Source organism: Tetranychus urticae, chromosome 1 (assembly GCF_039701765.1).
Source record: "Tetranychus urticae isolate SD_2017Ah chromosome 1, NJAU_TeUrti_SD_1.0, whole genome shotgun sequence".
Lineage (NCBI taxonomy): Eukaryota > Metazoa > Arthropoda > Arachnida > Trombidiformes > Tetranychidae > Tetranychus > Tetranychus urticae.
The window spans coordinates 28,803,150-28,943,460 of record NC_142958.1 but is presented as its reverse complement, the minus strand read 5'-3'; the positions used below and the strand labels follow the sequence as shown (position 1 = coordinate 28,943,460).

General features: G+C 32.3%; 18 protein-coding genes across 23 annotated transcripts; 11 read left to right on the top strand and 7 right to left on the bottom strand.

Annotated features, from left to right (window-relative positions):
• Window positions 1-7,898: 7,898 nt before the first annotated feature.
• On the top strand, window positions 7,899-16,356 carry LOC107369791 (uncharacterized). The gene is made up of 2 exons (XM_015937768.3): window positions 7,899-8,799; window positions 14,058-16,356. The coding sequence occupies exons 1-2, from the start codon at window positions 8,577-8,579 to the stop codon at window positions 15,515-15,517; spliced, it is 1,683 nt and encodes a 560-aa protein (XP_015793254.2). The 5' UTR covers window positions 7,899-8,576; the 3' UTR covers window positions 15,518-16,356.
• Window positions 16,357-46,569: 30,213 nt separating this feature from the next.
• LOC107369775 (uncharacterized) lies at window positions 46,570-63,645 on the top strand. The gene is made up of 5 exons (XM_015937752.3): window positions 46,570-47,357; window positions 47,984-48,107; window positions 53,732-53,868; window positions 57,437-57,578; window positions 62,099-63,645. Exons 1-5 carry the CDS (start codon window positions 47,261-47,263, stop codon window positions 62,649-62,651), a joined length of 1,053 nt encoding a protein of 350 aa, XP_015793238.1. The 5' UTR covers window positions 46,570-47,260; the 3' UTR covers window positions 62,652-63,645.
• A 220-nt stretch (window positions 63,646-63,865) lies between these two features.
• Window positions 63,866-67,546, bottom strand: LOC107369772 (uncharacterized). 2 transcript variants are annotated; one of them, XM_015937748.3, is made up of 4 exons: window positions 67,228-67,546; window positions 65,822-66,753; window positions 65,561-65,686; window positions 63,866-65,347 (listed from the first exon to the last, which is right to left on the bottom strand). In XM_015937748.3, exons 1-4 carry the CDS (start codon window positions 67,373-67,375, stop codon window positions 64,601-64,603), a joined length of 1,953 nt encoding a protein of 650 aa, XP_015793234.1. In that variant the 5' UTR covers window positions 67,376-67,546; the 3' UTR covers window positions 63,866-64,600. The 2 variants fall into 2 exon arrangements, with proteins under 2 accessions (XP_015793234.1, XP_015793235.1); XM_015937749.3 differs by lacking the exon at window positions 65,561-65,686.
• A 659-nt stretch (window positions 67,547-68,205) lies between these two features.
• LOC107369774 (uncharacterized) lies at window positions 68,206-72,900 on the bottom strand. Of its 4 annotated transcripts, XM_015937751.3 has the most exons (9): window positions 72,424-72,900; window positions 72,222-72,316; window positions 71,961-72,073; window positions 71,090-71,212; window positions 70,239-70,309; window positions 70,017-70,096; window positions 69,770-69,874; window positions 69,070-69,685; window positions 68,206-68,664 (listed from the first exon to the last, which is right to left on the bottom strand). In XM_015937751.3, exons 1-9 carry the CDS (start codon window positions 72,572-72,574, stop codon window positions 68,480-68,482), a joined length of 1,539 nt encoding a protein of 512 aa, XP_015793237.1. In that variant the 5' UTR covers window positions 72,575-72,900; the 3' UTR covers window positions 68,206-68,479. The 4 variants fall into 4 exon arrangements, with proteins under 4 accessions (XP_015793237.1, XP_015793236.1, XP_089122490.1 ...); XM_015937750.3 differs by having other exon boundaries at window positions 69,770-69,879; window positions 70,017-70,309; XM_089266364.1 differs by lacking the exon at window positions 71,090-71,212.
• Window positions 72,901-73,907: 1,007 nt separating this feature from the next.
• Mid1 (calcium-permeable channel component Mid1) lies at window positions 73,908-77,050 on the top strand. Its single transcript, XM_015937756.3, has 3 exons — window positions 73,908-75,201; window positions 75,387-75,546; window positions 75,966-77,050. Exons 1-3 carry the CDS (start codon window positions 74,272-74,274, stop codon window positions 76,763-76,765), a joined length of 1,890 nt encoding a protein of 629 aa, XP_015793242.1. The 5' UTR covers window positions 73,908-74,271; the 3' UTR covers window positions 76,766-77,050.
• Window positions 77,051-77,572: 522 nt separating this feature from the next.
• Window positions 77,573-78,404, top strand: dj-1beta (class I glutamine amidotransferase-like superfamily protein dj-1beta). Its single transcript, XM_015937758.3, has 2 exons — window positions 77,573-77,756; window positions 77,836-78,404. Exons 1-2 carry the CDS (start codon window positions 77,580-77,582, stop codon window positions 78,304-78,306), a joined length of 648 nt encoding a protein of 215 aa, XP_015793244.1. The 5' UTR covers window positions 77,573-77,579; the 3' UTR covers window positions 78,307-78,404.
• A 5-nt stretch (window positions 78,405-78,409) lies between these two features.
• Window positions 78,410-83,880, bottom strand: LOC107369779 (coronin-2B). Its single transcript, XM_015937757.3, has 6 exons — window positions 82,256-83,880; window positions 81,991-82,147; window positions 81,817-81,854; window positions 80,535-81,518; window positions 80,067-80,462; window positions 78,410-79,918 (listed from the first exon to the last, which is right to left on the bottom strand). Exons 1-6 carry the CDS (start codon window positions 82,280-82,282, stop codon window positions 79,796-79,798), a joined length of 1,725 nt encoding a protein of 574 aa, XP_015793243.1. The 5' UTR covers window positions 82,283-83,880; the 3' UTR covers window positions 78,410-79,795.
• Window positions 83,881-84,714: 834 nt separating this feature from the next.
• Window positions 84,715-87,663, bottom strand: LOC107369794 (cytochrome P450 4c21-like). The gene is made up of 4 exons (XM_015937770.3): window positions 87,039-87,663; window positions 86,860-86,975; window positions 86,082-86,718; window positions 84,715-85,706 (listed from the first exon to the last, which is right to left on the bottom strand). The coding sequence occupies exons 1-4, from the start codon at window positions 87,259-87,261 to the stop codon at window positions 85,159-85,161; spliced, it is 1,524 nt and encodes a 507-aa protein (XP_015793256.1). The 5' UTR covers window positions 87,262-87,663; the 3' UTR covers window positions 84,715-85,158.
• Window positions 87,664-89,164: 1,501 nt separating this feature from the next.
• Smr (nuclear receptor corepressor smrter) lies at window positions 89,165-96,570 on the bottom strand. The gene is made up of 3 exons (XM_015937718.3): window positions 96,105-96,570; window positions 91,336-95,850; window positions 89,165-91,263 (listed from the first exon to the last, which is right to left on the bottom strand). The coding sequence occupies exons 1-3, from the start codon at window positions 96,123-96,125 to the stop codon at window positions 89,611-89,613; spliced, it is 6,189 nt and encodes a 2,062-aa protein (XP_015793204.1). The 5' UTR covers window positions 96,126-96,570; the 3' UTR covers window positions 89,165-89,610.
• Window positions 96,571-96,774: 204 nt separating this feature from the next.
• On the top strand, window positions 96,775-100,189 carry Cka (Connector of kinase to AP-1). Of its 2 annotated transcripts, none has more exons than XM_015937719.3 (3): window positions 96,775-96,939; window positions 97,712-99,293; window positions 99,372-100,189. In XM_015937719.3, exons 1-3 carry the CDS (start codon window positions 96,919-96,921, stop codon window positions 99,890-99,892), a joined length of 2,124 nt encoding a protein of 707 aa, XP_015793205.1. In that variant the 5' UTR covers window positions 96,775-96,918; the 3' UTR covers window positions 99,893-100,189. The 2 variants fall into 2 exon arrangements, with proteins under 2 accessions (XP_015793205.1, XP_015793206.1); XM_015937720.3 differs by lacking the exon at window positions 96,775-96,939 and adding an exon at window positions 96,973-97,113.
• A 578-nt stretch (window positions 100,190-100,767) lies between these two features.
• LOC107369745 (uncharacterized) lies at window positions 100,768-102,967 on the top strand. The gene is made up of 2 exons (XM_015937721.3): window positions 100,768-101,005; window positions 101,152-102,967. Exon 2 carries the CDS (start codon window positions 101,290-101,292, stop codon window positions 102,451-102,453), a length of 1,164 nt encoding a protein of 387 aa, XP_015793207.1. The 5' UTR covers window positions 100,768-101,005; window positions 101,152-101,289; the 3' UTR covers window positions 102,454-102,967.
• A 983-nt stretch (window positions 102,968-103,950) lies between these two features.
• On the bottom strand, window positions 103,951-107,162 carry LOC107369747 (uncharacterized). The gene is made up of 3 exons (XM_015937722.3): window positions 106,879-107,162; window positions 105,560-105,703; window positions 103,951-105,073 (listed from the first exon to the last, which is right to left on the bottom strand). Exons 1-3 carry the CDS (start codon window positions 107,064-107,066, stop codon window positions 104,257-104,259), a joined length of 1,149 nt encoding a protein of 382 aa, XP_015793208.1. The 5' UTR covers window positions 107,067-107,162; the 3' UTR covers window positions 103,951-104,256.
• Window positions 107,163-111,455: 4,293 nt separating this feature from the next.
• LOC107369748 (peroxisomal membrane protein PMP34-like) lies at window positions 111,456-113,460 on the top strand. Its single transcript, XM_025162382.2, has 4 exons — window positions 111,456-111,783; window positions 111,874-112,093; window positions 112,521-112,823; window positions 112,900-113,460. The coding sequence occupies exons 1-4, from the start codon at window positions 111,581-111,583 to the stop codon at window positions 113,104-113,106; spliced, it is 933 nt and encodes a 310-aa protein (XP_025018150.1). The 5' UTR covers window positions 111,456-111,580; the 3' UTR covers window positions 113,107-113,460.
• A 920-nt stretch (window positions 113,461-114,380) lies between these two features.
• LOC107369767 (uncharacterized) lies at window positions 114,381-127,250 on the top strand. The gene is made up of 7 exons (XM_015937743.3): window positions 114,381-115,004; window positions 115,271-115,685; window positions 115,992-117,018; window positions 119,061-119,618; window positions 124,049-124,301; window positions 125,036-126,137; window positions 126,203-127,250. The coding sequence occupies exons 2-7, from the start codon at window positions 115,407-115,409 to the stop codon at window positions 126,695-126,697; spliced, it is 3,714 nt and encodes a 1,237-aa protein (XP_015793229.1). The 5' UTR covers window positions 114,381-115,004; window positions 115,271-115,406; the 3' UTR covers window positions 126,698-127,250.
• Window positions 127,251-127,490: 240 nt separating this feature from the next.
• LOC107369769 (glutathione synthetase) lies at window positions 127,491-129,446 on the top strand. The gene is made up of 2 exons (XM_015937745.3): window positions 127,491-127,887; window positions 127,971-129,446. Exons 1-2 carry the CDS (start codon window positions 127,806-127,808, stop codon window positions 129,308-129,310), a joined length of 1,422 nt encoding a protein of 473 aa, XP_015793231.1. The 5' UTR covers window positions 127,491-127,805; the 3' UTR covers window positions 129,311-129,446.
• Window positions 129,447-129,630: 184 nt separating this feature from the next.
• On the top strand, window positions 129,631-130,376 carry LOC107369771 (transcription factor 15). The gene is made up of 2 exons (XM_015937747.3): window positions 129,631-130,004; window positions 130,102-130,376. The coding sequence occupies exons 1-2, from the start codon at window positions 129,724-129,726 to the stop codon at window positions 130,247-130,249; spliced, it is 429 nt and encodes a 142-aa protein (XP_015793233.1). The 5' UTR covers window positions 129,631-129,723; the 3' UTR covers window positions 130,250-130,376.
• Window positions 130,342-131,642, bottom strand: LOC107369770 (insulin-like growth factor-binding protein-related protein 1). The gene is made up of 3 exons (XM_015937746.3): window positions 131,424-131,642; window positions 130,955-131,255; window positions 130,342-130,862 (listed from the first exon to the last, which is right to left on the bottom strand). The coding sequence occupies exons 1-3, from the start codon at window positions 131,553-131,555 to the stop codon at window positions 130,516-130,518; spliced, it is 780 nt and encodes a 259-aa protein (XP_015793232.1). The 5' UTR covers window positions 131,556-131,642; the 3' UTR covers window positions 130,342-130,515.
• A 2,363-nt stretch (window positions 131,643-134,005) lies between these two features.
• LOC149094911 (CUB and sushi domain-containing protein 1-like) lies at window positions 134,006-139,937 on the top strand. Its single transcript, XM_089266362.1, has 3 exons — window positions 134,006-134,276; window positions 134,349-134,537; window positions 135,532-139,937. Exons 1-3 carry the CDS (start codon window positions 134,219-134,221, stop codon window positions 135,732-135,734), a joined length of 450 nt encoding a protein of 149 aa, XP_089122488.1. The 5' UTR covers window positions 134,006-134,218; the 3' UTR covers window positions 135,735-139,937.
• The last annotated feature ends 374 nt before the right edge of the window (window positions 139,938-140,311 follow it).

Genomic DNA, 140,311 nt, shown 5'->3' with positions numbered 1-140,311 from the left:
CTCACGCAATCTCCTTGAATATTAAATTATCAAGTTTAAACGTTGCGCAAGTTTGTTTTCAAAGAAAATGAAATTTCTCTTTTTTCTTCAAATTCATTTCATTTTCCAGCAAAAAAATGAACCAATTTCAATGGTCAGAGTTTTATTGGTTGAAAGAGGCAAAACTTTTGCTGAAAGGCCAACTTGTTTCAACTGGCAAACTTGTCCTGAAAATGATATTCATTGTGAGCTGTCAGTTGAAATTGGTTAAATACATTCCTAAAAGTTCTGTCAAAAAGTTTAAGATTGAGAATGAAAATTGAGCGAAACTTTGTAAACAAAAACAAATGGTTGACATGCATGAAACATGAACAATTTTCAACATGGAATATCATTTTGAGGCTCATTATCAATTCATCTATCAAAATGAGATAATCAATTATAATAGTTAATAGATAGGCGATAAATTGATAATGACAAATAAGCTTTCATATCATCAATGATTGTGTTCAGTTGAAACAAAAAATGTGTTAATATTTTACCTTCTCTTGAATATCAAAGGAAGGAAAAAAAGTTGATTGAGAACAATCGAGTTAAATAGACATTTATTGATCAATGAAAAAAAGGATAAGATGATGATGATGATTATGGCCTGATGGTGATGAGGATGAGATGAGAATCCATCAAAATTGATGACAACAAACGCTTCTTAACTTTGCTCTTTAACTCAATTTAATCAAGAGAAGTGTTAAAGTTATCAGTTAAAGGTTTTTTAATCATCATCATCATGTTCATCTTTAAGGTGATTTACCTTTAAGTTGTCAGTATCATTATTGACACTACAATGGGAAGTTATTCAATTAACTTTAGTTTAATGTTGAGATTTCAAGTTGTGTTCAACTTTGATCAGAAGAAGATTTGTAATCAAATAAATGATGAGACTCATGATGACTATACACGCGTCTTGAACCACGAGCTTCAGGTAAAGTTAATATTGCACTGATTGACAGGAACCATTTCATTCAACATTAAGCCCAAAATTGAAGTGAAAAAAAGATGGAGAAAAGTTATCTAATGATAATGAGAAAATGGTGAAAAATAGAAAAATGTTGAACCTGTCATCCAGAGGAGTTAGATTGCTCAATGAGCTGAATGATTGTTCCTGATGAGGTTAATGCGATCCCTTGAATTGTCCGGTAATCATCATGGTTACAGATAACTGGAAACTTCCATTAGGCAACTTGTCAGCGAAAAATGCAATTTTCTTATTCTTCTTCTTGTTTGTTCCAAGAAATGAACATTTGAAACAATTTGTTTTAATTTACTTGTGATCGATGAGTACTTGAACCAAGGAAGAAACACGATTGTTTTCCAGGGTTGTTCAAGTAGTCTGAAATGAGAATGCAAAATGAACATTTTCCAATAATTCAAGGTTCGATTATTGACAGAAGAACGAAAAGGTTAACTTTTCTCTCTGTTCATTATTTACCCTGATAATGGAAACTTCATTTTTGCGGTGCATCTTGACGTCATGAGAACAGATTGACTTCGCTCTTCAAATGGACTAGTTAATGCTATTTTCATCTTGATAACTGTCCTTGGATAACACATTTGCATGATTAACTGAAATTTATGCCAAAATTGTGCAAAATAAAATCAATGCTTCGAGTGCTTCCTTGGACGATGGTCAACAATCAGTAAATTGTATTTTCTGAATCAAACAAGTTTCTTCGTGCAAACAGTTTTGCCCAAAAATGTTACAATGGATATTCAATTTGAACAATGCAACACATGCCAATTCAATTAACGAACTTCTTTTTCCGACGCTAATTTATGCAATTTGCTTCCAGCTACTGTTGAATATTGGATTCAAGAGTTTGGTCAACAAAAAGAAATGAAAAAAGGCTGGAAAATGGTATAAAAAGCTCAATGGTTTAACTGTAATCATCTATTCGAGTTTTCCTTCCCTTAAATTTATTCATCATGATAAACAGATGTTCGGATGATTTTATTGATTTAATAAAAGCTTCTGCTTATGGGTTTGAATAAATTGCAGAAAATTCAAGGTTCAACTTCAGTTTGGGAAAAGTTTTTAGATGTTTAGTTTTCGCTCAGTTTTCATCGAAACAGCTTAATCCAATAAAGCTTCAAAACAAAAGGTTAGTCTTGATAGACTTGAACATGTTCAGCAGAATTTCATTGTAAAAGTTTCATTCCAATTGAAAGAAAAAATCAGAAAATCTCAAAATCTCAAAATGGATCATTCTTTTTTCGCCAATTCTGCATCAATCTTTACCATGAAATTTGTTCAATTTATCTGAGAAAAATTCGATTTCGGATAAAACGAATGTCACTTTAGTTTACATTTTCTGTTACTTAACTTGTTCGTTGGTAAGTGAGTTGACTGGCTTGATTAAAGACTCAACTTGTTGGTAAAGTCGACGAATTGTGATGTCTATACTTTAACATGGAAATTCTGTGTAAATATTTTTCTGTTGCGCATGAATTGACTCAACATTTTCATGGGATGTTGATGGCAACCAATCACAATCAGTATTACACTGAATGCTCTCATTTTTCATGCGCAACCAAAGACAATCTAGACTCATCTAGGTCATCGAAACTCATTCACTGAACATTCATCACTCTTTTCATCAACGAAACGCAAAAAAAACGCAAAAAACAATTAAAGCAAAATTTGCACAAACAAAAAACTCGCCATCAAAGCAAACATTGTTGTTCAAAGTTGAACCATTAAAAATTAAAAGCAATTAAAATGCTCAAATTTTGTTGTATTAAATGGAAATTCATCAAAAAAGATTAATCGTGATTACCAGGCCAATCAAGTATTCGAGGTGTTGAGAGGGAAATAAAGGTAACTTGGAAAAAAGGTAAAGAAAAGGTAAAGAAGAAGAAAAAAAAATAGAATAACAAGAATAAATAAAGTTGCATGTTTATCCATTAAGAGTTTGAATATTTAATTAACAAGTTTGAGTTGAACAAGCAAAAAAAAGATGATAAAGTGAATCATTGAGTGAAGAAAAGATTCAATTTTGAATGAATCAATTGCAATGTTTTTTGCTAGTCAGACACGCTCAATGTAAATGGATTGGAGATTTACTTTTTTTTTACCTTTTTTTGGTTACAAATTAAACTGGAAAAAGCATCAACATCAAGGCTAAATAAAACACTCAATGTTTGCTTTAATTTTTTTTATGGAACCGGTTTGGTCTTCTTCCTTTCTCTCTGCAATGGTCAATCAAGGTAAGAGTCTTGCACTCTTCTGTAACATCATATTCATCTTCATCTTATTCATCCCTGTCTTGAACATTATTCTCAACCTTTCATGTAGTCAATTCAAGTACTTCTTCCTCTTTGTTTAACCTGAAAAAAAAGTTTTTCTCTCATTTTCGCTCTTCTAAACTTCATTGAGAAGGCCCTCATCAGCCTCGATTTGTGGCGATCAATCGTTTATTCTTGAACATCATGTTGTCATCAACACATGATGATATAAATTGGAAAAAATTTCAATGAAATTAAAGCATGAATAATTTGTAACTAAACTTTTATTTGTAAACAAACTTTTTCTTTTTCATCAATGAAATGGCAATAATCGAATCATTTTTTCTGCTCAGAAATTATCATGAATCAATTTTTCAAGATTCTATTTCAGACTTTTTTTGCACTCTTTTCATGATAAATTTACATGTTAAAATTATGACTAACTTTGGCATTTGCAAATCATTAAATCATCTCTTTATGACGTGGTTTGGTTAAGAGTTATTTCAAGTTTATGCTAACGGAATTATGTCAATAAAAAGATCTCGTAAAAATTTCAAGTTAAATGTGAAAGATTGACTTCTTTGGTTCGTCATTGGGCAAATTGTATTAACAATTTGAAATGCTAATGTTGAATAAAAGGTTTCAATTGTCAATTTTACTGTTACAGTCGGGATTCCCAAATGTCTCATTGTTATGTACCAACGAAACGTGCTTCAAGCAAATTAGCCAACAAAAGTCAAGTTAATAATGGAAAACAAAGTTCACTAATTGATTTCAAAATAACCAAGACTTTAAAGTTACCTTTAAAAATGAATCAAAATCCAAAACCAGGAAATCTAAAGGTAAAGCAACTAGCAATTGTAAGTAAAGGCTACGACAATCTGAATGGGAATTTGGGTCTAGAGCATCTTGACGCTTCCAAATTTGATTAAATCAATTTTTCGCTCAAAATTTGAATCATTCATTTTTTCTTGAACATACCTAACATGACGAAATTTTCCAACGCAAAGAAAACCTTTTCCGATTGCGATTATATGCTTTACAAGAGTTCAATATTACCTAGAAATCAGGCGATAAAGTCGTTCGTTTGTTTTCCTGTAAATTTTAAAATTTTGATCATTAATTAGGACGAAAATTGAATCTAATAATTGCAAGCGAAGATTATTTTCCGGTAAAAATATCTGTAAATAGCAAGAGAACTAATCTCACGAAGTGACATTATGGGAACATAAAGCTTTAATGGTTAGGTCAACAGAAATATTGAAAATTGAAAAGGTTGTTGTTCAACTTGAATTGGTCAATTTAATGGACAGAATTGCTTTACCTTGTTGATATAAAAAAAGAAGGCAAAACAGGAATGACAATTTGAACTTGAATGTGAATGATGGCAAAGAATGAATAAAGCGATGACAATAAAAGAGTCTAAATATAATAATAATAATGAGAAATTATTAGTTTCGTGACAATAAATTTGAAGTTTACCAAGTAAGAAAATATAATGATAAGTTGAACATGAAAATGATGCAAAAATGAAATAACAGTCGGACCTTTTCCTCGATCCTTTTCAAGGTAGCATCAGGTATATTAATCTGAGCAACTTTTACTTTCATTTTTTTTCTTCTTGATTCATATTTTTCTTCTCCTTCTCTCCCTTTCTCTTTTACCTGGTTTCTTTTCTTGAATCGTCATGTTCTCATGTTTTATCGGTGTTTCCCCGAAAGAGTGAGAGAGAGAGCGAGTGAAAAAAAACTCTAAAGTCCGTTGGAATCATGCAAAAACCATCGAACAGAGAAAAAAAGAGAGAAGAAAAAAGTAAGAAAAGAAAGAAAAGGATCCTTCGCTAGTTACCATGGTCAATAGTAATATGATGAAAATCAGGTTGGCATGAATTTATTTCTCTTTTTCATTTATTCGTAACTATGATTCCATATCAAGGTCTTTCCAGTTTTCAGCTTTATTCAACTTCTTTAGCCAAGAATAAGCTGAAATGAAGAGCAAAGTTGGTGAGTAACAGCTATGTAAAAGTGCCAGTCAATTAGTCTTTCAGTTTTTCCTCAACAAGAAATTCCGAGACAATTTGCTTTTCCATTCAAGAAACATTGTCATACATGGTTAATCACCCTGAAAGAATTTAAAAAATAACTGAAAATATTAACTTTTCAAATTCGCCTAAAAGTCAACTCGAATTTTGTCAACTCATTTTTTCTCACTTTTCCATTTTCTACTTTTCCAAATGTTTATCTCGCTCTCTGTTTCCGGTTACCTGGAGCTTCATTATTAAGAAAATGAGGAAATTGAATTTTAGCGAATCTCGAAAATGAAGATTCAAGATTCTCATCTTTTAAGCCTAACCAGGTCAAGGTTTCATTTTACTTTCTGCTTCAATTAACTTTTACTTTTTCTTTTCGCCACTCATTTTATATCAGCAATTAATTAAATTTAAACTCTTCTTTCATTATCCATTCAATTCTCAGGCCAATTTTCATGATCTTGTTATCCATAAAACCTGGACTCGGCATTAGTTGAAGGCCTGTTGAAACAATAAAAAATGAAAAGGTTGAAGCTGGGAAAGTTAATGATTGGCAAAACTAAATTAAAAATTGGAAACATTCAACTGTCAATTGTATTGAATTGTAATCAACAATTGGAGACTGATTTTTACTTTAATTAGTTTAATTGATCAAAGATGAATTAAGAAAAGAGTTGAATTTTTTACATCCAAGGACTTTCTTTCATTGCGATTAACATTTAAAATAATTATTAAAGTACAATGTAATATTAAGGCTACGGGAACGACATTGTCTAATTAAGGAAGTTTTTACGATGAATATGAAGGGAAAATGATTGTCATTTCATAGTTGACATGTTAAATAACTTTTCTTGCTTTAATAACAAGAGAAGAAAACTGGAAATTATGAATAACATGAGAGGGAAACCAGAACAACGTTAATTCAAGATCACCAGATTCATGGTGAACTGATTAACAGGTAAAGGCACGCAATCAAAACTCGACAACAACTCTTCTGCTTCAACATCAACTTCAACATTCAACATGCTTTTTCGTCGAATCACTTTTTTCCACCAAAAAGTTTCAGTTCATCTTTACATTTCAAGATTAATTGCTCTTTGAGTAAAGAAGGCAAAACTTTGTTGAAAAACTAAATCAAGATCAAGTTGAAATTCATAATTAGACTTTGACTTTCGATTTTCCAAATTTCAATTGTTTCCATTTTTTTCATGACCAACTTTGATGATATTTTGTCAAGAATGGAAACATTTCATGGAAAACCTTGGACAAAGAACAATTTTCTTCTTCAAGATCAACTTTCTCATCCAATTGATCAATGGTCAACCGAGTTACAATTGAACAAGTTTCAAAGTGTTCACTTTCACATTAACTTTACCTAAACAATATGATAACTTTTATCCAATTTTCTTGTTATTACTGAATGACCTCGTTTACTGATTTTGCAGTTGTATTCACTTCTACTTTTGATTACCGTGTTCATGATTCTACTTCTGAATTTGCTTCGTTTTCACCTCATTTCACCTTCATCTTCATTCTGTTAAGCCACCTTTTTCCCACTTTTCCCTTCGCCGTTAAATCAGATATTCAATTCAAACTGTATACTGATGCTAATCCAATTGATTTTGTACTTTGACTTTCATTAAGAAAATGGTGAAGAAGAAAAAAATGAAACTTTCATTCGATGCTTTTTTATATCATTTCATCTTTTCCACCTTTAATGCAAAATTAGCCAATTAGTCTTATAAAAAAATGAAGTTTTCAATATCTTCCTGAATCCAATTTGTTTATCAAGTTTACCTTTGCTTTTCATGCGATTCGTTTCATTTTCCCTCTAATAGAGTTTCATTGAGCAACAAGAAAACGTTGACGTTTCTCATGTTAACTGGTTCTTACCTACTGAAAGTAACTTTGTTTTAACATTTTTTTTTCTTCTTCTTCTTCTTCTCTCACTTTCACCCGATTCAGCTTACCAAATGGCTAAATTCATTGCATGATATTTAATTCATTCTTAATCATTTCTTCCCGTTCACGGCATGAGATTCATTGATTAACCTTGAATTGGCCAACATTATTTAAAAATTACCTTCGATTTTATCGCTCGACAACATTTTCAACTTTTATCCTTTCATTTAGTTTTCTTCATCTTCTCATCAAACTCTTAAGAAATTCAAGAAGAAAAAAAACCAAGAATTGAAACTTTGAATAAAATGAAACAAAAAGAATGACAAAAGAAGGTAAAAAATGTTAAGTTTCATCCATTTTCATTGACAGAAAATTCATTAGCATAGACGATGTGTAAAGGTGAAAAACAAAGCTCAGCTCTCCTTGATTATCATGAAATCATTTCAACCAATTTATAAAGATGATTTATCCCTGAAATTAATATACATAATTCAATTATTGTTCACCTTGTTTCTCCCTTTAGCTTCTTAACCGTCAACAAAAAACATTTTCATCTTTTACCTAATTGAACCAAGGATGATGAAGACGAAAGACGAGAGAAAAGAGATCAACAGCAGAAGAAGAAAGAGAAACCAGTTTTTCGCTCTTCATCTTGATTCCCCGGTTGATTATGATGTTGCTGTTTGTTGTTCATCTTGTACTTGTTTTCATCACTTTACATGTTCTCATTGTTGGTCATGATTGTCTTGTAAACTTGATTAACTGTATTATATATCAATCTTGTACTTTACCTTTTCTCACAACTCACCTCAATTGTAGCCCGATAACAATTGAGTAAAAATGAAGCATTGAAGATTCCTCTTCGATATCAAAAGTCAAGTTTCACTTTGAACATTGTATTTGTTTAGGTTTCGAAAGTGAATGGCGAGATTTATTGACAAATGAAAGAAAGGCAAGAAAAAGGTAAAAGAAAGAGAAGATTATTTTACCTGAGCAAAATTGAATGTTACCTTGAAATTAAAGGTAAGTGAGAATCGAGTGAGTTCGCTGAGTGGCAAGTGGCTACGCATGTGCCTCTTTGACTCACTCATTACTTGTTCATCTCTCTTCCTTGAATCGTTTTTTGTTCACTTTTTCAACTTTTTTTGTAAAACAACATTAACCAATTGATAAACAGTGTCAACGTTATTTTTTCACTTTGGTTTTGTACTTTTTTTTGTTTACCTTTTTTTAATCCATTTTTCAATCATTGACATTTGAAAAACGCTTCACCATTTATCCTCATCAGTTTTGTTTTTTTCGTTGTTTTCGTCTGTTCGACTGGTTACAACTGTTTTCGTCTCATCATTCATTTACTCAATCAACTGCGGATTTTACTACTTAAATGAATCAATTGTGCAAAGTTTGCGGTGAACCAGCCGCTGGTTATCACTTTGGTGCCTTTACCTGTGAAGGATGTAAATCTTTTTTCGGTAGGACTTATAATAATCCATCAACCATTGGAGAGTGTAAAAACAGTAATCAATGTGTGATCAACAAAAAAAATCGCACTTCATGTAAAAGTTGTCGATTAAAAAAATGCCTTGCAGTTGGAATGTCCAAAACAGGTAAGATTTCTTTTCAAATTTCATTCCTTTTTCAATTGACTAGTCAATCAGGGATAAATTGAATTAATTGGTTGAAACAGTTTAGAGTAAATTTTATGTGAAAACAGCTCCAAATGGTGAAAATCAAAGCATGTTTCAAGTGAACATTTCTTTGATTCGCGCTTCGAATCTTGAAGTTCACTTGGATAACTCAACTTTTAGGCAAAATTAGATTAAAATATTTTCATTTATTAGGAACAGTTTGACAATTTCGGCAACTAATTCTTGATCATTTAACCTTTAACCACTTGAAATGCTTTTAGTCAGTAAAAGGTCAATATTAATGGCTTTACACTGGCCATTGGTTGTGATATGCTTCAAAAAGCCAATTTTCAAATTTCTCTCCATTCTCTTGAAAGTTTGTTTCAAATTTTTGTACAAATTGCTATAGACCTGGAAACACTTATTGGTTAATTAACTTACTACCAACTTGCATTAATCAGATCGTTAAATGACTTGTTTAACTAAACATGAACACAACGTAAAAGCTTTTTCTTTATGTTTTTTGGTCAGACATTTAACTCTTTGGTAAATGTTTAATGATGAACATTTTTCTCCAATCCTTTTCAATCACAGTGTTTCCATATTTTCTCAAATCACTTTATCAAATCGTTTCATCAAAATTATATAAATGAATCGATAGACGAACTGAAAAGTCTTGTTCAATAAAAAATTTCATGAAAACATTTGGAAACATTTTTTGTTTCATGAAATCGAAAATGTTGAATTTGAATCTTGATTTTAATGTGAAGAGCAAATGGTGAAAAACTTTTGGCAAAGTTAACGAGAAAATGATGAATGAAACAAATGAATGAGATTAAGATGGAATTGAAATTTGAATGAAGATGAATCAGTTAACAATTATGAACATTTACCTTTTGGAAACCAATTTAAAGCTAATCATCAAGCAGGTGATACAAACACAAAACTCGACTAATCATCTGTTTGACAGTTTTCATTCCCTAAGTTACTCAATTTAACTTTACAATATTTTCTCGGTTAAACGATGATAATGATTTTCAAAACTTTTCCGATGATTCCGTGAATTATTTAGCGAGAGATATTCACATTCATTTCATTTCAACATCTATTAACTAGTAAAAACCCTTTTTCGTTGATAATAGTAATAACATTTTCCATTATCAGAAAGGAATCTCAATTCCACCTATCATCTTCACTGCCTGTATCCATTTCCAAGTGTATTATTTTACTCAATCAAGTAAAGGAAAGTAAATGATTACCTTTTCAATTTTCACTCAACAATAAGAAGAAAAGTATTAGTCGAATCTTTGACCAGAATTCAATCGATTGTTGACTGAAAACTGAGGAAATGAGAATAAGAAAGAAAAATATGAATTCTTATGTAACCTGACTTCGACAATATCGTTGTCGATAAAGATGAGTCTAAACTTGGATCAACTTTTCGCTGATCATTTCAATGATTTTGTTTTCATGAATGTTTCCAATGTTTAGCCGATCAAATATGCGAAGAAAACAAATCAACATTTTTAATCGTTTAAAATTATCTGATGATCTGTTGAAATGGCAACCGGCAGATGAATCAATTAAAAGTCTATTAAAAATTGTTAAGTATAATTGTTGAATTAACCAGAGATGAGTTTTAATGAAACAAAGAAAAACAAGGAAATTGATTCAATTTCTTATTTCCAATCGCAGAGTTGAAGACAGTTGCAAGAAAGGGAAATGTAATGATCATTAAAAATGATGATTAAATGATTAGCTAATGTTATTTTTCCCATTGAATTTCAATAAATTTGAAATATGATAAAATTCAATTAAATGTTGACCAGAAAAGATAACAGTAAAAGTTGATTTCTTGAAAAAATAAACTTCTTTAATTGGAAACAACTTACCTCTATCTGATTCATACCTGATTCCAGCCTATCAGGTTGAACCTGAAAAAAACAAAAACGTTTATCAAATTAACTATAAAAGCCTTTACCAGTCAGACCACCCCCTGCACCCTCCCACTTCCTATTTCATCAGCAAATGAGCATGTCTTGAAATGTGTCAAAAGCAACAAGAGAAACCTATAGATGCAATTAAAATGTTTACCTGGAAACAAAATTCAAGAGAAACCGTTTTCTCTTCACCTTTGATCAACCAAATTGGTCGACATTTTTGCTCGAAACAAAATCACTCGAAATGTCGTTCAATCTTTCCTCCTCAACAGATGCTCTTGGTTCAACCTCTAACCGTTTTAATTGAATCAACTTCTAGTTAACTGTAACTTTGATACTTTGCACATTTCTGGTTAAATTGTAATCTTATATTCATTTGTTGCAACTGATTAACTTGAAGGCAACTTGAAACAAAAACAAACAAAATGCTCGGGATTCATATTTCGCCTCATTTTATTACTTTGTTGCAAAGTTGATTTAAATTCCTAAACAATTTGAGAAGGTTGAACATTATTGATTAACTTATCCTTTAACTTGTTCAACCCATTTCCCAACTAATCTACTAAATGTGAATGTATCATGTAATCATGAGCATTTACCTTTCATTAAGTTTACTTTGATTATTGTGTTTCAAGATTTGTTATCCAGATTCTGGAGAGGGAAAAGCCATTATGAGAGATGTTCATTCAATTACATGTATTGATGCAAGATATTCAATGATATCAAATGTTTTCACTTAAACTTTACACAAATCTCATTGTTATCAGTTATTGGTTTATATCATTTTTTAGGCCAAATCACGTTCTATTGTAATGATGATAATTATCATCTGGAAACTCATGAATTCAGTTTAATTTTCAACTTTCAACAGCATTTCATCCCTTCTTTTGGCATGAAAATTATTTACATTTTTTGACAAAAAAAAACATTGAATCACGATTTTACTTCTCTCGATAATTAACAGGAAAAGTTTCTTCTTCTTCTTTTCCTGAATTATCATTTCATATCGTTTGATTATCGTAACAAAAATGATAACGTTCAATATTTACAAATTGAAAGATTAGTTAGGAAAATGAAGAAACAAACAAAAGCAAAGCGCGAAAAAAGGTCAACTTTATTCAATCAATTTGCTCAGCTAATTGTAGCCAAATTAAACTCTTACCAATTGATTAAATTGTACTTGAAAGTTAAATTGTTAAGTGAATGGAAACAGGTGTAAAATCAATAAATATTAACCTTGATTGATGTTGAATGGTTAAATGTAAATTGCTAAATAATTGGCAAATCAAGCAACAACAAGATGATATACTTAATGTAAACCTTGATCAGTTTCACTTTAATCAACAGCATGAATCGAAAGGATGACAAATTATTCAAATGGTCAACCTTAAAACATTGAAAGACAATGAAATTAAAAAGCAAAGACGAACAGAAAAGTTGATTTAAAAGTGAAATCAAAACTCAATCGTAAAAATCATTTAAACCAAAAAATCAATGATTTTTATCCCTTTTTAATAGATAGTTTCATCCATCATTTGAATACTTTTCCAACTCCATTCAGTGGCACAGAAAAATCGAAAAATAAAAGTTTATGTTTGTTTCGTCGAGTTTTCAATCGATAATAGATTTCAAATTTCGATAGATAATCGAAAAATCCCAGGAAGCGAATATGAACATTGGAAAATTGGTTGTTTTCTGACATTCTTTTAAAATGATTAAGTTATTTTTTTCGTTTTCTGATCGAGTCTTAGATGTTGTTCAAGCTCGTATTTTCAGTGTAAGTTTGAAAGCTTAGAAAAGCAGATTTGAGAGAAGTTACGAATCGCGAAATGGGTCATTCATTTGCAGACATTTTGTTACCTGTAAACCCATTGTGAGAATTGAATGAAAGATGGAGATTCACTATCTCATCCTATAATTGAGTTTAAGATTTAATTGATTGGTAAATTGCAATAAAGAAGAAGAAGCAACAATTCTCGTGATGGAAAATTTTAATTGCATTTATTTCGTTAATCTGTTGATCAACTTGTTCCGATCAATTATCAAGGGTTGTACTTAGCTGCGTGTTTATTAACGAAAGGAAGTAAACTACGTCTTATTGGAAACGGAAGTCGACTCACTAAGCGAATGAAACAAAAAAAACGAGAAAACAGATTAAATTAACAATTTTATTCACATTGTTTCAAGAGGTAAAAGCTAATTGTGTGAACTTTGTTGACATTTTTGTCCACAATTAAAAGATGATGACAAACCTAAAGACAAAAAGAAGGGAAAACAAGGTTCCGAAAAAGTGGTCAATCAATTGTTTCCGTTCATCTTTAGCAATATTTACTTGGTTCGCTTAGCTCGAGCAACGGCAACCCACCCACAAGAGTCGAGGGCAAGGTGGACAACCTTGCGTTTAATTGCAATTCATTGTTGGCTTCCAGTGATAATCTTTGCCTCTGTTCAACTTAATGATTGGTGTAACTTGAATCACGTTTAAACGCAACTTCAATTATTATTAGGGCGTCAGGTTTAGGTGCAGGTTTGCCATTGGTAAAGGTCCTTGTAAATAGTAATTTTGATGCAAAAAAAGAAGATCTTAAAACGGAAAAAGATTCACTTTTTTTTCTCTCTTCTCTCCTAATTAAGAAAACAAAATAGTTGATCATCTCTTAATCAACAAACTGTCAGGGAGGGAAAACAGCATTACGGTTTTTGGGATAATTTTTTCTTCTAATTCATTAATTTTCGTTACCTGTAAACCTGCACAAAATTAGTTACACAAAAGACATAAATTAAAGTGTTGTTAGATTGTTCAATTATTACTCTCAAATGTTGCCAGTAATTGACTTGTTTCCTTGGATAGAAATTGAATCCAACTCTAATGATTCTCTTGGAAAAAACGGTTCAATTGATGTGAGCATGATGTTTGTAATCATGAGCATGATGATTATGATGATCATGATCGAGATCATGATTGACACAAAACAAAATGAAAAGAAGAAGAGAAGAAAAACAATTAAATTTAAATGACCTGATGGGCTTCATGATTAATGCAACAGAAAAGGAAACAGAAACATTGATGGAAATGAATTGAAATTAAAATTAGAAAATGAAGAAAAAAAATTGAAAGATTTGTTGCCGGAAGGGTTTAACCTGTGCAAAGCCATTTCAATTTATTAAATTATCTTTGCAATGTCATAAATTGATAATCAGCACCAATTAATTCAATTAATTAACTTGAAAAGCATTTCTAATTTTTTCTCCTTTTCTTTTGTTCTTTTACCTGTTTTGGTGGTGATTAATGAACAGGATCTCGTTATGGACGTCGATCAAATTGGTTCAAGTTACATTGTGCTCTTGATAGTCAAAATAATCAAAGCAGTTTAACAGGCAACTCCAATGGGCCCATTCAGATCAGTGAATCGTTCAATGAAAATAAAGATCTCGTCAATCAAATTAAAGCTGAAGCCAACTCGAGAGATTTACTTAACCTCAAGAGTCCCACCATGAATGGTTCCAACAATCACGCCAAGAGCAACAATAAAAATAGTTCAACAAACAATTTAAATGGTAACTGCATCAACCATACACTTCACAATATAACTAATCATAGTAATGTGTTTACAAGCAATGGAAATGCTCGTGTCAACAACACTAGTAATAATAATAATAATAACCATTCTTCACCTGGACTTGCACCTTCCAATGGACAATCGCCACTTGAGACGAGTGAAGGTTTAGCCAACCTTAATCTTCCCGAATCTTTCTCAATGATTCAAACTGTTGCCAAAGCTCTGGGATTCTCTCCTTTTGATCCAATCAATTCCTTCATGTTGCAACGAAACGGTGAACCCAAAGTAGACCTTAAACTGTTCAATGCTGCAGCCGCTGTTCAAGCCTCATCCTCCAAGTCTAATCATTATTCACAGTTTATCCATCCATTGAACATTTCCTCATCTTCATCTTCCTCACCGCCACTTGCCACCTCGGGTCAGGCTTCACGGGTTAACCTATCCACATCAGCCATTGGGTCAACAATGACAACCTCACTGTCCAACTCTTCCAGTCCAAATGTAACCCCAAATGGGAATCGAGTAGACACTCCCAATGGTAACCTCAACTTTCCCTATCATCACCCTTCCACCGGTGGCAGTCCTCTACACCATCCTGGTCACCCTGGTCTACCCATGTCTCCCCTTGGATCGACTCTTGATCCTTCCTCGAGACTACTCTTTGCTGCTCAATTGTTTGGTAAAGGACTCAATGTTTTACCCAAAGAATTCAATAACATTAACAACTATTTCCTCAATCCAAGTTATAATCGTTTCCTTCCAATTGGATCCATTAATCATCTTGCAAAGTTGACATCAGCCTCACCCAACCTCAACATCAAGTCAACACCACCTTTAACCTCTGAACTTCTCTATGAGCAAGAAAGGCCAATTGATTTGTCCCGTAAAGCGTCCAACATGAAGAGCTCTTCCAAGTTAACCAAGTGCATCAAACAATCTGTTGGCTCAGAAGATGAAGAAGACGAAGAAGATGAAGATGCAGAAGAAGATGAAGACACTGAACTGTGCCTTCACGATGACAACAACAATGCAACAAGAGACGAGGGGAGCAAGAGCATGATAGGTGATCATGATTCAGGATTTTCACCCTCTTCCAACGAGGACAATATTGTAGCCACAACACCACTTGACCTTACAGCCAAAAAGTCACCAACTCCACCACCTTCAGTTGCAGCCCCAATACCACTGCCCAATTGAGTCACCCAGCAGGACAACAACAAAAAGGTCACTTCAAACTGTGTCTCTAGCAACAAAACCGAGTCCAAGTTTTATTCAAACAAAAATGAAAACAATTGACATCATTTGATCCTTTCCATCAAAAAAAAGAGTCACTAACAAAGACATTTCTTCCAATTTCGTTGCCATTTGACGATCTCATCCAAAACGGTATTCCGTTAGTTTCCAAATTAGAGTAACTCTTCTTCCTAATCTTGTATCATTAATTCATAAGAATCATCATGATCATCATTCTATTCAATCTTAATCATTTAAAAATATGCAAAAGAACCTTTTTTCCCCTCATTTTCAAGCATTTTAATGCAAACCTTTTTTGTATCTTATTGTCTCACCAACTTTTAATGTCAATGCTTTTTTTCAATTTAAATGTATAATCATGATGATAACCATGATGATGATTAAACTAATGATTCTGAATTGAAAAGAAGGTAAAAAATATTGTTGAACAAAATGGACTCCAGCAACTTTGGAACTGCAAAGGAAAAGGAAAAAAAAACCAAAAAAGTTATTTTGTCTAATGATATGCAAAGAATGGAGAAAATATTTAATTAATTGTTTCGCCAATCGTCCAAACTGTACAAAGAAAATACGAACAAAAAGTTGAATCGAAAACAAAATCGAAATATTTTTCTTTTTCACAGATTTTTTCATCTTCCATCATTGTAACAATCAAGAGTTTTGCTTATAAAAAAAACACCCAAAATTGAGTCAATTAAAAATTTATCACAATTCCTTTCCCAAACATATTTAAGTGCAATTAAATTTGTTAATAACAATTGTCACCAATTTATCCTCTTCAATCACAATGTTTCCATTTTCTGTCCAAATCACTTTATACCTTTTTTCATCACAAATTATATATAAAATGAATCGATAGATGAGCTGAAAAGTCTTGTCCAATAAAAAATTTCATGAAAACATTTGGCAACATTTTTTGCGTTCCATGAAATTGAAAATGAATCTGAATCTTGATTTTGTTGTGCAAATGGTGAAAAAGCTGTTGGCAAAGTTAACAAGAAAATGATGAATGAAACAAGATGAGATTAAGATGGAATTGAAATGAAGATGAATCGGATAAACATTTACCTTTAACCAATTTAAAGGCTGATCGAGACGATTATGCATCAGGTAGGTGATACTTTTACCAGTTAACTCTTGGCCAATTTAATTAGGGAAACATTATCATTTCAAATTAAACAAACAATCATTTATCATGAGCAAATATCATTTAACATTCCAACATCATTTATCATGAAAACATTAACATCATTAACATTTTCTTATCTTTTTCTTTTTTACCTTTTCTCTTCAACAGAATACATTCAGATTGAAATCTTGAAGCCAATGAAAAGATCGCCTATTTACATTGAAACACTGAAGGCAACATTTAGTAACACTTTCATTGTTATTACAATAGTTTGACAATTTTCATCTTTTCATTGTCTTATTAGCTTTACCTGGTTTCAATTGATTGCTTTGCTTTTCATCAACAATTTACTATTTTAACGATTCCTTGATAAGTGTTTATGATGAGCAATTGATTTGTCTTTACATGATTTTTGTCTGAACAAGTGAATATAAAAAAAGATTATCCTTTTTCTTGCTTCTTTTTCAACCTTTTTCACATTTCTTCAGGCTATTTATCTTGTGATTTTTATCGGACTTAATTAAATAATGTAATGATGAAAAGTGCAAGCGTTTTAAGGTGTTAATAGTTTATCATTTACGTTTTAAGTTTCTTCTTCTTTTTCTTGTTTTCTTTCTTCATTCAACTTTTTTTCTTTTTTGGGTAAAATGTTGCCTCGTTTTTCCTCAAACTGTTGGCACGAGCCTTTTCAGTCTTGCTTGATGAATAGTTGATGAAAGATAGAGATGAAAATGACCCCGCCTTGCTATTAGTAAACGCACCTTGGTGAGTCAATTGAAATTTTGCTTTGGGCTAAAGTTGCCTTTGAGTAGTTCAACAATAATCAATATAAAGGAAAGCTTCTTCATTTCATCATTCAATCATTACAATTTGTCCAATTTGATGAAATACTTTAGTTGGACATGAGATTCAGCGAAGAGATTTCATTTCAGTTACAAAATGCTCAGTTCTTCTATAGAGACAGAAAAATTTGATTGATTAGAACTGAAATCTATGAACAATTTCATATTTCGTTCAACGAAACTTGCACAACGAATCCATCCAAAACTCGACTAATCACTGTTTGACGATTTCCATTCCTTGAGTTGCTCAATTTCGCTTTTCGATATTCTTTTGATTTAACGATTGAAATGCTAATAAAAAGAAATATTGAAAATGAATTTTGTAATATTATTCTGTAACATTTTGGTGCAATGTTCAGATAAGTTTGAACTTCATGAAAATAGTTGATTTTAACTCAAACAGGTTAAGGTAAAGATGAAAATTTGATTTTGAAACTTTTCCATTTTTTCTCTTAAACTTTCATTCCTTGGTTAAATATTGAACTTACTTTCATTTGTTTTGATATTAAGTATTTCAATTGATTAACATGGAAAGTGCAAGTGACATTAGGAAAGTTGCAAGCGTTTAAAGGTAAAAGTTGATTGAGTTATTTTGCATTTTCTGTGCTCTTTCCGTTTCATGATTACAATGATTTAGCGATTTAAATTGAAACCATCCACTAAACTGTCTTCAATAATTGTAAACATGAACAAAACAATCAATGATATAATACAATAATGATTCAAGTATCTTTATCAGATTCAATTTTCCTCTCTTTTATTCAACGATTAAAGCGTAAAAAAGCAATCATTGCAAGATAATGAAGCTTAACATGAAAACAAAAAGTAAAGATGAAAAGAGGTAAATAAAGGTAAAATAAAGGACAAATGGACAAAATCAATTTTCACTTCAATTTTCATTGCTTTCATTTGAAATTCAAACTCAAAAGTTGAACCATTAAAATTGGACAAAAATTTGCAATTTCCGATCTCAAGTCAAGTATTATTTGAGAAGAAGAAGAAAAAGCGAAAAAAGCCAATTCTCATAACTGATCAACAAGAAGGCGATTTATGACCATTCATCTGTTTATTGTTGAAATGAGCAATTGATATTTGTTAGGTTATTTATGTACATAAATAGGACAACAATTACAATAACGAAAAGCTCTCAAAGGGAAGTTGAATCTTTTTAAGCGCAACTAAGTACTTTGTGTTTATTAAATAGTACAATACAATAAAAAGAGACAAAAAAATGTACTTTCGATGTTACCTGTTAATAAGGTCACTTATCATCATAATCATCAGTATCACCATTCACCATGTTCATCATCATAATCATCATTTTCTCTCATTCTTCTTCAACTGACCTATTCAATACTGTTGATGATCGTCATGATTAGAGAAGAAAATATTTTTTTCTCAAGATTCAGCTGAAAAAAGGCAAAAAAGAATTGAATTGCTAACGAAGATAAACACAGCGTGAGTTAACATGCTTATTGAGGCGTTACAAGGTAAAACAATTTGTCACCTCATTTCATTTCAACATCTATTAACAAGTAAAACCCCTTTTTTTCGTTGATAATAGTAATAACATTTTCCATTATCAGAAAAGAATCTCGATTTTTTCAATTTTACCTATCACTGACTGTATCCATTTCCAAGTGTATTATTTTACTCAATCATGGAAAGTAAATGATTACCTTTTCATTTTGATTCCAAGAAGAAAAAGATTTATCAAAAAAATGGTCAAAAGTGACCAATGATGAGAATAAAGTTTTCAATGAAATGTTGCAAAAGCTGATTACAACAATTTGCCAGTAAAAATATCAATTTCCAGTAAAGAATTGAAAAAGTGTTCATTATTGGCGATTCAGTAAATTCCTGGTTTACTCATGATAACCATTGATTTAACCATTTAATGTCATTACGAGTTGATTAGAAAGGAAAGCAATCAAAGGTTTGAAAGTTTTTTTTTCTGAGCAAAAACATTTTTCTCTTTTTGCTTGATTAACTTTTCAACTTTTAAACAATGTAACTAAATCTTAATCGTTTAACCTTTGAACACTTGAAATGCCTTTACCTAAAGGTCAAAGATTAATGGCTTTACACTGGCCATTGGTGATATGCTTCAAAAAATGGAAAACCAATTTTCCAAATTTCTCTCCATTCTCTTGAAAGTTTGTTTCAAATTGTTGCACAAATTGCTATAGACCTGGCAACACTTATTGGTTAATTAACTTTACTACCAACTTGCCTTAATCAGATCGTTAAATGACTTGTTTAACTAAACATGAACACAACACACACAAAAAAGTAAATTAAACTTTTTTCTTGTTTATGTTTTTTTGGCTCAACATTTAATTCCTTTGGTTAATGGTTAATGATGATGAAAAGCAATGATATCAATATTATCATTGAGTGTATAACAAGAAAAGCCATTTATAACTCAATCGTAAAGGGAAGAAGAAAAGATAATTTCATTTTATATTCTTTTGTTCTGCTATTCAATGATGAAATTCAATTTTTTTGCTTCTTTTTTCTTCTTCATCTTTTAAATTGTTCAATTTTCAGGGGCAAATTAAAGGTTAATTTACACTGGAAATGCAATTGAAACTGATTTACAGACAAACACTGAAAACTCCTTTTTTTCTTTACTCTTTTGTAGTTTGCCAATTATTGTGGAAAATGCCAATGATTTGTGGTGTATCGTGCTACCTGAACGTGCAATGAATTTATAATTCAACATCAGGTTTACATAACAGCAATATTTGCCTTTATTTAAATCATTCAATTACTTATCCTGATTTGCGATCCATTGAGCCTACACACTCACCCATACTTGATAATGAATACCTTGATATTAACCTCAAGGAGATGAAGCTAATTTAGGAAAAGCTTGCACCTACTTGATGGTGAAATGATGAAAAATGAACTTCTTTTGTGATTCCATTTTTTGGTCAACTTGGTGAATTATTGAGTTTTTTGATTAATTGCTTTTCATACTTGTTTAACTAATCAACTAATTGTTATTGAACATGTTTAACATAATTGGATTTTCACATTTTTTCATTTTCCTTTTTCTTGATGAAATGTTATTTTGTATTATCAAGATTATTATCGTTAATGTTTCAAGTGAAGGTTAATTTAATTGTTTCAAGTTATCCTCATGTTGATGTAAATCTGATTGCAATTTAATTGTTGAAAGTTGAACAGATTGTCGAGATTCACTAATTGACCAACAATCGAAGTTTCACTTTTTTCTCCATTTTTTTTACTTCTCATAACGAAATGAAATGCTTTCTTATTGATTATCATTTGGTTAATCATTTTGGTTGAACGAAACACAAAAAAGTGAAACATATGATTGGGCGGCTGATGAAAGGCAACAAGTTTCAAGGTAAAGACTTGATGATATCATGGTGATGATATCATGGAGAGTCAACAAAGTGGATCTGTTTATCAACCATTTTCCTGGTCCAATGAAAAGTAAAAGAAAAGATGAAATTATCATTTTCATTGTACGGAGGTGGAAGTAAAGTTGCATGTTTACAAAATGAACAAGAAGCGACTAATATTGTTATCATAAAAAAATCGAGTTATCTTTTTGTTCCAAAATTAATATTCTTGTGATCTTCAACTAATTCAAGGTCAACTCGGAACAGTAGGTTGATAAATGGCGCAATCAGGTGGGTGATCATCATCATCAGCATCAACATCATTCCTCATCTTTACTAGATCCAGAAGTGACAAGAACCTTGACATTCGAAGTTTACTTTTCTCTCTTGTCAACATTTCAATCAAGTGGTTGATTAAGGTTATCTAATTATAAAGACTTTGCAAGTTGATTAAAGATGAACCCAAAAACGTTGATTACCTGAGTAGCCCTACACAAAATTGTCACTCAATTGTTAATTGTCAATTCACTCATCACTCAATACGAAAGAAAAGCCATTTTTATTCTCGAATTGTTGACTTTTGTTTCAATTGATTAACAGTGTTTCAATTATCATCATCATTATGTTAATGATAAACACACTCAGCTGAAGAAAGCAATTGTTGTTGTTGCCTTGCAAATTGATTAAGTATAATCAAATTATGTCAATAAAAATGAAAATAAATATATAATAAAGGTAAGTAAAGGTAATAACAGGTACACATCATTGTTATGCTAATTATTATTGTTATCAAAATCAAGTTATAATGGAAGCAGCAGAAGAAGAAGAAGAAGAAAACTTGAAACTTTATGAGAATAAAGTTGAACAAGAAGAAAAAATAATCTGTATTATCAATATGAATATTGATAAAGTTACAAATTAGCGTGAATATTCCCTCCTCCTTCAGGGTAAACCTCACATCAACATGATTTGTTCAACACACACAAAAAACACACATAACACCAAATACCACACACGCACAACACATACAAAAATAAGCACTTGATATTAACACAAACACGCATTTACAAAAGTTGGAAGAAGAAGAAGAAAAAGATGAATGAAAAGAAGATGAAAAAATGTTCAACTGCTTCTCATTTTCGAGTTAATTTGCTAATAAGAGAATCAAGGTAAAAGAAGATGAGAATCGGTATTGAACAGGTTCCTATCAAGGATGTAAACATGAGGAAAGTTTTCTTAAGGCATGAAAAGGTCACCAACAGCATAAACAGTGCAACAAATCGTGCAACCAGAGTAAATCTATTATATTATAATACGACATTCAGGTAACAGCCAACTGAATCTTTACTTGTTTCTTACCTTTAATATGATTTATCTGCACTAAATAAATACATGTATATCATTCAGTGCCTCTTATAGCAAATATTATCACAAGCAAAAAAAAAAGCTGAGCAAGAAAAGAATGGCCAGAAAATGGTTAAAATTAAATAATCGTTTAGTTTACAAACATTTTCATTTACTGTAAACTTACCTTTATTTACATTGATTGTTGTTTGACAGGTTTTTGCTTTATTATATTTTACCATTTTATTGGCGTTTTTTTTTATATTCTGTTTACATTGCCACTGACTTTTTTTCGGTGTTTCTGCCTGCTTGCTGCTCTTCAAATCATTTGTTTCTACTCTTGCTGAGTCTTGTTCCAGGTTTCATCGACAAGATGATGCTCAAGACAATGAAGTGCAGGTTAAAAGAAGAAGAAGAAGAATGATTTAAGGATAATTTACTGACAGAGCAAACCTGATTCTTGATATATTGCAAGTTTAGTGTGATTTACCTTGTAAGTTTTTACCTTTACCTTTTTTTTATCCAAATAACTGACACTTTAACTCACTCTTCATCTCACTTGTCAAATATTTCTTTACTCTTCTTTAACCGTATTGAACTTTGGTGACTTCAACAATTGCCTTTTAATTTCATTTTATTACTTTTACCTGCAACTCGCCATTTCTTTAGCCTTTTGTTTTTAGCCTTCTTCTTCTCCATGTTCAATGATTATCATGTTTATCATAACAACAATGCATATTTACATTGAATTAGCCAAGGAACAAAAGAAAACAATTTTTACCTGTTCAAGATTGTTATTGATTCTTGTCTGTGTGTTAACCTTTTTTTTCATTTCCCTTTCATCAATTGAACTTTTAAAGCAATTTACAGAAGCAATACAAAAGATTTTATTGTTTTAAATTTAAATTTTGCATTTTCTTGCTTTCTTTAAATGTTTTTCTTGTAATTGAAAAAAAAGTCCAATCTTTTACCCACAAAAATGTCCAAATCTGTAAAATTAAACCACGAAACTCAGGGAAACCTTAACAGTTAACCTCAAATCAGGCGGACTTAACGAAGCAAAGGAAACAGACGAAGGCAAACAGGAAACGGACTGGCGAAATGATTGAACAAAAAAGGGAAACAAGAAGAGAGAGTAAAAATTAGAAATGATGAGATGATGAGAGGGAAGGAGACCCTACAGGTAAGAGTGAGATTACCTTTTCTCTTCTTGAGACAATTGGTATTAAAGGCAGTGGGTGAGAGGGTCTAGTGAAGGTGTCTTAAGAAGCAAACAAAAAAGGATATCCCGTTGATAGTGATTCTTACAACAAAGATGAGGAAACAATGGTAATAACAACAATTGACGAGATTCAAAAATATGACAATTCAGTCCAAATAATATTATGGATTGATATCATTGAAAGAGATTATTTTCACATTTTTTTTTCTTCTTCTTCTTCTCTTTTCTTTTACCAACACCAGTCAAGTGTAGTCGGGAAAAGGGCGATAGATGAGAGTCTATATCACACATGAATGGTTGAAACCATACTGAGTTTTGCCACTCAGTTTGTTCACTTGTTTTCTTGCATTCTGTCTTTGGCCTCATTCCTTAAACCATTTGATCATTAAGGAAAGTTTTGATATGAGAATGGCAAGTAAAGTAACAAAATGAACACCCAACGGTGAAGAAAAGAAGATCCATGAAGATGATGGTGGTGATGATGAATGTTCCCATGGAGAGTGAGAATAGATTAGAGGATGGATAAAAGAATTGATAGATTTTTCTTCTGAGCCAAGAATATTGTTGTTCATCAAAATGTGAATATAGAATTGATGTTTGCATCAAATTTCATTTTCATTTTTTTTGTTTGTTTCTTTACCTTTCTTCAAGTCAGTTGGGATTGATGACCAGTAAAATGATTTAATTGACAAATTGGATGATTGCGTGAAATACGGTTGATATGCTATTAAAGGTTGTTTAATCAACATCAATTGGTTTGGATAAAAGTAAAGCGCTGTGGTGATCAATGTTGATCCATGATATAGAGAAGCGTTAAGAATTTTCATTTCACTTTTTGTTTCACTTCCATTGGAATCAATTTTAAGTGAAAGTAAATCTGATGAGACTTCAATTCATGTGCACTCACAATTGACAGGTAATTGGTTGGAATCAAGGTGCTTCAATGTGATTTATACTCTTTACTTGTCTCAGTAAATTCAGGTAATCCAGAAAAGTTGGAAAACTCTTTTGATAACTCTATAGTTAGCTGCTGATCAATTTACAGGTTAAGCTTTTGAAACAGTTTTCAAGAAAAATTGCTTGTTGAAATGCATGATAATTGGAATGTTGAAATGTTTAAATTGACAAATTTGTTGAAACTAAGCCGATCTGAGTATTTGAAAAGGTATTGAATAATGCATTAGATTGAGTGAATAAATGTCCGTTTTTTCATTGAATCTCGAAATGAAAGGCTTTCGATATTCGGAGTCATAAATCTGACCATCGGTTGAATAAAGGTTTTAATATTAATCATTGGAGGTCACAGATAAGGAAGAGCATCTAATTCCAGGTGCTTTTTCAATAAAAACAGAGTAACGAGAAGACAGCTGATTATTGACGACTAACGGTTATGATTTGATCTTTAGTGAACAAAAATTAAACAGATTAATTATTGAAGCGAATCGTTAAAGAATGGATAATGATGGAAGAAATAATGAGTCAATTATTTTTCACGCATACTTGAGATAGGTATCAACGTTGCCGTGCAGCTAATAAATGGTCAAGAATACGCTTTGGTTATGCCATTAGCATTAGAAATGTTATCATTAGGAAGCGTTATAAAAGTCTAGTGTAACGGTTAGTTAATTGTCACAATTTTGCTTTGCTTCTAAACTCAAATTGAATTTCCCACGAAACTCACACAAAGTTAACAATGAGATGAAGCAGAATCTTTAACGGTTTTCCTATTTCTCAAGTAAATTAGATCTTTTTGGATTAACTTTCTATACCTTTCGCTTTCTCGATTAATTTTTTTAACGATACGATAAATTATAAATTGTGTAAGAAGTCGTTCAGTTCTCGTACCTAATATCTGACGATAAAACCTTATAACAGCAAATAAATCAAATCATGTTGTAGCATCGTTGAATCTCAAATGTCAAAAGATCAAATTAGCCAATTCTGATAAACATTAAAAACTCTTGAATTCATGTTCAGTAAGCCATGATGAGATGGTAAAGATGATCCTTAACTTGAAATGCAATTTTGCAACATCGTTAATACGCTCGTAACAATTATTCAGTCTGAGTATATCAAAGCGAAATTAAAAAGTAACAAAAGCACAGACTTAAAACTCAAATCACTCGTAAATCTCTGTGATAGAAGTGAATTTTAAATTCTAACGAAACAAAACTTTGTTCCTTAATCCTTTCGACACCAATGAGCAAGTACCGTTTGGTCATTTCGATTAGCTTTAAACTGCAATAAAAAGGATTTTCCCAATTCAAACGACCAGTGCTATCTGTGCAATCCATTTTCACAAAAAAAACTTTTGGCAAAATTGCAGCCTTTTGTAACTCAATTATTATTGTAAGTCTTTGACCTTTTCATGTCAGTTGCCCATAAAACCTTGCAACTAAATTGATTGAAATAAGTCCATTCAAGAACGCAATCATTTGAAGCAGTTATGCAAAACTCATCGATAAATGAACTTTATAAAGTCATTCCATTGAACATTGAATCCTAAAAAATCTCATTTCTAAAGACAGTCGGAATCTATACAACTATTAATAAATGTTGAACTACAAAACAGAAACTAATCCAAGAGAAAAGGGCCAATCTCGCGACGGTTCTCTCTCGCGCGAATCATTTCAACGGTCAATCAACATGATAGACTCATCATTTCATCGACTCGACAATAACTTTCGACCTACTGATATAAATCTTAATGGCTTCAAATTGAATCACCTTGTTAAGCTGTTGGTCTCATGTCTTAACAAGAGTTTTAGCACCTTTATTGTTGTTAACTCAAATGAATCTGCTCATTGAATTAATCATTAATCATTCACAGCAAGATCTTTTCCTTTACCGTGAAATGTTTACCCAGCAATTCAATTCATGCTTTACTCCCATGACAATGATCATGATTACTGATCTCAATTAGTTCCAAGTGCAAGAGACTGACCCAATAACAATGGACTGCATTTCACCGGCTGGTCAACATGGCAAAAGGGTGTAACTCGACAAGAGAAACGAAAAGAAGCAAATGAGTAAAAGTGATTAAAGGTAAATCATTGAAATTAACTTTGCAATGGAATCACAAACTTTCGATTGAAACCTCTGACCAAAGAAAAATTGAAAATTTCAATTTTTTACTTTTCCACTTTACCAAACAATTGCAATTCGAGTTTTCAGGTCAATCAAAATTTGCCGCTCTCAACCAATTAACATGACTCAATGTTGCTTCAAATTTTTTACCCAATTCTCATTGTTTAGTCAAAAATATCATCTTTTATCATCACCTTTTATCAAACATTGAATCAGTCCATCATCATCAAGTTACCATCAACATTTCAAGTAAACTTTAATTGATTCAAATTTGAACGTAAAAACATTATCCTCAACATAATCCTCTTCATCATTTTTCAGCCATTTCATCCTTGTTTACTTACCTGATCTCACAAACCATTATTGACAAGCGAATCATTTACCTTTTAACTTTCATTGTTTGATTATACCAATAAGGTTATGATAATTTTGACATTCATTGAAAGCCACAGTCCAAGTTGATCAATTGATTTTTGCACAAAAAAAATATTCATTTTCGTTCTCATTTCTTTACTTTCCTTTTGTTTCAACGAAAAGACAAAAAGTTAACAAAAGAAGGTGAAGAAAAAATTGCAAGAAAAAAATGAATAGAGAAAAGTGGTCAAAATTGAATAATTTCATGTTTTTTCAATTAGATTAAGGTTTAGTCGTTAATAACAAATTAATATAATTTGATTAGCATCATTTTTATAGACTAAACATCGTTAGTAGTTATCAAGTTGAAAGGTAAACCGTGGATAAAGTGAGCCTCTCATCATCATCTCTTTTCCCTGAATTTAATTCACTGAATGCGTGATCATGTTAGTTTTAATAAAAGGTGAACAACGGCGAGAACTGAGCTAATTTAACTCTAAATATTAAACTTTTTTTGCTTGATTCAGTTTTGTTCATCTTTTGCTTTTATTGTTATTTTCGCTTGAAAACCTTTTCTTTACCTTTTTTCAATGATATTGTGTCTGCTCCATTATTATTATCAAGTTGGGTTATTAATAAACATAATGTGTTATGGTTACTCTCATGATCTACACTACAATATTATCATTACGATTATTATTAATTTAATATACTATTTAATATGAGAACAGAGAAGCAAGCAGAGTAATTTCAATTTATACTTCATCTATATGTTAAATCAAATCAAATTTAAGTCAAGTCATGAATTTTGGTGGTGATGTTTCTCACGATTTACGTCAAAAGAAGAGAAAAGATGAAAAGTTTTTTTTCTTCTTGTTCGCTCTTCTTCTTCTTTGCTTGCTTTCATTGAAATGAATCAAGTGGAAGAATGTATAATCTAGTTTGTCACATTTAATTAAACATCATGTAAAGGGTCAATAGTTGTTGCTTCGTTGCCCGCCCTTGTTCAACCTTTAACTGGACACACATTAACGATCAATCATTTTGCGTTTGTATAACCATTCATTCTTGCAATTTACAACTGATCAAGATGCATCTTGGATCAACATTGGCTAATGTTTATTCCATTACTTTCAGGTTCATTACAGGGTTAATTTGTCTTTAATTGACTCGTTGATTGTTCGCATTTAGAGATTGGATAACAGTTAATTACTTGCATTAACAATGGAAGAATAATTTTCAATTGGAATTTCATTTCAACTTGATTGATTATCAATTGTTAGGTTAAATTGTCAAACAATTGTTATTTGCACTTTTAGACAATTCAATGTTTTGTTGCCATCTTTTGGTTAAAATTATAATCAAGATGATGTCTAACAGTAACAATTCACTTGAAGTTTTAGTTGAGTTACAGTGTTGCAGAATCATGAGAATTTAGATCGATAGAAACGCTAGTCTCATTCAAAGAGCTAATACTCAATGAGTACGGATTCTGGGGAAAATTCTGATTCTTTACGGAAAATATTGTTTGTGAATTAAGTCACGTAAATAGATGTTGTTTTGTTTTCTGTTATCATTTCAGTTGTTACCTTTTTTCTGCTTCTTTTTCATTGTGACACAAATTGTTTTCATGGCGTTGAATAAATAGCATGTTTCATTAGGAAAAGTCAACTTTATTAAAGTAATTGTATTTAGATTATCTTTTCTGGTCAACTAGTCCATTTTTTATTTTAAATGTTGATTGCAATTTGGTAACATCTCGCGTTAGGTACTGACCTCTAACGAGAAAAAAGTAAATTTTAGCTTAATTTATTGTGTAAATACAGTCAAGGGTAAAAGTTAAGCAGGCTTGTTTATTTCAATATTTAGGTGCTCAAGGATTGGAATAATTGAATCATTTTTCAATATTATTAGCGATCATGATGAACCATTCAATTATTTGTATAAAATTATCATTCCCTGGCACTTTCTCTTTCAAGATATAAAGAAAAGTTTAACCAGCAAGCCAGGAGCGACTTTAGATCATTCAAGTTGACACATGCATTTTGATTCATGAAAAAAGTAGATAAGTTTTTAAGTTTCTACGAACTTTAGAGCCCTAGTGTAGATAAACAAATAATGACTAACAACAGGTAAAATTTTCCTTTTCAATATCTTGGAAGTCTAGCTATGTAACGAAAAGCGGGTTTACCTTGAATGATGACAAAGGTTTAGATATAAGGGATAACTTTATTATAACATTAGGTTTAGTTTGACAGAAGGATTAACAGTACAGTAAAACAAATCATAAGAATCAAACTAAGAGATGACTTGACATTAAACAGATTTAAACAGTACTAATTATTAATCTTACTCTTAACTTCAGCTCTAACTCTCGTTTTCACTCTTATTTGATTTTACATCAAACCACTTGAAAAGATATGTAACTTTATATCAGATGAAAGGGGTATCATCAATATAAACCAGAGTGCATTACCATATAAATTTATGATACGAATAAGGTAAACAATAAAAAACTCATTAAAATCTCCAATCGGTGGACAAATATCTCTTTTACCGTATATGGCTGAAATCTAAGTCACAGTTAGATGATATTCTTGTACCTGTGACGTAGACTGAAAAAGTTGACGATTAATGTCTCCGAACATAGAACAGAACCGGTTGAAGGTTAAGTCCATTGGACTGATTTTCACAGAAGCTTTAATAATTATGTCATCTCTTCCTTTGAATTGCAACGTTGCTTCGCCATCGGTACCAATGATAGGGCAAAAATGTGACTTTCCTCCAAATGAATTACGTAATTAGATTGTTCAAAAGATTTGGAGGGAATGAGTCAAGAATCGTTTTGAAACGTTTCTAATATACTGAATATTAGTGGTTGCCCTTTGGTAAAAAGATAAATAGAACATCATAGAGATAACTTGTCGAATCGTTAAACCAAATCCTCAATTTTAGCTCCAGAATGGTGGTCGATTTTTGTCTAAAATCCGATGCTTGTCGAATCTTTAAACCAAATCCTCAATTTTAGCTCCAGAATGGTGGTCGATTTTTGTCTAAAATCCGAACTTGTCGAATCGTTAAACCAAATCCTCAATTTTAGCTCCAGAATGGTGGTCGATTTTTGTCTAAAATCCGAACTTGTCGAATCGTTAAACCAAATCCTCAATTTTAGCTCCAGAATGGTGGTCGATTTTTGTCTAAAATCCGATGCATCCTGTTTAGACGAAATCGGAATGTTAAGTTAATTAACTTATAAGCACAGAGCCTACGTGTGCGGTAACACGGTAATTTTCTCGAAAATAACTTAATTGCTGTGAAAATAAAAGTAAATTTGTCTATCAATAGATGTTGTTGATTATGGTTATTTTTGTTCTATTTTGTTATTAATGACTAATGAATGACCTTTACATTGCTTTCAATGTGCAACTGAGGCCATGTAACATTTAAACGCAGATTTGCTGAGGCTTTGAAAGGTTCTTATCTGACCATTCGAATATTTCCAGACCAAAAACGAGAAAATTTCCATAGTGACTTCTATACCTCCTTTGTCTGATTAAGTCTGATTTTCACAATCGATTCAAATAAAATTTACTTTTTTGACGTTAGAGGTCAGTACCTAACGCGAGATGTTACCAAATTGCAATCAACATTTAAAATAAAAAATGGACTAGTTGACCAGAAACGATAATCTAAATACAATTACTTTAATAAAGTTGACTTTTCCTAATGAAACATGCTATTTATTAAACGCCATGAAAACAATTTGTGTCACAATGAAAAAGAAGCAGAAAAAAGGTAACAACTGAAATGATAACAGAAAACAAAACAACATCTATTTACGTGACTTAATTCACAAACAATATTTTCGTCTTTACTTTCTTCTAGTAAAATTGATATAAACTTTTCTTTATTGTTTTTTCTACTTTATTTTATCGCATCATTTCACTTCATCTAAAATTGAGTTATGATAACCTTAATCTTATGTATTACTGTAGTTCATTGATAAAAGGAGATGAAATCTGAATGTTGCCTGAAAAAAAAGAAACCAAAAGCTACTTTTAGCCCTTCACTGACAGTTATCGTTAGATTATGATAAGTATTAACTGGTTATCATTCCTCTACTTCAATAGCTCAACTTGGATCTCATTTTATTTCAATACATTTAACATCATGTAGTAACTTATCATCGATCGAGAAGAAAAAAGAAAAGAATTGATTTTATAAATTTTCCATTCCTCAACAACGTTATTGCCCTCCATTAAACATATTACCGAATGTAAACTATCATTAAGCCATAATTTGTTGCTCAATTTTCCCTGTAAATATTTTTCTGCTGATAACTCGATAACTGAAAGATAAAGCTAACGACATTCTCTAATCAAAAGTAAATGCTTTTCAAATAAATATCTTTTTACCTCCAAAATTTTCGTTCAACTTTGTTTGGATAAAAAATAAAATTTATCAAACTTTAAAACTTTGGGTTAAGTCAAGGTTCGCTCCAATTTCATCTTGGGAATCAGCATGAGCTTTCAAGATTATTGATTTTACTGGAAGAAGAAAAGGTAAGAATAAGACGTCAGAAGAAGAGAGAATCATGAAACTTCTGTTCAACTAATGCAACTCAATTTTATCTTCCATCTATTTTAGAACTGATCTTTCAGATTGTAAATTAAAGGCATCTCAACATAATAAAAAGTAAACAGTAAAACCTCATAAATACACTGATCAAGTCAGATGCTTACACTCGTCTCAAAAGATGTCATCGAAAGACAAACCCAATGAAATGAGGAAACCTTCATGGGTTCATTCCTCATCAATGACATAATTTTGATTGATAATGAAAATTTGCATTTCTTTTCTAATGCAAGAAATTCACCAAAATTCAGATCGTTACCAACAGAACACTGCCAGACGCAAGCAAGCAGCGTAAAAGTTTTAGTCTCCAAAAGCGACAAGCAAGTTTTCTTGACTCAATTTGCGAATAAATTATGCTGCTTTCATTGACTTATTAAATTGCATTTTTTTATCCTCTTGACATTATCTTTCAGTGTTCATACAGAAACATCTTTCTCCTAGAACTTGCTTCCGATAATAAAGCAAATTGTTGGTATTTTAAACCAATTGAAACTTGAGTTGACAAGACCTTTAAATGTTCGTGAATGAAAAATGTTGCTAAAGTCTCAAAGCTTTAAAAGAAAAATTTTCCAACCAAATCGTGACATTGTTCGAGCAGAATGCTAAATTGTAAATGAATCCACTGAGACCATGCAATGGAAGATATTGAAGGTTTGATTTCGTTGGAAACAGTCTACTCCAACTGCTTATTATCACCTGACAACTTTCAATTTGGCAGCAGTTCTGAAAGACGTCAATTTTATAGCTTTACTTAGTTGCAAGTTTAATGGTTGACATTTGGTTGAACGAGAAAAAAGGACAAAGGACTCGTAGAGACCAATGAAGCATTTTGATGCATGAAAATTTAGGATTGAAATTGTTCAGAGGAAATGAAAATGGAAACAAGAATGGCCGAAAAAGTGGGTTTAAAATGTTATCTTTGTTTACATTACCATTTAGTATTTACATTTGATTTACAAATGTTTTGTCATTATTTTGCTGTTACCTGTAATTTTACCATTAAAACTGGCAAATGTCAAGAGCAGGCGACTTTCAATCACAATTGAACATTTGTTCGATGGATTTGCAACAATTTCCTATTTTTGCCACTTTTTCCGATTAACCTTACTTCCGTTGCAATAAATCAACATTTTGAAATGACTTGGCCAATGATCATGGCGAGTAAAGAAGAACAACAGGAATAATCAGTGAAATAGAAATGAATTTTAAAACTTTTCTAAATGCAATATTCAAAAGTCTCTTGTTCAGTAACAAAAAATATACATTTACCTCTCCCAAATGCACAATATCAAGAATAAAAATAGAACAAGTTTTTTTTCTTCTTTGATCAAGGTAAACATTGAAATTGAGAAGAAAAACAAAAGACTCTTTTCCTGATGTATAAATAAATATAACATTTTCTGTTTTCTACCTTTTCTCTTCAATTCTCTGAGAAAAAAACCATTTTCTTCAATAACTTGCATTCTGATAAACAAATGCTGCCAACATTCATCAATTGCATCAATTGACTTGTTTGGATGAAGAAAAGAATGAAACAAATGAAAAATGTTGGAGCAAAATATTTTTGTAAAGAAAAGCATTGCCAGTCAAATGCAAGTTGCATTTGACTAAATTGTGATAAAAAACCATTATCAAATTGTTCCTAAGATGATGCACATTCAATTCATATTATTTCATGATGGTACCATCAGTTTAGTCAAGGTAAAATAAATGTGAATAACAAAACATCTTTTCCCCCTTTAAGCAAACATTACTTTTCATTTTCAGGTCAAAACAAATTTGCTTTCTTCTTCTCGTTGCGATAATTCATTTTGTTTACTTCCGATTTATTGAGCTGATACAGTTTGTCTTTTGGTTTCTTTCTTCGTGCAAATGGTGAACATCTTTGAATAAATGAAGCATCAACTTTGTAATCATGTTTGATAACCTTTCATTTGCATTCATTTTTCATTCCTTTCGCTACGTTTCTCATCATTAACCAAGATATTAATCTTTCGAGTCTACAATATTTTGCATGAAAAACGATCTTGATAATGATTCTATTGCGTGCCGGTAATGTTAACTCGAGGTCCAGTATGCATAACTTGTTGATCAATGTATTTCTCTTAATTACTCTCTTAAATTAGAAACACAATATTCTTCTCTTATTTCCAATTCCAATGTAAATTAAGTTTTCGACTTGAAAAGTCAATCATGTCACCAAATGTTGCAAAGCATTGAAAGTAACACTGGTTAACCATAGCCTTATGCGGAGACAATGCACCAAGCTAGTTCTATTGAGAGGCTCTGAGTGTTGTGGCAAGCTGAAAAGGTCCAGGCAAAAAGTCTAGAATATCTGATTCAAGAAAAAAACTTGGGTGTAATTGTCGTGAAAAGTAGTTGTTCTGGACTTGATATAAAAAAGTATTCGATCAACTTTTTTGAAACTTCTAAATACCTGTTAATGGACAAAGTTTTTTGAAAAGCAAGAACTGTGTCTAGGTTCATTTGGCAAGAGACCATCACATCATGTGCATTAGAAATACTTGGTTTTTCCTTCTGAATTTTGTTGAGTTTACTCACAAATGTCACAATTATTTATCTCTGATTTTGTTGTAACATATGTCAATCAATAGAGTTTAGTTAAATTATAAAAAGTGAAGTTTAACTTTTTCTGTCATTACATGGAGCCAGGTGAAAATTTTTAAAAATATTAGGCTTGTTGTTTACAATGGGCAAAATTCATGAGCAATCACTGTTTTCATGAAACAAACAATAAACTAACAAAACAATTGGATTGACTAAAACCACTTGCCTTAGAACAAATGGTTCACTTGATAAACTGATATTCACTTTGTTTTGACAGAAAGCTTCATCAAACCAACTATCCAATTGACTAATTACTCCATCATGATCCATCTTGAATGAGTCGATTTGTCATTTTTCTTCTCATGTAATTGGACATTCAATAGCAATCATCAATGAATTTCATTAGGATAATTCGTTTACAGTCAAACATAATATAATGTACGTTAAATGGCCAGGAAAATCAAATGAAATATTAAAACAAGTTATTGTTATACATCCAAATAACCCGAGTATTGTGCTTGATTTAGCAACAGTTTTACGATCATTGCTTTCAATTCTTTCAAGTGTTAAATTGAAAGACATGGGAATGCATCTTCTTTGTGACTCCAGTAGAAAAACTATTTCCATCATGCACATGGAGTCTACAATCTATTGCAAAACAAGATTCAATTTTGGCTAAAAAAACAATTTAGCTAAAAGCGCAATTTCAACAAAAACAAATATCGAAATGCAAACGAATTTAAATGCTTCATGAGATCACATCAGTCAAAGTGGAAATGGACTGCATCCAAATGCAGCCCTGCTGCTGCCGGTCTGCCGGGTTGCCGGGTTGCAAGTCGAATCAAGTTGTGCTATCAATATCGAACATTTCGCACTGGTTCTGCTAATTGAGTGTTTGAATTGGAATCAAAAAATATAGCAATTCTCCAAGCTTTTCTTGAAAAGTCAAGTAAAATTTTTTCAATTTTCATTTCCTTTGGCCCCTTTAGTCCAACTCAAACGGTTCGGGTGAAAATTTAAAAAAAATAAATCGCTTATTCCGGGTCATCCAGTTGTCATAGCATCGCAGCCATCTTCGGGCAAAAGGAAATCTTTTCTTCTAAGTTTCCTGTTGATGTCAACACTGATGTGAATTTTGATGTGAAAAGCTTTCATGAAAAGTGACTTTGAAAGAGTTCTTATAAAAGTGAATGTTGGTGAGTTGTCAACAGATATTTCAACTTTATAATGCTATTAAATGGTTTATACGACAAACAAAAATTCAACTCGAAAGGCACGTAAAGTAAACCTGACAATCGTGTAAACTTTACTGATAACATCTCGACTAACAAAGTAAATTTTTTGTTGTAAAACAACTAATTATTGAATGGGAAACATAAAAGAAACTTTTCCAATCAAATTGGAAGCAAACGTTGAACCAATCAACAGTTAAATTGATCGCAAGACACAGAAAGACAATTAAAAATGCAAAACTAATCTCTTTACAAGTTTTTCATTAGCAAAGTCAAGTGACGTCTTCTTTAACAGCAAACAATTAAACTTGATCTAAATTGTTGTGAGTGGCAAAAAAGCTAATGGAAAAACTCTCATTTGCTGTTACACTCGAATCAGAATAAAAAGTCCATCAACAGTAGGAAAGAGGAAAAGCAAGAGTGCAAAAAAAAGGTGAAAACGAATAAAAAATGGATCAATATTTTTTCTTCTTCTTCTTCTCATTGATCAATAATGAAATAGCAACAAAAGGAAGCTCATTTCAACTGAAAAAATAATCTTGAACCATGTTGATGGATGAATTGGAAAACATTCAACAGAAACTCATTGAAACTCATCTTTACATTAATTAATTCAATGCTCGACTCTACAATAATTATGCAAATTTAAATATTAACGAAACCAGAAAAATTTACATTTACAGGTGAAACGAGAGAGAAAAAAAATGTAATGCAACTTCAAACTTCTCGCATGGAGAAATGCAGACTTGACGATATTCATATTTTCATGTTTATTTAGATGATTATTTATCAACAGGAGCACACAATTTTCATGGGCTAATCACTTTTGTAGATTCAGTGTTGCCATTGAGGTAAATTGTTTCACCCAGAGATTTGTACGTGATGCGTTTCTCACCCTTAATATGAATGCTCAAGTGAGAAAACACAAATGAGATTAAACATTTTAACGGCTTTTACAACAGAGACAGCAACAAGCAAAAAAATGGATAAAGTACATGCAATATTAACAATGAATTATGCCACAGCTAGAAGAGAGCAATTTTCATTCCCTGTAGCATTCCCAGTTTCCCTGTTTATCCTTTGTCTTTTTTTTCTCTGCTCAACACTATTATTATATCCATCTCTTTGCAATGAACATTGTTATGATGGCCATCATTATTACTATCACCTTCATAGTCATCATTATTTCTTCAACTTTTTTTTGTGTTGCTCCACGAAAAAGCCAGGGAAAGCTACTTGGTACACTTATTTGATATTCTTGTTGATGGGTCTCACGTTCAACCACTAGTTCTGATAGGATGAATACATGAATGGATTGGTCAACATGTCAAAAGATACTTACAAGGAATGTAAATTGTAACATGAATTGATGTCATTTCCCTTTATTACAATATACTTTTTCAATGTTACTTTTCATTCAGCTTTCTCAACTTCATTTGAAGAAATAATTTGAACATCAAAAAACATTAGCTTTTAAACTTTGCTATCGATTCTTGTTTTACACTCAACTAATTGAACAAAGTGTTGCTCAGCTTACATAAACTCGAGTCAATTTATCGAGTAAAGAGCGTAATCACTCATTGATTATCAAGAATATCGTTTAATGAATATTTACTAAGTGTCTAATTATTAATGTATTAATTATCTGGATATTTAATTTGAAAGAAAAGGTCATCTGCTTAATTAAACTCCAGTCCATAAATCACGATGCATTATCATAATTACACTCCATTTACGCTTTTTATATTAAACTGTTTGTAGCTTTCAAATTTTGTGCTTTTGTTTTGGTCAACTTTATGTGGTCAATGATTACTTAGCACAGTTACGCTCAATAAAATTTATTTTTTCTGTTAACTTTTCCATGAAAACAATGGAATCGAAGCAAATCAATTGAAGATAAACATTTTTCTTGTTATTCAAAGGACAAGCTTTTGATAATTTCAATGAAACTTTATGAAAATGTTGGATCAACTAAAATTTTTCTCGTTTCTGATGTTCCTATTGAATGATAAATTTCAATCTGTGAGCAGTTTTTTTACATCAGCATTTTGGATATTTTTTACTTGGAAAAAACAGATAAAGTTCTTACAGTTTATTACTTTGGCTTAACCATTGTTTCTCAATGAGCAAATTGTGCCATTCAGACAGTTTAAGTTAAGCTTTTCATCCGTATTTTTTGAATGGGAAAAAAGTCTTTTATTGTTGAGTGCTTTGTTCATCTAAAAATTTTGGTGCAATTTTAATCGCAAACAAGTTCAAGTTTATCAATTGAGCCGTTATCCATTTGAAAATCTATAGCTGATTAATCAAGATTTTGCATTTCTCGCAACACTGGGCAAGTCCAATAGATTGTAATAACCATAAAAAATAGAAACCAAGGAAAATGCAAACTTCTAAATCGGATGTATTGAGATTTATCCAAAACTATCTTGTATAATAAACACAATAAAGATAAGCACACGAAACCAAATGGACGCATAAGTTGAATCGAGTAATTGTATTTTCTGTTGAATCATCAGAAAAGTAGACAATTCATCATCAACCCAAATTATCATGTAACATTCAAAAATTAAGAGTTTAAAAAGAGAAAGAGAAACAAATGAAGCATTGAACCAAAATTTTTGTCCAGTGAGGGTCAGAGTCAACCCAACTCTTTTTTTGACTTCAACCCACTTTTTCGCCTTAGTCAAGCCTAGGGACAAGAGTCGAATATTTGTGATTTTTTTAGGATTAGCAACGTTGGGTTGATGAATCCTCCTAATATATCCTGGAGCGTTTATAAGCTTACCATCAATAAATTAACAATTAGTTGATTAGATATTTATGGGTGGAGTTGATTACCTTGCATGATGTGATATGCTTTACTCAGTGTGTGTTCCTTCTGTCTATCCATGAACATGGAAAAGGTGAACCGAGAAAAGAGTAAAAAAAAGTCTTTTTCTGGTTCTTCCGTTAAGATAAAATGAATGGGAGTAACTTGAATGGTATGAAGAGTCTTGCTGATTATCCGGCAAAAAAAGTCATAAAAATATAAGGTTTCATTATATTAGGTATATTTTTTCATCATCAAGATAATTTCTTACATGGTGCTACCAAGGATACCGAATAACAATTCAAAAGAATAATGACTTCGAAAAAGGCTTTTCGAGTGTTGATAGAGTCTGCTTTTGACAAATGAAAATTGATGTAAAAATGGTGATGTAACCAGTGAAAAGGGCACCCAATTAATGACAAAATTAATCACGAGAAACAGACAAGGTCAGACAAATGTTTGAATTTGAATCAATCTGAATTGTTACAACCTTTACATCAATGTTTCACTTTAACATTTCAAGAGGAAGACTAAAGTAAAGTTATGAATAAACAAAATTTTCAAAGTCGATGTAACTCTTGAATAATGTATTGACTAACAACCTAAGTCTTGAGCCTTTTCCCATCAACTTTTTGCAACAATCAGTTGATAAAAATGAAAACTATTTTCAATGAAAAGATGAAAACGAAAATGAGTTCAACATGGAATTAGGGAAACGCACAATTAATATGGAAATGATAACTTACGTTGGCTGATATTTCTCGACATTCTGACTCGTCGAACATGCTTTTGCAATTTGCTGCAATTTCAATGCAATCCCAACCAATTTTACCATTCCATGCTAGTTTCTGCCTTTTTTTCGCTTCTTTACTTCTTATGTTAATATGATACGAGATTGAATTTATTATAAGAAAAGGCATTATTTATCTCACTCTGTTATACCTTATGTTGACATTAATCAGATTAGCGGAGATGTCATTATATTCATTTCTGTTTTCTGAAATAATCTCCTTTCTTCCCACATATTATCATGTTTATGCAAATCAAAACTTGTTCCTGTTTATCATATTTGTTTAACCTCATTTCCATTCTTAAGGTCAAAACTAGTTTTATCACTTCAATCTTCATCTTTTCAGAATCATTCCATCTCATCTTTTTTTATCACTCATTCTTACTCCCCCTCCCTGTTAACTTGGAGTGAAAAAGAGGAAAGATAAAGCAGAAAATGATACATGAGTTAATGAGGAAAAGAAGAAGAAGAAAAATTGAGAAGGAAACTGATATCAACAGTTGATTTATGTTTACCCATCACCTTAAGCCATCATTATTCTGTAGAGTGTTTATGCTTCTATTGGATCAGTTTCAGTGTGACTGCAAGCTCTTCGATAAAAATGAACTTGAACAATTGTTACCTTTGAGCAAGAAAAGGTAAAGATAACCTTGAAACATATTTCTGTAAATATTTCACATCCCAGTCAACCACAGGCAGTTTATCAAAAGACGCAAAAGTTTAACTCTTTCATTGGCCCATAGCCATGGAATTATATCAATGGAAGGAATAAAAAGTTGTTTTTTTAAAAAAAAATTTCACAGTTTTGCTCTTCTTTTCAAAGAAAATAAGAAAGGAGGAAACTTTGGATTAAGTTTGCTCCACTATTAATAGAAGAAATTAAATGAGCACAATAGCTTGAAAAAGTTCAGTGATAAAGAATTTTTTCTCAAGAAAAGAAAAGGTTTCTGTATAAATTTTAGTTTCACCTTCCAACTTGCTCAATGTATTCATTTACAGTTTAGTCTTTTATCACTTGCAACGGTTCATGTGTATAAATACAATAGACTTTGGATAAACTGATTCACTTATTCAAATTTTACTGCAAACTAGTATTGCATTGAGTAAACCATTTATCAACGATTTTTTTAATTCTTTGCTTTTTCCATCTTTGATTTAGTTTTGTGTTGGCTTGACCCGGATGAGAGAATGAATCAGATTTTTCAGATAAATGTAATTTATTGACTTGAATGGAGACGTTAAAGGTAATTAACTATCAATCTTTGACAATGGAAAGCTGATTAATCATTTGAAACGATATTTCATTTTTGCTTTCATTAAATCTTTGCTGAAAAGTTGATGCATGCACTTGCATGCCTTTCGTTATTAGATCGAGTTTATCAAAATTTGCAAAAAATAGAAATGCATGTCTAATTAATTTTTATAGTTAAATACTTTATTAAATTAATTTTGCATTCAATATCACGCAAGTTAACCCGATTAACATGCTTGTATGAGACCTACTATGAAGATCAATATTGATACTTTAAAAGGCTCGAGTTGAGGATTTCCCATTAAATATTAACTACAGTAGAGGTTCCACTTAAGTTGTATAAATTTTGATGGGCGACATCTAACGGAATAAATTTAAGGGCTAAATTTTGAGACTTTTTCATGCTTTTTGACACATTTATAATTGATTAAAGATGAAAAACAATCTTTTTTAATGCAAATTTGGAAGTATTTTGTTGAATAATTCCACATTTGAGGTTCAATTCACTTCGATTAAAAATTGCGAAATTTTTGATTCTCATAAATTTGTGAAAAACATTAACCCGCTAGGTGGCAACCTAACAAAAATACAACCTAAGTGGGTACAACTTAACTGGAACCTCTACTGTATTTAAAAATTGAGTCGAACCATTAATCGTGATTGCTTGGTCATTTGGACTTATTCACATTGGTCAGTTGAGAGTTCATTGTTTCATGTTATTCAGTATTATTGGGTTGAAGTTTTCCTTTTCTTGTTTTGTATAATCAGTTATTTTAATTTTTTTCAGTCAAAAGTCATTTGAAGGTCAATTAAATACATGGCAATAATTGATCTTGAAACATGGAAAAGATTTTCATTCAATTCTCAAAAAGGATACAGTGATTGCTACAGAACTCAGACTTGAACCATCAGCTCCCGCAGACCAAGCTCGCACGCGCAAGGTCATTCAAGGTCTCTCCATTATCCCCTTTAACCTCTAAGAGCACAAAATTTTGCAGATTGACCAGTTTTTGTCAGATGTTCATAACTCATTCTGGCCAAAGGATATAAGGGTTTCCAAACAGCTCAATTAAGCAATTTTTTCTGAGGAAAATTTGGTTATTTTTTCAATGGTAAGAGTTATGAACATGTGATCAACATTCTGAAAATTTTTTTACTCTCAGAAGATGAATCAAAAATGTCAATTGGAGGTAAAATTACGGAGTGACCTTGAGCGTTCAAACTTATGGTTCCTCAATATACGAATGCTCATGGTTCGAGTCTGAGGTCTGTAGTATTAACCGTTGAAACAATGGCATTCAAGAAGGCGTAAAATGAATAGTGTAAGCTAGTAGCTGTTAACATGTTTGGTTCTTGAGATATTGGGTAAAACGTGGAGTGAATGAGGTTGAATAGCCTTTTGTAGTGCTGATACTAGGCCAGCCGGGAGCGGTGTAGTCTGAGCGAGCGTTAAGCTTTTGCGTCACCATTGAACTAAGAATGAAATAAGTATCTTTGACTCATCTTCATATATTTTTTGTGAATAAACCAATTTTTGCCATTTTTTACCAACTTTGCAATTGCAAATTCAACGTGTTTTTTCCGATTCATTCACTTTAGCTAAGCATTTCAATTTCAAAATAAGTATCGATAACTCATCTTCATATATTTTTTGTGAATAAACCAATTTTTGCAATTTTTTACCAACTTTGCAATTGCAAATTCAACGTGTTTTTTCCGATTCGGTCACTTCAGCCAAGCAGTTCAATTTCAAAATAAGTATCGATAACTCCTCTTCATACTGCGCTTATTTTATCCTTGACGGTCGTTTGTGCTCATAGCTTTTGAACCATAAGTCAGATCTCGATGATATCAAGTCAGTATAATTCCTGCCATTGAAGAACTATAAATCCAGATTCTCAAGGAAATTCAAGGTCATTCGGTTATTTGACTTCTAGTTGACTTTTAAAATTTCTGAAATTGCAAACTTTTTTACATCGGATGATGTTTGTTTCATGTTTCATGTGAGTAAAAAGATATGAATGTTTATGTACTGTACGGGAATGCATGTTTTTGGTGCAAAATCTTTTTACTCACATGAGTCATCAACATGAAATAAACATCATCCGATGCAAAAAATTTTGCACTTTCAGAAATTTTAAAAGTCAACTAGAAGTCAAATAACCGAATGACCTTGAATTTCCTTGAGAATCTGGATTTATAGTTCTTCAATTGCAGGAATTATACTGACTTAATATCATCGATGATCGGTAACACTGGATTTCAACATGTCTATTAGATTTATCGTTTTGCAAAGTTGACATGAACTTTTCTTTTGAATGGAGGTACAAATGAATGAAACTGCAGGCAGTTGAGTTCATGAATAGATAATTTATATTATTATCATATTAGTGGCATCATTGATACAGACAATTATTGTAGCAAAAGAATAGCCGTTTATGTAAATTACACTCTTTGGTCAGAATGAATAGGAAGTAATTTAATAAATTGATTCTCATTCAGTGAGTCAAAAGAATGAAACAAAAGGTCCTGCAGGATATCAAAGCAAATACTCAGATATTTATGGAATGGAAAGCAAAATGTTAAACAAGTTGATTAAATGGAATTGAAAAATTCACCTTTTTACTCTTTTACTCGTTGCTCTTCATCACTATTAATAAGTCAATGTTGGTGAATTATTTGATGATTTGAAAAAGTTCAGTAAGCGATGGTAACATTAGTAGTCAGTATCTAGACTGTCTAACGTGTGTAATGTTAGGGTGTAGGTTGCTCTTATTATCAAACCATGAATGATGATGATAACCATCATTATAACCAGCAACTTTAGATGAACATTGACTTGAAATGTCAATTTTATCATTTCACTTTTTTTTTCAATTTTCATTTTACTCAAGCTTAACCAATGTGATAATCATAATGATGATCTAGTGTATAGCAAGGATGAAACAAGGTAAAGGGCGAAACAACAAATGAATACACTTAGAGTTGATTACAAGTACAAGACTATCTGATTATCAAGTAATGAGTAAAGAGATCGTAAAATAATTTTCCAAATTCCCTGTCAACAGCGTGACAATCAAAATTACGCAGAAACTGTTTCCATGGATATGGAACAGTGTTTTGACGAAATTTTCGTTTTTTTAACAAAATGTTATTTTCATCAGTCAATTAATGTCATCGATTCATTTCTCGACTTTTCATTATTCTTTAAACGTTTCATTTTGTTGAAAAGTTTATGTTTTCAAATTTATCCAAGCTAATGATTGGTCAAACTCTTGGGCAATGCTTGAAATGATTTGATGGTTGAAATGGTCAATGTTAATTGATTGCTTGCAAAAAGATTTTTCCAAGTTTTTCTCGATTCATTGAATGTGTGACAAAAAGTAAACATGAAATTGCAACAAACGTTTCCTTCAATAGCTTTGTCTTTCCTTTATCCAGAGAATGCCATGAAATGAACCTTGAAAACTTTCAAAATTACCACTAAAATTGATTAAATTATGTAGGAATATTTTACCAACTCAAACATGGCTCAACATGAATAAAGTTGAATAAAAATGAAAAGAACACTAAACTTTAAAACACTTTATCTTGCCTCGACAAATTCATTTTTCCCTTTGCTTATTCAATTCCATTTTACATTATTTGTACAGAAACAGAGTACATTATTAGCATAACTGTCGTTTTTACTATTTGATAACAGCTCCAGGCTGAAATAAACTTATAATGATACAAGTGAACTTGTCATTAATAAGTGATGTGACATTAAAATTGATCATCTCTTGAGGCCATCTTCTATTAACAACACATCGTTTTCCCAATCTTTATTTATCCATTTTCAATGCATTTCAACTGAATGTTCAACACAAATTAAAACAATGTGTTGCCCGAATTGCTAATTTACTGGATAAAATTATCGCTCAACAAACGACCACAATTTGTCTGGTAAATAAAGCCTTTAGCTAAAAGGGGATTCGATTGATTGAATGATGGACTCTTCTTGGTTGGCGCTTGCAGCAGTTTGATGATTCAATTGTCAAGACAAAAAATTGAAAACAAAAAAAAAATTCATCAATTGAAAACGAGCTGAACCGGCAATTACATTAATCAAGTTCAATCCCATGACGATAAATCCCTCATTTTTGTTGAACCTGTGAAATAGGACAATGTTGGGTTTGATTATGTTGTACATCAATGTTGAATGGAGATTTATTTTCAATAACCTTTTCTGTTATAAATCAATTCAAGAACATTCAATGAAAGTCAATTACTCTGGATAATCTTGATTAATAGAGACAATTTGCATTTTCATATTCTTTTCCAACAAATTAATCGATAAATTTTGCTTCTCTTGTAATTAAAAGTATTGATCTAATTTTATATTAAAATTGATATTCAGACAATTAGCATTTGTAAAGATTATGGAATTGTGTTTCCGATAACTTTGATTCCACTGCATTTTGCTAGAGAAAAGTTTATTGTCCTTTCATATTTCTGTGGCATTAATTTTGCTGGTGCACATTATTATTGGCATTTTGATTTATCAAATTTTATTATTAAAATACGTGTCTAGAATTACATAAAAGCCTTCAGGGTGTCACGATGATCCATTCAATTCCTTTTGCAATAACTCATTTACTAACTTTTCGTAACATATCATCAGTTTAATCATTGACGCTCAACTCTACCTTCAATGACTAAAGTTTTCAGCAATAATTTGAAATACAATTCTTGTAATCGATTAAGAATTGCAATGATAGGGAGATCCTCAAATTTCATCTGACATGTTATCTTAAGACTGCTTTTGTGTAGAGTTTCTGTTTGAAGAAAAGTAAATTTTGTTGATAAAAAAACGAAACTTTGTCTACAATCGAAATGATTGCAGAGTCTACATTGAGATGGTTATAAAACAAACACATAATCAATCAACTAGTGAGTTTGACCTTTTATAAACTCATAGAGTTCATTTGTCTTGGATCCTCGTAGAGTGTGAGTTATTTGGACTAGTTGTGACTGGTAAAGAATGTAAATAAAAGCTTTGAATTCGCATGGCGATTCACAACCTCGACATGTCACCAAACTTTTTTTAACACCAGTTTATGGGCTTCAATACAATATAATTTTCATGTTGGTTTTACTTTGTTATTCAATTATCAATAAAATGGTGTTAAGTTTAAGTTATCGTTGAAGTATCATAGTTGATTTTGTTAGTGATCATCCCGAACTAAGTTTGTATGAATGCAGTAAGTAACTGAGTGCTGCCATACTTTTAGTTCTGGGTTCTAGTGCCTAGATTTAGTATTGATTTCTAGTTTTTAAGTTTAGTGTTTGGTTTTAAGTGATGGGATCTGAAAGAAAAAAGGTTTTGAAAAATTTGCCATTAATTCTGGAATTTGTATCAACATCATTTTTTACATTCTTTCTTACTGCTAATGTAATGGCCTGAAATTGTGTAACCAAATTACGCAGTGAATTTTAAAGAAAAATGTTGAAAATTTCAGCGATTCAATGGGTATGAAATGGTTCTTCTCACAATTTAACTTGATTTACATGAGCTTAAACTTGCATTAGCAACACTGTACTTCACGCGGCTAGAATTGTCCAATGAATAACGTTCTGGCTTGAGAGTTGAAACCGAGAGTTCTGGTGTATGAACACAAGATAACTCAATTTGATTGATAATGTATCAATATTTCATTTAATTGCATTGTATATATTATTGGCTCATGGAAAACTTATAAATACAGAATTGAATTTTTCCCATTATGTTTAATCATCAATTTCAATTTTCGCTATTGTTGCGTAGTTGTCATGGAACCACAAAAAATAAAACGTCTAATATTTCATATCCTTGATTCGCAACTCAATCTCTCATGTACATGAAACAGTAAAAAAGTTATCATTAAAAGAATCAGTGTATTTATAATTCTTGGTCCAAGTTTAGTTTCCCTTCTCATGGTCTAAAGAGAAATTTCAAAGTAAAATGAGATACATTTATATTGAAATTAAATGTCTAACAATCTTAAATACACTGTTCAAACTCCAACAGTTCGTTCTTAAGACTCAGTATTTCTTGAAGCTTTACATGATTTTCATTCTCACAGTAACTAATATCGATGTTGAAGGTGAGCCATGAGTTGGGAAGCCTGAGTCTTGAGTCGACTCCTTGTTTGGGTGAAATGGAAGAAGAACATCAAGAAAAGAAAGGGAAAGAAAAAGCAAGAAAAAGCAAGGAAGATAAGAAGATGAAAAATGACGACAGAGAGAGAGAGAGAGAGAGAGAGAGAGAGAGAGTAAAGGAGTAGGTATGAATGTGGAAAAGTGAATATTGCGCTTAAATCCAATAAAATAATGTTAACTTGCCTGAGTTTGGAGTTTTGTATATTTTCACTCCCAGGACAAGTTTAACATTATTAGTTATTGTCTAACTTAATATATTGTCATAAGTTATAATCGTTATGAATATAAATTTGATTGTGAAAAGGATGTCGGTGATGATTGGAATGAGGTGAAGAGAGCAAGGTTAAGGTAAAAAAAGGACAGTGAATGGTGTTTGGATTAAATGGAAATTGATAATGTAATGGAAACGAAATTTGGTTTCACAGGTTTAACAGGTTAAATGTTATCAACATTTGAAACATTTTCTTCTCTTTTCCTCTCCTGTTCAACTTACAGCCTTAACCAACAACAATCAATACAATTTCATCGTGTCTCAATTCATCTAATTGTGCTTCAACACTTGGTTTAACAATTGTTCATAAGGATTTCAGATTTTGGATGCATTTTGGATACAAAGTTGCCTGTTAAAATTAGTGAAAACGAGAAAAATTCATCAATCAATTGAGAGTTTAATCCAAATGTTAAAGTGTTTGTGTTCAATTTCAGTGTGTTCAAGTCCAGTTATGGATAGATATGTAATCCAGTGAGCCTTGAAGTTGTTACTATTCAACAATATCATCAGTAATCATCACAAATCATCAAATCAACCATTAGCCTCATCACTCCAACATCAACAACACTATCAAAATCTGAAAAGGATAGGAAGATGGTTAAATCAATTACGGTGAAAAGTTCAATTGTTCAAAAATTTGCTCTTGTAGTTGTTATATTCATCTTTTCAGTGATCAATATTTTCATCAAAGGTAAGCCCTTTAATCTTAATTGATAATCAAAATGAAAATGAACCTTTCAAGATTGCTATAAGAAAAGTCGTAAATAATGCTTCAACACCATCAAACCCAATATCGACAAAGTTTCATTTTTTGGGCTTTCATTATTTACACTCTTTTTTGTTGCTCCTTTATGTACTTAAGACTAATTTCAAAAGTCATCAACATTTAGTCGCCATTTTCAGCTCTTGCTCCAACTGTTGCCATGAAATGCATCATCATTGTTATTGAGTTTCAACCAACACTTAACCTCAATGGGTTACCTCAACTTTTTTTTCCCTAAACTTTTGCATGAAAATATTTCCTCAAATCATTCGGTGAAATTCAAGTCATTTTCTCGTCGATTAATAATGCAAAGTGAAAAAAAAGATGTTGAATATTTCATTTGAAAAGCTTTTGGATTCGCCTTGTTTGTGCAATTGTTTCTTGTTCAACTGTTTTCGTAATTATTTTTGCTTTTGCCGTAAAAAAACAATGATTTTAATGATGATGTGATTCTCTTGAGAAATTTCATGGAAAATGGAAAGCAACAGAATCATTTGAGTTATTTCATTCTGTCATTTATTGACTGTTTTTCTTTCTCTCTTCCTTTTATATAGCTTCTGTGAAAACAAACGATTGTCCAAGAAGCGTTGACCATTGTGCTAAAAACATGAAGAGCGTTCTCAACGATACAAGATTTACCTTTCCTCGGAATGACCATCAATTGGATATTTTATGTCAGTAAGTAATGAAATAAATGGAATGGACAATTGATCAAGTGATCAAAGAAGAAACAAAAGAAACAAATTCCTTGTTTGACAGTTTTCCATCAAAATCACTGTTCGCCCGATTACTCGAGACTCATTTATCATCATTGTCAGATTACTTTATGATTTCCATTACATTAATCGATATTATTGAATACATGAAATGATAATTAAATTACTTTCATGATAAATTATTTTTAAGAGTTTCTTTTTCTCTTTCATTTCCATTGTGAGTATGATTGATATCAACATTTAAAAATATTGCAGGTTAAAACTCGATTCTATCAAATGATTTTTTTTTCTTCTTCTTCTTTTACTTTTCCATTTACTCCAAAACATCTATTCCAAATGAAAAGTATAATGATGTTTAAAGTAAATTTGCTTATCTAGTTGTATTGATTATTGTTAACTGTTTTTCCTCTTTTTCTCTCTATTTCATTTATCTTATTATTCTGCAGAGAATCAGCTTTTCTATCTAATTATTATTCAAATTGATGCTCATTAAAATATTATCATCATTAGGTAAATTGATGACTACCTCTATCCTTAGCATTACAACTATTTAACAATTGCAATAAAGTATGCTTTTGTTGTAACAATACGCTTCATCATTGCTTATTAAATAGACACAAAAGGCAAAAACAAAAGTTTATTACTGTGAAGCGTCCAGATTCACAGTGATTATCAGAACCAGATTACCAGAAACAGATTTAACACTTTGAGAGTTTGAGTTGTTTGAGAACGATTGATAAACTTTGGCAGTCAATCAGAACTGAGCCTGTTTTCAGGTTACATGAGGTTGACTCTTGGTTCAAATCCTTAAGAGATTATTAAGTTATGACTGGTAAAGAATGTAGATTTCGAACCACATAATTCATCATGTTTTTCTTATTCTGACAATCAGCCTGAGCAATATAATTAGATGCATTTTTAGTGGTAGCAAAACTTCATCGACATTTTAGGGATGCTCTTTTGATGCAAAATTTGAGCTGATTAAGCATAATTTCAATTGGATTGAGGAATGAGGAATATACAGGTAGATACATATCATGAACTTTCTCTCTCACAAAGTTCTCATCATCAGGATCATGATGCAAATGGACGTTGTCCATGATAATAGTAAATTTCTTATCAGATGATAGAAAATTCAATCAATTGGCGGCGATTACCAATAGAATGATCAGTGTTATATGCTGATTCTTGTGTAAGTGTTACACCAGGGATAAGAGATCAGCGAATCACTACACAGAAATAGTTCGCACTCCGTTGGCAAAAAAAGATAGACTTTCAGAACAGAGGTAAAAGATGTTTACCCGGTTAATTAGGTTGAATTTCAGTTTATTGATTAACTTGAAATAATTTGAATTTGTCTTACAATACAAAGATGGTTACAAGAGGGAATAAGAACTCAAGACTAGTATGATTGGAATTAATTAACAATGAACATCACTCAACTTTTTAAGCTAGGAAAAGAGCTCAAAACATCAAGAAGCCAAAGACACTTTCTCTTCATTTTACATTACCTTTTTATAAAGGGTGTTGCGTTTAATAAGGTGCAATTATCAGTTAGCCAAATGTAGATAAAAAGATGGACAAAGGTAAAGATCAAGACATCTTACATTGTTTATCTTTTTATCTTCATTTGGGTAACTGATAATTGCACCTTATTAAACGCAACACCCTTTAGCTAGTCATAAGGAAAAAGACAAACAAAGGAAGATAAGGAAATACATTTATCTTTTAAAGACTTAAACTTAACTGTTTATAAGACTTTGATTGGGGACAGTGAAAGTTGAGATGTCTGCCCCTTACAGTTGCACCTCATAAAATTCCGACTCGTTTTTAGAAATAGCAGCTTTGAATCGGCATGGCTATTCACAGTCTCGACACATTGGAACCAAATTAGACTTTTTTGAATGGCAATTTATTGGGCTTCAAAATAATATAAATTTTTAGGCTAGTTGAACTTTGTTATTCGATTGAAATGGTGTTAAGATTCGGTATATAATAAAAGCCTGGAAACGGGTTGATAAGCCCAAATCAACCCTGGGCTAAATTGATTTATTTCCATTCTTTACCAGTCATACCTTAGAAGCTTTAAAGATTGATGAAGTTGGTTAATACAAGGCCAATAAAACCGCTATTAGCAAGTGGTTTAGGAAACAAAAGAGTTGCAAGAAAACTGCCAGCTTTAAAGACGCAATCAAATTAAGTCTATTAACATTTTGGGCAATTGAAACGAAATCTAATTACAAATTAATCTCTCAGTTGAGTAAAATGAAATGTATTACTGTTTCTTAATTTCATCTGTTACCTTTATTGGATGACTTTTAATCCAATATCTTTCAAGCACATATCAATATCCTGAGATTCAAGTGTCAGTCGAGTTAAATTTTCTGGGTCAAGATGAACATCTTCAGTTTTGACTGAGCATCAAGAAACTAGAATTTCAACATTTTTCAACATTTAATATTCTTCATCTTTTCATTTTAATCGCCCAAACCATTGAGCCTCAATCATACTGGCCGGACAATCTAATGATAAATTGAACATAAAACGCAACAAGAGAAAAAAGATTCTCATTTAAAGCTCTTGAAACTAATGAAGGTTCAAGGATTGACTTGATGGTAGTGATGCATTCAAGTTTCTTGATCGCACCTTAATCAAGAGATTGAAATCATTTGTTAAGAAAATTAGCTCTAAAACCATTAGCTTGATTGCAAAGTCAATTTAATTTCATGTAATCGAATCCATGCAATTTATGGTTCATTAAAATTTCTTCTGCTCTTGATCCATTATTAAATCAGGTGTTGCGATGAGCAAATGTTGAAACCGTAACGGCTTGCAATTTCATGTTTCGTCTTGCATTTACTTTTCATTGTTATCCATTTCACCGACTGTAGATGCCATGATGGGTGATAATGATTTGTAAAATGAGTTAGAGGCCGGAAAAAGTTACAATAAAAGTGAATTAATGATCAACTCGAAAATGTTTCATTTGACAAATTTGGTGTTGAACAAAAGCAGAGACTGCTTTTCAAACCAATGAACCAACTCTTACAAGTAAAACTGTGGCTTTATCAATATCCACCAACACATGTTTAGATGACTTTAAAATCAAACAACTACTTCAAAACTATTGAAAGGTTATCAAAAGAAGAAGAAGAAAATGTTATTTCTTGTTTATTGATGTTATTTAACTTGTTTTTTTTCCTCTTTTCCCCGTTTTCTTTCATTTGTTGATTTATTGAATTCAAGTAGAGTTGTTGACTTTTCAAGATTTTTCACAACATATACGAATCTTCATATTGACATTGCAAAAGTTTGTTCCGTTGCAATCGATTCCATCATTGAAATCGAATAACTTGAAAGCAAACAAACCAAAGTCAAAAAGTGAATAAACATGGAGAAATGTGAATTTTTCAAATGAACATTACAAAGAAAATGCTCTTTTCGATCTTTCTTTTTTTTGTAAACCTTTTCAAGTAATTAGAGTTGATGGTTTTCATGATTCCAATTGTAATGCTCAAAATGCACACACATGATTTTCATGTAGAAATAATGAGAGTGAATAAAAGGTTATTGGAAATATTTTCTCAATCGTGTCAAACATCATCTAAATTTTGTAAAGAAAATAAAGTTTGGCTGAAGAAAAAAAAGTTCAACATTCATTTGAATAAAATGTTGATGGGCACAAAATGTGATCAAAAGAAGAGAAAGTGGAGAGAAAAAAAATGAATCAAAAGACAAGAAAATTGTACAATATTCATGTTCTATCGTGAACCTTTCCACATCACAACATTTCCCTTGTGACACTCTCGTTACCCAGTCAAGCATCAAATAGATTATCAAAAAGTTTGAAAAAAAACGAACCCAACTTTTGAAACATTTGATTCAAGTTTAAACAGAAAACCAAAGCTTATTAGCATTGAATAATGTTTCATGAGAAAAGTGTATGCACATAAGAATTTTATATTTATATTTGCAATATAAGAATAATATTTCATGTTGCTTGAAACAAATCAATCCAGATGCAATCATTTCTCTCCCAAAATTAAATCTCATTTCATGGTGCAAAGTTGAAAGAGAGTTGAACAAAAAATGAACTTCTAATTGTATAATTACATTGTCAAGGAACAATCAAAAGCGATTTAGAAGCAACCTTTTTTTATTCTCATTGAGAATGCAAAATTTAATCTAATGAACTTCATGATTAAAGGTGATACTTGAAGTTGAAGTTGACTTGAAATGTAAATTTTCCATTGAATACGTAAGTTCAGTTAAGTGAATGAAGATGCAATTCTGGTAATTTATTATTCGCCTGATAATAATTTGCTTTGCCTTTCCATGTAAAATTGTGAACAAGTCAACAAGAATTGTTTCCTCGTTTATGTTCATCATTCAAATTGATGAATAAGTTGAGGTTGATGATGAACAAAATTCCAATCCAATGAACCTTAATTGTCTTTTAATTGAGTTAATAATGTTATCCAAAAGAAGTTGGGAGAAAAGGTTCTTCAATAGAATCCTACAGAAAAAAGTTGTTTTCCTTCATTAATTTGATGAATTAAATAAAGGACCATTTATTATCTGCCAACACTTTCATTAAAAGATGATTAGAAAGTCAATAATTAAATGTATCCATATGAATCGACTATGAAACAGTAGCGTAAAGTCAACTTTCGTTGCAACGAAAATTTGAGTCAATTTTCGATTTTCTCTTCTCTTGAAATTTTCAACCAGTTTCGCCAATTTAAATTGTTGCAATTAAATGTTTAGCAGGAAACATTGTTAACCAATTAACTTGGTTGACTTGATTTTGACAAAACCATTGACTCTCCATAATACAATGTTTCAATTTAAATGAACATCATTCAGGGAAAATCTTTTTTCTTCTCAATCTCTGTTTCTCTTGCCTTTTCCTCCAATTAAATTACTCATAAACAGTTGGAGTTGATGTTAACACTTGTTTAGCATTCAGCTTGGATTCCACCTGAATATGAGATTTTATTCAAGTTAATCTTCGAAACCGAAAAAAGATTAATTTATCTTTTCGCTTTTCACCTTGATTATCATATCATGCTGATTGAACCAATTGAACAAGTCTAATTATCTATATTAATGTTTCCATTTTTATTCACTTTGCCGACTGCCAATCAAATGTATGAATAAATATCACACACAAGTCTCAATGGTTTTCATAAACTCATTATAACATGTCCAAGTCAAGATATCTTCAAGTGCAACTGCTGATTAACTTTTATAAAAGACTTTTTTTCTTATTCTCTTATCATGATGAGAGAATGATGAAAATGAATTTCATTTTGAATAAAGGTAAACAATCTTGAGCAATTATCTTAATGAGTTTAACCAATCATGAAAAGGTAAAACTTCATCTACTGAATTTAGTTTATTAATAAATTCAAGATTTTTCTGTTTCTTGTGTTTCTTTTTTGTTACGAATAATCGATAAATCCAAAAAGTTTGTAATGTTCATTTCTGACTTTCTTTCCATTTAATCTAATGATACTTTTTTTTCATTATTTCTTCTCTTCTCTTTCGCCTGGCCATCTTCTTCAAATCCTTGGTGTTGATCAGTCATTTAAATCGAACCATTACCTGCATCAATAAATTCATCGAATGTGATCTTACATCAAACGTTAAGAAGGACACTTTCAATGGATTACTTCAGTTAATGGAGAAACTGTGTTCAAAATCATCCAAGTTCAGAATAGGTAAGAATACGGTTTGCTCAGAGACACAAAAGTCCAAATACTCGAGAAACAAAAGAAGGTGAAAAAAAAGATGAACATGAAGATGTGAAGAAAAGAAAAGGAAATTTTGGATTGCCAAGTAAACTAATACAATCCCTTTTAATTCTGATCAATGAATCTCCCAAATCCATTGAAACAAGTTCACCATGCTATTGAGTCCAGATGAGTGATTCCAATAAATTAACTTTAATGAATTATCGCGTAATTTAAAAACAAAACCTTCTATTGGATTAGATTTTCACTGAAACAATGAATAATTCAGATGAAATGAAATCATTTCTAACATTAAACATTCAAAATGATGAAAATGAATTTCAATGAAACCATTAAACTCCAACAAGCAAAATCAATATTTTACTGGACTCAACAAAAGTTGAAACTTGAAATTTTATCAACTAAAAGTTCAGTTTAATGAAACTTTAATTATCTCAGTAAGAAACGATTAAAAGGATGAGAGATGAAAAAGGTGAGCAAAGCTTGAAAATTTGAGCTAAATTCATGGATAATACAATAGGTGAAAACAATGAGTTCACGATTTAAGATAAAGATTGTATTTCGTTTATTATTTATAGCACAAAGTTTCATAAGGCACAAACTCGAGTATCTTTTTTGATATGTCGCTTATTTAGTTAACATTTTGGTAAATGTTAACTTATTATATGTGATTTAGTACAGTTTGGTATCTTGAGTGAAAATTCATTGGAGATTATAAATCACATAATCCTCTTTGCAAACTCTGAATAGAGTAAATCTTTAACTCGAAGGATATTATATGAGTGACTGCAATGAACCAGATCATTTCTAAGGGTCTTGGAGTTTGTTCGAGGATCAAATCTGAATTAGCACAATTGGTTCAAGATATACTCATGTTTTTTATCCTTGACGCTCGTTTGTGTCAATTATTTGAAAACCAGAAGTCAGATTAATGATATTTAACCTGTGGGGAGAAAGTTCTGGACAAATTGCTACTCTTAGTAATCTGAGATTATCTCTGAACTGGGTTTAACTAAAGGTAAGCATTTAGTCCGTCCATGTCACTTCACGATACAGTTTTTATATCAGGTTGCCTCAAATGGTTCGAAGTGCGAGTTTGGTACCAAGAAATATCAATATGAAAAATATCTAGTTCATACAATTGTTTCTGTTTCAGAAAGCTTTTCTATAGTAATGTTAGTCAGGTCACTTGAGTGTATTCAATCTATTTTCCTTTTGTGTTTACAAATACTCAAATCAATTGAGATCGGCTTGGTTCTATTAAAGCTCCTCATTGTAACAGTGGAAGATCGATATTTTTTATATTCTATCCTTTGGAACTTGCCTTATCAGTAGCCATATTGTGCTCGAATTTTGATTATTTTAATGTAAAGTAAAAGATACGCGAGTTGCGAAAGTTTGACATTCTTCTATCGAAATTTAATTTCGTCCCTAAAGGGATGGTTTGATATTAAAACTTCGCCTGATTTCAAGAAAAGGACCCACATCAGTAATAAGGAGGATCTGCAAAATCGCCTGTTCTCGATTTTTCCTGAAATGATCGTTTTCAGACTCAAAATTTCATGCTGATTTTAATAATGAAATTTATTTTTCAAAGCAGCCATTATTTTTAAGAAATGAGCCAAGATACCTAAATACCACATAGTATTATTTTCCTTTGTGAAATAATGAAGATGCCGTCTAAGCCAGCTAAATATTAACATAATCAATGTAATGAAGCATGGTGAATAATATGGTCTTGGTTTGGTTCCTATGAAATAGCCAAACATGATGGAAATTGTATAAAAACTAGATTAAGCTATGTATTTATTGATGTACTTTTAAACAAGATGAAAATGCCATCTAAACCAGCCAAATATTAGCATGATCAACGTATTCAAGTATGATGAAAAATATAGTGATGGTTTCATTTTTGCAAAAAATGCCAAACAATTTGAAAATTGCAGAAAATTGATCAAAGGCCAGGATCACTTTGAATCTTACAGAGAAACATTTTTTAATTATTTTGATTATTTCGCATTAATAAAATGGTTAAACTAGATGATTCAATGGCTTTACAAAAATATATTATCAGACTCATTTTAATTGTAAACAAAATAGTTGCCATGATTTTCATTGGGTTAAACTTTTCTGGTTAAAGATAAATTGAAAGTTATTGACCAAATTTTTATTGGAAACAGATCTTAACATAGACATGGAAACTCTCTCGACCAATGGAAATTTTTATAAAAAATTAGCTTAATTGAATTGAGTGATTCATTTTACTGTCTATTTCAGCCAAAATAAACGTTAAAAGAAATAAATTGCCTCCAATTGGTGGTTTTAATTATTACAAAATGTTAACTTAAATAACATTGGTTGCATTGTTATCAGTTTATTCACATTAGTGACTAAAAAAATTACGCAACCGCCTGAGAACTTTCAATGTTAAATAATAAATCCATTGTTGTGTCCATCCGATCCATCCGCTGTTAAAAAATTCAATTTATGAATCATAATATGAACTTTACTTCCGAACGCTTTGTTTTATCAAAAAACAAAAACGTATATTCGGAATCAGAAATTGCATTCGAAAAAGTTCAATTCGCAATCATATTTCAAGAGGCGATTTTCCCTATTCATTTGCAGATCCTCCTTAATGATTTATAATCTACATTATTCAAATATAAATAATACCCTGAAATTTTCATAGATTTTCATAAAAAATTTCTGTCTAATTGTTAATTGAAAGTTGAAACCGCACATATCAACAGCCCTTTATTTTAGAGAGATGTTACACCATGTGATTTTGGAACTTGTTCAATTCTAAACATTTAACAATTGTTGCAACAATGAGTAACAAGGATCTTGAGGATATTAGGTTACGTAAAAGATAGTCTGTAAGAGTGATTTTGAATTGTCAATTAAAATTGAATGAACGCAAACAATCGGAAGTTTATACTCCACCAAATCAATCAATCTTTTCCACCGATTGACGAGGTTATAAATCCTTTCTTTATAAAGGTTCGAGTCTTTTGATTCGAAAAATGTTTTGAAACCTAATAGATTATATTCATATTATCGAGATCTTTGTTTCGAAAATAAAGTTCTTTCGATCTGAAAGAGTTATTGTCCGATGGAGCAATATTGGGACTTTATAGTGGGCGAGAAAGTAATTCCCATTTGAGTTCCTTGATTTTTGAGGTCAAAGTTGCAATATGAGGTGGAGCATTATCTTGATGAAAATAACACTTTTTCATATGATCAATGATGATCTGTCAATTTGATCGGTCAAGTTCGAATGCAGAATTGAATGAATTTTTCAAAGAACACGATGTTGTGGTTAAATTCCTAATCAATGGCAACCTTATGTAGAGTCAGACTTGCGAAACAGTAATAGTTGAAGTAAATTGAATGTGTGATATTTGATGAACATGAAAGGTTCAAGAGAACCACTGAATCAATAAAAAAACCAAAAGTTAAAAGCTACCAATGAAATTTGTTTCATTTCTTAAACGATTAAAATTTCTTTTCTTCTCTCCATCTCATTGAACAGAATATTTAAAACATGCTGAATGTTATCATAAATTAGCTCCTGTTTACACCAAATGTTATCAACTTTATTACGAAAGTGAAAGGAAAAGGATTGAACTAAATCGTAATATAACAACCTCTCAACACCTAATCTTATGGTGCTGGTAAGTGTTCACCTTATTCTTGAACATTAATCTTATTATTCTTAATCCATCTCAATTATTATCATTGTTATATGATTTCATCTTTCATCATTCCCTGTTGATATTTTTCTTTCCACCTTCCATTTCAATTACCTTTCTATTTCATTAACTTGCTTACCTGTCTTTTTGCTGAATCCATCTTGTTGTCTCGCTAGTTTCACCGCCATTTTCATGTTAACCTTTTCCTTCATCATCATCATCATCATCTTTTCTGATTCCAAAACAATCTTCAAATTAGGTTCAATTTAGGTTATTACCTGTTAACCAGCAACTCTTACGAGTAACAATGTTATCGATCGACAAAACTTTATGATGTATAATGTTTATCAAATGATGAGTAATGAGGATAATGTTGATGATGTTGTACACATTTCATGAGTGACAATTCATTTCATGTAAAGTTGACCTTTCAAAGGCAATTTCACTTTTTTGTTTCATCCTTTGTTTGCTTCTCTTGACCAAGGTTTACCTTTATCAAAATTGTGATAAAAATGAAGCTCATCTCATTGGTGATAAGTCGTTCATTAATTTTCATCATTTTGTTGAAGTAAAATTGGAAACAAATAAAATGTTGATTGTCAGGATAACAAAAATGAATGACGCACATTCAAACTCGATAACTTTGGTTAAACATGGTTTTGTTTGTTTTCAGTGAAAAATTTATTTCCATTTTGACAATCAACTTTTCAATTACGTGAGCCTTTTCATGAACAAGGAAAGAGCAATCATTTAAATTTCCGCATCTCATGTAAAGATAGACGCCTTAGGATAGAGTTGATATTTTAATCTAAAAATTGGTTAATTATTTCCAGACTCAGTAACTAGAACAAGGAGTAATTTTGTATCCACAAATGGACACATTTAGGGATTGAAATCAGTCTTTTAGATTTTCATTTCTTAAATGATTTTCTTTCCGTTCAGTGTTTCATTGTTTTTTTATAATCAATTGTTAATTGGCTATTCAGCTCATTCTGCTTCTTCCAAAGATGGACACTTTATTTTGTTTAAAATGCATTCAATTTGAGCTTTTTTCAACCATTAAAAGATTCAATTGTTATTTCAGCATTTCTCAATTTCAGTGTAAGGAGTGGTCCCTAAAAAATTGGACTAACTTTGAACCAAATTTTAACAATGTTAAATATTTTCAATCAAAGGATTCTATGGCTCAAATTAACGGAAATTTAATGCACTTTTCAAATATATAATTTTTATCTATCAAAACATTAAATTAATCAGTAAAATGTGTCTTAAAGCGAGTGATAAGCGTAATTTAATAGTTCAGTTCGTCAAATCTAACCCAAACCTTCGACCAAGTGATGTTTATAATTACTTTCAGAAACTTGAATTTTCTAGATCAACTGTATATAACATTGTTAAACAGACCAATGACGGTATTTCAAGTGAAAGGAAATCAGGTTCAGGTCGGAAACCAACTAAAATGACCCAAGGAAAACTAAAAAAGTTCGTGAAATTTAGTGAAAACTGTACAGAATCTCAGAGATATATTGCCAAAAAATTTGATATTTCAAAAACTCATGTTCAAAGATTGATGAAAAAGGCAAACATCAGTTATCATCGGACTATTCAAGCTCCAAAATCAACCCCAGCTCAAGAAAAGAGACAAAAAATTCGAATAAATGTAAATTAATCTATTTAATCTGAGTAATTCCTTGGAACAAGAGTGAAATGAAAATTTGGATGAATACAATTTGTAAATCACAGGCAGCACAGAGAAGCAATTGACAAAAAAATCTGAGCGACTAGAGCATACGCTCTTTAATTTAATTAACAAGGCTAATTACACTGAGAACAAGAAAACATGATAATCTGAATCCAATGACAGTTTTTTATCAGAGAAAATGTAAAAAAACGAAACTCAGATGGTTTCTTATTGAATTACAAACTGGTGAAAGACTGATTCGATTCTTGATTCCTGCATTTTTCATTTCTCTCAACCTTTACCGATAGATTCATCAGGTTAGTGCATGAGAAATGACATTTTCAACAGTTTCCTTTAATGAGTACAAAACTCTAGACGGCATTTAGCTTCTACTTCAAGTGTAAATTAAATTGCAAGCATTTTTCAATGAACTTCATTGTAAATCATGAAAGCTAGAAAAGTTTTCTTTTCCTTCAATGAATATTTTCATTTTAAAAATAAACATTTCCATAGAAATGGATGGAAATTGAATTTGAATTTCTAAGTTTCGTTTGGTGGATCAATGATGCTTAATTCAATCCTGGTTGACAAGAAGTTGGCAGAAAATTTTCAGAATTATTAAATTGAAGGAAAAAACGAAAGAAAAGCGAATAGATTTTTCTTCTTCTTTTGTCGAATTGTTTGGTCGGCAATTTGATTGAACATTTTTTTCTAATAACATTTATTACATTTTGACTCAATTCCATTGAAGCTTGTTGTGAATTCAACTATGATTACTTGTAATCATTATTAGCCATGAGAGCGCGTCTGATTAATCAGAAACTTCGTTATTGGCCAACTACAGAAATAACTGTTTACTCTGTAAAATGATAATACGGTTCCCTTTGGATTCTTTCTGATTAGATTGATGATGATGGTGAACAGGATAATAAACGACTGGAAAAGGTTTTTCATCTTCATCAAAATCATTTTTTCCCTGACCTTTCACTGGTCACTGGTCGATGCCTTTCATCTTCTCAATCAACCCAATCAACAGGAAAAGCAGCCAAAAAGTGTAAATCTCAATTTGATGGTCAATCGTTTGCGCATCAACTTTCTCATTATCAACCCAAATAAGCTAGAAGACCATTGAATCAATGATGAACCACATTGAACTTGCACTTATTATAATCAATTAATCAATTGTTTGTCAGGGTTAATCAATTGAATACGGTTAATCATTTAATAATAGTCACTCTTGAGATTGATTTTAAACACTTTTATAACTGAAAATCATGATCCATGACTGGTTTCAATAACGATTAGCTTTTACCTTTTCATTTTCCTTTGATTACCTTTTTTCATTTCAAATATTTATCAACCATTGATTAATAATTTTAATAAATAACTGGGTGAAAAAATCAGTTTCCATTACATTAACCAAGATGATTGAATTGGAAAATGTGACTTTTTGAGAAAATTTTCATTTCACAATTTGATCAATGTGACGATTCCATCTGATTATTTACAAAGATTTCTCATTTTAATCGTTTTTCTTTCTCTTTTTTTCACTCTTCTCAATTCATTTTCAACTCGATAATGTCATCCAAACGATCAGCAACTCCAATAGCTTCATTTAAATGTAATTGCTTTCAAACAGGTGAAAATCTATTCATTATTATTAATCTTACTCTAAACCAAGTCGACTATTTTGTTCACCTTTACCCAATTCCTTGGAGTAATTTCAGGTAAAACCTTGAGTTTACTTCGACTTTTCATCTTTGATTGGTTCACACCTAACCAGTTGATTGATTAGGTATTATTGTAAAGAAAAGGAAAGGAGACACAAAAAAAAGGAATCAAATTGATGGACAAAAAGAGATAAATTTGGGTTCGAAAGCAGTAAAAGAAGTTGAATAAATACAGAAAAAATTGGATAATAAATGAATAAATGATTAAAAGAGTTAATCAGATGAAAGGATAGTTTAACAGGATAAAGGTTTTAGTTTAAAATTATGAGCCATTATTATACTATTTTGATTGTCACTTTTCCCATTAAGGGTTTAATGGGAAACAAATATCGATTGAATGTGATAAATGTTTTAAACCATTCAATTTGATCGTTAAACACTAGGCAAAACCTTGTAAATTGTACACAAAATTGACTCGCCAATGGTTGAAATGACAAAGTAATCAGTCAATTTTTTTGGTAACAATTTTAGACAAAAAAGTGAATCATTAATCATGAAAAATCGCTGGAAACGTTGGTAAATGTTGAAAGGTTGCTTCGATGAAATAAGTTTACATCTACAGGTTCAATGAGACTGTTTAATGGCTGTTTAACATAGAACAATTTAATTATAAGAAAAGGAAAATTAATTCAGTAAATTGGCTTTAGGCCAATATTGCAGCTTTTTTCAAGTAATGGTAAACAGACCAAATCCAATGATCAACCTTTGACATAAAGCTAGGTTGAAGTGTGTCTTGTCTTTTAACCTCTCATTTTGACTATTGTTTTTATTGATTAAACATTAGGTTAACCATCGTTGATTAAGGTAAAAAGCTTGGTAAATGTGAACACTCAAGCTTGGGGCAATCAGCAAATTTATTTTTCTCATTATCCTTAAACAAGAATCAAGAATTGATTTTATCGTTTCTCTTTTCACCTCTTCCTTCCAATTCAATTTAATCACTTTTTATTTAACTTGATTTGCCACCAACACTTTGAATATTGTCATTTGTATGAAATAAATTTTAATCTTTTTTCACCTTTTCTCTCCTTTTTCTTCTGTCCATGTTATCCTGACTTGGTTTCATGCTGGAATTTGCTTTGCCTTGTTAGCAACTATAAAAACCACCGAAAGTGCACCACTGATCCTGTTAGTAGGTATTGTGGTTCTGATGCTGCCAACTTAGCTGAACAAATTGTGATTATTAGTGAAGGTCAAGAAACACTTGACCACTGTCCTAAGCATATAATTACATCGTCAACATGTCTTAAACAGTGGGAAAGCCTTGGTTTACTTGTAAATACAACCTACACTTCAAATGGAAACATTGAATTTCTGTCAGATGAAGATAATTCCCTTTATCCGGATCGTATATCATCTTCAGCATTTTCACCATCCACTAGAAAGTGCAACAATCATTTAAACAAATTAACATTGGTCAATCCGTTTCTCCCATCGATCCTTCAATCACTTGCTCTACTCGTCATTATACTTGTTTACAATCATTTCAACGTTTTCTGCACTTTTCCAGTCAACTCTTGTCAACACTCGCCAACACTGGAAACACCAAAATTCAAACAATTTTCACATTTACAAGCAACTCCATCCAATGGAGCTTTGAAACATTGGTTTGAAAGGTCATCTTTGGTGAAGGAAAAGACATGATAACAGTTTTAGTTATAATCAAGAAGCAAAACTGAATTGTGTGATTAAACTTTTTACTCTAATTGTGAGGTGAAAATTGTGCAAACACTTGAAAAGAAATGCGCTTTTTTGCCGCAACACTTTTTTTAACGAACCCAACATTTGGATGGAAATGAAGTTATGGCCAATCTTTTTTTCGTCTCTGGTTAATCAATTATTCCCTGGTTATTAGATGAAATTATTTTCAATTTTCCTTCTCCTTCTTCCTAACTGTATTAAAGACGTTAATCAATTCAAAAAACAAGGATATCAATCAATCTCTCAATCGGAATGTCAATCATATCAACAAAAATTAAGGAATTAACACTTTTCGGTTGTAAATTGCAACTAAATTGACCACACTTTACACTTACACTTGTAAACAATCCCAACAATCACTTTGAATCGTTAAATTGTTGAAGAAATTATTTTGAAGCTAAAAGCATTAAAGTAATTGAACATATCTTTTTGTTTGTTGTGACCATTATGTTGAATCTTTACACTAAAGTCAATTCATATTGAAAAAGGTTGGCAAAAGTAAAACTTGTGACTTTGTCCCAATTGAAAATTGATGATAATTTTAAACATTGAAAGTCAGATTTAACTAGCAATCAAGCATTTTTGGATATACATTTGTTATTAACATTGTTTGTTCAAGAAAATTTTACTTCTTTCCAAAGGTGATTTTCTTGAATCTTGACCACGGTAAGCAAGAATCTTCTTGTTTCATGTTGATCAATTTTTTTACTGAAATTAGATATGCTCATGAAGTAATTGGTTTTGTGTCCAAAATTGATAATTAAATCTGATATTCAATCTTTAAAACTGGGAGACTTTTTTTCATTCTGACAAACGAAAGCTTTGTTAGCTTTTTTCAATGTGAATTGACTGTAATAAATAAATGTATTATTAAGAAAAAAAGACATTATCTTCTTTATACTGATTATTTAAATAAAGCTTACAAATTCAAATGCCATTTTCTGAATTTACGTCATTTGGATGATTGATTTATTCAATTTTAATGTACATTTCGATTTAGAGTATAACTGAAAAGGTGCTTAATGGTTTTTTTTTAAAATAACTGAATCTCATTTCTTACAATATTGTTAGACAATAACGTGAACAGATATTTTGATTGCTTGTATAAAAAAACGGTGACATAACCCATGATGGGATCAAATAACAATAGACAGGTATAAATTTCAGTATTAATTTATTTGTACACGCTCATAAGTTTGTATTGCATGGGAGTACTACAAAGATGGATGAAGATTCAAGAGGTTTGAGGTATTAATTTGGAGAGAGGGAAAGTGGAGGAGAGAAAGTGAATGCAATAGCTGTTAAAATGAAAATAACAGTTTCATTTTTTTTTGTGAAAAGTAATTTGTACAACAATTTAAACTTGGTCCAAGCCCATCTTGCTTAAATCGATCAATCGAGTTACATAGATTTTCAGCTTCCTCAACTTGCTAAGAAAACCGAACAATAAATGAAGTTAGTGAAAATGATGATGGTGATGATGATGATGATTATGATTCAGTGTATAATAATATCAATGACAATGACGACGTTTTACTCAGTTAGGAGCTTTTAGTTAACAACATGAGCAAAGGTACATGAGAAAAGGGAAGGAGTAAGGAAATTATAAAGATGAAACGATGAACCAGGTCTAGAAAAAAGTGAAAACAACTCAACAAGTAATTCCGATTGATGATTTTGTTATGGCTATTTATAGATGAAAATTGATTGGCTTGGGTAACAGAACCTTCATTGAGTTGTTTTAAATGGAAATTTTTTCATGCTCTTTTGTATTATTAATATCATGAACGATGGATGACGAGAATGGTTTATTTTCCTCTTTTTTTATCATAGCTTTAAGAAAATTTTGACAAGATATTTGGTTTGCCAGCTCACTTTTATCAAATATTTATCTAAAAGCGACGATTGAAAGAGCCACGAGAGCCGTGTGATGGTGTTTTCCAATGTCTATTTGGAGCTGTGTGATAAGAGTTGGGTGGATGTCCAGAGTATTGCGAGTTTGGTCTTCCTGGGCTCATCCATCGAGGTTCCATATTACGATTATCTCTGGACGAATGATGATGATGCCTTGATGGTGTCAAGCGAGAACGGTTATTACTTTGATTTCTAGGGTCAAATTGTTTATGAGGTGAGTTATTAGAAACTTGGTTGAGACTCTCAGAGCCAACTAATTGGCTCATTGATGAACCTGAATTAAGTTGCTCCTCTTCAAATCCTCCTGAGTTTTGAGTTTCGATAATTTTTAAAAATCGTTGACTTTGAACACGAGAAACAGGTTCTTCGTCATCTGAATTGCCAAGTTCCATATCTGAAGGTTCAAAATTTTCATGAGACTGTTGACTAGCTAGGTAGCCATCATATTGAATAGGTGCGATTGGTAAAGTCGGTTTGTACGACTCAGTTGGTATCTCGGAATCTGTTCTCGAAGAGATCACCGCTTGAATAGGTTGTACTGTTTCATTTTCAGCTTTATAGAGATCACCTGAGACCATACTTGCCAGGGCAACTTGATTTATTTGATTATAATAATCATATTCATAGGTTTGATAAATTTCCTGAGGTAATATTGCAGCTCCAACGGTTGGAATTGGTGGAGGCGGCGGTGGTGGTGGTGGAGGAGGTTGTTGAATACCAACCATCTAAAAAATAAAGTAAAATTAGTATTAAATTGATTACCAATGAATGACAAACTGTTTAGAACAGTAATAAATAAAATTTTCAAGCAAAATCTAGGCTATAAACTATCGATTGTTCAAGAAGTTTATTGAAAGGAAAATGGGCTTTGAAAGAAGCTATAACTATATATATAAGTTTCACACATAATCTGAGTCCTAATGAATTATGAAACTTACACTAAGAGGGTCTCCAATATTTGGTAATGGAGGTAGAGGCGGAGGTGGTGGTGGCGGCGGTGGCCGTAATGTTGATGCTAGTTGAAGAGTTGATTGCAATGGTGGCTGAGAAGCTCCCAGTGCCGTCTAAAATGAATAAGAAATTATAAATTAAACTTTGCTTGTGAATAGTTGTAGACCAATAAATAATAACTAATGAATAAAAGGAATAGAAAAGAACTCGAAATTTGGAAATAAAATTGATTTCAAAACCACTCTCACCCAATCAAGCGTTGATGCAAGAGCTGGATTAATTCCGATCGCAGCCTGTAAAGCAGGTGGTAGCGCAGCAGGAGCTGGATGAGCATACACTGGCTCAACTGGTGGGGCAACAGAGCTGTTTGGTACTAACGGCATTCCTTGCATAAGGTTTGATAATCTTTTATCTAGACTACTAGGTTGACCGTTTGTTCCTTCTGCTCCAGGTAATTGTGGACCATCATCAGAGTTTGTCGGTGACGGTGCATCAGTAGATGGAGATGGTATAGGTGATGGTAAGGATGTTTTTGATTCAGTCAATTTTTTCGCAACACTTTTAACTCTTTGAGCAAAGTTTTTATACGCATTTGCGACAATTTTAGCTTCACCTTTCTGAGTTTCATAAAAAACTTCACTTTTTTCAAGGTATTCAATGAGATCATTTCGAATTGCAATTTCCTTCTCCAATGTGGTCACCAAAGTTTCCATTAATTTAGTTGCATCGTCAAAGTCTTTACTATATTGTTCGCCATGACTTTTATCTTTTAAATTATTTAATACTTCTTTGCTGAGAGCATCTATCCGTGATGAGTTAACGGCTTCGATTTTTTGTTTAGTTACAGCTTCAATTTTTTTAGATCGCTTTATTTTATCAATAAGTTGAGATAGTTTGAACTCCGCGACAATTTTGGAGGCAGAAGCTGCCTTTGCTATTGAAGAACCCACTAACAGCGCACGAAGCTCGTCCACAAATTCGAGAGGATAAATATTTCTCTCTTGCCATATATTGAGAACACGGTTGATATTCGGTCTTATTTTTTCATCTTTGACCAAAAGGATAGCCTCTCTAAGGACATCTTCGAAATCTTGTAAATAACCGGGTATATTTTTCTTTTTTGCATGTTGGACAACATCATTGGCCAGATAAAATAGCGTCAATCGATGAGAAATTTTACCTGAGCGAAAAAGGAATAGAAATAATTAGAATTAATGACAGACGAGTACATAAGAATAAATTTGTTTACAACAATTTAGAAAAGTTACAGCTATCAATTTTTGACTTCTATTGACCTAATCAAATCCATATTAATTAATGTTACCAGTAAATAACTCAACTAAATAGAAGAGTTTTGGTAAGGGCAAGTATCAGAACGCCGATCTGCTTTATATGACTGGATAACTCGAACTGATAAAGCAAAATATGTTTATGAAAATTAAGCGTTTTCGAATTTCTACAGCGGGTGATTTTTGTAGCTTTTTTAAATGTCAAAATTATCAAAAATATTCTTAAACATAATAAATAAGAAAAAGAAATCAATATTAGAATGAAACCTAAAACTTGATATTGCACCATTGACAACTACAGTTGAATTCAAATAACTTGCAATCTCAATATTACTCTGACAAAATGTAAAGAAATATCAAAGTACCTTTTTCTAAAGCTTTCACCCATAGTTGGACAATCCGTTTGTGGTAACTTTTATGATGAAGTATCCATAACGATAATGATTGAATACTGTCCTGAGTGTTTACACAAGAGTTGAGCTTCTTTTCCAATGACGCTTCATTGAGGTTCATCTCCCAGTTGGAAACCAAAAAAACAGATTTAGAGTCAGGGTGGTTAAGAAAACCAAACCTCGATTCGGTTCTGGTGATACTGAGAAAAAACACAAATCTTTTAAAAAGATCAAATTAGCAAACTGGAAAACTTAATCATTAACTTTATTAGTGAAAACACCAAAACACACCGAATGATTACAATGAATAACACAAAACCATATGATTGGTTACAAGAATAGGGACTGTTAGTATAGTGCATAAGAGCAGTTTTAGGTTATGAAATCAAATTCATGTAAGATTTACAGTTGTAAATCGTAAATCATTTAATAAATGTGACAGCAATTATCGCTTGTAATATAAATTTAAGTCATAAAATTTAATTAAAGCTAAATAATTTAAATAATTACGTCAAAACTGTCCTATTGAATGAGTTTATAGCATGGAAGCTTTGTGTCCATGAGTCTCGTAGGCTCCGTAAATGGTAATTGCCAATAAAGAATTACAATTAATTTATAATCATGGATGAACATGTTTGTCCTATTCATAGAATCTTGTAAGAACTTAAAAATTTCAGCTATTCATGGGTTACTAACCAATTTGCTCAATAGCATTTGCAAGTCATTTTAAAGATTCGTCTGTGGTTTGGAGTTTAATAAAAGCTAGGAACTATTGATTGATTGCTTTTAAGGATTATTGATGTTTCTAGATTCTTCATCATTATCATCATTGAATGATTCCTTAACATTATAAAAATATCGTTTTGGACTTATATTTTGGGAATATTTCTTTCATTTAAATACTTTTGTGTAAAGGCTTAAAAAAACTTAAAATCTGCTTACAGCTGAAAATTTGAAAAAAAGTTGAAAGATTTTATTCTTGTTCATTTATAAACATTCACTTTTTGATCGATTTGATTCCTGGTTTCCAATGCAGTTAAGAAATGCTGATTAAAAAGGGATAGATAGTGAGTAAAATTTCGTTATTGGCAAAGAAGGAAATAAAAATTGAATTCATCTTGATATTGCGTTTAGTACTAGGGCAAAAATTGTCCAAAATCAATGTTTTAACTCGAATGGTTTATAATTTCTCTTCAATTGAACGGGAAGTTGATAAGACATAGGATTAGTCGTCAGATGCTTTAGCGTTTATTGCAGCTAGTTTCACGTTTATTTGCTCAACAAGTTCATCAATTCGCTTTGAGGTACCACGGAACTTGTTGATATCGGGTCCAAGCATTTGAGTTAATGCGGGTACTTCATTGAGGCTAATTGCCATGAATCTTACTAAGGCTGTGAGACAAAGGAACACTGTAAATAAACAAAATACCAGGGATTAATCGGGATAAATTTGTATTTTTAAATGAACTTTTTGAATTTGCAAAAAAAATCTCATGTTATGTAAGAAAAAGAGAAAAAGCTTTCAGTAAAATGAAAACTATACACTAAACATATTTGGCACTTGTCAGTGAATGTTGATGATAAAAATAGATTTGTTCAATTAACTTCAGCTTTTCTACTAACCATTTACCTGACTTGCTAGTTCATCTTTCTTGTCAGTCTTTCATGAACTTTCTCTTTTTTCACTGTATTGTCTTAGTACGTTCTCATTGGTTAAATTAGTAAAGAAACATTACATCCAAGAAATAGAAATGTGATTGAACTTTGCAAATTCAGATTAAAAGTGATAAAAAACGTCAAAGCTAAGCTACCAACCTCTATCTTCGTCCAAATTACTCAAGTGGAGATATTGAAGAACAGCGGTGGCCAGTTCTGTAGCTGATTCTTCAAAAAGCTCTCTCAATGAGAGGTTAAAGATTAAATCAACTCCAACCTTTTGTAAGGTGGTTAATTTATCATTGAGAAGAGTATGAACAGCTACCCTGATAGTTACTCTGCTATTACTTGCTGGTGATCCATCAGGTTCAGTCCATTCTGATATGTACATTAGCCAGTCAAATGAACAAGGTTGAAAACAAAAATTGCATAAAAGCTTAGCGATCTCTTCTTGTTCGGCTAAAGTTAAACTTTCTATTTTGTAAATGTAGCTCATGAGTCGATGGTTTTTACGATCACCATGAAGAGCCAAGACAAAGTCATCCTTCAATGCTGCTGATTGAAGAATCTCAAGAGTCAAGAGAGGAACATTCGGTGGAAATTTGCCATCTTCACCGCTAAGTAGCCGAGAGATTAAGCTTAGATGATCATCATCGATTTTCCATGCTTCTCCAGAAGTTTTAAGATAATCAGTCCAATCATCCATGAGATGTCGTTCTTCCTCACTCAATGCATCTCCAACAAGTTCCAATATCTTCTTGACTGCTGAGACGCCCTGATAGAAATAAGAACGAAAAAATTGCCAAAGTAATGTTAGAATATTATAAATGTAATTTAACAAATAATTGAAAATACTTACGTCGACATCAGCATAGACGATAGGAGGGTCACTGTACTTTGGAGCTTTCCGTTTGGGTTTAATTTCCACTCTATCATCGGATAAATCTGGATCTGTTGATTCCTCCTTTTCTTAAAATTTTTTGTGATTGATATGAAAAATAAAATTTCAAGGGTAAGGTCAGTTGATTGGAAAAGTAAAATTTTTGCAATGAGGTTAATTTAGATATTAATTCTATGGATACAATTATTTTTAATTAATAACATACCTTTTGTCGTTTCCTGGTTTTCCGTAGAGTCTCCCTGAGGGTCTGACATGTTCTTGTTCTCCAATCGGCTGGGTTGTTGACTTAACAGTAATTCAAAAGGATTAGAAATTGAAGATAACAAAGGTCCGTTTGGTTGATTAACAGAGCTACTATTTGAATTGTTGCTATAAGGAGTATCGGGTAAGGTTTGGAAGTAGCTTGGATCACTTAAAAATGAATTACCAGAAGTAACACTTTGATTAATCTGGTTCTCTAATGGACGCTGATAACGGGAAAGAATTTGCCCAAAATTTCTGTTTAAACCAAAAGAGAGATACAAACAGATTAATTCAATGAAAGATGAAAATGCTCATTCGAATGGTAAGGCTGGTCGATGATGTAAAACTGAGGGAGGATGAGAAAATAGACGCGACGAAAAGAGGATGAAAAGTCTTAAGCAAACAGAGGAAAATAGAGACAAAGACAGATAGAATGAAATAAGAGGGGAATGGAGGATAAGAAAATAGGAATAGATGTAGAGAAAGTTCTGAGTAAGGCGAATGTAGCTATACTCCATAGTAGACAGATTAAAGAGAGAAGAAAATGCAGAAAGAAAAAAGAGAGAAGACAGAAAAAAGTTTGAGGAACGGAAAAAGTAAATGAAGAAACCAAAAATAGATTCGCTGTACTCTAAAAATGAATAAATAAGAGTCGATGGGAAAGAGAAGAGGATTGGAAGCTGAGATTTGCCTCATGATGATAGAAAAGAGTCGATACTCGAAAGATGTGAATCCAAAGAAAAATATGAGGAAGAGGAAGAAATCTAAAAATTCAGTACTGATATAGAGATAATGAAGCAAAAATAAGATAAATATCAAAGAGCAAGTTAAAACTGAGACTAAATCTCAGAATGGAATTAGGCTAACGAGATTTATAAAGAGGTAAGTAACACTAGAAGTAGTTGCACGAAAATTTGATCAAAATTTTTCCTCTTGAAATCAAAGCAATTTGCAGTGAATGACTGAAATTTATGCTTAATTCAATTAAGCTCAGCTTTCATCGCCACCTTGACCATAAAGTAAGAAAATTCTTACGTAGAAAGAACTTCAGAAGGCAAATTTATAATCTCTTCAGGGATTCCAACACCCGTCAGGAACTGAGCCACTTCGTTGCTGAAATTGTTACAATTATGTTTGAATAAATCATAGGTGCCAACGCTATGTGAAAAAATAAAAGAAAAAATTAATATTATGTTTAAATTGTCAAGGTTTAAGAATCCATTTTTTGGTACTACAACATTCTAATTTAATAATTTTCTGTTATTTTTGAAGTTTTCAAGGGTACTAAAAAGTTCCACAACAAACTTTGGCAACATCTAACGAAGTTGCTATGCATTTGACAAATGAAATTGAAAGAAACTATCCATAAATATGTCTCATGCTAACCTGCAATCTACGACTCGAAATTAAATGTTTAACTAGCAAAAACTAAAGCTGTAGTTGAATAAAATATCCAAACGACTCACTGAATTGAATGAATCAAAAGCTCGTATCTCAATTCGGGTTTATTATGTTCTACTTGAGTGAGAAACATTCAAAGAGACTCTATGGTTACTAAATTACAATCAAATGAAAATACATTGCGAAAGTTAGTCAAAAAATCTGACTCTGGATGAGTTTTTGTAAAATAGATGACAGTTGATTATAATGCAACCATTTTCATGATTTTATTTCAATTAATTCAGCTAACGCCATCTATAGTTCTCTTAACTACTCACTACATGACACATCAAATTTGATTTGAATGAACCTAAAAAATAGTTTACTAAACTTATCCATAATCCTGAATCATTGATTCTGCAACTTTCATTCATTATTTACCAAGTGACCGATTAGAAATGAAAGATAATTGATCATTCAACTAGTTCAACATAGCAGTAAAGAAAGATGTAACGAAAATTCATACCCGAATGTAGACGAGTTCAAGGTACTTATGTATTCTTGGAAGAGCACCAGAGGTATTTCTGAATACCCTAAACATATCTTGGAAATTGGTCGTCCCATGTTATTACAACCATCCTGAAAACCAAAAACAATAGAAAAATTAGTACAGAACTTTACGATTTGAATGACACATAATATTGCTAAAATTGTTTTGCGCCAAAATGATAATGCCAATAATCTCTAGCCTCTAAAGACTGTGTCGGTAAATTACTAATTGTCTTACACTGTAAGGCATCGCGCAGATACCATCTTGTCCGAAAAAATACTCGACTCCAAAATAAACTATGCTTGTGTGGTAAATGGCATCAATTTGTTTTCCTATTCAATAGAAAGAAAAGAAAGTCAGGTGAACAGCTGATTGAGGTAAAATCGCAAAGTTGAAAGGGATAAAAAAGGCTTTGCTTTGGGCTGAAACTGGTACAAACCTAAAAATATTAAGGAAAAGTGTTTGGCCATTCCATGAGACAGGTCATACACCAAAAGGTAAACAACATTTCCTGAATCAGCTGTGGTATTGGACAAATAAGAAAGATCATACGTTGAGAATTGGTTAGGATCATTTGTTGTTGAGTCCATTTTGAGACCCTAGCACTGGTCTAAAATAAGAGACTAAGTAGATTAATGTAAGGATAAAGCAAATTGCACGATGAAGAATAAAATTAGAACTGAGCTTTGAGATGAAGTGTTTCAATTGAAGTATAAAATAATGACACAGCAATTATTGGGATAAACATATCTAGATGAATCCAGATGATTTTAGAAGTCACCTGAATACAAGGTAAAATCAAATTACATGATGAAATGATGGGCAAAGGTTTACAAACTTAAATAAATTGGGACGTAAGAAGAAAACGTAAGAAGAAAGGAGAAAAGATGATGACACAGATGATAATAAGAGGAAAACAAGATTCAAGTGAAAATAAGCAAACTTGCTCAATAGTGACGCCACAGTGGGCATGTAAAATAATACATCGATTACAAAGAAATCATTTTCATATCTTGTCAACCCTTTAATTGACAACCAGAAATGCAAGATAAATATCAATTAATCTACACTAATTATGACCTAGAAAAGCAAAATAATCAAGATTACCTGCCATTGCTTTAATCCAATTTACTTTCAACCAGAAGCATAAAGAACGTTCAATTGTTGCTCTAACAATGAGTTATCAAAATGTTATTACATTTTCTCTATTCTTTGGATTATAAACCAAAATATAAATCAGTGGAACAGATAATTTAATTTCTCCATGAATATTTCTTTTATTATTCCTTAATTTTCTAGTCTCTTCAAATCTAAAGCAAACATTTTCCAATTCAATTGTTTCATAGACTCGACGATTTGATTTGTTGAAGTTTAAAACCTGATCTTTGAAAATCTGTTTTCAAATTGATTTTTGGATGAAATTATTGTACTGGAAACATGTAATTAAAATGTTCATCTGAATGAAATCGATCTGAATAGATGAAGATAAAAGATAAAGTAATGGAATTCGCCATTTTTATTCCTAACTCAATCTTAAGGTTGAGATGAAAGTTGGTTGAAATGATTGAAATTGTTGAGGAAAGGATGAATTTAAACTCGAACCTGATTGATTAAAATTGTTTAATTTGGTTTTTCAATTTTGATAAAATGATTGTTTCATGAAAGAAAAGATGAAAAGTAAACAAAATTGAATTTCATGGTGCGCAGCATCCTTCATCATCCTTCATCATCTTTCTCCTCTCATTTCATCAATTTTGACCAGAGATGAACATTTCATCTCAACCCAATTCCTCTGAATGAAGGGATAAACATGGTTGCTATGTTACTCATCTTCCGCATCCTTTTCTTAACTCCCAGTTCTCATCTTCCCATTTTATTGCCATCATTTTAGATTAGTTTTTTTTCATCTTCTTCTTCTTCCCTTTTCTTCTTCCATCTTTCAAGAAGTGAAAGAAGAGAAGGAAAAAAACAAGAATTGAATTTAGTGATTAAAATTGCAACAAAATTCATTTTCTCTCATGTTAATCAACAAGAGAAGATGATTATTTACCAGAAAGATTAATCAATACTCGGAGTGATCAACGAAAAGCCATCATAAAAACAGTGAATCAAAATCATTGTTGTGATCGACCTTCTTAACCTCTTCCCTTTCAAGTCTGACTGTTGGTTCAATCTTTTGGTTAAATTGTTAACCAAAAGAAGAAGAAATAATTGAAATAAATATTTGTCTATTACAATTGTTGATGGTTAACCATCACTTTGACCTCAGTAATCATAGCTGGTTGATATGAACATCAAATTGACAAAAGCTTATCAATTGGTACCAAACCCTTTAATGTGTATTTTATTAACAATGTTAAGTCTTTTTCCCCTTTTTCAACCTGTAATCAGCTCAATGAAACCATCAACTTCATCAAATGAAACCGGTAATTCTGTTCACTCCAAATCAACGGTAAACCCAAAAGATCAACCAACATCATCATCATCTTATGAAGGTAATCACATTTTCAAATATCATTGCAGTCCATGGATCGAGGAAAAGGTCTGGAACAAGGTTCATCCAAAAGCAAGAGCAACCTGTCCAAACGAGCCAAATGGTTGTTCAAAGGGTAAACCAGGAAAACCCAAAAAGCCAGTTGAACCATCTGATTCAATGTTGGATGATGTTTCATCTAAAGACCGTTTAAGTGATACAATTATTTTAGATGATTCAAAGTTACCTTCAACAGCTTCAACTAAAACATCGAAAATTAGTGAAAATCGTATTTCAATGTGGCCAACTCATCCACTTCCAAGACGAATGTCTGACAATTTAAGTCCATCTGTTTGTGGTTACACTGGGTCAAACACTGTTAACGATACCTTAGATTGGATGCAAGATTATCTTCACATGATGAGAAGCTACAATTATGCTGAGTGCCTTTTGCTTGACAATTCGACAATCGATTCAATTTGTTCGTTTAAACCAAATAAACGAATTGAAAAGATTAAATCTTTCAACTTGGCCCATTGTGATCGCTATCCATTGGTCAATGTATTATCAGACGATGCTTGGGCTAAACTAATCTCATCAAACACCTCACTGTGTGTCAATGTGCTCCAAGAGCTCAACCTGCTAGACTCTTTTGCTAAAAAAATTTACTGCCAATTTGAAGAGTTACTGTCAAGGTATAAATGTGATTCCTACTCCATCAAAGGCACTTGCTCAGCTTGTAAGGTAAGTTTGATTTGATGAGTGAAAGGATTGAGATTTAATTAGTTAAAAAGGATTTGAAATGATAAAAAAAACAGAAGACAAAAGTCACGCAAAATGTTGAACCAGAAAATTTGTAAATGGGAAAAGTGTCTAACTGCCATTTCTCATGTAATCACACTTTTTGTTACTTTCATTTCTTCCAACAGAAAGCTTACAAGGAATGGGTTTGCTCAATGGTTTTACCCTTTTATTTTGATGGCATTTACATTAAACCTTGTCGATCTTTTTGTGAAAAAGTGGAACAAAAGTGTCCTCATCTTCATCCCGCCACAACTTATGCCGGTGAACCCGTTTTTATTTGCATAGGTAAAGCACAGTTGAACCAAATGTTTACCTTTCAAAGTTTAGCTTACAAGATACTGTAAACAGTGTGGATAAATTGCGTAAAAAGGGATTAAATTAAAAAGTTAATTAGCATGTTATTTGGATAGTAACACTGTGTTTACACAAGTTTACTAAAATTAGCTTTACCATCATTTTATTGGTCCTGAATCAATCCATGAAAGCAGGCAAAAATTTACCCAAAATTTAAATTCAATCACCAGAGAAAAAAGGAAAACCAGAAATCAAAGAAACATCGAGAACATTAAATCTTGGTTTCATTGTTTTCTTAATCCTTAACCGATGACTGTTTAGCAAAAGATAAAGCTTTGACTTATGACTCGCTTTGCAAACCCAAATCACTTTTATATTAACCAGTTTACCGGTTTTTTTTTGTTTTACAGATCCAAAAATTCCATACTTTAGAAATTCTTCCAACATACCTTATGGTCCTCCAAGTGAATGCTATGAATCCTGCCATCTTGCCAATGAAACTGACCTTTACTCTGACAAAGTTGACCGATCAAGCTGTCCATCATATGAATCACTTTTAGCCAATGTTTTGAAGCAAAGTTTAAAGGAAGAAATGGATTATTGGAAAGGTGATTCAATTGAAAACAATTATTCCCAAGCATCATCTTTTGAATCAAATAAAAGTACCACTGGATTGAACAAAGTAAACAAAATTGAGGAATCTAAAGGTTCCAAGTTACAGGAAAAGGTAACAGTGAATGTTCATGTTCGCCGGTCAAGTTCATCTTTTAGTTTAACCTCAAAGGCGTTTACTTCCTCGTCGTTGCCACCATCAACATCTTTACCTTTATTGGACAGAAGACCAAGAGATCGGTTAACAGAGACGGTGGATAGTGTAACAACCGATGCTGGAGCCAATTTGGATTCGGGTTTACACAAGTCTCCTGGTAATGGAATCTATGAAGGTGAAGGTCTTGATGGACGTTCATATGTTCATGATCATGTTCAATCAATGACACTTCCTTTGGATGATGATGGAAGTGACGATGAAGGTGAACGCGATGATGATTCAATTTCAACCACTTCCACAGCCTCATCGACTCTTCCCTCTGTTTCACCTTCAACTCATTTCTCTGTTCAATCTTCCCTTTCCAATGCTCATTTAAATTTAGCCCTTTCAAATGTTTACCATTTCTATCTCGCAATTTACCTTTTAGGCTTAGCAAGATGACAATTTATCACACAATTGAACATTCAAATTTTTCTTTCTAATCTTTTTTCCATCTTTTCACTTGCAACCTGTCTAGTTGTATAGTTAAACATCAATGTTGATTAAATTAAATAAACAAATGATTCTATTCTTGTAAACAAAATAAACTCTTCAAGTCAATTTTTTTCAGTTTAATGCAAATTTTCAACTGGTTAACCCTCAAACAAAGTAATTCAACGAGTTTATCGACTTCATTTATTGCCATTTTTATGTTCTTCATTTAATTAAAATTGTTATCTGCTGGGTTTACTGGTCTTCACTTTATTTGATAGGAAAAGTTCATTTTATGAAAGGCATTATTAGCCATTTGGATTATTCATGTAGTTGAATGATATTTGAAGTTTGAAACTCTTTGTTTAATGTATGATTGGACCATGTTTTGTCCAGTTTTATCATAAAGATGAATTAATGGCCTTTTGGGATCAGTTTATTGTATTAGCTTACATTTAATTGAGTTTCGAAGCAATATACTAATGTAAATTTTGATTGTTCCTGTTTCTGATTCAAAAACGACGCCAAAATTGTCTAACTTTTGATGGGAAAAGAATGAAAGTTTGTAAATCTTAATTGATAAGTGAAGGATAATCAAGTAGTCTAGAAATATGAACCAAATAATGATTGTCAATGGTGCAATATAAAACCTTGATCAGATAGTTAATAATGTAATTACACCAAATTGTTCGTACTAATTATAGTTAAGCTTGAGTTTTTAACTGCCATCTAACGTAAATTGATGCAAAAATTTCTATGTTGTTGCCATGCAATAACAAATTGAATGTTGAAATATTTAACCCATTCTACGCGTTTATTTTTCCAACCAAATTTAGTTAATCGTGAATTTATCTATCGACAGTTTGTTACCAATATGGCTAAAACAGCTCTAGTTCTCGCTGCTACTGGATCTGAAGAGATGGAATTGATCATCACCGGTGATGTCCTTCGAAGAGCGGGTGTAAGTAAATATCAATTTTTATCGTATCAAAAAATTACTTTACTTAACATTAAATTTCTTTTTATCCTTGAATTTGTAGATTGATGTTACGATTGCAGGGTTGGAAGGATCTGGACCGATCACTTGTTCACGTATGGTTGTCATTGTTCCTGACAAGTCTTTGGATGAGGTTAAATCGGCACAATTTGATATAGTCATATTACCTGGAGGTCTTGGTGGAGCTGAGGCTTTTGCTGCTAGTGCCGTTGTTGGTGATATATTGAAGAAACAGGAATCATCTGGTGGATGGATTGGTGCTATATGTGCTGCTCCAATCGCTCTCAAAAGTCATGGTATTGGGTTGAAAAAAAGGATAACATCATGGCCTGGGAAAGAAGCTGAGCTAGCTGACAGTTACTCCTATCAACAAGATCGAGTTGTGGTTGATGGTAAACTAATAACCAGTAGATCTCCCGGAACTGCCTTTGAATTTGGTCTTGCAATCATCGAACAACTTTTAGGAAAAGATAAAGCCGAAGAAGTTGGCAAGCCAATGTTAGTTAAAGTCTAATTATGGACATCTTACTTATCTTATTTCTATTACAATTTATGGATAATTGAAGGTATAAATACAAAAGTGGAAGAAATAAATAATTTTGTGTAATCTCATCGAGTTTCCTTGAAGATATTTTTTATTCAGTTTTTTTATTTTTTCTCATTATTTTCCAATTTACATCCAATTGCAATCGATTGAAACTTCAGGTGGAGTTTCAATGGCTATTTTCATAGCTATAGAACAATTTAGACGAAATAAAATATAAACTTTATAAAGAAAATACATGTATTTTCAATAACTGATTAAAAGATAACCTTATCAAAACAAGAAAGAAAACTGAGGTTACCAAAAAACAATCATCATTGAAAAAGTTTCATGACTGATGTAAAAGCAAGTTTTTTTTACAATTAGCTGGACAAAACGGGAAAGAAAGGCAATAGAAAGTTCCAGCAATCTGAGTAAGTGAAATTTGAGATTTTCCCTCTTCAGACCAATGCATTGTTTGATGTTGATAATGTCGAGCTTTGTAATAAAATAACAGCTTAAATAAGTGCAGAAGTCCTCATAAAAACATCATTTAGAGATGATTGCGCTTTCATGTAGAGTGAAGCCTTGGTCTAAAAGGTTTAACGGAACAGAATATGCATTTTAACGATCCATGAAGATTTTGCTCTTGAATTTCGAAGCCCCAATCTATTTAGAGTTGAATGTAGATCCATATCCAAGAAAACTTGAGAAGCAAAACGCTTGAGTCTAATTGCGTGTTAGCTGAAGATGAATTTTATACGCTGAAAACTTAAATGTGGAGAATCTATCAGATTAATGTACATTTAGGACGAGTCAACTAATTTTAAATGCGATGAAACTAAAGTAACAAAACTTGAGAATTAGTTGACTCTCCTTTTTTAGTGACTATGTATGCATAAATAATGAGTCATGTGAGAGGGATAAAAGATTGACGAAAAAAGAACATGTGAATGATGAAATTCAGGGTTCCAGACTTAAAGATTGAACATGAGTAATAACTTGCAGTTTTGTTGCGTACATTGGTGATACTTGGTTGCTCCGTAATACAAAATAATATTAATCTTGAAATGTAAAGCTAACTATCTCTCTACTCATTTCATTTAACAACCTTTTACTGCACTTACGATAAAACAGGATCTTATTTCATTGGCATTAGTATTAATAAATGCGAAAAAGAGTTTGGAATCTATTTCACAGGCGATTGCCGCAAATGATTGCATTGCAGTCATTGTATTTCTTGTTTAATGAATACAGAAAAAAATGAACTATTTTTCTTTGTATTCATAACAAGAGTCAACAGTAAGATCGAGGGATTTGTCTTCTATTAAAATCCTAGTAAGAATTTTAAAGTTACAGACAGGATTAACTTTCTATCTAAAATCAATCTGATTCAGATTGAGCTTTGAGATAAAAAGGAAAGGTAATGACGATGTTTAGGATATAAGTAGAGAAAAATGAAGAGCAAGTTTGAGATCTTTCAATTGTAAGTTGACAGATTCTTGAGTTGTTTCTCCAACTGTTTGATTCGTTCATCCTTGAGTCTAAGTTGAGTTCGAAGGAATTCGACATCTTCCACATGACGACGAAATGCTCTGATTAACTAAATTAGGGATGAGAGGGATTAAAAGGAGGATAAAAAATAAACTTTTGTTAGCTTTGACAGATATGAGGGAGCAATGGTAAAAATATTGAAAACAATTTTTGTTTCCAGGACAAGATTTAAAAACAAATAAATTCAAGGAACAAACCTCTTCTTTATCATTAGGTATAATGAGATCATGAGAAGTAAGGGAACTTTTTGATTCGTAGCTGTTTTCATAATCACTAACATTGACAAACTCAGCCATGGGAAGTTCACGTTTCTGAACGATATCAAAACAAATTTTCTCTTCTTCGGTGCATTTATCATCGCCAATATCATCATCTTTAATCCAGGGAAACTTTTTATTTGAAGGCGGTAAATAGCTATGGCGATTTTTACCATTGGTTTGACCATTATTTGTTTCAGATTTTGGCCGATAATCAACAATATTTTCTTGAGACAAGAATATAAATTTCCGATCATTATTGAAGTCAGATGTCAACAAAGAATTACTGCTTCCTTTAAACATGACAGGCTTATGGGTTTTTGCTCCAGCTCCAGTCTGAAAATAAATTTGAAATTAAAATATTAATGAATTGTTTGAAACAAATATTTCAATACAATTATCTTTTACCTTCATTGAAATAAGTATAGGAGATCTAGTTTTACCCCTTAACCATTCATCAGCGGTCAATGCAGGTGTGGGCGCCAGTGTATCAGGATAAATGTCTGCTTGGAAGAGATGTGATTTTCTGGGAACAACCATAGAGATAGGTTCACAAAGAGGTCGAGTAGCATGGAGCTTGTAAAAACGAAAAACTTCACATTTATGTATATCTAAGCCTCTTTTGGGCATTATACCGAGTCCCCTTTGGGGTAGACCAGTGATGAATTGGTTTATATAATGACACCACGGAGATTCTGATGTTATCTCATAATAACGTATAGATCCATCGCCTTTACCAGCAACATAGACCATTTTGGTATCATGATCATAAAAGGGAAATAATACACCAGATGATGAGTCAATGTTTTCCATTGTAAGAGGTTTGCTTAAATCGTGTTGGGACCAGATACCCCATTGACGATCACTATATTTAGAAAAGCCTGAAGTGAAAAGTCGTCCTGAATCACCTAAATATACTACTTTTGATGCTTTTGCACCTTGATGACCGATTCCTTCTGAGATAACTAAACACTGTCTTGGATCAATTATACGAATTTTTTTATCCTTACAAGTAGTAGCTAAGAGTGAGCCATCACGGTTAAATGACATGGAATGGATGGTATCAGTATGACAATTGATGAATTTTACGGGTTCACCGGTTGTAGTTTTCCAAAGAATGATGATATGGTCTAAGCCTGCAGAGGCCAAGATATTGTCCGCTGTTGGATGCCATTCAATGAAAGAGACTCTTCTCTTGTGCTCACAAAGAGTCATAATGGATTCAGAAATGTTTTTCTTGGGAACTCCATCATCTGGAATATACCACAGCCTTATCGTACAATCATCGGAACAGGAAGCAATTACATTATCATTAAAAGGATTCCATTTAAGATCCAAAACCGGACCTTGATGTCCAGTAACTCTTCCGTAGTTAACTTCTACCCGACCAGTCTGGATAAGAACAAAAAAGATAGATCAATGAATGAGTCATGAACCAGGAATGATTGAAGAGAACAAGAAAAATCAAAGGAAGGAAAGAGGGTGGAAAGATTAACAGATGAATGAATTTAAAAAGAAGGGAGAGTGAAAAACAAAGAGGTTAATAGGAAAAACTGGAAAACAAATTGATCATAAACTATCGTGATTAACTCAAAAAGGAGCAGGTGAGACCTAATTTAAATCGAGAAAAATTGAAATTTGAATCAAGTTGCAATCAAATGACCAAATAAACCAGTAAAATGAGTTGTACCTTGTCGATTGGAATTACGATGAAATTACCACCACCCGCTGCAATTGAGAACAAAAGAGTAAAACACAAATTAGAATGAGTTTAATACAATTGATTGAGATATAAAAACGTTTACATTGAACAGAATAATGTGAACTTTCGAAAAATTATTGATTATGTATTTTAAAGACTTGCCTGTTTCCGTGACAATGGCCAGAAATTTTGGGTTAACTGCACAAAATTGTGAATCGTTTGCATTTTTGGTTATTTTGATATTATCATAACAAAGTTCTTTTTTCCAGCAAACTTCATGAACATGACGAAATTTGCTACTTCGTATTTTGAACACAGCCTGATGGACAATGAAAAGATAAACACAAAATTGTTTTAATTAGATGAGACACGAAAAAGTTGTGGTGTGGTTAAAAGTAAAACAAAGAATGAGAATAAAGTTAATTACCTGAGCACTACTAGAACGCTTTATCATGGTGAAAGATGAAAATAATTATGGTGGTGATGATGATGGAAGTGAAATTAAACTGTAAGTTGATTGACAAAGGCTTTAAACTTTAAGAATAATAGATGGAGAGAAACCAGTTTACCAGAAGTGAAGATGAGAATTAGTTGGTTCCTCTTTGTTGCTTATTACGTTTCAAAAGACTGTTGTACTTTTGTATATAGTGTTTCCACGGTTTTCACCAAACTTGACACAATATACAACAATAATTAAACAAATGATAATGGTTATATTGCACAGTAAAACATCCTCGGACAGTAAACCAAATCAAGGGCGGAGTCACTCAATGGAAAAACAATCACATGTAAACTGGTCACTGATGGAAGAGGAAATGAAACAAGTCACTGGTAAAAAGTAAATGGCTGAACAGATGATATTTAATTGAGCTTTTCCCCCCGAACTTCAATCAATTTGTTTATTTTGGCAAAGGGAGTTTTCAATCCTCACAATTATCACCATCATTGATGAATAATCAATGACAAGTAAGATCAGATTATAGAAGAGAAAAGAAGAGAAACAAGAGAGTCAGAGGTAATGTTGTTGTTGTTTCTCCTGGCGATGGCTGTGTTGTAATAGTCAACACAAATGTTGTGAGGAATCATGCCAATTAAATCTCTCTGAAATTATCATTGATATTATCCTCACAATCAAAAGGATGAGTTTATAAACATGGCTGGATAAACAAGTGGTCCTTGTCAATTGGGATTGATTGTTGAACAAATGTTACAATAAGAAGGAGAGAGAGAGAGAAAGTCAGATTACAATGTAAAAGAAGATACGACAAATAAAGAGAACAGAGGATGTGTGAAAGAGACACCAATGTTGTTGATGTTGGTAATGATGATGTTGGGTGATGATGACGATTAGGTTGGTAGAATAAAGAAAGAAATTCTGTGTATCAGGCGAAGAGGTCGATGTACATTAAGACTGAATTTAGACTCTTTTTTTGAGTCTTTTGTGTCTTCTGTTTAACCAAAAGTTTGCTGGAAAAGAGGGAAAGGGGGAGACTCTAGTAAACTCTTTCCAAGATTATCTTGACTGGTCAACCGTTAATAAACAGATGATGGCAGAATAATTAAAATGTTGATAAGGTCAATAAAACCTTGATTTAAAGTGAATTTTAAGCTGATTGTTTCAATGGAAAGCTGGTATTGATGAAACACTTTGATAATCAATATTCACTCTTTCAAATACTCTAATGGTGGGAAACAATGAGAAAGATTCTGGTTTATTAGGGAAACAGTTAACTTTTTTAAATGTTTTCCATTCAATGGAACCAATGCAAGAATCATGAATAGTAAATTTAAAAGTAAAATGTACAAATGATAATTGAATTGAGGTTGGTTTGTGGTGTCAATGGGATGTAAATAGGCGTTGATTAAGGCGATCGTTCATTTAACGATCGCGTAGGCAGCTTGAAAATTATCATCTTTAAAGAGTTATCCTCCCATTGACAACACCTTGATAAACTTTACATCTTCATTTTCATCTGAGTCTCTTCCTCCTCTTTTCCCTTGATTTTGAAATTTGCATCTTGTACTTAACTTGTGTTCACTTTCAAATAGACCTTTTAAAGATATCCATTGATTTAGTTACATTAACAGTGATTAAAGTCAGTATCAAGCGAAATAACAAACTGCTGAATCAAATGATGAGTATTTGAACTTGACTTTTAAGAGTTTCTCTAGATTCAATTAATCTTGATCACTTTGCTCTAATTTATGATCTTAGGAATGAACACAATGAGAAACATTTGCATTTGCAAACAAAACAGTGACAATGAACCTGTCATAAAGCATCCAGAGTTTATTAACTGCTCAATTATGCTCTAACAACAATCTAATTTTGACCCTAAACTCGAGCCATTAATCAAGAGTCTTAATGAAAGTACAATTGTAAGCAGACTCTTCATTGTTGACATGAATACGTATTTATTGGGCCATTAATGAGGTGAAATCAATATTTCCTTTGGAGCTTCGACTTCGGTTTTTGCATGATAATTGCTATTAGCCTTGTTTTTACAGTCAGACAATTAGATAATGAATTTAATTCTGTTATGAAAATTGAGTTTGAGTGAAAAGGTATATTCTGGTTGAATGTTTAATGTTATGGGTAAACTAAAATTAGTTAAAGGTAATTAGGTTCAGTGCTATTTATAAACAACCATGATTACTATTTAAAGGAAAGTACGAATAAATTTAAAAAGTAAAGTAAAAATGACGTTAAATGTGCAATGCCAATTTGGCATAACTTGAGTCCAAAGATGATGCTTTTAATTATGAGCCGCTGTTTTAAATAGATCCTTTTTTAACTTGATAATCACAATGATTTTTTGATTGATTGTCTGCAAACCATTCAACTTGAGTGAATAATGAAGAGGCAAATTGAATGAAACAATTGACTTTCCATTTATAAATTAGCGACTTTTATTAAACAATTATTACTTGAAAATGAATGAATCAACTTGTTCTTGGTTAAATTGCACATGATCAAGGTTCAGTCTATTAGGTGTTGTATCATTCATAAGATGAAGGATTAGCTCAAAGTCTGATTGAACCTTTCAATCTGTGTTAAACTCAAGTGTAAACAAAGATACAGAATGTTTCTAGGAAGTATTAGATTCAAAATGTTGACAAGTTGATTAAAAAAGCTTCAGAATTACTTAGTTGTTTGTGTATATTTTTTCAGATTAAAGTCTATTTTTAGAGTAACAATCATAAATATTGATCTAATATTGATCTTTTCAAGGTACAAACAATATTATTTTAATTTTTTATACATTAAATTAAATAGATTCATCATCTAAAATTTGTGCAGAGCAATCATGAAAAATAGCTTGTCTGCCTTTAACTTTGATTGTTGTTGCCATTTCTTGGTGTCAATATTATTTCCAGAGGTAAAACTGGTTTCAAAGTAACTTCAAACTTAACCGGGATACTTTCAGTCTTTCGAGTTGACTTTAGGCTAAATTTGCGGACAATTTGAATGGTGTATATTTTAAGCTTTGCCATTGCATAGCGGCTCCCAATGCAGCTTCTTGGTCCATAACCAAAAGGTATAAAAGCTCCTTGCGGTATTTTGGACGCATTTTCAGGGGTCCATCTTTCAGGGTCAAATTTATCTGGATCAGGATAAACACTTGGATCACGGTGAGTGGAGGAAATTATAGTCCAAACGTATGAACCTTTGAGAAGTTTTTTATCCCTTATCGTGACATCTTCTTCCAGAACTTTTGCCGTACCATGGACAGAAGGATTTAAACGAAGAGATTCTTTTATGAACTGTTCAAGATATTGGCATTGGTTGATCCTATCCAAATCATCCACTGGTGTATCATCGGGAAAAAGGTCAACAAGCTCCTGATAAACTCGTTCTTGTTTATCCAAATGGTTGCCTGAAATAAAAGAAACATCCAGAAATTAACAACAACTGTTTGATGAATAATACACTATACATTGTGTAGTGTAACAGTAAAATTAAGTCTAAAGCGTAATCGCCAAAAATCAAGTCAAATCAGTAGAGTCAACATCAACTAGAATCAACTTAATAAGTTGAACTTATTATTAATATTTTAGATCGCCATCTATGGATAATTACAATTTTGTCCAATTATTAATACAAATGAAAATGCAATAGATGGCGATACTAAAATTTCGTTGACCAGAACTCGGTGACTGATTATTTCATTGTTTGATATAAATTGAATCATTGATGTTATACAATCTAATTTTCAATTGAAATGGTTTTCCTCAAAATTTAAAACTCTTACCGAGATTGAATAAAATCCAACGTAAAGCAACTGCTACTGTATCATGTCCAGCTCCAATCATGGTGATAAACTCATCAAAAACTCCTTTCTCATCTACTTTACATTCAAGCAAATGAATTAAATCCTGGTCTTCTGGTTCATTTGACAGTGAAAGTTGCTTCCTTCGGTGCAAAGCATAGCTGAGTAATTTTTCTCCATCTTCTTTGTTTTTAAAATAAGTTCGACCAAATTGAAAAAATCTGAAAATCCAATCAAACCAGTAAAACGGATTTGCCCCTCGTTTTATCACATACTCTGTCTTTTCATTAATTATCTCAACTGCTGCTTTCTTGACGAGGAATGAATCCTTTAAGGGTAAACTTGTAACAACCTTTAAAATGATGTTTAAAGTACTGTAGTGTATTTGACTCTCCAAGTTGACAGGTTTACCAATTTCACCATTCAACTGTTCGGTAAATGATGTAACCTCTTCGTTCATTACTTTAACAAAACCTTTCAATTTTTTAGTCGCAAAGAATGGTTCAATCAATTTTCGTCTAACCTTCCAGATATCAGGCTTAGAAGTAAGCAATCCCGTCCCAAAGTCAATCAATTTATATAAATATGGTTTTTTCAAATTTGTCTTGTTATTAACAATCTATTTCAAACAGAGAGAAAATCAAGATTAGTTCATCAATTTAACTCAACTGTTATAAGACAATGAAATTATATTTCAACAATTTAAGTGAAAGACAACTTGTGATAAACAAATAAATTTCAATTTCAATTGTCAACTTACCCTTACTGCTTCATGGTCTGAAATTAAAACAACTGGAATCACCGAAAGCCAGAAAACTGATAAAGAACCGTCTTGATTGTGTTTAATATTTTTGTCAATGGCTTCATATAAATTTCCTGCATAACAAATAATAATTGTTATAATTGGGTTAAAAATTTACTTTTAAAACAGATTCTCACTTGTGGCATTTTCCATATTGTCCGTGAACGGGAAATTAGGCATAATTTGTCTAAAATGGCCAAGAAGTAAACTTTTTGGGTAGTAATTAAATCCATGGTAATAAATGATGGAGTAAACAAAATCCAAAACAGGCTTTAATAAGTAGATGTAAACAAAATATGAAACCGTTGAGAGGGAAATTATTTTCACTGTTTCAATGGTGAACAATTGAACATTAGCCATAGTAAATTTTGGCTGGACAATCCAATCTGTAACTGTTATGTTGAACCACAAAGGGCAGTGTGACAGCAGCCACAAACAAAGGATTTTGCTTAAAATTGAAACTGCCCTCTGATAGAGCACACTTGATTTTAAAGTATTATTATGTATCAGAAAAGTGCAAACCTTGAGGTTCTAACGTAAGCCTGAGGGTAATAACTAATGAACATGAAAAGGAAACACTGCCATTAAATGATATGATTAAAATTAGCTAATAGTTTATCTACGATAATTGTGGACAAGATAATGAGTTTTCCCTAATTTCGCTGTTTTCATTCCATTTATTTGGTCTCATTGTTTTATCAAAATCTTTCGTGTCTCTGTGAGTTACCGGTGTGTTTACCGTTAAATAAGTCAATATTAAAAATTGAAAGCTTATATAATTTAATCATCTAATTAAATGCTGCTTGCCTTCAACACATTGGTTTAAACTGACATTTTGGCTCACAACTTGTTTTTATCAAAGAACATCAAGAGATAAGAATGGTTTGTTCATGATGAGTCTTCACTTCTGGTAACTGGTTAAATAAGTGGGAATGGAAACTATTAATAAATAATGTTGTTTACATCAAAAGTAAACGGCTACTTTATGGTCACCAGTGTGCAAGGCTTGAGTGCTTTTGATGGCCCCGTAGGAAATTCCCAAAAATCTTCACTTTTGTTTGTTTGGTCAAGAAGGTGACTGAGTTTTTGATCGTGCAATCAGTCATAATTGTCATTTCCCTGGCTATTTAAGCAAATAATACAAATTTAAACAAATTGTCATCGAACGTTAATGGGAGTTTGAGGTAATTGATAAGAAATACAATTAAGAATAGATTAATCAACTGCCAAAGTGATTCTTTGAGAACTATGGAAAATAGTTTTCCTTGTTTTAAGTCGATGACAAGGAAACGGTTGAACGATTTAGTGTGACCTTGAATTGGTCAGTTTCAATTATCATTGTCCACTAGATAGAGCGAACTTTCCTCGTCTTCATTGCTATCTATTACAATATTGTATAATGGTTCAATATCTTAACCATTTAGTATGGAATGATGATTCAAGTAAGACTCATTTTCAGCAAGAAGCTTTTCATCCAGAATCAATTTTATTATATTATTAAAAATCTTGCTGACTAAAAGTCTGCATTCATGTCTTCATTTTTACTTACTTTGTTAGACAGTGTCAGGTAATTGTGTTATTTAACTGGATCATACAAAGAGCTAATATGAAAAAATTAGTTTTTGACCTCAAGTCTTTTGACCTTTGATCAAAAATCAGCCCAAAAAGTGGAAGTTCAAGCGTTTATTTCTTCGATTTTCATGCATCAAAAATAATTGGCACAATATTTAGAGATTTTCATTATTTTGTCAAAACCAATTGAGATAATTACGTGAATTTTTCCCAAATAATTTCTCAAAAGGTGATACAATATTAGATTCATTTTGATAAGATTTGGATTAACCTAAGCGTTAAAAATTTGAACGGAGATTTGACATTGGGTTCTATGGAGGAACGACCATTTTCGAATGCATTCTGCATTTGAGCTCAAAAAGCAACCACAGAAAAGCAATTTCTAAACATTTTTCCAGCACTGTGTAATGTAATGTAATGTGTAATGTTGTTATAAAATTGGGATGGGCATTAAGTAGTTTGTCACTGAGAAGGAAGGGTTGCTATGAACCGTAATGATCTTGGGCTATTTCATCTAATGAAAGTTGTTTAATTAATACGGAAATCTGGATTATTATTTCCTTTGTTTTCGTATCTCAATTTGACATTAATAAATAAACAATGTTGAATTTATTAAATCCTTGAACTAAATTGAATGTAAATAAAAAGCGGTAAAATGTTTTAATAATAGTGAAAACTGAAATTAATAGGATTTTTTGAAAGGATTATGTTTATTTGCAAAAATGAGGTTGAGTTAAATTTGCTGCCAAACAGCCAATGGTATGCTTTGTCCAAATGAAACAAGTTTCCAATCATCACAATAATTAAACATCGGACTAATTTTGTTATGATCTTGCCAAAAATTGTAATTTGAAAGTAATAAATACACTTATTATAACAAGAAAACAATGAAAAATCGAGTCAACTCTTGTTGTCAAGGCATGAAATTTACATTACAATTCACTTTAGCCTATTATTTATTTCTGAATTTCACATTTGAAGTCAATCTGACATCATAATCAATAATTGCTGTAACATAAACAATTAGATTTTGCGATTCAAAACCTTTAAATTCATCATAATTCCATGCTTGTGTTTGCTTAAGATAAGTAAAACAACAGGCTGTTCGTCTTTCTCTAAAAAATAAAATTCATCAAATCATTTATCATCATTGTCATCACTTGCCGCCGGACTTGGAGGTGAAATCGGTTCAAAATTGTAATTACTCATCCAGTTAGCAGAACGGTAAGGACTTTCGGCACGTGGTGTTTCTTTGGATTGATTTTCATCGATATTACTACTCGAACTGTTGGTCGTTGTAGCTGCAGTGGTTGTAGTTGGGGTCAAATTATTGCTGCTACTACTAAGCGAAGTTTGAGCATTTTCATTATCAATCTTTGTTTGTTGCTGCAAAGCTTTCCTTAATTTCCAATCTGAATGAGGATTCTCCGAATGTGATGTTGCCTCAGATGATACACAGGTATTAGTTGAGTCACCAGGTCTAGAGTTGGGTCTTGAAATTGAGACAGTTGTTCTATTTGATGTTTGAATTAAAGAGCTAACAGGAATTTGAAGAAGAGGTTGTACTTGGGAAGGATTATTTTCTTGTGAGCAAGGTATGATTGTAACTGGTTGAGCAATTGGTGTGACTTTTGAATTGTTTGAAAAGCTTTTAGAAATTATTGTCGCAATATGATCCCTAAAGTTTTGGTTGGATGTTGGATCGTCTTTTTCAATTTGATTAATAGGCATTTGTTGAGGCTGTTGTTGATTCTGATCGAAACTGGTTCGATTATCAAAAGATTTAGAAAGGTTTTCTTCTCTCTCTTGTTGCTTATTTTGTTCATTCATTGAATAACTAACAGCATTTTCATTTGCCGATGTTGAAACGGCCGGTCTCACTTCACTTGTCTTATTCTCTGCTGAATTAGGCGATTGTTGAGATTCCTTTCCAGGTCCTTCTTCACCCGATTGATTAATTTGATGGGTAATAATAGCATCGATTATATTAGCTGCGGTAATCTCTCCTTTAGAATGGTTTCGAGGATTTTCATCTTTTTGGAAAGACTGGGAAAATATTCTTGAAGCCTCGATATCCCCTAATTCAACTAATTGAGCTCTAGAAAGATTTTTAGATTGATTATTCTGCAACTCCGCTGACTCTGCAGATTTACGTCCATAGGAATCTTGTAATCTTGAGTCCTGGTGTCTCAACTCTTTCTCGAACGACTCTTTCGTGAAAGGGAGTCTATGACTAGTCTGGGGACTTAAAGACTCGGATGAACAAGGTAAGTATTTATTATCCATAGATTTATCTTCTTCGGAACGGTTAACACTACTTCTACCTGGTTGTTGTTGAGGATCGTTGCTAGGCATTAAACATCGTTTATCTGCTTCAAGTAATCTCAGTCTATCATCCATTCCAAACCTCAAATTGCCCATATCTTGAATAGGTCTTGATCTTTGATGCATATCATGTAAAGTTTTTTCGATAGAATCATTGGATTGTCTCTCATTCGAGGGTGACTTAGATTGACGTACACTTCTAGCTAAATTCATTATTCCCATGCGCTGTTGATCTTCTCTTGTGGGTGGTATCGCAAGACTTTTTTGCGCCACTGCAGCATCAACAAGTGTTTGAAAAGCGTCATGTGATGTGGAATAACCTGGTGATGAACTCATGAATCTCGGTGACGGCCACGGTTCTTGTCTCATTCCGACATCACGCGGTGAGTTAGATTTTACACTTTGAATAACCGATTGTTTGCAACCAGGAGCATTGTACTGTTGAATTACATTTTGACGTTTTGCCTGAAAACAACAAAAATAGTATGAGCAAGGTTCTTTAGGTGAGAAAATAAATATATTTAAAAGGTAACTTACCATCGTCACAATAGGGTAACCAGGCGTTGGACCTGCTTTAGAAATCCAATGCTCTGGTGTTGGACTTGATCTAGAAGGATTGGAGTGCATCAATCGAGGTGCCACAGATGAAGGATTGGGATATCTGGGATCGTTATTTCCCATAATAACTTGAGATGGCACTCCACTGGCAGCAACAATATTAGCGATATTGGCCGGAGGAGCGAAGGGATACATTGATGAAGGTACTCTCCCTTGTGGGGACATATGAGGATTTGAGTCTGCTGATCTCATTAACAATGAAGATATGGAATGTGGCTCTTTAACATCAGCTGATGGATTTTGACGAGGTTGCATTTGTTTTGATGTATTAAAATCAATCATAATTTGATTGATACTTGATTGAGATTCAACTTGGAATTTAGGTTTCATGTGCCCCTCATTAGGAGGAAAATTAATAGGTGACCCATGGTATTGTGGCTGATTTTGAGGTTGATAAGGCATGTTTGACCCTGGCATCCGTCGATAATAAGGATCCATAGGACCAGTGTCATAAACACCAGGTCCATATGGTTTACCTAGACCATCATGTCGCATAGGAAGCTCATTCTTACGTTTAGAGTTATCTTGAGGAACCGGTGTACCTAAAGTTATAGAACCAGAGTCTTTTGGATAAGTAGGTGTAAGTTGTCGGAACAACCCTTCGTAACGATTCTGGTTATATTGATTTGAATGCATTTGCCCATGCTGAGCCATGATAATCGGCGTTCCTTGAGTGATTGAGCCCGAAGCAGAGACCATTTGCGGCGGGATAACTTTATCTCGGTAGGAAGGCTGAGGGGATAATTGCACTCCACTTGACATTGGATAACTTTTGCTGGATGCAATCAAAGGAGGAGGAGGAGTATGAATCACAGGAGATGCAGAAGAGAGAGGAGGTTTGTTAGTTGGCGTTCTTATTGCAGGTCTAAGTAAAGGTGAGCCACTTGGTCCATAAACCATCATAGAGCTGAAACCGGGTCTGTCGCTAAACATGAAACCACTTTCTTCTGCCCTAGATGATTCAATAGGTCTGTTACTCATGGGTACGTTTTCAGAAGATGATAAATTAGAAACAGGTAAGTCAGGAATAGGCGTCCTCTTTAATTGATTGGAATGAGCGGGTGGAGGAGTTGGAGTCATGTGATCATGAGGCACAGGAGAATTTTTAAACTCATTTCCGCGTATATTGGGAGGAGAGTCAAATCTTTCTCTTTTAGGAGGAGGTAGATTGCTTTGAGAGTAAGGCTCTTCTAATTTGCGCGTCTTCTTACTGAGATCTTGAATCTCATTGTCGTGATCACTTGAAGGGGGATGTTGGAACACAACGCTTGTAGGATATGTAGGTGGATACGATGCCATCATAGCAAGTCCTTCGGGTTTAATGTATGGATGAGGATTAAATCGAGGAACACGAATCTCATTTGATGTTGATGGTTTGATGTTAGCACCAAACTTGCAAGGCTCGGAAGGTATTTCTTTTTTAATTTCAGGAGGATAAATTGGAACAGGTGAATTATTTATTAACATTGGATGGCTTTCTCTGCCAGATTGAGGTGGCATGCCTTGGCCACTTGGACCACTGGAGTTGTAAGATCCAGTAAGAGAGTGGTTAGCTTCTGGTACGAGTGGCAAAGTCAATGGTTTACCCGAAGACATGGGTGAACGAAAACTAGTTTCAATGACCCGATGAATTATATCACTAACAAAGCGGGGCTTTTCTTCTGGGAAACTTGCAGGTGGTGGTCCGAGTACATTTTCAGTTTTAATTTTAAGCAAAGGTATAGGGTTAGATGTTGGAGGTCTTATGGAGTTAGCATCATGATGAATAAGAAATGGAGGTGCACGATAACGTTGTTGTGCAACAAGTCCTTCCATAGGTCGGCTAGAGTGAGATAAAGCGGGTTCCAGTGTAAAAGCTGGATCATGACTAGCTGGTCTCACAGCTCGATCAGTACTAGGAAGGATGACATGATTTGATGAAGGAAAGGCAGGCATAACCGAGTTTGCTCTTTGTGGTAATTTGGACGAAGGTGGAGAGCTTCTCATGTCATCATCGCCATTACCTCGTCCTTCATCTGCACTGACCGTAGCACTACTATCATAATCACTCTTAAGACTACCTTGTGAAGTACTTATCGCTCTGAGGTCACCTAATTTGTTTTCAGGGAAGCTACTCAAATCACTTCCATCTCCACTAGTTGAAGAAGAATTTCTCGGTTTTGTTGTTATCGTCACACTTTCACTTGTTACAGGAATCGTCTGTGAAGTAGTTACTGCAGCATTGTATTGATTACAGGTATTTGTAGTAGTTGTTGTTGGTACAGTTTCACCAGATGAGATCTTGGTTGGCGGGCTAGATGTGTTAATTGTATCATTGTTTGATTTTTCTACTCCTTCATCAGCACTTGATGTTGCCTCACTATCATCTTCACTATTATCTTTCCAATAATCCTCTGAGTCACTCGCTTGAGGCTTTGAATCGCCGATTTTACTCCAGTAGCTATCAATAGATTGGTTCAAATTTAATTTGTACTTGTAATTGAAATAAAATTCTTTGCACTGATCAGCATCCTTTGATCCCACAATAGTAGATATTTCGCCCCAGTTTTTACCCTTCGTAGAAAGTCCATCTTTTAGTTTATTTATCTCTTCGTCCTTCCAATCATGATATTCATTAGTGAAAGATTTCCGAGTATAAGTTAATAAGGGCGAGATGGCTCCAATTCTTCTAGAAATGCGTATTACACAGCGAGTACAACATTTACGTATATCAGGCGGAATGTTCATTTCTTTGGCAATAGATTGTTTTAAATCATTCGGCAGATCAAACCATTGTTGCGGTAGAAGTTTTAAACGCTTAACCTTTCGCTTTGCAGTTTTACATGATTGAATAGGACACTCTTTCCGTACATGCTTGAAACGACAATTCAGGCAGACTTTTAATTCTCCTTTAATCTCGTCTAAATTAATACCATAAAGGTGATAATTTGACTTAGTTATAGATGAACATTTGCTATTAGGAGGTATAACATCTTCACAAACACAGCATTTAATAACTAGTCCATCACACTTGTTCTCCTCATTGTCACTAATATCATCAGCATTGCCTTGATGTCTTTTGTTACTAAGATCTCTTTTTCCATTGCAGTCATTGAGCCCTTTAGTTCCACTACTGGAGGTAACACCGGGTAAAGGCAAAGAAACGGCAGAAGAGTTATCGGGCTGATTCCCAGAGTTAGATAAATCCTTAGATTCACCTTTAGAAGTTAATGAATAATTAGAATCAACATCGTTCTGAACTACGACATTCTGAGAAGATTCACTATTAGCTTCTGTCCCGGATGCAGCTTGAGAAGATTCATCGGCTTGCCCTTTAGCATCTGATTGTTGTTGAGATGCCTGTTGAGCTTGCTGTTGGGCTTGTTGTTGCTGTTGTTGTTTAACAAGCGCTCTTGTTCTCTTCTTAACTTGTTTTCTCAATAGTTGCTTATAATTTTCTCTTTTTTTGGAGAGATAATAATAATGGACGCAATCTGGTACTGTTTTTCTCTCTAAATAACTCGCAATCAGACCAAAATTTTTCGGGTGTTGCAGGAATTTTTCTCTGAATATTTCCTTCTCATGATCCAGCCAAACATTAATTAACTGTAATTCTTTATACTCTTCTACAGGGTTTTCAACTAAACCATTTGAATTAATAAATTTATATCTCCTAGTTTTATCATCTTGTATTATTGGTGGAATCACTGCGCAACTTCTCATTTTACGATCTTCTAATTCCTGTTCTTGAAGACCATCCATTATCTCTTCCAAGTCAGCATCGCTCCTTATTCTTTGTCCGGCTCTTGACAGTCTTTCACGATCTTCTCTTTGTTTTCGCAATTCTGGGAATTGTTTTTCGAAAAATTCTCTAGTCTTGTTATCTTTGGCTTTTTTACTTGGATTACATTCACTTTTCTCAAGCTTTTTAAGCCATTCGGACATTAATCTATCATATGTTTCCAGAAGATATTTCTCCCTTGCTTTTCTTTCTTCATGGCGTCTCTTGAAATATTTAATCAATCTTGGTTTGAAAGTTTTGAATTTTTCTATGTTTTTGTGATAAACTGGTGAATCGGAGGGTTGATTATAAAGAGGCAGATCAAATTTTGGACCAAGTTTATACAAAGTTGCATGTGATTCTCGAGCTTTCTTCCTATTCTCGGAATATATGTGTTGAGCAATGCTTAGCTGCCGAGTCTCAGATGAATTATCCACATTTTCACGAACATCTTTGACCGAATCCCTGGATACAGCTTTCAACTCGAGCTGCTTCTTTCTCTCTTTTAACTCGGAAATTTGAGTCTCTGTTTGTGATATCTCACGATCAATTTTATCAATATTTTGTAATAATTCATCTTTAGACGTCCTAAATGTTGAACTGTAATCTGGTTGAGATTCTTCACTAGGTAATGCTGGTGAAATTGCTTCCACTCCAGGGTAATAAGACGTTTTCTGTGAGAAGAATGAAAGTGAATGGATTTAATAGATTGAAATTTAATACAGTTAATGAGATAGATTAATGATATTTTTCTCCATTTAATGAGAAAATGTGCTTTCTTTTGATTTAAAATAATCTAAAGTATAAAATAAGAATGATGATGAAGTAAATATAGATGAGAGATAGAAGAGAAGGAGATTGACACTAACAGAGAGGGAGAAGAATAGGAACAAAGATAAAGAAGAGAATGCAGAATAATATGACTTACCATTAAAGAACCGGAGCTCATTATATGGTCACTTTGATTGGATAATGTCTTTTAAATACAACCAATAATAATTAAAAGTTCACTAATTCAAATGTTTACTCTTGATTTAACCACAATTAGTCTCCACATTCACGGTTAGATCAGACTAATAAAAAAAAGAAAGAGCCACAGAAAGAGAAAAGAAAAGGAATATTTTGTCTGAAGCCAGTTCACTATAAGCCATTCGTGTAAGCCAGCCATTCTTCCTTCCAATGAATCTTACATTTGCAGGTTTAAGGATAAATGGCGTAATGAGTCGATGGCCTTAACAGCTAACAATGAAACAGTAAAGACTTTTACTGCCATCTATCAATCCTTCTTTTTACCTTTTTTTCAATGAGCTTTTCGTTTAAAAAGTGTAATAGTTACTGTAACCAGAATCTGTGGACTCTCTTTTTCATTTTAACCTGTTGTCAAAATAACCAGTCTTGCTTATTATCCTTAAAATAATGTAACCGGTTACCAGTAACCAGATCTTTCCAGGTAATCCTGACTATTTAATGATAAAAGTGTGCAATTTAGTGCTTTAATTTGCTTCTCGTAGGGACATCTATCGCTTCTCTGGATCACCATTTTACTGAGCAATGAAAAACCAATGCAAAGCAGGCTTGTTGATCTATTATGTTGGCTCTTTCTATGTCCCTTTCTTTTTTTGCCTTCTACTAACCCTGTAGATTTAATTGTGTTGTATCAACAAAAAAAATTTTGAATTAGTAAACTTTTAATTATAATTGGTTATATTCAAGGCATACTATCCAATCAAAGTGACCATATAATGAGCTCCGGTTCTTTAATGGTAAGTCAGATTAATCTGCATTCTCTTCTTTATCTTTGTTCCTATTCTTTCTTTCTGTTAGTGTCAATCTCCTCTCTATCTATATTCACTTCATCATCATCATTACTTCATGTCTATGCTTAGTTAAATTTGGAAGCAATTGATTTTTAATAATTAAAAAACTACATTCTAGCTGTAATCATTTTTATGGCATTGATTAGAACAATCTTTTCATTCATTACTCTCACAGAAAATGTCTCATTACCCTGAATTGGAAACAATTTTCCCCAGCATTACCCTGTGAAGAATCTCAACCAAGTTTCAATTCTGCGTTTAGGACATCTAATGATACATTATTACCAAAATATTTGTCATGAAAGGGAATTAGAGATAACATGAATAGAGATTGACAAATTAAATGAAGAAATGAGCATCCAAGACTTTTATTAATATAAAAACATACAGCTGAAGAGTTGACATTTATATAAGCAGGCACTGACCCAACCTTTGTATCATAGCTATTTCATCTTGACATTTATCCCATATTATGCATCTGGTTATTACTATGTTTCTAATCATTCTTTATCTTTTTTTCCTTTCATGAAATGATTGCAATGGCTGGTCAACTTTAAATTGGACAATTTCACTGTCTTGCACCGTTTTGCTCCTACTTCTCAACTGGCGCTCATCATTCTTGTGGAATCTATTGGATCATTTGCAATTACTCGCTATTTGTTTTCCATGACGTTTGATTGATTCCCATCATGTTTAAAATTTTCATTGGTGATTCAAGCTTGAATCGAAAGCTAACTCCGGAGATTCATCAAATATTAATAATAACAATAGTAATAATAACGTTAATAACTCTGGAAACAACCAAACGAATCCGGGACAACCACAACCTCAGACTTACACAATTCCTTGTATTTTACATTATCTGCAAAGTGAATGGCAGCGATTCGAACTTGAAAGACAACAATGGCACATTGAAAGGACTGAGCTTAAGGCAACTATTTCTTTACTTCAAGGTGAAAGAAAAGGCCAGGAGAACCTCAAAGCTGATCTTGTCCGAAGGATTAAAATGTTAGAGTACTGTCTAAGACAGGAAAGAGCTAAATATCATAAGCTTAAATATGGTGTAGATGCTCCTACATTAGATAATTTTTCAGATGAAAGTAAAGGAACTGGTAATAATGATACCGCAGATGGTGATACTTCTGGTGGTGGGGGTGCAAATTGTGATTCAGTACTGGAAGCTGATGCCGATGGTGTCAATTGGAAACACGGTAGACAATTATTAAGGCAGTATTTACAAGAAATTGGTTACACAGATTCAATTATTGATGTTAGATCATCTAGGGTTCGTAGTTTGTTGGGACTAAATAATAATTCCTGTCAAGAAGATGGTGGAGGTAAAGGTAAACAAGTTATGGGTGTTGATATACGAAGATTAGAACAACAGCAATCTCCTGCCATGGCTGTCGTTTCTGACGCAGAAGCAAGTGTTTTGGCAACTTTTGAATTTTTGGATAATCAGTCAAGGAAGCATAGTAATCGCAATTATGATCAAATGAATGAAGACTCTGAGGATGCCGAAGAGGATGAAGATGATGGCATCGAACCTGAAAATCGAACACATAATATGGATTTAGAAACTGAAGAAGTTTTAGCCGAATTTGACTTTCTCGGTAATGGGTCTCAAAAAGAAGGTGATATGAACTGCTGGCGGTCAGGAGCATCTAAAGATGTTGTCGAATTAGGTGATCTAGCAGCTTTAAGTGAGGAATCTCTAGATGTTAATGGTACCAGTGTTGGTACTGATGGTCTTCAAAATTCATTAAATAGCGAATTTAGGAAGACATGGAATCCACGTTATATTCTTAAAAGCCATTTTGATTGTGTCCGTTGTCTTCGATTTCACTCAAGCGAACCTTTGTTAGTCACTTGTTCGGAAGATGAAACACTTAAATTGTGGAACCTCAACAAAACTCAACCACCCTCCAATAAAGGTAAACAACAAGCAACACAAGGGTATACCACTTTTGATTTAGATCCAGTTTACACTTACCGTGGTCATGATTCCAAGGTACTTTCTTTGACTCTTATCAAAAACACAATATACTCTGGGTCTCAAAACGGAGAACTCTTCATTTGGACTATACCTTCAAATATAGCCAATATTGATCCCTACGATTCATTCGACCCTTCCCTTTATCAAGGCAGCCTGGAAGGTCATCATGATGCTATATGGTCTTTATGTTCATTACCAACGAGCAGTGAAAGTGATTCTCTTTTATGCTCTGCTAGTGCGGACTCTACAATTAAGATCTGGAATATTAGCACTAATCAATGTGTTAAAACTTTCACATGGCAAGGTATGCAAATCTCAATTGGCTTTATTTATTCAAATAATTACATGTTTATTTTTTTCTCTTTAATTGTTTTTTATACAGAAGCCGATTTAAGACCAACAAGTCTCGCCAGTATGCTTCCTCATAGCTGTAGTTCAACTTCATCTTATTCTCTTCTGGTTTCTTCTTTCACCGATGGTTCCATACACATTTACGATGTAGAGTCAAGCACCTTCAATCAACCCTTAGTGACACTTAAATCAGCTGACTTAGCTCGAGCTAACTCTATAGATGTTCATCCAACTATGCCAGTAGTGGTCAGCGCTCATGAAAATCATAAAATTAAATTTTGGGATCTAAATAGTGGAGAGTGTATACATGAGATGGTGGCTCACCTCGATGAGGTGACCAGTGTTGCCTGTGATCCAAATGGGCTCCACTTACTCAGTGGTAGTCATGATTGTAGCGTCAGACTGTGGAACTTTGATTCTAGAACTTGTGTACAAGAAATAACCTCACATAGAAAAAAGTTTGACGAGGCAATATTTGATGTTACCTTTCACCCTTCTAAACCTTTCTTCGCCAGCGCCGGTGCAGATGCCTTGGCCAAAGTTTTTATATGAACATAAGTTTTTCCTTCTCTAATCACAACCATCAACATCAACAAAACAAGTTACAAAAAAAGATCAACTATTGTAACACCAATCATCACCAATTGATTCGCGCAAAAAACTTTTTCCTGATTATTTCCACTTCGTGGCGTTGATAATACTTTTACTCTCACTTTCTTTCTCTTCCTTCTCTTTCTTTCCTTTCTTTTCTTCTGTCTTTCTCTCTCTCGCTCTCCTCACTCATATTGTCACAGTTTCAATTGATAAAACAATAAACACTAGTAGACATACCTTAAAAGTACATTTTAATTTAACTGTGTCAAAGATTAAACATTTATTTTAAAAAATATGTCAAGAATGCTAATCAATAAACACTATAGTTGGGCCTAAGCAGATAGTGGAGACGTGGATAAGCTAAATAAACAAGTAAGTAAACACTGATATAGATAGGAAAGATTGTGAATACACTTAAACACTATAACTGATGATTTGTTTATCAAATTAGTTGTCACAATAGCTTTTAATCAAACAAGAGCAAGTTTTTACACGTTTAGAAATTAAAAAAATTATGTAAAAATGTAAACAATTAAACAATTAAAATAGATACAACATCAGACTGTAATCCTTGTATCCAGTATGACTCGAAAATGGAAGATATTGGAAGACAAAAAGTGGGCTGAACCGCTAATTGCTCAGTTTTGATTAAAATAACTTTTTAAACAAAGAATATTGTAGATTAAACTGTCAAAAAATCAATTATAACGATAAAAATAAATAAAACTGGTTTGATTATTTATAAATAAACATTTAAAGGTGAAACTAACAATTGAGGACAGCAACAATCAGGTATAAAAGGAGAGTTTTTTGCAGTTGAGTTGTCAGTTTTTGTTCAACTCTACTCGGGAAAGGATGGCGCATCAGGATCAAGTCCTCCACCTACATCTTTAGTCTTGAATGAGCTATATACAAAGGATTGCTCATTGCAAGGTTGTCTTTGTTGTTGTGAACATCTTGAGAGTATAATTGCTTATACTTAGAAAGATATTAAAGTTAATTTGATACTATAAAAGTTGTGATTTAATGCTTTTAGCTTTAAATACGTTGCGCGTATTATTTACCTGTCAGGTATATAAAAATTTCAATCTAACCTAACATACCCTAACCTAATTTAAAATTATTTAAATTATTTATAAAATTATGAATTGAATGTTTGATGATGATCCTGATTAATTATTTGATGATCCTGATTTTATTTGATGAAATGGAAATAGCTCGTACAAATTGAAAAACAAAATTCGTATATCATTGTCTGATTACACTTCCTGATCACGCTATCCTGATACGTCACCTGAATACGTCACCTGATCTCGTTACCTGATTTCGTTGATAGTACCAGAAAATACCGCAAGATGGCAGTTGTCGTGAAAAAAACAAACACGATCCTAATACTTATGCAAGCGGAAAGCGTTTATGATAGTCCTGATTCTGAAGTCGAAAATTACCTGGTAAATAATGTTGAAATAATTAATCCAGCTGATCCAGATTCCTGTGGCACTTCTAAAGATACATTCAATAAATTACATGCGCTGAAACGTCAAGATTTATTAACAAAATACCAGAGCAGTTTTACTGACGAAATACCAACGAAAATCCCGCCGACGAATTTCCGGGATTTATCCAGCCTCAAACAGGGAAGTTGCATTGACGAATCCTGTTTAAATGACTGGGCCAAGCATTTAATCAACGTCTTCAGTCTGACAGAGAGCGTATTATACATCCCAACGTACCTATATCGATGCTTCTTTAATAATGTAATGGAGAATTTTGAGGCCGAAAAGTTAATCCGGTACTTAGCGAACAATAAGGCGCTTAAAAAGGATTATATTTTGGTTGGAATTCCAGCCACGCCCATTGGCCGTCATTGGACCCTCGGGGTAATTATGCTTAACTCTCAAAAGATTACCCTACTTGATCCCATTGACGGCTCTCCCGGCATCGATAATCGTCACTACAACTACTTAATGCGGATAACTTTGTTGGCGCACAAATTGGCTGGTGTTGAATTTTATCCAGATGAATGGAAATTGTTTTACCCTTTGAATATCCCAAGAACTACAAGTCAAGCAGATGCTGGGATTTATGTTTGTTATTTTATCTACAAAATAGCCTTCAGGAATGCTCTATCAAGTCTCCTAGATACGACTGCCAGGGATTTTCGTCGACGAATCCATTATGTACTTTCGTCAGCCAAAGAAATTTTGCCTCAGGGAGACTCTAAAAAATATCCCAGGGAAAAGCTTAGCCAGTACATTCAATATCTTAGTCACAACTTTAGACAATTATTGCAGGTCCAATCTTTTGATGCAATCGCCTTGAATTCAACTCCTAACATGGGAGTTAGAGAATGTTCAGATTCTTTTTGTACTCAACAATTGAATAATCTTTCAGACTTTGATCAGCTAAAGTGCGTCGGTTGTCGCAAATATCATCACATCAAGTGTTCTGGAGCAGATCCTTCAACAGATTACTTCTATTGTTTTACCTGTTCTGCATTGTCTCCAATTTCAGAATAATTGCATTTCTTTATCATGAAAAATATATTCAACTCCCAAACAATCATGACCAGTTATATTTTCATTTCTGAATCTCCACCTAGATAGAGAGAGAGAGAGAGAATTCCAATCATGACAAATTCAAAAAAATACAGAAAAGCACCCATGTTATTCATTATTATTATGTTAGTACAAAAAGTTTTTTATATTGCATTCAATAGCAATACAAGAAAATATTTATTTCTTTGAAAAAACGAGTTGCCATTACTTACATGGTTTGACCATTTCACTTGGACCAATTAATAAAAATAAGTTTGCCAGAGTCCAATTGTAATCATCAAAACTTGTAACCCAAAAAAAACATTTCACTTTTTTAATTTTACACTTAATGTTAAACGAAAAAAAAAAAATTTTTTGCTTTTATATAACGAGCATTTTTATATGAATCATGCAATACATTGTAATCAAATTGTTTGAGTGAAAATCAATAAATTTTTCTTGTCAAGTTGATCCTTAACCGGATCAACCCAAGAGACCTCATCCTTTGCTTTCATTTCAGGTCTGCAAATGAGTCTCAACAGATTGGATTAGTGATTAGGAATTGATATCGAAGAGAAACATTATTAGAATCTTACCTGATTATCTCGGTGATGTAATGAAAAACCTTTGAACACATTGAAACTCAAGGCACTTATCGGGTTTACGCGATCGCGAGCTCTTCAATTAAAGAGTTTTGTGTTTAGTAAAGTTCAAGCATTCACTTAAATGTTAGAGATGAAGATTGAAGATTAAAGATGATATCCATATTAAACTATTGTGTCTTTGCTTTAGTAGATAAATGATTCAATTAATTATATTGTTCATCTTTTAATGGATTTTCATCTCATAGATAAACATTAGATACATTGTATAAATATTAAAAGAAGGGGAAACTCGGTGTATTAATGAACACTTCAATAGTAACACGTTTATTTTCATAGAAGCTCAGACTTGTGCTCATCTTCATGTTTTGTTGCAAAAGCAACTTCAAGTTAGTCTCTAGTTTTTCAGTTTTTTCATTTTTTAGTTTCAAGAGAAAAACATTTTCTTGTCCAATGAGGAGATTCATCACTTTGGTGTTGCCTTTTAGTTTTATTGGGTTTCTCAAAGACTGTCTTGCACAAATCGTTACTAACCTCTGACCTGAGCTATCTGTTTTTTCCTGAAAAAAGGACTTCAAGTTTGGTTGATGTAAAAAACTAAAAGACGAAAACTGTTTCTCCAAGAAATTTTACTCTTTTTCAAAGCAATAAAATTAAAAAGTAACACTTAAATGACGAGTCTTTTCATTGTTTAAAATGGTTAGAGTGAAATTGGAACAGCAATGTTTATTGCTTGGCAAGGAGATTAAGGAAATGATTATGTTTCCTTTGTAAAAATCACATTTGAAACAATGAATCTTGTGAGATGAAAGTTGAAACATGAGTTAACAAAATGTTCAACTGCAATTAGTGTAATAAAATTTCAGACGATTTTCACTTCTGTATATTGTTGATTACAATTCAATGAAATTGTCTGTTTAATAAAACAAGTTAATACTTTTGGTATAAAATAGTTACAATTGTTACAAATACTGATAAATTGATTAGACGGATACATTTGAGCTTTTGAGGGATTGCACTATTCAGTTTTCACTATTAAAACACTTGAGCATCATTTTAGGAAGCTTAAAATTGGTTTACTTGCACACATTCTCATCGCTTCAAGTATCACATTAAACTCACCTTTCTTGAAATGTTTCCTTTGTCAGGTTTGATTGCTTTTCTAGATAATTTTACACAAATTTTAAGCATTTATAATGTTGGCATTTTGATCTTCCATTTTCACTTCATCTTGCGATTCATCTTGTTTCCTGTCAAACACATCGGAATAACCTAAATCACATGCAAATGGACATTTACTTTCAAACACAATGTCGGGATACTTTTTGGTCAACTGTTCTTCCACTTTTTCCTTTTTCTTCATCTGAGCTTTGAGTTTCTTTTTTTGCCTTTCACATGCAAAACGATAGAAAAATGACGATTTAAGAGTTGTACTGAGAGCAAATTTAAGAAACATTAATCTCAGTTTGTGAACTGGTTTCAATGGAACCTCGTAGGGAATATCGAGTATTTTGTACCAATAGTTGAGTATAACATTGAAACGAATCTCTGAGTTGACAGGTCTTAAAGCTTTCGCTATTGCATGTGAGACATCATAACCAGTTTGATATGGATGAGGATTCTCGGATAATTTGGGTCTCATGAAGTCGTCAAGGATCACTTTATACAAGCTTTTGCATTCTTGGAAAGTTCCTTGGCCAAGATTGAATCTATCCTCGATTCCCATCAAATAACCAATGACTCGCCAAAGGTAAATGATGTGCTCCAAATCATCCTGAGTCAACCCATGTCCAGCACAGTCTTTCGGGTAAAGAATGAGAAGAGCAAAGAAAGCCCATTGAGTCATTGCCATTTCACATTGTGAAACCCAAACTCTATCTTGACCAACCACTTTGCCGGTATTTTTGTTCATCAATTCAAATATCTTCTTGTGCATTGATCGCACTTGATGAATAGACTTGTAAGCTGCACTTCCCTTAAGAAAAGGATCATCCTTGTACCTGTTGAAGTGTAATGAGAAAAGTAAAAACACTGATGAAATGAAAAACTTTGAAAAATAAAGTAAAATCAGTTTGGTTTGGAACATTTTCAAAATGAATTGGAAGGAACTTTAAGGAACCATTTCATGTATTGATTTTTTCAAATTGTAATGTGTAATTTTTCATTACCCATTAACAGCCAGAGTAAATTTTCAATTCATTTTGGCGAAAAACTCTTTTGACTTTGGAAATGTTCCAATTCAAACAGATTGGCTGTGAAGCCTAAAGTTCAATGAATTACTGATTAGATTAAAAAATATTGTAATGAAAATCATGCAGTCATGAGTACAGTGTACTTTAATTATCAAGTCCTACGAATGGTTGAAATTACAATTTGATGTCTCATGTCAATTTGTCTTTATTTAGACATATTTTAATGTTATTTTTTTCCCTCCCTTCCATGCTTTATTGTAATTCAGGGAATTTGAGCAATTTGTTTGAACTCACCAATTGTTGACATGGATAACAGTTGACAGGTAACGACGATACAATTTGGGTATATTTTTATGGGTCCCAGTTGTCAATAAAGGTTCAGTAAATATTGGAATTTGAATACCGAGTAAAAGTCCGACTGAACTTGAGTAACTTAAACTGTTGAGGAAGGGAAAAAACAATTGATGGTTAGTTTTATATTTTAATCACATTTGATTGTGCAAAGTTAATTTCCTACTTAACCGTCTTTTAGCTGTTCATTGATACAGTTTTGAGGTTCAATTCATTAAAGACTTCATTTTTAATATCATGGTTGATTGGACAATATCATTAAAATCATACATTTTCATTCAATTTCCTTTGAAAACATTAACCTTTTTTCACCAGTCAATGTAAGGATATTGTTAACTATGAAATTCAGGATGAATGGTTAATGTTTGATTTAATGATAATTAACAATGATTAAACCAATTGATGAACTATTGAAACAGTTTGAAACAATAATAATTATCATGAATTCCATTCGATTGACATAATTTGTTATCGAGATAAACTCATGACTATTAAAAGCAGTTAATCATTGCTTTCAATTTTTGATCAAAATTTAAAGTGCAAACCTAAATCTCAAGAACCAATGCAAGAATGAATTTCCTCTCAAATTATTGAACAGCAATATTAATTTTGATCCATGTTAATTGGGACTGAATAAAGGTAAACATTGTGTTCATTTCAATTAGTTGCCAGGCAAGTGTTGAAATGTTATGAATAATTGTGTGTGAATCGATAAATTGAATAACATTTAACTGGTTGTGGGAAGAATAGCATAATATTTTAATCAAGATAATGAACACTGCATGAGAACCTCAGAAATAAATAAACATCTTTACAATGTTTATTTCTGGCTGATGAAAATCATTGAAACCGGAAAAAATCCTGTTTCATAAGTAAGACTAGTTTAATTGGAAAGATAAGTAAAAGTGCACGATTAAGAGAATAAATAACAAATTAATCAAAATTCAAGCCACGAGAAACACTAGACAGTCCATGTTATTGGGAAATTACCTTAACCCAAAAAACCAGTTTCACCTCATGAGCTGAAAACATTGTATTATGAAAATAATGAACAGAAGATCACTAAAGAAGCAAAGACAAGTTGTTTTATGATGATTATAAAAAGAAACAGAAAGGCAGCCAATTACATGGTAATAAAGATTTTCAAACAATTGGTTGTATCAATTTACAGGGTTCGAAGGTTAAGTGTTTTGTCTTACATTGTTAGTTGGAGCTTAACAAAAGAGAATTGGGAAAATAGAGAAATTTTTGCAAACAATTACCTGAGAAAATATTTATCCGCAATTTTTTGAGATTTATTGAACCTATCACGATCAAACCATTCAGGTGGAGTATATGGATCAATTGTATCAGAGACACCAGGAAGATAAGATCCTTTGTCCACAATGAAATTGTACCTTTCACGAGCTTTGATCATTAACTGGTCATTATCCATTGGCTGAATTGTCATTATGGAATCACTTGAGTAAAAATTAAATCCAAAAAATCCAAATTATTCCACTTAAAACATAAACATTAACAATAAACAGTAGCTTGAGTCAACCAATGGTGAAAGTGAAACACGATTATTTATTTGATTGACACAGTGAATCAAAAAGACACAAAATAGACATTCTGTCTCTCTCGAACCTCTTTCTTTTTCTCTGTCTTCATTTTTCCTTTTTATCTTACTTTCCCTCTCTCTCTTCCTCTCCCTTCATTAAGCCCTCCTTCAACTTTTTGCTCATTCAACCTCTTTATCATCATAATCTCTGGTTAATTTTGTTTTTCCTTTGATGCATAAGCTCAGTGGGAATAGTGTTTTTTTCAATCAATCGCACGTCATTTAATAAGTTCTGGTTATTTTTTTTCTTAACTTCACCATGAATCTCCATGTTTAAAGTGTTTACTCAACTCAAGGCTATTTCCATTGGTTCATCAATAACGATATGAAGGTTGGTTGTTTTGTTAAGATCTCAACATGAAAGTTTCAAATTACCCTTTTCATGACAAAAGCGGTATTTTAAACAAATTAACCTTTTCGCCATCAACTTTTGATTGCTATCAATTTTAAAGACAATTGAATTACATCATGCAATTACTTTTCTGGTTATAAAAGTTAATCACATGGAAGCAGATGTAAAAGGGTAAAAATAAAATTACAGAGAATTAAAGTTTTGCCTTGAACTGTTGAGCCATTTTTGTGAAAGATAAAACCCTTTTCCAGATAAACAAAACAAATTAACCAGAAATGTGAGTTAGTGTTTCACTTCAACTAAACCTTAACATTTAGTTATTGCTACAATTGAAAGCTCACCAACTTACTCTTTTAAATTGATTTTTTGCAGCTTGGTCAAAGTTCATTTTTTGTTGGTGAAAAATAATGAGTTAATTTTGAAGTTACCCAACACATTACATCATGTTTTCACTTACAAAGATGTGGAATAACCAGTTCAGGTTTACCCAAAACCAAGGAAAATCTCGAGTAATCATTCTTAAAGCCAAGAGGGATTGAAAGAGATTCTGTTCCAATGGTGATCACATTGAGGTATCTGTTATGATTCGAAAGATCATCATGAATTAGACCAAAGCCATGTCAAAATATCTTCTTATGTGATTGGTTCATTTCTTTGCTTCACAGCATCACAGGAATGTTTTGTTATAAACCCCGAGATGCATTGTTGAGACTTGTGTAGACTCACTGTGAAATGAAACTAAACACAGAACTTTTGTGCTGTTATTATAATTTTGGCATTTTTTAGCTATTGATTAGCAAATTGGATCAATATGCAATGGTTCGACCCTCAATCTTCTGGGTTAAATTTAGATAACTTACAAGCTTGGTTAGTCTCAGGACTAACCTAGAAACACATTGTATTCCTGGTCTACTCACAACTTTGTTTCATTTTTTACGGTTCAATGAAAAGGCTTTAATATGTAACATGGAAATATCAAGAATAATAAAGGGTGTACCGCGTAAGAAGTGAAAATTATCTTTGATAATAATGAGGATGAAGATGATAATGATAAAAATGTGACAGAAAGAGAAGAAGACATAAACTGGACATTCTTATCATTGTCATCTTCATCTTCATTCTTATCAAAGATAATTTTCATTTCTTAGGCGTTACACCCTTTAGATTAAAGATGAAAGTAAAAGTCACAGGATGGAAAAGTCTCTTAGAAAAATGAGCTTCGAACGTTTGAATGCCATTGAATTTGTCTTCTTGGTATTCATGTAGCGAGTATGTTCATATCCTCTTCCAATAAAAGTCAAAATATTTCCATGAGATTTACGATCAATGAAAAAAATATACTGATCTTCCTAATCGTGAAACTCATTGTAATCCTTTCTTAAAGCTACCATCTAAATTCACGATCTTGTATCGAAAAAATAGAAATGAAGATTTTGTCAGAAATGATAAAAAAATTGGTAACAATCGCATTGATTGTTCAACTCATGCTAATCGAGATTTTGCTGAAATCAACATTCATGTGTTCTGACTGGTCTCCCTGAAACTAGATAATAATGGTCTTAACATATTAATAGTTAGGAGGTAGGTGAGGGGATCTGATGATTATTTTGAATTGATAGGACTTTTTATCATGAAATCTCTCACAATGATCGTACAATTGATAAAATAAAATAAAAGGGTTTGATTGAGGAACTAGAAAAATTTAAATGAAAAAGTTGCGTTTTCGTTACATGATGGATGAAAATTGGTGAAAATCAAAGGTTTTCTTTTCTTTTGTTGGTTAACTTTTTTCAATTTCTTCGATCATTTTGGTTATTGAATAAAATTGTTTGACTTTGGAGAAAAACGAGTTTTCCATTTATAAAAAGATGACCAATTGAATAATTTCCCTTAATTTCATGGCTCATTTCATCAATTCAGATGTAACCTTAAGACTCGATTCTTGATTTTTTCATTGATTGCTTAGAACTTTTCAATTATTAATTTCTTTGTGAGATTATTCAGAACTAGTGGAGCTTGCGATCATGACTGATTATTTTGAAAGGTGTTAGTTCTTATATCTCTAAAAGTTCATCAGGTAACTCTTACCTCGAAAGTCAAAACCCGAAATTGAATTGATGGTCTGGAGTTCAGTTCAAACATTGAATGTATTCCGATTTACTTGGTCGACTTAATTCTCATTAAAATTCAAATAATTTCTGAACTCATACAATTTACATTCTGAAAATAAACTAAGGAAATAAATAAACAAGTACAAAAGCCGAAATCTTTGTTTTTTGTCTCATTAATATTTTTAGGATGAAAAAGCTTTTCTTCAAGCGCATTTAAAAAATTGTACTTCGAGTTTGCGTCTTTGTTGGTTGAATGGCATAGACTTCATTTGTTCAATTAAAAGTTTCTCTAATCGATAATCGTTGAAAAATTAGTAACAAAGTTGAAACTTTTATCTTTTTTTGTGCAGTTGGGGTTACCATATTTTTCACCTAACTCTTTGCTCAAAAGATAAAGTTTTACACAAAATCCTTGTCCAACAATGAGCAATCAATATGAAAAGAAAAAAGTTTTCCCCCTAACTCAATGTTATTGAATATGGATTCTGCATTTTCCTCCAGCCTCTATTTTCATGAATCTCTCCGAGATCTGATTTTGAGGTGAGGTTTCTCATTTTTGGTGGGTGTAGTTGAATTTGAACTTGCATGCTACGTTAATTTTGTTTCTTAGAACCACACCTTAACCATCATGAGTTTTCCAATGCTTTGTGCTGTATCGAGAATAGAATTGATAAGCCACACACTTCAAGCCATTTGCGAATAATAAACATCACAACTTAATGTATCAAAGAAGCAAGTGGTTTTAATCTTACATAAAAAATGAAATATTTACAAGTCAAGAGATATATTGCAGGAATTGAATTTTATAGTGAAAAACAATGGAATGGGAAAGGTTCATTTTTAAGATTTTGTAATAAAAACGAGATCTTATGAGTGCTATGAGTTAATGAGTTATTTGAAAAGCTTGTGTCAAGCTAGAATGGAGAAATGATGAAAAGGCTGGTCTTCGATGCCATGTGCTTAACAATGAGAAAATGATGAAGCTGAGGACGAAAAAGTTTGATAAAAGATCTTTGGTTAAAAGTATGATAATTGGATGGCGATAAGTTGATAGGAAAAAGATGCACAGATGCTTACACAAGATGAAATTAAGATCTTAGAATCTTGGCCACAATCTTAACGCAAAAATTTTATGCATTGACGATATTTATTGTATTAATGTAGATTAATTTTGTAGACTCTGTTTTGAAATTCTGCAATTTGAGTGAATTATGAATTTCTATCAGAAAATATCAAAAACTAAAGTCTGCACTTTCTACTGAACTACCTAATGAATTCCTTACGCTTTTATCAAGAAGTGAGATAAGAATGGTTCTGTTGCGTTTTCATACAATTTCGAGTCTGTTGTGATTCGAATTGTATTCATGAATAGCGAAGGTTTTAAATTAAGCGCAATTTCCATTAGAATTATAGTCGCTAAGTAATAATAAAAGTAGACAATATTGTCTAACAAGCATTCAAGATCTGTCTTCTCTGAAAACTAGAAAAACAGGTTTAGAAATCGAAATTAAAAGATCCAAAACTGTAAATAAAGAAGTTTTGAGCTGCAAAATGGAAACATGAAAGTCCATCATTCATGGAAGTCAGATGTAAAAATTCCACTGGACTTCTATTGAGGGTACAATGCATCTAATAGATTCAAAATGTTCAGTAAATTGATTATGTGGTTTGATTTTATTCACTAAACTTAAAGAGAAGTAGGAAAAATCGTTAATATTTACTCCAATAATCTTTCCACTCAATGAGCATCAGTTTTCTCATTCACTTTGCTTCTTGTTGACGTTACCATCATCTTGCTCTTGACTCTTTCCATTTTAGTGTACCTTTGTTGTGTTTTCAAAAATCTTTTTATCAATCGTGTTCAATTTTTAGCAAGATATTTGGATTATTAATCAACCATGGGTAAAGCAACAATTGGTTGGGACAATTTATTTACCTATGACAGTTTGGTTCATGCTATGGCTGGATCGGCTGGTGGTGTTACAGCTATGACTACCTTTTACCCTTTGGATATTGTGAGATCTAGACTTCAAGTTGATGATTTAGCCAAAGGAAAGAATACTTGGGCTTTGATTAAGGAAATTCTTGACTCTGAAGGACTGTAAGTAGACTTATAATCAAAGATATTTCATGACAATGTTTAATGTTTACTATATTAAATTTGTCTATCTCATCATCTGTTCATTTCTAGGGAAGGATTGTACAGAGGATTGGAACCAGTGCTTATATCTTTGTGTGCCTCTAATTTTGTTTATTTTTATTCATTCCATGGATTACGAGCTATGTTTAAAAATAGTGAACCTTCTGCTTTGCGTGATTTATTCCTTGGTTCAATCGCTGGGACATTCAATGTGCTCTTAACAACACCATTATGGGTTGTCAATATGAGAATGAAGATGCAAGGTGCAAAGGTATCTTAATCTCTTCATTCTTATACATTTTGTATCATTTCCACTGTTCTTGTAAATTGAAAATGCTTTTATTTTAGAAGTTCAGTCTATAATTGCTAAAGAATCGATCGAAATTGCTGTTTACAGGAAAATTTGGCAATGTAGAAGCACGAAAACTTCCTTGTCCAGTTCAAATTTATTGATATTGAATTATAAATAATTTGACTGTCACTGAAGCTCTTAGCAAATGAATGCAAGGACAATGGACTTTTCAAAATTATTTGAACAGCAAGATCATCGAGATATCTATGTTTATATCAGTTTTCGTTCAGGTACTTATCGATTTGAGTTCTTAAATAATGAGCATCATTTATTTTCATCACATTTTTTCCTTACTGTGACCCAAATCATGAATAAATGTTTAATGGCTTTTATTTCCTTTTAACAGCTAAAGAATGGCGGGGAAATGACAAGAAATGCTCCAAGGTACAAGAATATTTTCCATGGAATCTATAAGATTGCTTCGACTGAAGGTGTCCCGGCTTTGTGGGCTGGTGCAATTCCATCTCTTGTTTTGGTAACAAATCCGGCAATTCAATTCATGATTTACGAAAATTTAAAACGTCGGACTCAATTATGGACTGGAAAGGAGCAGATTAAAGGTTCAAACGCTCTTCTTCTTGGGGCAATATCCAAAAGTTTAAGCACTGTTCTTACATACCCACTACAACTTGTCCAATCTAAATTAAGAGTATGTAGCTCTGTTATCCAATTCGTTATATTTTGACTTTGATCTAATTTTTCGTTTCTTTCTCGTTTCCTCATAGTATGGTAGTGAAGACGTTAAGAACAAGAATATGATGCAAGTTATTCGCATGATTTTACGGCGAAATGGTCCTGGAGGTCTTTACAAAGGAATGGAAGCCAAGCTGTACCAAACAGTGCTTGCAACTGCATTAATGTTTTTCACCTATGAAAAGATTGCTGCCTTTGTATTCACCATAATGAAAGGTTCAAGAAAAATGAAAAAATGAAATTTCTGTGGCAACTATGGACAGTTTTCTTTAATCAATTGGCATGCCTCGAAAAGCCGGATTGGCCAGTTTTCCGTATAATTGAATAGCATCTACAAGAATCAAGTCACAAATTGAGAAAAAATTACACACCATTTATTGATTTAACGAGAATCAAAGATACTCCTTTTGTATATTACAGTTGTGATAACGATATTTTTTACCACTACAATTTTTTGTTGTCCTTTTTAATGCACCACAATGGTTTGCATAAATGATATTTCACTTAATATATCAACGCAACTTATTTAGATATTTCACTTTTAGTGATTAATTACTTAACATTTATGGGATTAAAGTGAGATATTCAAACGATGTCATTTACTCAATTCATTTTGTCTCGACATTCGTAACTTGTTCTTTTGATAAAACTTGTTTGTCACTGACATTATTCAATAATTATCATCAGATAATGCCAATTATAAGTTATGATAAGTCAAGCAGCAAATACAGCAGTTGATGAGATTAACATGAAACAATTGAATTTTTATACAGTTTTAGCACTGAAAGGTAGTTTTCCAGGGATTATTAGGATATAATTAGTTAAAATTATGGATTGAACAGAGAAAAGGTCAAAGTTAGATTACAGGATGTAATGGGTGTTAATTGTTGATTACATAACGTTGAGAGGGAAATACTTTTTGTTGGATCAAAATAGAAGGTTTAATGATCTCTGGCATTATGGATGTTAATTAAGATTCTTGATGGGCAAATATTTGCCATCGAATAAATCAGGTGAAATGTTACCAATCTTTTAAATAAATTAACTGATGAATCTCCACAACATATCGGATCCGATGACATGTTGAATTTTATTGTAATCAACTCGTTCGACTTCAATAATGAGTTCAGTAAAAAAATTTAGCATAATTTAGGTTATCAACACTTTGTCGAGTAGCATTTATGGAATCAAAAACACATCTGTAGCACATATTAAGGTGTAAAGATGATAATTCATTTATCTATTGATATCAATGAATCAGTTTAATTATAGTCAAAATCAGAGATAAATAATGAAACAATGAAAACAAAATCAACGATAATATGATTCCAACCCAACAGATGGAGTTTAGAGTGAGGGTAAAAGAAAGAGAAAGAAGAAAGGAACAGATTTTCGTCGACAGATGGTCTTTCTTTTAGCTTAAAACTTGCTTCATATTCCTGTCTCCATCTGTTAGAAGGAATTTAAGTAACGAAGTTTTGTGAATCTTTTGAGGCAGAAAAATGTTTGACAAAATATTTGCCTTTCTTCTCTTACTTTTGGTCTTTTTCCCTCTTTCTGCATCATCTCTAGTCTCTCTTTTTCTCTCTATTCATTAAGTTAACCAACTTTTTGCTCTCCTCTTCGTTTCTCTCTCTCTCTGTCTCTCTCTTTCGTCTCTCTTCATCTACACTAATTTTATGTGTCTTTTTAATTTTTTTCTTGTGTGTTTCTTCTTTTCGTTAAATCTCTATTATATTTCACACCTCTATTTAATTAGTTTTAATCAATTACATAAGTTTCAAGTTTCACCTGTAAAGAGATTTTATAACCTCTTTGAAAAACACATTCCGTTTATAGACATTCTCCTTAAAATCACCGAATTTATCAGGTCCCGATGGTGTGAAATAATAGAGTTTTGACTGTACATTGTATTATTAATTTACTATTATAATATTACTTATTATTGATATAAATATTATTCTATGTTTACTACAAGTAATTTAAAACACCAAATTACTTCTTATTATTTACATTATTTTTGTTTTAGTTAAATTAATTTCTTTATTTTAAGTGTTCTCCTTTTTTTCATTGATCAACCGTGTGTTCTTTGAGCAACCCTTGTTTTTATTATACACAGCTCTTGAGTCAACAACAGGTAAATATTCAAAGTTTGTTGGTTATAGTTTTACATTGGGATTTATGTGCTTCACCATTTGTGCTTTTATCATCTAATTAACAATTTGTGGATTAACACCAACAAAATGCCTTGTAAAATTGTGTCCTTATCTCATTAATGTGTCTCTTTCATTATCAGTTTAGCTGGTATTTTTCATCTTGCATATACTTTTCTAAAGTCTAAAGTATTTACTAATCTTTTTTTGTTTCTTTTTGTCTCTTTTTTGTGTGTATTCTGGGAAAAAGTATTCAATTTTGGATCGAGTCAAACGGAAATTTTTTTTAGAAAAGAGAAAGAAAATAGCGAGCAGAGGAAACAAGCTGTGCTCCCGTCAATGTGCATTCAAAAAGCTGATTTGGTGATTAGCATCTGCTCATAAATATGGCACAGATTCCGAATAATAATACCAAATCATCAGCTCAATACAGGCAGAAAGCATTACAAGAAATTAGGATATCACTGCTGCCTTTTATGAACAATGAAAGGCCAACATCTAGTGCCTCATCGACAACTAGTGATTCTAGCTCATCTCCTGGACAAACATGCGGTCCATGTAATTCAGCCTCTACATCCAATGGATCTAATTCAGAGGCTTCAGGAAACTCCAATGATAATGGTGAAAACATATCTCAATATCTTCTAAATATTGGTTTTGCAAAGGTTTGTGTATTGGATTTATGTCAAAGGAGGAAGCAACAGGCTGAAAAGGAACGATCCAGAGAAAACTAGTGTTGAAGATTATTCTTAAAAGATCAAGTGTCTGAAAAAATGTCATAACTGATGGATATTTCATTTCTGTTCATCTCTTTGAATTATTGACAGTTCCATGTTTTTTACCAAGGCTGTAAAATATTGGGCTAACTTCAACATTCTCTTGATCAACTTTTTCAAGTTTGAAATGCATTCCTATTTCAACATTATCTAAATCTAATTCTTTGTATTTCTTTTTTCTTTTACTTTTTTTAGAGATTTTTATCCAACCTCAGTTTAGCGCAACAACAACAATTGGCTCAACAATTACAAGCTTTATCTTTGTATAACAACTCTAATAACCACAGTGCCATTCATGTTTCATTGCAACAACCACCCTCTTATCCTCATAGTCCAGCAAGTCTATCATCTTTGTACTCGTCCATCTCAACACCTCCATATGCTGCATCATCTAGTTCAGGCCGTCTTTCTCCAACGCCCACCATAAGTAGCTCTTCCGATTATTCTTCTGTACCACCATCATTACAACTTCCAAAAATGATGTCCTCAGCATCATCAACTTGTTCCTCGCAGAATTCCTCTTGCCTACGAGGTGCTGCAGCCACGGTGGTCAGTTCGGTCATCAAAACATCTCAACTTCAAGCTTGGAGTGCTCGTCAGGCAAAATCTCAATCACCTGTTATAATGCAATCAGTGAAAAGTACTCAAGTACAAAAACCCGTCCTCCAAACGGCTATTGCACCGACAGTACCTCCGGTCAACTCATCGCCACACACATTTATTTCTCAAAATGGCAATAACGGTACCAATAGCACATGTAGCTCATCAATTAAACTAGCCGCGTCAACTAATCAATCAATTTCACAACCAACATCCAATGCTAATCATTTACCGCCTTACACAAGTTGTAAGACAATCATTTCATCAACCAATAATGTTGGTCTCGAATCAAAACTTTTACCATCCAATTGTAACATAGCCAACAATCCACCACCATATCCAGCAAATAATACCAACAAAAATCAATTAACGGTTCCTCCGCCATTACCACCATTGCAAGTTAGCTCAGCCAATTGTCCAGTTATTCCACCACCTCCACCATACATATCGGCTGTTCAACAACCGACCAAATTATCAACCTCAACAGCAAATATCAATGGATATAATCGTTCGTGTAGCCATGAGGATACTATTGTTTCCCCACAGCCTCCACCACCTCCACCTCCTCCTTATCCAGCCTCCTTTTCATCAGTGCCGAAAGAATCTGAATCTTTATCATCAGGTATGATATTTCAATGGTTTCTTCATTATTACGCTATAACTGGACATTTTAATCAAAAAATGTTATGTGTTTGATTCTTGGCAAAGTGTTATAATTGTGTGAAACAAAAGCAAAAAAATGACAGTTATTGGACTGAATCACCGATTGAAATGTTATCACAACTCATGACTTATTTCATTCTTGCTTTAAAGTAGTTAATAATCGAATCTATCATAAATTTCTCATCCGCATTTGTTATCATTCTTTCTTTATCTAGTGAATCACCATGCAAGTAAATTCTTTCCATCATTCCGTGCTCTACTTGATTTGACAATTTAACCTTTTTTTTGCTTTCCGATATAAATTACTATTTAACTAGATAATTGAAGTGAAGCAGCAAAAAAAGAGAAGAGTTGACTTGTTACATTCGTTTCCTTATCATCTTCTCATAATACAGTAAAAAATGATTCAATTGCCATTTATTGTATCAGTTTTGTGTTCACTTTGTCTTCCCATGTTTTACAAAGTGCAATTTTTTTCGTTATTTTTTCACCACTACTCAGTCTTTCAGTAGATGATGATGACCCATAATATTGCACGAGTTTATCAAGTTTTTCTTAAATGTTCCCTCATCGTATTCAGCATTTCATCTCTCTCTTTCTTTCTCTGCCTTGAAGGCAGTTGATATTTTCCCGGGACACCGGATTTATATCAAGTTGCAGTTTACCTTTTGTCTGAAAGTTATTCAGATAGTATCATGTTGAAAGCAGTGCTTTGACACTCATCACCACCAGTTTTTCATCAATACTCTTGCTTCCTCTTGTTCTGCTTCTCTTTACCTTCCCTATTACCAGAAAAATGTTTAAAAAATTTTCAATAAAATTGACAGTTTCCATATTTTTCGTCAGAACATCATTCATAATTTATCTCTGGTTAAATCTCTGGTATAATCCTTATCATCCCTCTATTCATTTATGCAATTACAACAATTTCTGTTTACCATGTTTTTTGTTATTTTTGCATGAAATCATTTTTTAGATACACTAAAGATGATGACTACCATAACTACTTAAACATTTAAGTTGCTTTAATTACGATTCTGCGAATCTCTAGAGCTGATAATCACGTTTTACGCATTCGATGTTTATTTTTCAAAGGTTGTTGATTGACATTGATAAGTTCGCGCCTTATGGCTCTCTGTTTAAATCATTGCCAGTTGCATTTATAAGCTTTTCCCCTTGATCCTTAACAGTGTTTGGCATTTTTGTGTGCTTTAGATATTGCTAAACATCTGTCACTCCATTGCAAACGAAAAACTCTTCCTTTTTTAGGCAAAAAAAGTTTGCAGCTTTTGCTTTTCTTCCAATTTCTTATGATCTTCTCTCTTTCCTTTCTCTCTCCCTCTTCCTCTCTCTCTCCTCTTTTCAGGTTATTTGATGTATTTCACATTTTTGCATGTATATGTTGTACTCAATGATCCCGGTTTACTAACTCAATCAACATTATCAAAATAGTTTCTCAATCTCAGAATAAGATTATAAAAGTTAATTTCAACCATTTCTCCATCCATGTAAAACAGCGAAAAAATTATCATCGCTATTTTTGCATCCATTTTAATAATGATAATAATAATAGCTATTTGTTGCCCTTGACCGAGTATCATATTAAATATTGGTTTCAATATTCATCACTGTTGTATTTTTTTCAATCCACTATTGAGTTAAACTTGGCAACTTGCGCTAAAAGAGTCATCATCTTTACTGAGAAACTTGACTTTCAATAATCAAAATAATTGAACAATATCAATATTATACAAGAAATGATTGTGTCAATTGATTTCTTGAATGTTTACAAAATAATTGGATAGCATTTGATAATAATTTAATTTTGAAATTGAATCAAACAATTATTAGTTTGCTGTTGACAGTTACCTTTGATAATCCATCAAAATGATTGAAAAAAAATTCCACAAACGTTAACACGCCTGCTTTTTTATTCAAACGAAAGTTGAGTCAAAAAATATCATAACTAATATAAATTTTTCTCAATATTTCTTCTCTCAGGAGCTGCAGTTAATCTTGGTATCACGGATTACACACCTCGAGTTAATGGTAACAACAACAGTAGCTCTAACAATAATAGTAATAATAGTAATAATAATAATGTTATCAATAATGGAGTCTCAGTCCCAACAACCGACCCACCCAGTTATGCTTCATCGGTAGCTGCTTTAGCTGTTCAGCGAGCTGTGGCGTCCGGTCCTGTATCGACAATTGTATCATCCGGAAACAGTTGTCGTCCAAGTAAACCAACACCGGTAAACTGTAATAATAAACTCTGGGAAAATAATGGAACCACCACCAATTTACCTAATATAAGTCAATTACCTGCGAGGCCACCACCTCCACTGCCACCCAATTCAGATCTGGTTAATACTGTTGAAAGTATTTGTGCATCTCAAGTCGGTGTCATCCATAGTAGCAATAATGGACCTCCTCTACCTCCCAAGCCTAGTACCTTGATGCAGTTCAACGATTCGGCAAGCATCACTGAATCAGAGTGTTCATCAACATCAACTTCCACTTGTAATGGGAATGTAGTTTTATCGTCTACTATAACTTGTAAGTCGTCTTCCTGATCATCTTCTTCTTTTCCTTTTCTTTCATTATTTTCAGCTTTTCTTTTCTTTTTTTCTTCTTCTTCTTCTTCTCTTCGACCAATTGAGAGAAATTTTTGAGATTCAAACAATCGTTAAAGAATTTCTCTTTCTTTTCTTTCTTTGTCTCGCCCTCTTGCTTCTTTCTTCCTCCTTCTTGCTTTTTTGAGGATAGAAACTCATCTTTATTGAAATTTCGATCCATTCTTTAATCTATTTTGCAGAGAGAAAAAAAACAATTTCTTACAATTACAAAGTCAAATAATGATTATTACCATTAATCAGCCAGCAAAACAGGTTCAACAGTTTACCTAAATATTTCTGGTTCTGGTTGCGCGTTTACACCATTAGGTTGCCTTGCAAATCACTTAACAAGTAAAAAATATTTTTACTCATCTAATGTCGAGAAAGTGCTTACCTAAACAGTGTTACATTTCATTACCGTGTTATACAATTGTTGATAAAACCTATTATTTTGTTACCACATATACATAAGTGTGTGTGAATTTGATGTATGCTTTTAATCATGATTAGTATCAATCATCATCAGCATGAAGATGCGAGATTTTGCTCTTTCTCTCTCTCTCTTCATACTTCCAATACTTTCCTGATTTATTAATTACATGAAAAGACTGTATCATTATAGCCATGTAATCATTTATCCAAATTTCAATCTTCAACAGTCTCTCGTGAACTGCTCAGATTATGAAAAAAGATTAATCAAATGACTAATACATTTTTTTAAAAATCATTTACTTTTTTTCATATTTATGTGAACCGCAAACAATTTGATAAATTTATCGCAATCGCTCGTTAAATTTTGATTCACTTTCAAGAATTTTATACCAAAAATTCAATATCCAATCTCATTTTACCCTTTCATCATGTATTGGGTAACAAAATTGCACAACTGAAAATTCATTCAAAAATGTGATTTATTTAATCAGCTCATTTAATTACAAGTTGAAATATTTTCATTATCAAAGTTGACTCTTTGTTGAGAATTTTTTTCCCTTTTGTTTCATTTCATTGTTTGGGAACATTAGTTTAGTTGAATAGAATGATGTTATCTGTTTCAGAATTTCTTGTTTCCTCTTGAAAACTTTTTTTTGTGAACCTTTAGCATGCTGTTGCTGCTTAAAAAGCAGTGTCTCCACCTTTTGTTGGAATTTGGTTTCATATGTATTTTGCTGAAATTGGAATGAGGGGCAACTTTTAATGTGTGTTACACCAACGAGAAACATGTTGAATGAGCAGTTATCATGATGTTAGTCCGCAAAAAAGCTGAGTAGAAAAGGCAACAACTAACCTTGCATCCAATTGAATGACCATTTCTATTCAAGTTTACCATTACTACAGCTATATTAACCAAAATACCTTTACCTTGAATGGTGCTTACAAAGCTTCAACCGTTTTAGTTAATTCATTTTGAGGATGGGTCAACGCTCAAGATAAATTTTCTTGAATTTATACAGCTTAAATTAAAGTTTACCAGGCAAAAAGAAAACAAAAGCAATTACTGAATTGCATTGTAATGAAAAAACTAGATAAAAATCAATTGATAAATATTGGCATATTTCAAAAAATAGTAACAATGATCTTGAAAGAATGCCACTCAAATAATTGAGACAGTTGAGTGTGAAAATTGGTCTAGAAAGCAAAAGACACTGAAGCTTCATGATTACTGAAAAAGCAAACAAAAATGAGCGAGCAATTTATGAAGAAGAGGGGAAAAACTAAACCAACAAGTGGGCAAAAACCATTGGCTTCAATATCTGTCAAGGAATGTGATATCAGCTTTGTCATATTGTATCTTTTCAATGAGATAAACAGTAAAGAAAAAAAATCTTTTTTTCCCTCAACAATTCCTAAACACAAGCATTTCGTTTCAGGTTAAAATTGGTCCTCTTTTAGGGCCAAAGCAAAACCTTTGCTAGCACTTATTCAAATGTCTTTGACATTTCAATTTGTGCTCTTCTTTTGTTCATTTGAATATTTTTTTACCCTGAACACAATCAACGAGATGGCGCGCATCTACCTGTACAAGACAATAATCAATAATAGAGAAAGAAGATGAGAGGAAAAAAGGAAAGGCAGATAACTAGTTTGAGAAGAAAGAGAGAGAGAGAAGGGAAAGAAGGAAAGAAAGAAGAGAAAGAAGATGATAATAAAGAAAAAACGAGAGGAGTGAAACCTATATATTTCTGGAATTTAACTTATGAAGTGTTATCCTAACGTGATGAGCATCAAGAAACTTTTAGTAATGACTTTTCAGCAAATCTCATTTTATGTTTGCTCGTTAGATAAGGCTTTCTCTCTCTCTCTTCTTTCTCTTCTTTCTTTCTCTCTCTCTCAGCTTCTTGTCTTGAAGATCTTGTCGCAATTTTTTGTTTACTGAAACCAAAATTCCATGAACAGCAGTTAGAATATGGATATCACACTTTGATCTGTCAGCCTCCTGATTTATCGTGATCTCCGCTGGTCCATAATGTATATAAACATGCTGGCCCAACCGCAAAACAGCAATCACCAGAAGAGAGGGAAGATGAAAAAAGAGAGAGAGAAAAAAAAGAACCCAAAAACTGCGCCCAACAAAAATTTCTATTTTCCATCCTCATGTGATATTAATAATGGTTCCTCTCTGCTTTTTAGTCCAATAACTCTACTGGACTATTATACTGTGTTTATTTATATTCAACTGTACTGAGCTTTTATTACAAGATGAGCTAAATCAGGATCTCTTCTTAATCGTCATCATTAACCAGCATCTGTTTAGTATAAAGATCATAATTATCACATTCTTTCCCTATCTCAACCATATGCATTTATTTGCATCTTTCCCTTACACTTTCCTTTAACCAAAAACACGTAGCGTTTAGTTGTGTTTTACCTTTCCTTTCCCACTCTCTGTAAATAGTTAATTGACAAAAAAAAGTTACTTTTTGTGAATTACCTTTTCTGTTTGACTTGTAAGTTGTGTGTGTGTGTAGTGTGTTAAGCTTTTTTGGTTTTTTTCTTTTGCTTACTTTCTTTCATTCCTTACAAATTGAAACTTTGTCAATGCATTTTACCGTAACCCTTTTACTTGTCCCTGTTTTACTCCCAATGTCAACAAAAAAGTACGTGAGCAAACAAACAAAATAGCAAACATTACGCTAAACTTTTTTATGAACTTTTCTTTTTTCGCTCAAAGTTAAAAGCTAGCTTTTTAAGCTAAACAGTTTAAATCCTTTCCTTTCCTCTTTCTCTTATCTTCATCACTTCTCAATCTTTCAATCTCTTTTTACCTTTTATTTTTACTCCGTCATCATCATCTTTCCAATTGATTTTAATGGCCAATCTAACCTCATAATAATCCAAAAATATTTAACCTTGGTATTATCTATTTCGGCAAAACACGCTAATTGCAAAGCTATTGCCGCAGGTAAAATTCTTTACCATAATTTCTATCTTGTCCATGTTCGCTCGTCACGGTATATTCCCGTCTCTCAAGTCTTTTGAGCAACAGGAAAAGTTGTTGAGAGAAGGGTAAAACTTTATGAATCGAAACATTCCTGATGATTGTATTCAAATTGTTTAAATTCATTCAGTTCTGCTCTTTCGAAACAGTTAGGTATGATAATGAATTTGATGATTTACTCGAATGTCTTAAAAAATTTCAAACAACTGCGTTGAATCCAGAATTATACATTTTTGATACTATTACTGGTCGACCCAGATAACTCAGTGATTCTGGTCTTTATTAGTTATTTTTTAATGAAACAATTCACCGCATACCATATTTGAAATTGGGCTTCATCTTCCCACTTATGCTCGTTTCTTTGTGACCATGAATGTTGTAATGGCAGTTGCTGTATATGGCAGCTGTTGCTTTACGATCCAAACTTCCAGAGCCTGTCAATATGTCGATCACTAGTTTACAAATTGTTCAAATGGTTTCTTGTTTATAAACCAATGGTTATACCCTTCATTATCAAAGATAAACTTAATGGAGCAATGAGCATCGATAAGCATAATTTTTCGAGATTATTTAATGTGAAAATATCATCTGTTAGCCGTTTTATATCCCAAAGATACAGCTGGAAATATCAATGTCTTGATATGGGTTTAACATTGAACCAGTTTTTCAAACAATAAAGTTTGACTGTTCTCATTTAAGACACATGGAAACACAAAATTCAAAACTCTAAATTTCAAGCAATTCTTACTAAATTTCTTAAAGTTTAACAATATTAAAATGCCGGTAAAATCGTTCAGAACATTCGTTTATTAATTTTTTCATATTTTTCTTTCTCTTCAAAAACTTGCTGAAAATAATGAAGGAAAAAAAGTAAACTCTGTCTTTAATTCAACATTTTTTGTCAAATTCTAATTTTTATTTTCTTTTATTTCTAGGTCCAGCTAAAACTACCATAACTCCAGGTCCAACTAAATCTACGGTAACTCCAACCGTAACCACTCGAAGAACAGCACCTCCCCCTCCCCCTCCATCATCTCCTCCTCTGCCTCCACCACCACCTCCACCTTCAAATACAGCGACTCCACCGCCGCCGCCACCAACAGCGACAATTCCGTCCTCTAATGGGGAAAAGCAACTTAAAACATCTTCAGCCACCAATAATCATCATCATTCTGACATTAATCATCGGTATGCATCTTTGTTATCTTTAAATTGAGATTTCAAAGAATCTCCAATTAATATGTTTGCTTATGCTTGCTCATGGAGTGCAAAATGAAAAGTTAAACTTCAATCAAGATTCAAATTTGGTTCAAAATGTTTGGTATTTTGCAAAACAATTTTGCCAAAACTTGCTTGAAACAATTTTCAAGTTATGTCAATTTTTTTTTGCTTTGCTTGTTTGTATAGTTGCTTTTGGGTTCTCTCTCAGCTAATAACAATTTGGTTGTATGAAGAAATTTTTGCCAAATGATTCTAATGGGCTCATGGCTTCAACTCTTGTTGAGACACAAAAAAATAAATAAATAAATAGCAAACTTAGAGATCTAATCGAGGTAACCTGTAATAGTAAAGAGATGGCGATAAAAAAATTAACCATATCCTCAAGGCTGCAGCCACAATCATTGAACAAATAGCTTACCAGGCTTACAGCATTTATCAACATTATCTGATTATTCCTTTTTTTCTCTATCTATCTACTTGTTCGTTTTATCTGCTTTATCTCACTTTCATTTTGCTACGCACGCATAAACAGCGTTACGTCTTTTTTGGTAATGAATTGAACAAAATATGTTATTTTTTGTTAATAAACTTCATTATCGTTCTTTTCTTCTTTGCATCTTTGAGCTGCTTTACAAGAGCATAATTAATTAGCGTATCTCAAGAAATATCATTCTAATTTTTCTTTTTCTCATTCATTTCAGATATAATAGTCCACCCAAAGAAATAAATCAATCTCCAATACCCCAAAGGAAACCTCTTTCCAAGGAAAAGGAACAAGAAAGGCGTGAAACAAAAGTACGCAACTATTCACCGGCAGCATTTAAATTTTATATGGAGCAACATGTTGAAAATGTAATCAAATCTCAGCAACAACGGGAACTACGAAGGCAACAATTAGAAAGTGAAATGGCCAAAGTTGGTCTATCTGAATCTGCTCAGCGTCAAATGCGTAAAATGTTACATCAAAAGGAGAGCAATTATATAAGATTAAAAAGGGCAAAAATGAAGAAATCAATGTTTGTTAAAATTGAAACCATTGGGGTTGGTGCTTTTGGCGAGGTTGCCTTGGTTCGTAAAAAGGATACCAATCAGTTGTATGCAATGAAAACACTGCGTAAAACGGATGTTCTTAAGCGTAACCAAGTTGCTCATGTCAAGGCTGAGAGAGATATCCTTGCTGAAGCTGACAATGAATGGGTTGTTAAATTATATTATTCATTTCAAGATACAAATCATCTTTATTTTGTTATGGATTATATTCCTGGTGGTGATCTCATGTCTTTGCTCATCAAATTTGGTGTTTTCGAGGAAACATTGGCTCGTTTCTATATTGCCGAGCTTGTCTTGGCGGTAGAGAGTGTACATAAGATGAGTTTTATTCATCGTGATATTAAACCTGACAATATTTTAATAGATAGAGATGGTCATATTAAATTAACTGATTTTGGTTTGTGTACCGGTTTCCGTTGGACTCACAATTCAAAATATTATCAACGCAATAATGGAGTTGACCACAGCAGAGGCGATTCTTTGGACATTGTAGATCAAGATTGGTCCAATCAATGTCATTGTGGTTTAAATACCAATATTGTTAAACCTTTAGAAAGACGACGAAGACGGGAACATCAACGTTGTCAAGCCCATTCTCTTGTTGGTACACCTAACTATATCGCACCAGAGGTACTAATGAGAACTGGTTACTCACAATCTTGCGATTGGTGGTCTGTTGGTGTTATATTATATGAAATGTTAGTTGGTCATCCACCATTTTTAGCCAATACTCCTGAAGAAACTCAAAATAAGGTAAGATTAACATAAGATTTATAATAATTAGACTTCAACTAATTATGTTTTTTTTCTCAATTAAGGTAATCAATTGGAAAAGTACTCTACGTATTCCTATAGAATCAGAATTATCCAGAGATGCAACTGATCTCATTCTGAAGCTATGTTGTGGACCTGAAGACAGATTAGGCAAAAATGGAGCTGATGAGATTAAAAAACATGCATTCTTTTCATCTATCGATTTTGACGGAGGCCTTCGTAAACAGAAAGCACCTTACATCCCTAAAATTCGTTATCCAACGGACACTTCAAACTTTGATCCAATCGATCCAGATAAATTGCACTCGTCTTCTTCGGATAGTAATGGTTTACTAGACTGTGATGATGATTATCTGAATGGAAACAATATTACTGAAAATGGGAAACATCCAGAACACGCATTCTTTGAATTTACCTTTAGAAGGTTTTTCGATGATGGTGGACAAGCATATCCAATGAAAATTAATCTCCATTCAGCTGATAACTTTACCGCCAATGGTACAGCATCTAGTGACAGTGGGCAAGGTGTATATGTATAATATATTGAGTGAATTATAAATAATAATATAATTTATATATAAATATTTAATATGAGAATCACAAAATGAATATCAAAAACATCAACTTTCTCTCTTCCCTCTCTCTCTCTCTCTCTCTTTGTAGATCAATTTGTTCCTTATTTATTTCTCAAACAAATCAATATTGAAAGTTATCAATCATCTCAAGACTCTGACCCACCTCTGTTACTAAACCGCTTCATTACATCTCAAGTTGAACACCTCATCAGTCATTTCTGGAAAATTGTAATTATTTCTCCCGAATTGTCAATGCATAGCAATTTAGATTTTTAATCTTTTTTAATTTATAAACATCGAATTGATTAAACTCACAAATCAAATCAATTCAAATGAAAAAAAACCTTTTGATTATCTTTCGTTGAATTATTTATATCTTCAAATTTACTTTGAAATCAACATTGATTGTCAAAGATCACCTTGAAACTCACTAAAAACGCAACAATTTGTGATTCTACCATAGGTTAGCATTTGAATCTTGATTAGTTATTTTTATTAAAAATTGTTAACAATTGAACGGTTTAACTATCGCTAAATGCTTTATTATCACGGCCATTCTAGATCTTTGAAACTCCGATCTTATTTAATCTCAATATATTCTGATAGAAAAAATTTTTCCGGTGAAATTGATATAAAGCATTTTGAATTGTTCGCGAAAAGTCAATCTTTACTCACTAAGTGAGCTCACATATGATAAAATTGCCTAACACGTGAATCATGTCATGTGAATTATCAATTGTAATAATTGATGTAATAATTTTACCGTGTTTTGCGAATTATCTGCAATCTTATCTTATTTCCTCGTAACTTGGAGTGAGGTAATTGCATCTCAGGATTAATTAAAATATGGATTTTTTAACAAGAATTTCGCTAGAAATCTAGAGAATAATCTCTTTCTTTTTATTTATGAGTTTTATGAGGAAGAGATAAAAAACTCGCCTCCAGTTTATTCATAACATTGAGTACAACTGATAGGTACCTTTCAACTCACCTTTATCTCAACACATATATGCTGGTTGGTTTTTCCTCACCTTCAGTCTAAGTTTTGGCAACATTGAGGAAACGTTTCAACATGGAGTCCTGTGTACCTAAACTAACTGACGCTACCTTGGACCAGCTCGAAAAAGATGCCAAAGAATTTGCTTTGACTACAGGTAAGCATTCATCATGTTTATTCAAAATGTTACTGTTTTGTTGTTTACAATTCCAACTCATATCGTGCTCTTTATTTACATAGGTATAGGTTGTCGATCCATCGATTTACCTAATGACAATTGCTTACAATCCTTAAGATTTACATTATTTCCATCACCATTCCCGTTGAAATGGTGTTTACTTGCTCAAAGGATTCAACAAGGGATCAATCTAATGATGCATCGGATATCTTACGATAAACAATTCTTGGAAGAATCACTAGCTGATGTGATACGTGTTGATTCGTTTACTCGCAGTCTTTATGAAATTTACCTGAAAGTATCTCAAGATGTTAAAGCCTCCAAGTTGAATTTAGGGATTTTTCGCTCGGATTATATGTTAAATAAAGAACCAGAAGTACTTCGTCAAGTGGAAATCAACGCTATTTCAGTTAGCTTTGCTGGGTTAGCTCCTGCAATCTCTGAACTTCACCATTATGTGAATAATAAAGTGACTTCCGATATCAAACATGAACAACCAAAGATAAACACATGTGATTTTGTAGCATCGAGTTTGATCAAAGCGTGGGAAGTTTATGGCAAAAAGGAAGCAATAATAGTATTTATAGTTGAGCAGCGAACTTTCAACATTTGTGATCAGAAAGCTATTGAAATCCAATTGTTCCGTAAAAGGCCAGATATACTTGTGAAAAGAAAACAATTTTCCGATATATCCAAAGACTGTTTGGATGAAAATAATATTCTCAGAGTTGATGGCAAAGAAGTTGCTGTTGTTTATTATCGAACCGGCTATGTACCAGTCGATTATCCGGATGAAAAATCTTGGGAAGCTAGATTACTACTTGAAAGATCCAAAGCTATAAAATGTCCATCAATAAAATATCAACTGGCCGGAGTTAAAAAGTTTCAACAGATTTTAACAGATAAGAATATTTTAAAAAGATTTATTCGACCTGAAGAAGGATTGGATGAATTGTATGGTACATTCGCAGCAATTTATCATCTCAGTGATACACCAGAGGGAAATAAATCTTTAGAGATGGGTCTCAAGAATCCGGAAAAATTCGTACTCAAACCTCAACGTGAAGGAGGAGGTAACAACTACTATGGAAGTGATATTGTCACCAAGTTATCTGAAATCCGAAAATCAGACGAGAGAAACGCTTATATTCTCATGGAATTGATCGATGCCGTCCCGGTTACTAATTATGGCGTTGATTATAAATCTAGTCTAAAATCTAGAAATTTTGTTAAAGACACAATAATCTCTGAATTGGGAATATTTGGTTCAATCTTAGCTGATGGTGAACAAGTTTATTGTAACGAAGAAGGAGGTTATTTGCTTCGAAGTAAACGAGTTAATGACACCGAAGCTGGAATTGCAGCCGGAGCTGGATTTCTTGATGCTCCTTATCTCTTTTAAGCGTATTCTTTGACAAATTTTACTGCCAAAGTTAATCTACATTTTATTTAATGCCTTTTCCAGAATCGCTTTACCCATTTTTGATTTTTTTGACTATTTTATCCAAGATTGTAATATTTGACTGATTGATGCTCAATTTCAAAGACTTATTTTTTTGAATAGTGACAGCTAAACATGATTAATTAGTCAACTTATCTATTTCAATTTTTGCTCGTTATGAAAAAAAACAGAAGCATAAGTGAAAAAGACTTAATGATATTTTGATTGCTTCAAGCATTCCGTTGGTTCCCCTAAACAAGTTTGCTGCTATTTGTCGATGGACAATGGACCAGGAAATATGAAAAATGTGATTTACCAAGTTGCTTTTGCCTTGCTTCAGTTTGCTAAGATATTATAAATCAAATTATTTAGTTATGGACCAATATTTGCCAGGATTCAACAGTTTATTTCAATCGGATGTTGACTTGTTTGCAGTTAATCTAGATAACCAGCTAGCTGATTCTTATGAAGAGCCTCATCAACGGCAAGTGGCCAATGGACGGGAAAGAAATCGGACTCAAAGCCTAAATCAAGCCTTGACCTGTTTAAGAAATTTGATTCCCACTGAACCTCCAGACCGTAAATTGTCCAAAATAGAAACTCTTCGACTAGCAGTATCTTATATACGACATCTTGACAATCTAAGGATAACAAGGTAAGGCTAACATTTCTTTTCGACATTTATTATTGAATTAAATACATTCATTTTGAATAGTCACTGAAATTCATTTTCTTTTCATTCATATTTCCAGGTTATCAGGATATTTTGTTGATGATCCATGCTTGAGAAAGAAAAAGCTGACCGGTGAAAATATCTTTGGCTTTGAATTGGAAGATCAACCCAAACAATCGGATTCAATCTGTACATTTTGCTTGACTAATCGAAAACGCCATTTTTAAGCAAATGTCTTGTCTAATGATATATTGTTAGCTTTGCTTGAAAAAGTGCCCATTATGATTGAACAGTGAATATGTGAAAGCAATACCAACAATTAAAATTAAATAAATTTTATATAATTTTAGGCAATCAACAATTGACTTGAAACAAAGGACAGAAACAGAGAAAGATGATAAAAGGTTGATTGAAAATAATTTAGTTTTTCAATCAAAATCGTGAAAAGCAAACGCGCTCAATACCGTGAACAACAATATTTATTGTTAAATCATTATTTATGTTGATCAACCTTTTCATTGACTATTAACACTCCATAATCAAAGGTTTCACCCATTTCATTGGAGGCAATACAATGATATTCACCGTCATCATTAGCTTTGATACCAACAACTTGAAGCCAACTGGTCATTTCAAATGGTTTTAAACCATCGCGAGTTTGAATGGTAATATGAGTATCATTGTTGGTCAATGAATTGAATCGTTTAATTTCATGAGTCTTTCTAAGCATCACTTTCCATTGGATAACTGGAACTGGCCAACCAACAGCTTGACACATGAAGGCAACATTTTCACCCAAAGAGACGTTATAATTTTCAGGTTTGGAAACAATTTTCGGAGCTAAATTTGTTCCATCATAAAAAGATCATCAATTAATAATCAGTTTTCATTTCATTTTACATTTTAGATCACTTTCAGATCCAATTCATTACCTGATTGACATGGGCCATTGCTTGAAGCTACTAATCCATCGCGTCTTTTGTATCGAGCTTCATTCAACTGACAGATATTATCATATGTTTCACCATCACTGCCACAAACCATTTCAGGTTTAATACAGAAACACAAAGCTTCCGCTGGTTCACTTGGATCAAGATCTTTCCGTAATCTACATTCCAGATTTTCACCACAAGCTCCATATAATTGGTACGATTTGTTTAAACCTTGTAGCTTAGCATCGAAACATCTATTTCCTTCAAACTGTCCACAAACGGAGCAGCAATTGCATTGATCCTGAATCAACCCAAAGATGGATAAAAAAGATAAATCCAAGAGAAGATTAATCAAAAATTTTCAATGAAACACAGACAAATGGTTAAACTAACGCTTAAAACACAATATAAAATGAAACTTGTAAAGATTCGTTACTCTTTGTTTATCCAGTTTTGATGGTTAACTAACCTTGATTACTCCGGCAAAACAGTCTATTGGTTCTGGACATTTTGATGGGTCACATTTAGATGGACAATCGAGGGAAACTGTGAATACAATCAAAGTGAACGTAAAAAGTGTAAAAACAATCAATTTATCCATAATAATACAAATGGGTTCAAGCTTTACACTATTTAGAACCAAAAAGCTGGTATGAAAAGCTATTCCTGGAAGAGGATTGGGTTAACAACTCAAAATTGAAAGCTACAGCCAAAAAACGCTTCTCTTAGGTTTTCCTCTCTTCTCACCCAGCCACAGACGAAAGACATTTTGTGAGGATGATGATGAGCAAAGATGATGAGTAAACCATTTACCAAAACATAAACATCTTTTGAAGGAAGATATTACCAGGCATAATCCAGAAGGAAATGAACCTACAAAAAAAACTCTAATTACATTCAGTTTTCATTCAGTTTTCATCTTCTCATTTTATTGTTTATCTTTCAATTTCAAACTCAACTGTTGCTTTAAATAATTTCAAATGGTTTAAACCAAATTGTTCATCTTCCTTCAACTATTTATAACCATCCAATCAAAGTCTAACCCAAAACCTAAAGCTTTAAGCTAAAGTAACCAGATGAATGATGAGATTGATAAATCTCCATTTGATTGAATTTTTCCACATCAAAGCAAAAATGAATTTCAAATGATAACCAAACAGTTGAAATCAATTGAAAAGGATTATGAGTCGGAATAAAAACAATGAATAATGAACAAAAAAGGTTGAGACAAAAAAAGAGTAAACACTAATTTAGTGACAACAAAAAGATTCATCTAATTTGAAATTAATTGTTTCCATCAACAAGTTGACTCGCCTTTGTATTTGCCTATCCATCTGTACTTTAATCATCACCAGTTAACAATAGACACAAACCATTGGGTTGACATAAGCATTACATCTTAAATAATTGTTACTCCATTAAATTATAAATCAGTCCATTTTTGGATTACTTTTTTTTCAGTTCAATATCATGGGTAAGAAGGAAAAAGGAAGAAAAAATTAGTAAAATAAAATGAAAAGGTTATCCATGTTTACCTTTTTTCAACTCTTGGACAATAAAAGCTTGTTTTCACTGAACAAAGTCTAACCTAAAAACATTACCAACATAACCACTTTCATTCATTTCATTATATTGTCTTTTGTTGTTCACCAAAAATGACCAGCTCTGTTTATCCTTTCATTTTCCAACACTTTCATCCTTCAATCCTCCTCTTCACTGTCTTGGTGCTAACCATCCCAAGATGCCTTTCACTCGCTTACCAGACTGAGAGCAAAGAGACACTTTCAAATGCTGTTATTTTCAGTGTTTTCATTCTTGTCTTTGAGCAATGAAAAGAAGACGATGATGATAAGAGGAAAATAGAAGAAGATGAAGAGAAAGAGAAGAAAAGAAGATGCAAAGATTTCTCTTTGTTCAGTAAAATTAGTGGATAGTTTGATGCGTAACGTAAAGTAATGGTTATGAAGACAAAAGAACCCAAACCCAAAAAAAGTTGACAAAAATGGTTAAGATGAAGACGAGTCTTTACTAACATCTCTGCACTTTTATTTCACTTTATTTACTCTGATTGTTGTGATTTACAGACAACTGTTTCATTTAAATTTTCATTTGCAAATGTTTAACCCAATCTCAATGGGATAAGAAAATTAAAATTTTGTCAATTTAAATGTTCAAAAAGACAATTCAATCCAAAGTGATTAAAGTAAATATTTTTGTTTAAAACTCTGAACCTAAAGTCTCATTGACACTAAAATGGCTCGACTAGACACTCAAAAATTAATAGAAACCTAAAAACCAGAAAATTTTTCAAAGCTCAACATTTACTTTTGACCAACTCTTCAATAAACTGGCAATTTTTGCCATTATTTTTGTCAACCTTTCAACCTTTATTCATTAAATTTTCAACTAAACTCGGTAAAACACAGCAAAACCTTTTACTCAGTAACTATACATTTACCTAACATGAAATCAAGACTTTTAAAGCTGACATGAAACATGAAATTTAATGAGAAATCCGTCAAAAAGGTCTACATTTTTTACCCATAAAATAATCTCAACTTTCCATTTCTTTGTACAACTATCACTTTTAGCATTTAATGATAGTCTTGGAGTGAAAATGAAGGAAAAAGAAGTGAAAAAAATATCTTGTTATCCAGCAAGAATTGATTTAATCAGTTGATGTCTGAAGCACATTGTCAACCTGGAAAAGTTAATCAAATTGGTTGCAAGAGAAGTTACTTTTAATTGTAAATTCAACTATAACCAAACAGGCAGGATACATTGGGTGTTACCTTTTCACTCCTTAAGATGATGATTATCATTATTTAAAAATAAGCCTCAATCTTTTTATACCATTCATATCATCATTCTCTGTCTCTGTCTGCTTCTATTCTTACCTGTTTACTTTCTTTAACGAACCAACGATCCTTTTGTACCTTATCAAAGAACCGTGCAATAACCATTGTAAAGGTCAAGTAAAAGTTGATGAACAGAAAGAGATAAAACATTGAAGATTCAGTTAGACAAGTTGATCCAGGCTACTCAATGTTGACACCAAACAGTAAATTATTTAGAAAAGTTTACTTTTGCAAAACTTTACCTTTAAACTCTAAACTTGTGACTTGACTCAAGTTAATTGCTCTAGCAATTTGCCATTGGAAATGTTCATTTGTTAAATTGTTTAGTTCTGATAAATATTGAAGTTTCTTTTTGTTCGAGGAAAATTTGTGTCGCCAAGTTGAACCAAATGATTTTCAAGTAACTATGAGTTTCCTTCAAATTGTTGCCCTTCATTTGTGTTGGATTATCAATAGTGCCAGTTGTAAGTCTCACCTTATTGCATCCACCTTGTAATGATTAGCATTTTAAACCAACATTTACGTTCATTATTCAGGCTTATGTGGTTATCCTGGTAGACCTGCTTATGGTAAGTTATTGTCATCAAGTTATCTTACATCGGAATCAAGCTACAATTATGGTGACACTGTTAACTATGCCTGTGAAAAGGGTTACTTTCTTCGTGGTCGAGGTTCACGAACTTGTTTAAACAACACTAAATGGTCTGGAAATTTACCCATTTGTGGTGAGTTTAATCACTCGAGTTGCCTTTTTAATTACATTTTGGTTACAATTTTCAACATCAAGTCGATTAATCATGGCCAAATGGCCTTTAGTCTGTTAATTGGTTGATTAAAGCTCAATTTCAAGTCTCATTTGTTTGTTTCACTACTTTTCTTGGCCAAGATTTTTGATCAACTTTGAAATATTTTACTTATTCACTAGACTTTAACAATGTTTTCATCTTTAAAACTCGAACTTATGCCTTTTGCATTAAGAAATCAAACTTTTTCAGTTTTTATGATCCAGTCAGAATTAATTATTAAATTGTTAACCTTTCTGCCATTTACAGATTTTGCAGTTGTAGCAAAGACTTAAGACGCTTTTGGTTAGTTTCTGAACATTTGCAAATGCAAGTTTTTCTCATAGTTTTTGCAAATTACAGGATTTTCAGAATTTGATTTTCCGATTCCAATTGTTTGATTGAAATGATTCTCAGAGGGATTGTCTGGGATTCTGTACAGATTATTGGACTTTGGTAATAACTCATTGTTATAAACATGTTTTTTAAAGTTAAATTGTATTGAAATTGATTGACCGTTTTTCAACTGATGCAAAGATTTAGAGTCTCAAAGGTCCTGGTGGTTGAATCCATCAAGCATCAGGTAGCTCAATACATCTTTCAACTTTGCTAGATAAATAATGGCCACACATGAATCTAAAGCGTTTTCTTGACCATGAATTGTATTAATATATTTCCATTTATACTCAATCAAATTTTGTAAAAATATTTTACACTGCCTTTGGTTTATTTGAAAATCCAAAATATACTGACAAGCAAATAGTCTCAAATCTTGGAATAAAAATCAATCTTTTATCATTAAACAATTAGCTTTTACGACATCCAATTTTCTCGAAATCTTTCAGTTCGCACATAAAGATGAACAGAAAAGTTCCAGATGAAGATTTATTATTGATCTAAATTTTTATTTTCTATTTTACCTGACCAACCCGTTTAGATTCGCCGTTGCAAATTTATGGCGAAGCTTCATCGCCTGAATCAATCAAACTTTATCCACCTTCACTGGCAATAGACAACAATCCAAGAAGCTGCTTCTATACTCGTCGAAGTAAACCTCGAGAATGGACACTCGACTTGATGGTTGTGCGAAAAGTGAAATCAGTAATAATTACAGTTCCATTTGCAAGTAAGTCAACATGAAAAATGTAACCAACCAAAGTCAACATTATCATAGGAAAGAGAAACGAAGAAGAATGAGAATCAAAAATTAAAATGAAAAAAAACGAAATTCGGAAAACATTGAATTGATGGAATGTTTTTCAGGTAAAAAAAGATTGCAATTTATTTTTTCATTCATTGAACCATTCATTGACTAACACAAAGTGATTTTCAAAATGAGATTCAACTTTGCTTGTTGCATACGATTAACACTCAATGTTGATGTTATTCAAATCAGAATTTCAAATCAATATTCTTGATCAATTCTAATCTTGTTCACCTCTCTTCTCTGTCTTCTTCACCTTTATCATCATTCATCATCATCAACCTGGTTCAACCTTACAAGTTGAAATCAATGAAAACACTTTTCTACTAAAATTGCAAACAAAAAACCACTTTTCTTTGGTTCCAATCAAAAGATTAGGAAATGTGTTTTGCCTTTCCAATAACAGGTTTAAGGTGTTAAAAGTCTTGATATTATTCAATGTTATCAATTTACATTTGAATCTTGCATACCTTTTACCTTTCATTGAAAGAGTAAAATTGCTTTTCCTTTTTCCTTTCCTTCTTTCATCTTCATAAATGCATTCAATATTTACATTTCAACATTCATCTTTAGATAATTGAAGAGAGTAAATTTTGCATTCTTCTCAATGGATAAATAATGATAATGATGATACTTGTAATAATTGTAATAAAATCTTGAAATGATGGAAAAGTGAGAGAAGAGAAAAAGAAAGCGAAAAGTTCATCAACTGAATTTACTTTGAAATTGTTGAACCTTTTAAACATTATCATTACTTTGACTACCAATACATAATATTGTACTTTGCATTGTTGTTATACAAAGCACAGTAGTACATTTAATAACTCTGATTATGATAAATAAATGATGAACACGAAGAATCAGATTACAGTTGAAAGTTGTTTAACATGAGAATACGAATTTTCTTGCATAAATCAATTTGTACAGATTTCATTTGTTATTTTATATGCAGCACTATCCAGCCTTATTTACTTCCATTTGTCCAATAGTACAAGAGTTCACGAATAGCAAACTTTTCGAAGATTCAGAGCTTTCTTAAAGATTCTTTTAGCGGGAAAATCGTTCGCTATTCAAAAGATAGAAGTCGTTTGGAGGTCAAATGAATATGATAACATTGTGTGACAGTTTTCTCATCAAAATTTAGTTATTTGTCTCAATTTTTTTTAAAAATTTTTGATTTCAAATAATTTTGAGTAAATAAACATTTAAGTTTTGTCTTCAAAATTGTGTGCTTGAACAATCTCTCAATCAAGCAGATTGAAATTAAGCTCATCTAGAGAGATTAACATTTAAACCTGACTTAACAACACAAAGCTGCAATTAAATTGGTTTGTCATTGCCTGTGGTTGATTGGATGTAATATTAAAAGGATTTCATTTCACCAGCTTAATAAGCAAGTAAAAATGTGCAAACTATTAAATCTTTTTTTGTGATGTTGTCCATTATAAAAAGTTACACAAAATGATACAGAAAACTGGTTCAAACTACAATCAATTCAAAAATTTTAGCACCTAAGCTAAAATTGTAACAACACGAATATCGAGAGACGCTTAATGTTGAAGCAAAAATGCTTTTAGCTAATTTTTAGCATTTTAAAATTGACAGTAATGCAATCATTTTGATCACAATTTTGTCTATTGATTGTCTTTTTCGATCAACCACCAAAAGTCTTCCAGCTTTTACCCAATTCAATTCATACCTTTTCATAACGATAACAATTGTTTACAAGTTAAATACATTTAATACATTTTGCATTGTCCAGTTGTACACTAATTATCATGTTGATGATGATAATCATTAAGAGAAACTTTTTTTCTCAATCGAACCCAAAAAGCTGAAGGCAAAAGAAAGAAGGAAAAGCGCAAAAAAATGAACCAATGAAGACATTTGATCAATTAGGTACAATAAGATTTGGCTCAACATTGTAATTAACAATATCGAAATGTAGCCATTTCTCTGTTGAAGATGAAATTGTCATGATGATGAAAGGAAAAGCAAACTAAATAATGATGAGAAGATGATGAGACAAAGTGATTGAGAGTCGATAAAATGGGAGAACAAAAGAAAGGAGAGAAAAGCAGAAAACTCTAAGAATATTGGACATGATGAAGTTTCATGATGATCATTATTATCGTTGATCACCATTCTCATCCTTATCCAGAATCTCTTTTCTCCTTGCTTTTTGTTCATCTTTGTTGGTATAACTTTCCTGTTTTTACCATTGAAAAGTAAACCGGCCAAAACAAAATCAATATAATGATGATTCAATGTCCTGCAAATGCTGTTGAAAAATGACTTCTCATCTTTGAACATCAACAATAAACAACATCAAAAGCAAGCATTGAACACTCCAGGGAGGCTGAAAATGATGATGAGACTGATGAAGGCAAGAAGGCAAGAAGAAGAAGAAGAAATTTGAAAAAAAAGTTTTCCAATTCAAGGTTGAAAATCACAAAGAATGAATGACTTTGGTTTGTGTCAAAGTGTGATGATAATGATGAACCTCATTTTGTTGCATTTTCACAACTTTTTCATTCACTTCATCATTAAACTGATCATCAAACTTGTAATCAAACAACAAATGAAAATTTTCGCTCGTTTCAGTTCGACTTTCAAGTTTCAATCGATTCAAACTCGTTTTTACCAATGAAAATGATCGATTCAGTTTGAGTGATTGCACTTACGAGTTTATTTTTTAGAATCATTTCTTTTCGTTTGGTGAAGTTACATTTTCCACTCAATTATTTCATTCTCGATTCATGCACATTTAAACCTAATATTCTGTTTGATTTGCGTGCTTCTTTTGTTTCCAACGAAAAGCCTGCTTTTCCATGCCAATTAGATGAATCTTTTTTGCCTCTCTTTCAATCTCAATCTTTACCTTTCATCAAGTTTAACTGTTATGGTTTAGTTGAGCTCAATTGTTGCCTTTTTTGTTTTCATTCGTACATTAACTTTATTCAATCAGTTTCCATTGTAAATGTTAATTTGCATTTCCTTCTTGTTTTGTTTCTTCATCTTCAACTTTTCTGTTTACCTTTTTGTCTTTACCTGTTATGGATGAATAACGTTGAATTTTGTTTATCACAAGTTGATAATAATTAAGATGAAAATGAAATGAACCATATAAACATCAGTTTTATCATGTAAACCTCTCTTTATAAAGACGACATGAACGAAAAGAAAATTTTCAATTTTTTCACTTTCGTTTCAACTTTACTTTTTTTTCGTCTCTTCAAAATCTCCTCTGTTTTCATTGCTTTTAGCGCAAGTTTGCTTGGTTAATTTGAAACCAGACAGGATCTTTTCTGACAAATAAACTAAAGGAACCATTAAAAGTTTACTAAATAGATGAGCTTGTTCAACATTTCCAGTTGACGTTTTTGTGTGTTAATAATAAGTAATGAGGCTTCAATGATTCACTTTAAATGTAAACAAGAAAAATAAAAAAGAAAATGAAACGATGAAAAGTTAGATTATTCTGACGATGCACATTATTGGAATACAAAGTAGCTGTTGGTAGTCATGATTGTGAAATAAAAGCAAAATTGTCTTCTAATAGCAACAGTAATCAACGAGAAAATCAATAGTTAGAGACAATAGCAATAGAAGAAGAAAAAGATTGGAAGAAAATTGGAAAGATCAATGTTGAGGTCATTTTTCTTTGCGCCCTTTTGTTGATCCCAAAATGTTGACGGAAAATTGATTAAATAAAGTGTGACTCAATCAAGGATACGATTCACTTAACAAGATTTAAATTCAATCATGAAGCAATCAAGAATCAAAGTTGAAAAAAACATACTGATTTGGTTTATAGTGACTAGTTCTAGTCAATAGTGACTACAGTGATAAGGTCATTTCCCTCAGTATTAGTAGATATCGAAAATGTCTTCAAAATAGAGAAGTAAATGCAAGTTTTATTTAGTGATGTTTTGATTTTGCCCGAAATCGAGGACAACGCTGACCTCGCAAAAAAGTGAGACACTACTCAAATCGATTGAGAAGTTCTAAGCCTGGGAATGTTTCTGTGCATAGCTGATTGAATGACTTAAATAGGTACTTCTCATACGTAAAATGATCAAAAATGAATATTTATCTATTGAACCTATGAACAAAATTCTTCAAGATTTCTTCATTTATAATAAACATATTTGCTCAATAAACTATTTTATTTTTCATCAAAATCTGTAGATTTTTGAATGCACCTTTCGAGATTGACATTCTGGCAAATTTTTCTTTTTTGGAATCACACTTTCTTTGCTATCCTGCTGGTCTTGTTTTTTATGGTTTTAATGTATTGGACCTCACAGTCTTCATCATCATCTAGATGAATCATCTCGATCATATCGTCTTTCATTGTAGAAAAAATCTAAAAAACAAAAAATTAGAAAATTTGATAAAATAGTAGATATCAAAACTTACCTAGGTATTTGAAATGTTTCGTAATGATTGCCAATGATAAAAATACCAAAGTGCGCATTAGCTAAGATAGTGTGTTGAAAATGAACAACTG

What these genes read in the sequence shown, in the direction of transcription:
- LOC107369791 (XM_015937768.3), top strand. Translation starts at nt 8,577, where the DNA reads ATGAATCAATTGTGCAAAGTTTGCGGTGAACCAGCCGCTGGTTATCAC. An exon ending in AGTTGGAATGTCCAAAACAG is followed by an intron (nt 8,800 to 14,057) that starts GTAAGATTTCTT and finishes ATTAATGAACAG; the next exon opens with GATCTCGTTATGGACGTCGA.
- LOC107369775 (XM_015937752.3), top strand. Translation starts at nt 47,261, where the DNA reads ATGGTTAAATCAATTACGGTGAAAAGTTCAATTGTTCAAAAATTTGCT. An exon ending in GATCAATATTTTCATCAAAG is followed by an intron (nt 47,358 to 47,983) that starts GTAAGCCCTTTA and finishes CCTTTTATATAG; the next exon opens with CTTCTGTGAAAACAAACGAT. An exon ending in ATCATCCAAGTTCAGAATAG is followed by an intron (nt 53,869 to 57,436) that starts GTAAGAATACGG and finishes CTCATTGAACAG; the next exon opens with AATATTTAAAACATGCTGAA.
- LOC107369772 (XM_015937748.3), bottom strand. Translation starts at nt 67,375, where the DNA reads ATGAACCTCAATGAAGCGTCATTGGAAAAGAAGCTCAACTCTTGTGTA. An exon ending in TTGCATCAACGCTTGATTGG is followed by an intron (nt 65,687 to 65,821) that starts GTGAGAGTGGTT and finishes TATTCATTTTAG; the next exon opens with ACGGCACTGGGAGCTTCTCA. An exon ending in ATATTGGAGACCCTCTTAGT is followed by an intron (nt 65,348 to 65,560) that starts GTAAGTTTCATA and finishes TTTATTTTTTAG; the next exon opens with ATGGTTGGTATTCAACAACC.
- LOC107369774 (XM_015937750.3), bottom strand. Translation starts at nt 72,574, where the DNA reads ATGGACTCAACAACAAATGATCCTAACCAATTCTCAACGTATGATCTT. An exon ending in TCTGCGCGATGCCTTACAGT is followed by an intron (nt 72,074 to 72,221) that starts GTAAGACAATTA and finishes TTTGGTTTTCAG; the next exon opens with GATGGTTGTAATAACATGGG. An exon ending in TCGTCTATGCTGATGTCGAC is followed by an intron (nt 69,686 to 69,769) that starts GTAAGTATTTTC and finishes TATTTCTATCAG; the next exon opens with GGCGTCTCAGCAGTCAAGAA.
- Mid1 (XM_015937756.3), top strand. Translation starts at nt 74,272, where the DNA reads ATGAACATCAAATTGACAAAAGCTTATCAATTGGTACCAAACCCTTTA. An exon ending in GCACTTGCTCAGCTTGTAAG is followed by an intron (nt 75,202 to 75,386) that starts GTAAGTTTGATT and finishes TTCTTCCAACAG; the next exon opens with AAAGCTTACAAGGAATGGGT. An exon ending in ACCCGTTTTTATTTGCATAG is followed by an intron (nt 75,547 to 75,965) that starts GTAAAGCACAGT and finishes TTTGTTTTACAG; the next exon opens with ATCCAAAAATTCCATACTTT.
- dj-1beta (XM_015937758.3), top strand. Translation starts at nt 77,580, where the DNA reads ATGTTGAAATATTTAACCCATTCTACGCGTTTATTTTTCCAACCAAAT. An exon ending in ATGTCCTTCGAAGAGCGGGT is followed by an intron (nt 77,757 to 77,835) that starts GTAAGTAAATAT and finishes TTGAATTTGTAG; the next exon opens with ATTGATGTTACGATTGCAGG.
- LOC107369779 (XM_015937757.3), bottom strand. Translation starts at nt 82,282, where the DNA reads ATGATAAAGCGTTCTAGTAGTGCTCAG. An exon ending in GGCCATTGTCACGGAAACAG is followed by an intron (nt 81,855 to 81,990) that starts GCAAGTCTTTAA and finishes TCTCAATTGCAG; the next exon opens with CGGGTGGTGGTAATTTCATC. An exon ending in CTATACTTATTTCAATGAAG is followed by an intron (nt 80,463 to 80,534) that starts GTAAAAGATAAT and finishes ATTTATTTTCAG; the next exon opens with ACTGGAGCTGGAGCAAAAAC.
- LOC107369794 (XM_015937770.3), bottom strand. Translation starts at nt 87,261, where the DNA reads ATGGCTAATGTTCAATTGTTCACCATTGAAACAGTGAAAATAATTTCC. An exon ending in CAATATGGAAAATGCCACAA is followed by an intron (nt 86,976 to 87,038) that starts GTGAGAATCTGT and finishes TTTGTTATGCAG; the next exon opens with GAAATTTATATGAAGCCATT. An exon ending in CAGACCATGAAGCAGTAAGG is followed by an intron (nt 86,719 to 86,859) that starts GTAAGTTGACAA and finishes TGTTTGAAATAG; the next exon opens with ATTGTTAATAACAAGACAAA.
- Smr (XM_015937718.3), bottom strand. Translation starts at nt 96,125, where the DNA reads ATGAGCTCCGGTTCTTTAATG. An exon ending in TGAGCTCCGGTTCTTTAATG is followed by an intron (nt 95,851 to 96,104) that starts GTAAGTCATATT and finishes TTCTTCTCACAG; the next exon opens with AAAACGTCTTATTACCCTGG. An exon ending in GTTACCCTATTGTGACGATG is followed by an intron (nt 91,264 to 91,335) that starts GTAAGTTACCTT and finishes TGTTGTTTTCAG; the next exon opens with GCAAAACGTCAAAATGTAAT.
- Cka (XM_015937719.3), top strand. Translation starts at nt 96,919, where the DNA reads ATGAGCTCCGGTTCTTTAATG. An exon ending in TGAGCTCCGGTTCTTTAATG is followed by an intron (nt 96,940 to 97,711) that starts GTAAGTCAGATT and finishes TGGTGATTCAAG; the next exon opens with CTTGAATCGAAAGCTAACTC. An exon ending in TAAAACTTTCACATGGCAAG is followed by an intron (nt 99,294 to 99,371) that starts GTATGCAAATCT and finishes TTTTTTATACAG; the next exon opens with AAGCCGATTTAAGACCAACA.
- LOC107369745 (XM_015937721.3), top strand. Translation starts at nt 101,290, where the DNA reads ATGGCAGTTGTCGTGAAAAAAACAAACACGATCCTAATACTTATGCAA.
- LOC107369747 (XM_015937722.3), bottom strand. Translation starts at nt 107,066, where the DNA reads ATGACAATTCAGCCAATGGATAATGACCAGTTAATGATCAAAGCTCGT. An exon ending in GCGGATAAATATTTTCTCAG is followed by an intron (nt 105,704 to 106,878) that starts GTAATTGTTTGC and finishes CTTCCTCAACAG; the next exon opens with TTTAAGTTACTCAAGTTCAG. An exon ending in GTTATCCATGTCAACAATTG is followed by an intron (nt 105,074 to 105,559) that starts GTGAGTTCAAAC and finishes ACACTTCAACAG; the next exon opens with GTACAAGGATGATCCTTTTC.
- LOC107369748 (XM_025162382.2), top strand. Translation starts at nt 111,581, where the DNA reads ATGGGTAAAGCAACAATTGGTTGGGACAATTTATTTACCTATGACAGT. An exon ending in TGAAGATGCAAGGTGCAAAG is followed by an intron (nt 112,094 to 112,520) that starts GTATCTTAATCT and finishes TCCTTTTAACAG; the next exon opens with CTAAAGAATGGCGGGGAAAT. An exon ending in TTGTCCAATCTAAATTAAGA is followed by an intron (nt 112,824 to 112,899) that starts GTATGTAGCTCT and finishes GTTTCCTCATAG; the next exon opens with TATGGTAGTGAAGACGTTAA.
- LOC107369767 (XM_015937743.3), top strand. Translation starts at nt 115,407, where the DNA reads ATGGCACAGATTCCGAATAATAATACCAAATCATCAGCTCAATACAGG. An exon ending in TAAATATTGGTTTTGCAAAG is followed by an intron (nt 115,686 to 115,991) that starts GTTTGTGTATTG and finishes TACTTTTTTTAG; the next exon opens with AGATTTTTATCCAACCTCAG. An exon ending in ATCTGAATCTTTATCATCAG is followed by an intron (nt 117,019 to 119,060) that starts GTATGATATTTC and finishes TTCTTCTCTCAG; the next exon opens with GAGCTGCAGTTAATCTTGGT.
- LOC107369769 (XM_015937745.3), top strand. Translation starts at nt 127,806, where the DNA reads ATGGAGTCCTGTGTACCTAAACTAACTGACGCTACCTTGGACCAGCTC. An exon ending in AGAATTTGCTTTGACTACAG is followed by an intron (nt 127,888 to 127,970) that starts GTAAGCATTCAT and finishes TTATTTACATAG; the next exon opens with GTATAGGTTGTCGATCCATC.
- LOC107369771 (XM_015937747.3), top strand. Translation starts at nt 129,724, where the DNA reads ATGGACCAATATTTGCCAGGATTCAACAGTTTATTTCAATCGGATGTT. An exon ending in GACAATCTAAGGATAACAAG is followed by an intron (nt 130,005 to 130,101) that starts GTAAGGCTAACA and finishes TCATATTTCCAG; the next exon opens with GTTATCAGGATATTTTGTTG.
- LOC107369770 (XM_015937746.3), bottom strand. Translation starts at nt 131,555, where the DNA reads ATGGATAAATTGATTGTTTTTACACTTTTTACGTTCACTTTGATTGTA. An exon ending in GTTTTGCCGGAGTAATCAAG is followed by an intron (nt 131,256 to 131,423) that starts GTTAGTTAACCA and finishes GGGTTGATTCAG; the next exon opens with GATCAATGCAATTGCTGCTC. An exon ending in CAATGGCCCATGTCAATCAG is followed by an intron (nt 130,863 to 130,954) that starts GTAATGAATTGG and finishes GAACAAATTTAG; the next exon opens with CTCCGAAAATTGTTTCCAAA.
- LOC149094911 (XM_089266362.1), top strand. Translation starts at nt 134,219, where the DNA reads ATGAGTTTCCTTCAAATTGTTGCCCTTCATTTGTGTTGGATTATCAAT. An exon ending in GATTATCAATAGTGCCAGTT is followed by an intron (nt 134,277 to 134,348) that starts GTAAGTCTCACC and finishes TTCATTATTCAG; the next exon opens with GCTTATGTGGTTATCCTGGT. An exon ending in TGGAAATTTACCCATTTGTG is followed by an intron (nt 134,538 to 135,531) that starts GTGAGTTTAATC and finishes CAACCCGTTTAG; the next exon opens with ATTCGCCGTTGCAAATTTAT.